At 30.1% G+C, this 121,896-nt stretch overlaps 2 protein-coding genes across 3 annotated transcripts; both read left to right on the top strand.

Moving 5' to 3' along the window:
- Positions 1-6,738: 6,738 nt before the first annotated feature.
- Positions 6,739-89,611, top strand: CHRNA2_6 (Neuronal acetylcholine receptor subunit alpha-2; the record flags this gene model as incomplete). Of its 2 annotated transcripts, XM_012942153.2 has the most annotated exons (9): positions 6,739-7,696; positions 31,730-31,974; positions 35,521-35,630; positions 58,080-58,253; positions 61,406-61,680; positions 70,347-70,433; positions 76,425-76,543; positions 87,326-87,551; positions 88,479-89,611. In XM_012942153.2, the coding sequence occupies exons 1-9, from the start codon at positions 7,654-7,656 to the stop codon at positions 89,609-89,611; spliced, it is 2,412 nt and encodes an 803-aa protein (XP_012797607.2). In that variant the 5' UTR covers positions 6,739-7,653. The 2 variants fall into 2 exon arrangements, with proteins under 2 accessions (XP_012797607.2, XP_051067714.1); XM_051214525.1 differs by lacking the exons at positions 6,739-7,696; positions 61,406-61,680; positions 70,347-70,433; ... (1 more) ...; positions 87,326-87,551; positions 88,479-89,611 and adding an exon at positions 24,505-24,751 and having other exon boundaries at positions 58,080-58,418.
- An 18,633-nt stretch (positions 89,612-108,244) lies between these two features.
- TRIM45_2 (Tripartite motif-containing protein 45) lies at positions 108,245-110,491 on the top strand (the record flags this gene model as incomplete). Its single annotated transcript, XM_012942154.2, has 1 exon — positions 108,245-110,491. Exon 1 carries the CDS (start codon positions 108,473-108,475, stop codon positions 110,489-110,491), a length of 2,019 nt encoding a protein of 672 aa, XP_012797608.1. The 5' UTR covers positions 108,245-108,472.
- Between the last annotated feature and the right edge of the window lie 11,405 nt (positions 110,492-121,896).

Here is a 121,896-nt window from a genome sequence, read left to right as displayed (position 1 = left end):
TCATTTGCAAAATGTCAATCAATCGTCTTAAACTTCATTATTCTTTCGTTTCTACACGAATCATTTTCCGACCGTGTTCTTTTCTCTTTAATCTTCTTAACCTTCTGCTTCCAGGTATTTCACTGTCGACTGATGATACATACTCTTTGTATCTGTCGACAACAATGCCATATCCGCAATATATTTAGGTACTATGCAATCAAAAGTTATATCAAACTTCGAACTTAATAAACAGTATAATTTCTTGCATTGTATGTTCATCCAAATTACTGAACATGATGTTGTAAACTAGTTTCAATAACTTAAAAACCAAAGACTTGTGTTACATATGGTAATACAAATAGGTTATTAACAATTACTAATGATTAGTTTATTGAGTTAAGATTAAAGGATATTATCGTGAATATTATTAAATGTATATATTTGCATTTATCATGCAATCCATAATCTTTATTTATCTGAATGCAATGGGAAAACAATTGATGAAGAGTTATTTCGTGACAACCCATAAACTGTCTATTGTAGTATGTCAATTTTAATGTGCCAGTCACATGTATGTTTGATATTTCTTTTATTGAAAATTAAGTTCTCTTACAATCTAAACCTTTTCATTATTTGACTTCCTTTCTTATTTATGTGCTGTTTATATTATAATTAACTATCAAATGAATTTGCTATGATTAATTCTTCTCTGAATTTTGTTATCTTGTTATTTCACTTTGTTGCTATGGCAGTATGAGGCTTGAAGTTTATATAAATGGATGGTTATGCTCTATGTTCGAAGAAGTATTTGGTTCATTAGTTAAGTAGTTTGGAAGGCTACAACATCTGCTCAAATGAACACATCAATCTATATATTTATATATATATGACCATTCGAGAGAGAAAAATGATAGACAAAATGTCAAGACGGGAAATATTTTATTTCCAAAACTTTGTCTCGTTTAGAATAAACAATGTGTACAAGTTGACAAAATTTAAACTTACCAGAAAAGATTATGACAGAAAATGTCAAACTGTAAACTGATTTCGGTTCTAATTTCAAAACATATATTTAAAAATGAAATCATTGTGTTTTCTATAAATTTAACCTTTAAGTTCAATATTTTTTTACTCATGATCTTAACCATTGAAATTACTATAATATCCACAAAATCCATCTGATAGTAATCAACATATGCTCACTAGTGACTGACTTCAAGAGATATATCCTGGAGTTCTGGTGAGAAGTAGTGACCAATGGAATTCAACCAGGTCTGTTGTGAGATATTAACTCACTGAAGACATTTGGGAGATGTGTCGCTCAACTTCATGGATTAGTTGAAGTTAGACATTAACACCGATGAATGCCGGCTCAGTGGTCTAGTGGTTAAGTGCTCACGCGCGAAACCAGTAGGTCCTGGGTTCGAATCTCACAGGAGGAGAGGTCGTTGATGGGCACTGCTGAGGAGTTCCATGGTGGGACGAAACGACCGTCCAGTGCTTCCAGGTTTTCCATAGTGGTCTAGCTTCAACTGACTCATGATCCACAAAACCCATCTGATATTCTTTTTATTGTATATTTACCTAAATATAATAAATAACACAATTTAATCTGTAAATGTTCATTTAAGAAAATAAAATTATGGTTGTCAACTTGGATTTAAATATCATAATTACAATTGTAACGATCAACAACAATCAAACTATTCTTTTTAATTAACTAAGAAAAATTAAACTATTCATTAGGTAAAAACTAATTTCATAAACCAACATAATAAACAATTACTTCTAACATACTTCAAAACTAAATGAACCATATTATATATATATATATATATATAATTGTTTGGTAATATTTTTCTTCATCAATATATTCATTTTGACAACCTTCATTAATAATATTCCGATAATAATAATAACGATAATAATAATAGTAGTAGTAATACTAATATTATTAATAATAATAATGGTAATCATAATAATAGTTTTAATGTTATAGGGAAAAGGAAAACAGACCAGGAAGTTGTTTTTTGTCAGAAAAAAATAATCATAATGACGCATATAATAGACAATATAAAAAAAACTATATGAGAATGAAAAGTAGCTGTATACTTTTAGTTTAATTTTCTTTTCTTTTTCTTTTGGTAACTATTAAAAGTAATTCATGAAGTATATTGAATTACTTTAGAGTTCTTAACGTAAACTATCGAGGGATTAGATCACAACGTTTATTCATAACCCTGTGTAAGTTCATGTTGACAAATGTTTCTCATAGTATTGCGAAAAATATTATTTTTATATTCTTTTATTAGAACGATATTTTGTTTTTCAAAGTTGATTATAAATTGGTGCATCTCTGTTCAATAGGTAAAGACTAATCTGTTTAAATTAAGTAACATGTCAAGTTTTCGAAGTTTTTTTTTCATGTTCTAACGCAAACTATGACAAAGCCAAGTAGTGAAGTTCGGTCAATACAGATTATAGGAAGAATCATTTAAAGGTCAACAAGTATTTCATTATGTTTGTTGCCTGATGGTACAATCTAGAAAATCTTTGGTTATTAAGTATATAAATAATTTGACGAACCAATGATGTTACCATCATGAAATTTTAGACTTATGAAACTAATTCTTGTTTCATAGGATAATCGTACGAGCATAACATGATTGATATTTAGCAAGCCGTTTGTTCTTAAATCTAGCTTTGTTTAAAAGTTACTAAGGCTATCTTTTGTTCCAGAAACGGTTTTGCTCTTATTTTAAAATAGATTTTGTGAAATAATTCATTGAAATTTAAAATATTGTGATAGCTGCAACTTATGAAGTGCATGTCAGATGATTACGTATGTCGGAGTCATTTCCTGAAACGTTATTTTATTAGAAAATCCATAAAGACGACTGGATAAAATTTGAAATGGGATAATTCTAGTTGATGCCTTAGAAAAGATGAAATTATCATTTACTCTTTATACGTAACTATTTTCATTCATAGAAATCAGTTAGTTACTGTTCAGATCTCAATTAACAAACCATAGTCTGGATTCATTATTGCCCCATATGATAACAGAAAAATGACTATAGATTGTACAAATACTTAAACGGCTCACGTAAGTATCCCTACCAAAAAGATTTGGTAGTCCGTATATACAGCACATTTTATGTACTGTCTTTTTTTGTAAGACCCTTAGATAAAAAGAAATACATACATCTGCTAAAAACTTAAAGCGAAAAAACTGGGTAATATTTGTAAGCACAATTACTTCTTGAAAGTACACATCTTGTTTGTATATTTTCAACGTTTTACTCAAAGTTTTAGTATTACTTCTTAGCTATTTATTCATTGTCGAATTATTCACGAATTTTGCTAGATGTTCTTAAAATTAATGTATTTACTATCCCTAATATATTTTATTACATCATCATTACATCACTCACTCAACCAGAACTACAGTTAAAAGGATTACTTTTTTGACTGATTACACAAAGACCTATATTAAGTACTTAAAGCGTCAAGTGGATCATTATCGATACCTGTCTTCATTGTTTATTTAAAGTTAAAATCTAAATTCGTTGGATTCGAATTTAACAATCTCATATAATTATAAGAATTTTTTCATTGTATTTTGTATTGTGGTGCGTGCTACTTATATTGATATAAGTAGTATATGACGCGAGTAAGGAATGTAATGTCTGGCAGCAGAAGATGGGGAAGATCAAGAAACGGAGAGCGGGAATAGAAAGCGATTAGAATGGAAATGCAAGAACAACGAAGTTCGAGACAATTATTAAACATTTTGCAAATTGAGTATTATAGTATGGTTTTTCTATTTTATCAAGTAACTCTGTAAAGGACCCAAACAATACTCAGTACTGTCTTATCAAATGTATATTTAAATTGTCAGATGTAACGTAGGTTATCGTCATGATAAATGTTATTTTACGTTAACGATTGTGATGAAATATGACTAGAGTGTACTTTAATTATATAAAAATGCCACGTGGTCTAGTGTGAATGTACAAAAGTTCATTTTCATACGCTATTGAGCCATGGAACATAATTATTGAAGCGTTAGCTAAAAACTTTTGATCCTTATTATTAAACTTTATTTACAACCATAGTAATAATTCATTCGTGAATTATTCTGTAACCATTTAACCAGTCAGATTTCTTGATGCTTGAGAGTTTGAGTTTGTTGCAGCAAATTTTCTTTTGTGGAATACTATTCAAATCATCTAACTAATAGTGAGATCCAAGTTATTGATAATGCTGAAATCTCTTTCTGATGAATTCATAGATTTAATATAAATTGTACGAAGGCATCATACAAACATATACAGTGGTGAGTTTATGTTTACAAACTTTCTGTTATATATTCTACAAAATATGGTTGACGTAATAGAACAGTCGTCTTTTTAAGTACACCTAACACATAATACCACTGACGTCAAATGATGTTTTCTAAAGCAAGCGTACTTATTGCCTGTCAGATACGAAAATTAAAATCTAGATCTAATCTCTCCTTCAATCTTTCATTTGATTCGTTGCACATCCAGTAGAGATATACAGTGAAAGGGAGGCACTCTTAACCTGGAATGTTTAAACAAACTAGTTAAACACAGGTTGTCACATTTCATATCACTAAAGCCGAAGACTAAACAAAAATAATCTCAGGGGTATGTAGAAGAAATCAAGTTAAGAGAGTAAAAACAAAGTGAAGTTATAAGATTAAAATATAAGGATAAAAAGAAGTAAAACTCACGATAAGGAGAAAAAAGCTTAGCTCTCTTGAAAGTCATTTTGTTTCATATCGTTTAAGATCTCTGTGATTATGAATACGACTTCAACCAGGAAATGCGTGCTGTATGCAATTGATCATATTTTTAGTAAAGTATTTTACGAACTAATGCTTGATTAAGTATTTTGTTAGTTCATGACTTTATTCCAACCTACTACTGTGTCATTCATACTACTAAATGTATGCAGGTAGTAACTTAGCATTCACAACATAACTCTAAAATTTCATCTCATGAATAATTGGTTGACGTTTACTTTGATAGGCTAATACCTACATTCTTATGCTTCCAATTTTCGAAGGCCACATTTCACACCTGTTAACTAATTTAGTGTTAAATGACATCATGTACTTTCACCGTTTGATGAGGAGATGGATATCATGGATGAACCGTACTTTGAATAAATAGATAAAATTCAAGTTGTCATTTGAGAGACTTCGTTAGATGTCAGTCCATAAGGTTTTTAAGGGATGAGAAGTGATTATCCTTTCTTTAGCTTTAGGATTTAGTACTAGAGAATTGAAAAAAATATCATATCTGTCAAGTGGACAATTACCTCTTATAATTTTCACCCGTAAATTATTTTCATCCTTCTATTCTTCTCTAACCTCGTGATTATTACGTGACTTCATTTCATATTTGGAGTCTTTAAGCATTTATGATTCAGTTTCTTCTATCTTTCTATAGATACATCTTAACCATGAAACTATAAATACGAACGTATAGCTTAAGTAAATGATTACATTGAAAGGTAAATTTTCTTCGCTAAATTCTCTTTATGACATAATGGGTTGTTTTACTAATCCGATGGATAGGTTAAATACAGACATTATCATAATGGTGTACAGTAATGTAAAAATACAAAATCCTTTGATTAAACATTTAAAATAGGCTAATCAAAATGAGAAACTAAGAATAGAATATTTTGTGAGTGAACCTAGATACGTTATTCTTCACAACATGCATTGTAATTTTTGGAATAGCTGACTAGATTACATGAAACAAAGCACTATGTAAAATAATGTTTGGATAGTATCTTACAAATAAGCCCATCAGTTCGTAGCCTAATAATCCGAAACAAATGATTATCCTTCATAATCACCCTTTACATATTGAAACTGAAATTTTTAAACGTTTTGATCAATCAGTAATCGTCGATCAGAATTATACTTTTCACGATGATGATTTATTAAATGCAATTGTTGGTTTATATTTGTTCATATCAATCATTTATACTTCACTTAATGTACGAACTGATGTTTTATGATTGAGATCAATAATCGATCAATATTGGACCAATACTAAAATCCTGGAAGCACTATATGGCCATTTCACTCTTGTATAGGACTTCTCATCAATATACATCCACGACCTGTATGAAGGATCTGAACCCAGGACGTTTGACCTCGTGCGCTGATGAATTACAAAGAGAATGCTACTTAAATTGATCACGACTCAGTAAACTTTTTAAAGTTTATTTATCTAGACTATCACTTTTGAACCACAACCTATATTTAAGTTACAAAGCACAAAATAAGATTGCCAATTAAGCAGTATAAAAATTAATTTGTCCTTTCGATGAGATATAGTTAAGTCATATATTCAGGTTACTGAATTCCATAGTAAATTAATAATCTGTTAAAAGAAAAAAGCTATAAACTTTTGTTTTATTTTAATTCATAAATTTACAGATTTGGTGAAATTTATCGTTGAGTTGACTTAATTTATTTTGATTTAGCTTTTATTGATGATTGTCTCTTCACCATGTCCTTATTAGTCAGTTGGTAAACTACAAATATATATATATATATATATATATATATATATATATATATATATACAAACGTTATTATGTAGAAACCAATGAAGCTTATGGAAATTTATTCTGTTCACTTGATTGGATAACAATTTAGGATAGTTGATATTTATATGATTTCCTATAAAAATGTAAATATTTGTATCTATGTAGTTATGTATGTATGTGGGTATGATGAGGATACCGTATATACACATCTAGAAATTTCTGAATAAATAAAGTTATTCTATTCATTTATCCATATTATACTTGTAATCAGTATTTAACTTATTACTAATACCATTCATATAAGTAATATTCTCATATTATCATGATTAATGGGTGTGGTCAAATTCAATTTTTCATATCCATAATATCAGACGTGTGTTGAAGGTATTTTCTACCACAAATTTAAAAAAAAAATAATAACACCATAGTTTAATAAAGAGTGACAAATTTTTTTAAGAGAAAACAAAACGAAGAAAAACAAAACCCAGTAACAATTGATTATTATTGTTATTATATTCACAAGTACAGTTACTATGAATAAAATTTAAAAAAAATTGGAATTATTTAGTTTTGTGCTAAATTATCACTAATTTAAATTCACAATTTTGTTTTTTTTAATATTGATTTCTTTGAAGAAAAAAAAAAGAGAAGGAAAAAATAATAATAAACAACTGGGAACTGTTGAAGAGAATAAAAAAAACCGCTTCAAGATTGTTCCATTCATAATGAGAACCATTTATACAATTAGAATGTAATATGTAAAAAAAAAGAAAAGAAACAAAAATCAATAAAAAAATTATTGTTAATTTAAACAATTTTAATTGTTTTATTTATTTAGTTTCTAGTACAGAAACAGATTAAATTCATGTTGAATATATACAGATACATTTATATAAATATTATCAAGAAGATAACCTGATATACTGAATTTATTACAATTATATCATTTGTGTTTAAAATATACCCTGAATTCATATTTTAATCAATATACTTTAATATATATATCTTGTCTTTCAATGGTAAATCTTGTTATATTTATTATTCACAATCAATGATTTTGTTGGTTCAAAGAGAATGGATCTAATATATTTAGTATGTCAATTTATAATGTTTTCTGGTAAGTTACACATATCATTTAATTTTTATAAAGGTAACTAAAGAAGTTGAATAAATTTTATGTTTATCTCAATCAGTCAGTTAACTGCAACGTAGGACCAGGCACATATGTGCATCGTTTCAAGTTGCCATACTTCATTAGCACAACAACATGAATACTGGATTCATAGAAGTGGTTAGTTCAGTAGTGGTAATATATAAAAGAAAGATTGCATATAAGAACATAGTACAGGAAGTAGGAATTAATTCGTATGGAGAAACTTATGAAGCGATTTTAATTTCCTAGTTTAAGAGAAGACAGGTAGTGTATACACCTACGCCACTGTGATTAATTTTGAGACATTCCACTCAGTCTCTAACTATTGGTTACGATAGTCACGCGGATCCCAACCGAGTAGTCTACATCTACTAACATGGCTCAGATTAGAAGTTAGTGACTTCCAGCACTGATTCCAGGTTTTGGTTTGGCCGCCACTAACTTTCTTCCAACCATCCCCTACACTAGTCAGTATTTCGCGTCGTGGTAATCGGTGTTCAGGTATATGCAACACGTGGCCTAACCATCTCAGTCGATGAAGATCCACAACCTCATCAACTGTTCACCATCATACCCTAATATATATATATATATATTATTGAATAAATTCGTATAGAAAAAAATTACCATAGTAGGAATAGAACATAAGTAGATGTTTTTAAATACCTCTGTTTTGATTGTCAATAATCATAGGTGCCTTTGCAAATCACTATACAATGTCATTGTACATGACATTGTTACATCCATTTCGATGATAATTTTCATAAATTAATATATTAGATTAGTTATTTTATGTAATGTCGTATTCTAGAAGCGTTTCTGTTGTTTTTGTTGTAAATGATAAGAACGTTGACCAAAAGTTTGTATTGATCTAATCAATCCATATAACTTTATGAAAATAATCGACTTTGCAGGCAAAACCATTTTTCTCTTCGTGATTGTAGCTATGAAGGATAATAATAATTTTCGATAACATTAAGTTATAAAATGGTTGAATTGTAATCTTGGACTGAATTTAATGATTTTAGGTCACCTTGATATATTTTTAATGACTTTACGCCTAAACAATGTTACGCTTTGTAGAACATTGGGTCCACACTAATAGCCGAAGAGAATGTCAACCTATTTAACGTAATTAAGTAAGGTATTAACAATGATTGTGTTACAAAACTGTAGTGAACTACTAGACTTAAGAAATGAAGTTTGAGGTGAAAAAAAAACATGAAATGTCAGTATCAAATATGTCAACGTCATGATTTATAAAAAAGAAAACATTCATGAATCTCTAATTTAACCTAGTGTTGTAGTGAACGGAACACCAGTGGGGACAATCGTATGTAAATAACACAAAATTACAGGACTAGTTAATAAAATCTAACAATCATAAAGTAAATGCTTAATTTGCAAAATGTCCATCAATTGTCTCAAAATCACTCAGACTTCATTGTTCTTGCATTTCCATACAAATTGCATTCTGTTTCGATTCTTTACTGTTCGATCCTCTTGCTTCTTTGCTGCCAGACCTTCTGTTTACGACTAATATCACATACTGGTTAGCGTTTTTTGAATAATTTCTTCTGGTTAGCGTTTTTTTTAGCGAGTTAGTTTTCTACGGGATGGGGACGCTAACCCCATGCCCAACCCTCCTCCTTTATCCGGGCTTGGGACCGGCAGTAGCCCCCGGAGGGACTCCAGGCGGAGTTAATATCATATACTACTTATGTCAATATAAGTAACACACACCACAGTGTCACCTGATGTTTTTACTTACTGAGGATCAATTTGAGTTCCAAAACATTTAGTTCATACTTGAATAATAAATCAAACCCATTGTGTCATCCATATTATAAAAGATTACTCAGCAATGAATATTTTTTTTAATGATGTTATTCAATCAATTCACATAGTCATATATTCAGTAATTTGAAAAATATATTAGTCTGTAGAAGAACAGAAATAGATTATACGGTAAACTGTTCAGAATTTCAAGAAGGTTGCTTAATGATTAGACGAAAAAAAATACAGTGAGACAAAAGTAAATTAAGGATCAGCAGTGTTAACAGATATTTATTTGCATGACATATATGAAAACGTAACGAAAAATGTCAAAGTAATATTAATAAATGAATGATTATTGCGGATAACGGACGAGGTTATTCATAACTAATTTCAAATTAAAAGGAAGATTAAGTGAGATATTGAGACCAGAAAGAAAAATGATAGATTCCAACTGCTACCAATACACAAAGAGTTCATGATTAAGCTGTGAGAATTTAAAAGGAAACGCCTCTGATATATTTGAGAGCTAATTTTGTTAAAGTAATATGATTAGAGTTGATAAGACGCTTCTATAATGATGTGTTGATGATTTATATTCTTTTAATATACACGATAGGTAATTTTCTGTGATGTGTTTAGAAAGCAATAACTTTGTTCAATCAATAAAACTTGACGTATAATAGCAAATAAATCAATAAATGAACATCAGAATAGCCCAGAATAAAACTTTATCTCTAACATATACAAAATGTCATCTATGATATAGTTAAAAACTTTACGTTAACTCAAACACAGATACAATATTCTACCATAGTTTAATTTAATAAAAATAAATTGGAGTGTATTTTATTTATTGATTGATAAGGTTAACTTCCAATACCTTCCTATTCTACCTACATTGGTCTATAAGGAAAATCCACATAGAATATTCCAGAATTCTGTAATCACTTATTTTTCATATGTATTTATCGATTAAAGCAAAATAATAGCACTCGTTATTATAATAACAAGTTCATTCTTTCACTATACTAAAGAGATGACTTATCAATAAATATGTATGTATTCAATATCTTATACTGAGGTCACGTTCTTATTACAAGTAAATAAAGAAATAAATAATTATTTGAACAAATGAAAACAATAAATAAATCCAGACAATTTTCCTGATAATATTAAATTATGGTAACATTAACAAAATATATTTTTTTCCACGAAATATAGTCAATAAGGAATTAACAAATTCTTATTTTGTTGATCCTCTTCCTTCTTTATTTCGATTCTACAACTGTTTAAACTTCATGAGCAATGATGGATAGTGACTAGCAATGAAATCCAGGATATACTTTTCGTCCTAATTTAGGACTCGTCAACTAGATGTACCTACATCTGTGACTTGAACCCATTATCGTTCGCATCAAACGCCATCGCATTATCCACTTAGGTGCTGAGTCCTGATGGCAACTTTCTTGTGGATTAGGATGAAGTTTAGATTCATTCTATATTGTTTGCTTGAATCTTCCGATTGATGTTTAAGACTGCCATTGATCAACCTTAAACATCATTGGGAAGATTCAAACAAACAATACAAGGTGGTTAAAAGTCATTTACATCGTAAAATCTAACTTCACTTATGTAGAACAATTTGAGATCAGTTAGTGGTTGTGAAATGTCAGTCAATTTAATAAATAATCATGTCTCTCTGATCATGGTTATTAGGATAACATCTACACACAAGTAATACCACCATTAGGTTCTCATTAGGACAAATATATAATTCATTCGCAACACAAGTATATATATATATATATATATATATATATATATATATATATATAATGAATTTCGACATTCATTATATAATTAAGCACATACTTGGGTTTGTTATTTGATTATAGTTAAGCAATGAGAATTATTATCATTATTATTACTTTGTGTAAAGTTTCAGATTTTTTTTTCATCATTCGTCTACAAATCATGAATGAAACTTGTTAGTAATAGTCGAAGATAGACGAAATCTTAATCAATATTGTTTCCAACTTCATTTCAAAGGAAAATCGTTACTGAAAGAGGTATTCTATAGTCATTTTTTAAAGTTAGTTTACTAAATAGAGCAAAGGTAAATTTATAATTTGTTAAGGAACACGATCAAGTATACATTATGATGAGATAATTGTTTCTAATAAAGTTGAATAAAGATAAATGAACAATTGATTAGTTAGTGATGATTTACAATAATAAACATATCGATATATTGACAAACGAATAGTGTGATTATATCCATGAAGAGTAAACAAATTATTAATTAAAACAATGTTTTACCGATTTCTTCTTTAGTAGCTGTAAACATAATATTCTTTTTATATACATTTACAATTATGTTTACTTTTTGGACTGGTCTTAATGTAATACTTGAGTACACAGAAACAATTTCAGTCAGTTCTCCAGCTCACTAATCAATAATTAAATGATAATTTATTCAAATATTATAATTATTTTAACAGTGTTTATTTATCGAAATAATAAATTAGCATAAATCTAATGTATTAAATAATATAATTATAATAATTCCAATAGTTGAGATCATGAGTAGTCAATTGGAGCAAGATCATCATGGAAAACCTGGAAGCACTGGACAGCCGTTGCGTCCTATTGTGGGACTCCTCTGCGGGATTCGAACCCAGAGCCTGTCAGTCTCGCAAACGATCGCTTAATTATTAGACCACTGAGCGGGCATCCAGCGGTGTTAATATCTAACTTCAACTAGTCCACAAAATTCAGCGACACATCCACCATTGTCATCAGCGAGTTACCATCTCACAATTGACCCTGTTAAATTTCAATGGTCACTGCTTATCACTAGAACTCCAGGATATACCTCTTGAAGTCAGTCACTAGTGAGCATAGGTTGATTAGTATCAGAAGGGGTTTTGTGGAGATTGTAGTAATTTCAACAGTTGAGATCATGAGTCAGTTGAAGCTAGACCACCATTGAAAGCCTGGAAGCACTGGACAGCCGTTTCGTCCCACCATGGGACTCCTCAGCAGTGCGCATACACGACCCGCCTCGCGTGATTCGAACCGAGGACCTATCAGTTTCGCGCCAGGCGCTTAACCAACTAGACCACTGAGCCGGCATCCAACGGTGTTAATGTCTAACATAAACTAATCCATGAAGTTGAGCGACACATTCACCAATGTCTTCAGTGAGTTAATATCTCACAACAGACCTGGATGAACTCCACTGGTCACTACTTCTCACTAAAACTCCAGGATATCAGAAGGGGTTTTGTGGAGATTGTAGTAATTTCAATGGTTGAGGTTCAATTAGTTTAAGTTAGACATTAACACCGTTGAATGCCGGCTCAGTGTTCTAGTGGTTAAGCGCTCGCGCACGGAACTGATAGGTCCTCGGTTCGAATCCTGCGAGCGGGATCGTGGATGCGCACTACTGAGGAGTCCCGTAATGGGACGAAACAGCTGTCCAGTGCTTCCAGGTTTTCCATGATGGTTTAGGTTCAATTGACTCATGATCTCAACTATTGAATTTACTTCAATTTCCACAAAATCCCTTCAGGATTATAATACTTTCATTAAATATTAAACAATTTGTTTTGGCTAATTAAATCTATACAGAAATATGTTATATTGAACTAAATACGAAATATCACATAACTTGTAATTTTCATAATAACCTATTTTTTAGAATAGAAATATTATGACTAATATTGTAATCCAGGACAAGCTTTTCGTTCTATTCAGGATGTGTCAACTGAATATATCAGTCTGATTATTTGATTTTCACATAGAGACATCCTAGATTTCACTACGAGCTGTAATTCATCTATCTTTTTTTCTAATGACATATGTCATAATAGTTATGAAGCTACAATCATCTAGATCATCAAAATCAAGTTATTTTATAAAACGTTTATTCATAGTTTCAATATGATACTATCTGTAACTCTAAAAGATAGTGTACTGCAGATTTTGTTTTCATTAATTATAATTTACTTGTAACAATAGGTCAATTTTTTTATGTAAAATGCTAGATTATAATTTTGTATTTTAAAGTTTGTAATCATCTAATGTTTAGTCAGTTTACTTACATTATGAAGTAAATATTCCAGTGAATAAATTGAAACTAATTAAGTAGTATTTTCTACAAATGGAAAACTAATATTCACATATTTAATAAAAACTATAAAGAAATTGCTTTTAAAAAATTACCTCTCTTGAAGGCATTTAACAAAATCGTCTTTAAGAAGTTGTAAATACACATCAGTCAATGGTAACTTATTGATATTTGTTCATTGTGAAAACTTTGAAGCTTTTGAAAAATCTCAAAATGTAAGATTGATATCTGTTATAACTAGTCAGATGAATGCTACTTGTTATATCTGGTCATCGCTGATTGTTATGTCAGAAACGCTTATCACGTATACTGGATACGAGGGATCTCTGCAATCTCCATGACGCGAAAGTAAGAACACAAAAACTGGTATAAGTGAGGATTTATTAACCCCAAAACACGACGACAACGACCCTAGTAGATAATACACTAATTTATATATTGATCGTACACCAATTTTGGTTAATATTTAGGATGAAATCACATATATAACAAATCACATACTGAGCATAGTTCATGTCAATTGAATATAAGAATATCGTATATTATACAGAAGAAAATATCATCCTGGGAAAACAAATCAAATACTACACTGAATGATCCACACGTTGAATCAAAGCGGAAGTAATGTTGAGTAAGAATCATAATGAGTAAATCAATGGAATTTTGACTTCTTTCCATCATATCAATGTCATACAGCATTGATTGGTTATAATAGTTCAATAGTTTACCAGTGAGATCAAGTTAACCCTTTTTGGCACAGTATCAGATTATCATATTTTATTATTCATTATTAAGAAATCACTGTTATTATCGTACCCTTTTATTATATTCACTACTAAGTTTTACATTTTACGTATAACTGATTAAATTTGTTAAAGGTTATTGATAGAATCAATCGAATTATTAATAATATTCACTTGTATTGATTGACACATATAGCTTAGTTCATTCATGTTACCGTGAAATAAAGAGCAAACAATTAACAATTGTTCTTTAATTATATAGTAAAAGCACATTGTTAGTTGAAAATGATCACTGAAAATAATAACACTGTCAATTTAGGTCAAACAAGCTACATTCCTTTTTTCATGTATCTACCTACCTTTAGCATTTACATAACTACATCATGTAATTTACATAGGTACATCTTAATTTGACACGTAATTTGTATTAAAAACGACAAACAAACATATTTTGTTAATCATTTTATGATTTTGGTCAAACACCGTCATCGATTTATACTTATAAACATATCAAATATAAAATGAATAGTGATTTGAAAAATACATGTAAACCATTTCTAAACATTGGGCAAATGAAAAAGAAGAACAAATAGACAGAATACTGTTACAAAAAGAAAAAAGCAGAAACTTTCCAGCATGACAGTTTATAAATCAATAAATTATTATTGTTACCATCATAATTATTCTGTAATTAATGTCAATATATTATGTTTTTTTTACGGTGTCCTTTTCAGCTCAGTTACTTTTCCTATTATTATTTAAAATGAGAAATAGAAAAGTTAGACATTTTGTCTGATAAATATAATATTGATATAATATGTACATACTTTAGATATGTATTAGTGAATAGAAAATTAGTGTATAGACTTTTCTCTGAATTCTCATAGGCTCTTAATGAAGTTGTGACTTTGAGTTCAATGTACTAACTAATAGGTATTACAATATATGATTAATAGTAAATTTTTTTTATATTTTCATAGGGTTTGCCGACTAATAAGGTACAATAAGATCACTATGCATTTGAATATCACATATATGTAAAGAACGTAGAAATTGATCGTTTATAATTCTGCAAATAAACTTCTAGACTAATGTGTTGTGAAAACAAGCAGTTGGTAATGATAACTATACTATTTATGAGATCTTAATGAGTAGAAAATTGTATTTCTGACGTTTTGTGACTTGATGTAGGCCACTTCTTCAGAGTACTCAATTAATTTGAAACTGTTAAGTCCAAACTTGGCATTGATATCTTTCTACAAGAAGTTGGTGCAAGTGAATTCATATTTCTCAAACGTTTTGCATTTTTTCATTTATACGCTATTCAAATCAAGACTCGCAATTTTAGACTTAATTATATGGAATAACATGTTAAGTAATCATTTTACTCAATCTTTTTTAAAATATATATTATTGAATTCAACAGAGAGTTTTAGAAAAACACACTATAGGCATAAGGTCTAAAAGTTGTAGACTAAATTAGTTTTCAAGTAAATATGGACCTAGGAAACACTGATTTATACTTCCCTTTTTTCATACATGTTGACCTTAATAATTAAACTCCAGAAATTTAATGATTAGGTATTTTAGGATAAGATGGTTGGAGGTAGTCAACAGGAAACTCTGGAGCTAGGTATCTTGTCAGCACTTGTCAGCAAGGTGAACCTGTAATCTTGTGGGAACTGATGCTTCCTGAATAATTCGATCCCGTGTCACCAAGCTTCACAATCAGAGAGGTTAACACTGGGCTATCTCAACATAGCGCCCGCAATGTCGAGTCACCTAGATTGGTGGCCACATTGCAACATGATCGATAGCATTCGATCTGCACTAAGAAGGACCTGACAAACATGATATTGATCACCAATCAGTGATCAATCAATTTTGATTAACTATTTTTTGGAGTTTTGTTTGACAAATAGTGAAAATATGGGAGATGAACTTTTATCAGAAGAGGTTTTGTGGAGATTGTAGTAATTTCAATAGTTGAGATCATGAGTCAATTGAAGCTAGGCCACCATGGAAAACCTGTAAGCACTGGACGACCGTTTCGTCCTATTGTGGGTCTTCTCAGTTGTGCGCATCCACGATCCTGCCTCGTGAAATTCGAACCGAGGACCTATCGGTCCCACGCTGGAGCGCTAAACCACTAAACCTTTGTTTATGTATAGTGGTATTGTGTTGTTAATGATTCCAATCTTTTTCGTTGCTATATTGACAATATATGACTGATTAGCATGATTGGTCATTTATTCACAAAATAAATAAGTTTTATTTATTCTGATAGTTCTGAAATTGAGGCCAATAGTTTTTAAATAAAGTCAAGAAATCATTACCCTAAAATTCATACGGTAAACCATTTAAGAATATCGTTTGATTCAAACATGAATTTCAACACTGAATTAAGTGAACTGTGGGCAATTAAATAAAATTTGAATACTTGTATGAAACAGAACATCCAGGACGTAATGCAAGAATTTTAATTCTGGAAGTAATTATCATAATTTCCGAAAATTGTAATTTATTAGCGGACATTATCAAATTAGAGGATTGTTAATACAGAGTTAACGAATGACTCATTGATTTCCAGTGTTAAACGTTCACATTGGCGCTTTTCAAAACTATTATTCAAATAATCTTTCATTGTGTTAAGTTGAGTTAAGCTGCTATTGAACTGTGTCGAGTTTACAAGATGAATTGGTAGTGTTATTGAACATTTCCCATTGTTATCTGCATGGTTCTTTTTACTTGATTTATTTGTAGTTATCTTGATATTTTTTAATCAGTGCAATTTTATTAATTAACGATGTTCAAGTTTGGCAGGGAGTTCTAAGAAAAGACAGAAAATCGTTTGTTACGGTTATAATTAGGTGTGATAAGTATACTACACCGTGGTGCAAGTAGGTTGGAAGGGAGCTAGAAATAGACGTAACGAAACATGGCTTAAGCTCGTGAGGTCATGAAATCTTGATCTCGGTCTTGCTAGTAAATGAAGAATACCTGGTTCCGCACAAAAACCTCGTTTAGTGGTTGGAAACTTTAAATGATATAGCTCCAGATTTTTCACAATAACATTGCATTTTTTTGTTGGCAACTTGAGCTAACATACCTTTATCTCATATTCTACACTAATGATACATACACATACATCATAATTTTTTATCCGATGCCAGGAAAGTCACCTATTTGTTTATCTCTCTCATTTTCTGTTCACTAATTAGGCAAACAACTATCTCATATACTTATAATGCCATATTAATAATAGTTCACTTCTGGAACAATGAACTTTCCCTGACTTCAACATTCAATATAACGACTATGTTACCCCATATTTATTCTTAAAAATATCGAAAACCATGAATTTATGATTTTTCATTTTAGTACTTAAAAATAGTTTTCGAAATATATTTGTAGTGCATCTGAGAAATTATGATACTCATTAAAATAGCCTTTATGAAGTGAATTTGATTTTTTTCCATGGTGGAATAACGTTTCTCTCACTGTTATAGAGACGGATATGAGTTTAGTGGTAATGATGTAACTCAGTAAGTCACTCGATTCATTTAAAACTTTCTAAAGTTACAACTTTGACCACTACTTCGAAACGAACGGCCAGAGAAATGTGGTTACGTGAAATCGAGTTTGAAAAGTTCATCACCACAAAAGATTCATCAAAAGCGTCATGCTTTGAAAAATATTTTATCGAAATGTGTCAAATAAAACTGGACACACTGATTTATCTACAGCAAAGACTCTGTTTAGAATTATTTTATAGCGTGTTTGTTAAATGTTAAATTTGCTTAGAATTACAAAATGACTCTATGCAGTAACAGACTTGTCACTTATGTGATTTAAGAATCTTAACGAATAAATAAATAAACTCAAGAGCTACAATGTATGACTGACTTAAGGCTATTTCTATTTAAATGATAATCATATTTAGAAGAGTAATGAAAGCATTAAAACTAAATGACATCTCAGAAAAAATTAACACCTTAAAACTACATCAACCCTTGTTACTATTCTACAGAAATCATTTGTATTATTCTATGAATTAAACAGTATGAAATACATTACAACAGCAAATGGGATACTATTTATAATGCCTGTCTTCGTTGTTTTCTTTAAATATCGATTATTTGAATATGATATAAATAGTTTCATCGCATTAGGAGAAAAAAGTATTGGCTTTTTTCTTTTCATTTCAGTCCAAGGTAAATGTGATGCTTTTCTATAAAGTTTTCATTAAAATATCACGAAATGATAAAAAAAAACGAAAATTCAGAATTATCTCACTGACATAATATGTTCATTGATATGAATCAAATAACATAAAAAGAGCTATAAAGGGAAAGAAGTGAGAAAAAAAAGTTCCTTTTTTAATCCATCTATTACATTTCTTAATGTACTTTGTACACAGTATGCTAAGAAACATCAGCTGAGCTAATAATTAATAATAACGCTGAATATTCTTTTTGAAGTAAACTGTCTGTTCAGTTGGGTTGTGTTTTTTTTCGAAATAACTATGTGTACACAGTAGGCGGCTATTCTTTTTTTGCTAACAATTAATTATTGGTTAGGTCTAGGTTGAATTTATCATCCAAGCTACAAATAATAAACTGAATAAGTTAATTTATGCAAAAGAATACGTCAGTAAACATTCATTTATATTCATTTCATTATAATAAAAATTAGTACCAAATATGTACGTTGATCTTCATATAGTGATGTTCTTTGCATTGAAAATCTATTTAACGAGGAAAGAAATTGTTTCTTTAAATGCCTAAAGTTCATGCGTATGGATATTTGTGTTTAACATTTGATAGATACAATCTTATAGTGATCTTAATAATTGTCAATAAAGAATACTTAATCATATAATAATCAATAAATATTTGTTATTTTATAATTTACATAGATATTTTTATCGAAGAACAAATTACAAATAAAGGATAGGTAATCTGTGACAAATAAATGAATTCCGATTGAAACTTGTATTTCTATGAAATCCAAATTTATTTACTAAACTATACAAAAACATAATGCAAGGTTTTACGATGTATGTAAAACGGTTTCTGATTTTATTCTCAAACCAGTTTTCCAGAATGATGCAGCTGGTATTGTTTGCTTTTATCTTCCCATTGTTGTCTAGGACTGCGATTGATCAGTCTATTGTTGTCAATACGTGCATACTGTGCGGATTACCTCGATATTGCCTTAAGTCACAAGTTTTATAAGCAAAGATAGATAGTGCCTAGTAGTGGAATTCAGGACGCTCGTTTCGTCCTATTTGGGACTCGTCAGCTGGATGTTACCGACTGTATTATATTCATAGGTTTTCTCAACTAGTTATTGACACCTGAAAACACCACTCTAGTATTAGAAACACTGAACCTGTTACTTTTATGAAGCATGATTCAATGTTTAGAATTATAATAAGTCTTAACGGAATCACCATTCGCAATACTACTTTTGATAAAAAATCCCAGCTGACCCTTTTGTGATGAATAATATTAATAAATAATCTAAATTAAGTAGGAATCTTGCTTCTATGAAACAAATAAAATTTGCTCCCATGTAATAGTGCAATACATTTAGTACCAATTCATATCCATAAATTAAATACTTCCAAATGTTACGTCCAAGAAACAAAATCAGCTTTTACGCTTTTCAATTTTCTGTTTACGTTTTGTATTTTTAAATAATTTGGTTACTGTTTTCAAATACAAAACAGATATATAGACTAAGATTGAATAAAGGGCTTACAATTGGCATTCATACCCTTTTTCTAATGAATATTAATTAAGCAAAGATGGACTGATCAATTGCAGTCCTAAACATCAATGAGTAGATTCAAATAAACAATATCAAGTGAAAATTGACTAATTTTGCGAACTTAATTCTGTAGTTAAAACGTATCGTTTGTAATTATCTAAAATTAACTGATAATGCAAATAAACCGTGTTATTGAACTTTAGTATTTATCATTACTATCTCCATTATTCCTCGTTGTATAGAGAGTAAAAACGGTCCATACTTTAAAACACTAATATATTCAAGAAATGAAATACTTCGTCATAATAAACTATTAATAATTTTTATGATCGTGAAAAAGGTTTACATATTCAAAATTATTGTAATATTGTATAATTTGACTGGTGAACTACTTCTTATAACACAGGATGTACTATTGAATACAGTCATTATTATTAACATTTGAAGAATAATGTAAAATAACACCATATATTGTTTTCGTCTTGAATGATATAATAAACATAGTCTACTTAGAATATGTTAGAATTAAAATAAACAGACTATTTATATTTATTCGTCATACCATAATGATTACATTGACAGGTCTAATCCGATTTTCATAACAATATAAAATAAGTAATTATATTGTTATCATGAGTGAATAACTGATAGCCAAGAATTTCCATAAGTAAATAATAGTCATTGTGTATTTTATCTTTCATGAATGACTCGATATTTTTATATTTATACATATGTTCACAATTTTTTTTGAAGATTTGAATACGTAAGAGTATTAAGATAATGTTTTCTTTATCTTCTATGAAGTGTTTTGTTTATATCTCTCATTACTATGTGACATACATTCAGTAAATCAGAATAACTTCAATCTTTGTATTTCTCTAGATAATACTATGTTATCATTTTATTGTCATTACGGTGACATCAACTGAACATTAAATGATAGATTCATTTAGCCGATTAACGACACATAGATATTATGCAATATTATTCAATCATAGAAACAAATAAACAAGTCTTCATTGATTAAAATTAATATCTTTTAGAACGTTATCGACAGTAGAAAATCATCAAGTGTATAGTATTTATCAGTATTAATATATTCATGAGTAAAAGGATTTTTGACTACTTCCAGTAACCCGACTTAGAAAAGTAATCATAAACGTTATAAGATCGAAATGTTGTTGACTATAAAATTACTGACCATTAGATTTCTTTTGACTAATTCACAAGTAAAATCTATATCTGAAATGATCATTCTTTTTCTGTGGATATTAATACATATCATATTGCTGCACAATAGTGTGATATATTGGATCTTTCCAGTAGTCCCAGGATTTCATTCGGTGTAAAACTTAGTAAATGACAAAGAATATTTGAGCTAATTTCATCAAAATAAATCTTGGTATCCGTGACCGTTATTTCAATAAAAGCAACTGAAGATAGAATAATATATATAAGGTATGATTTATGTAAATGGTATCGACTGTCTCAGTTCTTTTCAATTCACATCATTCATATACCAATAACTCATATATCATGATTACGAAAATCTTCAGCTGAATTTGTTAAAACAGTTTAAGTTCAATTCACAGCCACCTTTTAATGAACTTCAAAGTTTCCTCTTATAGTGAGACAACTGAGATTTTGTTTTGAGAATGTATCAGAATGTTAAAGAGAATTATTATTTGAAATAATAATAGTGAACATCTATTGATATATGTCTGAAAGTTATTCCATTGATTAATTTCAACAGCATTTTTTCTACTGATCACATTGAATAAACAGGATTTACACGTTGAAGAATATGAGAATAATAATTTTAGTAAAAATAGGTCTACTTGTAAATAAATGAAACTGCTACCACTCAAACATTCCGTTTGTGCCTTATAGTTAAATTTGTAAATAGACGAATAAAGTCGAAATGTATTTTCCTCATAAACCACTACTACGTGAAATCATTTTGATCAATTCTAAAAATTACCCATCACACAACAGATTTATTAAACGTGGATACTATTACCAGTACGTAGATTACACGCTTGTTGTGTACGAGAATAGTATAAATAAACGAGAGCTGTTGAAAACTTCCAATAATTTTCATTCTTTTGCTAAAATCATCTGTGAAGGGGATCACGAAAGCAGCACAACTTTCTTGGAATTTCATCCATTTGAAAGTATGGACTGGTTCATAAGAAAAGTCCTTCTATAGAGATCATTCAGATTAGTCAAAATGTAAATTTTCATGTCATTCTGCTTAGATGCTTGAGCCATAGAATCAAACAACTGCGTTCTCAGAATTATGCAGAATAAGAAACAGATAATCTAAAAGGTACGCTACTGAAAATTAGATATCCTATCGACTTCACCAAAAAGTATATCTTCTAACCAAAAAAGACAAGGAAGGAAAACCTTATATCGTTCCCTTAAAGTAGACATAGTATTCAACATCTGTACACAAAAACGCGGATGATCTCTTTAAAGTTAGTTTAACGCTGCTAAATTGTATGTTGCCTTCTCAACCGAACCAGTACCTACACAACCACCTAAGGACAGATATTGATGATAAGTTATTCCATGTGAGTACAACAGTTTAACTGATCTTATTGAGCAATTTATGTAGAATGTATTAGGAAGGACATTTTCATGCATACTTGTGAACAAGTTTTGACAGTAAGTTTATCGTATGTCTACAGAAGACATAACATACACTCAAGCAATGAAAAGATCCAATAATTATCGATAATAATTAAAATAAGGACAAATAAATTTATTACAACAATACTCTTTATAGGTTATTCATCTGCAAAATAGAAACAAACACGTAAATAATTATTGCTTAACATGAAATTTCAAAAAAATATCATCAAAATTCATCAGGTCAATTCCATATCGACCAAATTTCATGAATGATTTATATATATTCACAGATTGTTATCACTTAGAAATGCATTTCAGACTATAACTTGGTAGAACTGACCAGTGAATATAAAGCATCCTTATTTATTCTCTCCGTTACTTTGTTATTTTAACAAAAGTTTACTTATATCTAGATTTCAATACCTCGATAACAACTAGGTAACTAATCACCATTTAACAAACTGTGAAAAGTTAACAGAGAACAAGACAGAAACAAACTAACAAAAACTTATTTTTTTTATATTTGCTACAAGAAAAGAACTTTAAATGTGTTTGATAAAATATATTCTACTCTTCAATAACCAGTGGGATTATGATGGATTTCCTCTCTTACAATTCACATAGTGAAATGGTTGAATCAACGTATTATTATTGTTTCCAGTAAACTCATTTATTTATTTTTTTTTCTTCTTTTCTGTTTTGTCTGTTTTAGATTCTATTTTTCTTTCTTTCTCTCTCTTTCTTTACTAAAATACAATCGTAGACAATAGAAACGGTTAGCTTTTCTTTAAAACGATATGAATAGTTTAAAATTGGAATTTATCAAGAACAACAAAACAGAACAAAAAGAAAAGAATTATTCTAATTACTCCTAGATGTTTATTCGGAGAGGACATTTTCCAATCAGCATTTTGTTGATAAGATGTTGCTTAAAAATTTATGCATCTAATTATCCATTTATATATATATATATATATCACATATATGATGAGAGCGTGAATAAAATGAAAATGGTAGCACAAGTCAATCGCTTATAAAATCGACAAAAATAAACCATTAATTTGCGTGTTTATTTGTTTATTTAAAGTATAAAAAAAGAAAAGGAAAGGAAAACAAAGTAGAGAGATTATATGAGATTAAATCAGTGAACAAAACAAGCTAATATAACAAGATATAAGTAAGAACACAATATGATTATATTTGATGTTTTCCTAGAAATATATTTATCTACTAAAAGCTAAATTCACATATATATTCACTTATGTAAGTCTATGTATCTGTATATAAAGATCTCTTTCCCACATTGAATCATGTATATATATATATATATATATATATATATATATATATACATAAATGTATCGGATTTCATTGGGATTTATTTTTGTAGGCTATATGATTTGATGGATATGATAATTGAAATCCAGGGTTACATTACATCATACATTAAAAAGAAAAAAGAAATTACTTTTTCATTCAATCACTGGTTCCGGTTTGATAAGATTTGCATAGTTCGAAAATTAGCGTTTCTCATATATCAGTGTAAGTTAAAATATCAGGACATATTTTATATTTCAGTGGTATATAAACACAATCAAGCACACACGATATTTCCATAAATGAATACACTTAGCACAATGAAATTTCATTTAGTTAAATATTATTAAATTAAACCGTCATTATTGTCTAACTAAATATTTACAACCAATATTAATAATATCACTGAAAAACTATTTGATTAACTGTAACCAGTTGAATTCGATCAAATTCAGAGTGTTGAATAATAATGAATTCAATATCTTATCGAACAAAAAAAACAGAATTCTTTTTGTGAAATGAGTTGAAGGTTCTTTTATTATGAGAACTAATGAGACACTTGAGTATAAGATAAATAAAACGCATGTCAATCTTTTTGAATTTCATCACATCAACATTGTGTTAATTGATAAAGAAGTAAGTAAAACTTCGATTATTTGTACGGTCTTTATGATTGCAGTTTGCTAGTTTGATTGAGAAATTCATTTTTAACATAAATGAACACCATGAAGGTAATGTATTACAATGATTATTGAGACTAAATGCTATTAACACATTAACAAACGTAAAGTGAGTAAACCAGTGACTTAAAATCACAAGGTACTGCAGTGAACGAGAACACCAGTGTGGACAATCAAATGTATTTTAATAGAACCTTACAAAATATCTTGGTAAAATCTGATAACCATACAGTAAATACTTCCTTACGAAATATCCATCAACTGTTTCAAAATTTGTTGTTTCTTCGTTCGCATACCAAACACTCTGTTTTCGTTCTCTTTTATTTTCTCAGCCTCCTACCTCCAGGCATTCCACTTTCCAATAGTAACACATACCGCTTATAACTGCCGACATCAGTAGCACGCATCACAATACTAGATAACTGTATTTCCCCATTTCGGTTTTCTTAAGAGAGTTCACTAACACAAACATGACACAGTTATGCAAGAGTCATCGAATATGAAGTGCAATTCATAAAATATTTAGATCTTAATGTATTTGAATTATGTCTATAAGAAAAACAAAACACTTATTAACCAAGTAGATAGTATTATAAGATTATGACAATTTTGTATGAAGGTCAATAAAATCTTCAGAAGTTCGTAACACTAGAAGTACATAATATGTTTCTATTCTTTTACCATAGAAAACAATTAACTCTTCATACAGTTAATAAACAAAATCAGCAAGCATACATGTAGTTTCTATTCTTCACATTATCTTTCTAATTCTATAAAATCACTCAACTATCCATACTTTCATACCTCATCAGGATACATATATAGATTTGAACAAGAACTCTTACCAAAATTTACTTCATGTTATATCGTCTACACATCAATATCATTTGTATTCTATCAAATTTACCATTGGGACTAAATTAAAACTTTTTTATATTGAGGGCGCAAATATTATGCAATCAATAAATTCGACGGAACTAACAAAAAAATTTAATAATTACAATTTTGTTGTTGATTTATAATTACATCGATGGACCTCCATTCTTTTTCTTCAGCATATGTACCACGTGGTAACTGATTATTTCTTGTTAAACTTACCAAAGCGAAAAAAATGAATGTTTGTTTTAACATTCTATATTATTAATTATTTACTATTGATTACTTCTAGGTGAAACAAAATAAATAATTGATGAGTTCGTTTGTCTGGACATTCGTCGTTTTTGTATACAAACTAATCATTATAAAATAAATTTGATCTTTTGTGAATTCCATTCTCTTACTTTAGGAGATTAATGATTATGCATGTTGTTCAAAGTAGTCTAAGATTTCGATCTGTTTATCTTTTATAAAAATAATCACGTCATGTTTCGGTAGTTTTCTTACCTCTAGTTCAATACTAATTACTTGAAATAAGTATCGTCCTAACAAGATAATTCATCACGATCGTCCATCAAAAGCTATTTTAGCACATACATCTATATTCTTTCTTTTTCAGTAACAAATCACCTAACAAATCAATCGTAATATTAAGTAAAGTATCCAACCCAAGTGATAAAACAAATCAGTTTTATTATATCATTTGTTCATTTGCTTAGTTTGATCTCTGATAATTTGAAATATCAAAGCCTAAATACCATCTTCATTTAGTCAAGATAATTATAATTCAGAAGGGGTTTTGTGGAGATTGTAGTAATTTCAATAGTTGAAATCATTAGTCAATTGAAGCTAGACCACCATGGAAAACCCGAAAGAACTGGACGAACGTCTCGTTCCATTGTGGGACGCCTCAGCAGCGAGCATCCACCACCCTGCCCCTCGCGAGATTCAAACCCAGGACCTATCAGTTTCGGGCCAGGCGCCTAACCAATAAAACCACTAAGCCGGCCGAGGAGTCCCATACTAGGACGAAACGGCCGTCCAGTGCTTCCAGGTTTTCCATGGTGGTCTAGCTTCAATTGACTCATGATCTCAACTGTTGATATAATTATAATTATTTTGGAAAAGCTAGATTAATGACATATGAATAGTGACTATCATTATACATTTTGTAGGACATTAAGAAAAAAATCTTTTAACTAATTTCTTTTATGTAAACATTTCCACTTATTTATAAATGTATATTTATATCTTATGACGTAATTAGATAAACAATTATTATACATAAACAAATAAATCATCATTAATAACAAGTTAAATATTGAATGATTAACTTCTTTTATTCCATTTGAATGGATAGTAAATGAAAATAAAACTAAATATTGAGAACTAATTTTTGCAGATATTCAGTTTATAATTGAAAAAAGGTAAGACTCTAATTTATGGACGAGCCAATCAGAAGCGTTTTAGAGATTTCAAGGGTACGGCGCCAACTTCAGTGCTTAATGCTAACGTACGATCGCTTCACAGGTAATTTTGTACAAAACGTTTTATAACAAATAAAACGGCGAGACGAGCCAATCCGGTATAAGATAATAGATCTCGGATTTTAACGCGAAAGCCCTTCATTCATTAGGCTAAATAAATTTCTGACATTACAGCTGATGTCAGTTCATGATGAAAACCCCATATATAATTCCTAAAGCAAATTACAACTACTATTGCGAACTGGATAATAAAAGCACCCGTAACACTGGCTGCAGCCAGGTACTACAATATATACGGGTGTTTGGAGAGCGTACAGACTCCTACATAGGCTTGGTTATGTGCATCGTGCTGTTATCCACAAGTAGCACGGTGTGCACTCAACAACAGTAGTGCACATAAAAAATATTGAAGCTATGTGGTCGGGGCTGAAAGAGTATTTAAGACTTCATCATGACTCCAGAGGCCGACTATTCTGTAGCCGTCTGGATGATTTCCTCTACTTCATGCAGTACGATTTTAGAACCTCTGAACCTCTTTCTAACCTTGATAAGTTTTTGAACCACATATAAGAAGTGTATCCACTTTATTTCCTTGGTTTTGTATAACGTATTTCTACTCTGTACTGACTTTGCTGATTGACTAATATTTCTCAGGGTCATTTGAGATTCGTTCATAGGTCGTCCATAAATTAGAGTCTCTCCGAAAAAATCTAAACAGTGTGTATTTTATAATTTAAATCAGGTTCACTATAAGACTTTTATGAATCATAGAACTAACAGTTTAGTCTTTTTAAGCAAAAATGAATAGTGGCTAGCTGTGGAATACAGGATGCGCGTTTTGTCCCAAGTTGGGACTCGTCAGCTGGATGTACCTGCATCTCAGAGTTGATGTTTACTACGGGACTCGAACCCAGTACCATTCGTTTCAAACGCCATCGCGTTATCTACTTAGCTACTGAGTCCTGATAGCCACCTGCTTGTGCAATGGGGTGAAGTATAAATTTACTTGTTGTTGTTTTACTTGCACTTCCCATTTTTATTTAGGACTGCAATTGATCGGCGCTAGCCACTATCCATCTTTGCCTAATAAAAACTTGTGGCTTAGGGCTATATCGATGCATCTACACAGGATGCACAAATGCCAACAAGAGACTGATCAATTGCAGTCCCAAATAGCAATGGGAAGATACAGGTAATGCAACATCAAGTGAATTTAAAAGTTTAGTCATTCAAGATCATATAGGCAAAATTTTCAAAGTTCATAAATTTATGTTGTAGTGTGCCGAATAGCATGATAGCTTGTGATGTAGTTGTTTTTTCTGCAATTCCGCTACTCATTTGATGTTATACACAAAATATTGAAATTGGTTTCTAGCAATATACAGCACCAATTAGTTTATGACCATAAGCCATTTTTTACGTTTTAATTCAAATAACGGAGATTTAGTGTTAAAATGACTGACATTCAGTGGTCATTAGGTAATCATTCATAAACAAGTGACGGTTTTGTAAAACGTTACAAAGTATATGAAGATTATTCCTGTCCAATACCGACATACGTCGCAAGCGGTTGATTGAAATCCAGTCTTTGAATGCGAAAACAGGATACATAATAATCTAAAAAACTTGGAGACGTAACTAAATAACAGATATTTTGAAGTTCATAAAAATAAATCATACAAAGATTAGACCTATGCGTTTTGAATAGTCTATCAGTCTTTCAATAATGCTTTCTGCCGGATTACAACTGAATAGGAATTAAACAGCCTGAATAATTAATCAAAAGAACTTGCAGAGGTTTCTTTCAAGCAGAAAGATCTTTAACGTTAAAGTAACGGCATTTTTATGCAATAATTCTTCGAATATCAGTTGGCTGCCCGTAAAGGTAGAGGAACCTAAGAGAAACAAATAGTTACTCGTTTGCACATGAATCTTTAAAAAATTCAGAAATTTTAATGTGTCCTACTAATTTATTGGCTACCTGTTAAAATACCAGTTTAAAATAATGACGACCTTTTTAAACGTATGTTGAAAAGATGTGAAAGAGATTCAAGGCCAACTGAATCAAGTTTTATATTATTTGTTTGGGGGAATTCGAGAATATACACTCCTTGAAAAAGTTCAAAACCATTTTACACATGATGTCATGTAAAGTCCTATAGATGAATTATTTGTCTAACATGTGAATTGTGAATATAATTCAGAATTGAGTTGATTATGGGATCTAGTTTGATAGTTCTCAATCCCATTCCAAGGGACAGATTAAGCCCGACAAATGCATCTATAAATTTTGCAGAATTATTTTCCATTGATTTAGGAATTTCAAAACAATTTGTCATTCATACACCAATACTTTAATATGAAAGGATTTGTAGATACTGCGAAATTTCCACAACTTTGTATCATTAACTGATCATCATCAGACCATCACTGAAAAAATGGTAGCACTAGACTTACATTACTTCCTAATACAGGACTCGTTTGCAGTGCACGACCACATTTCTGAACCCAAGAATCAAACCCATAACGTTCAATGTTACATGTAAAAGCATATAAAACCATTCAGCTAGCACAAATCGGTATACATATCTAACTTTAATCAACATTAAAACAATATTCCAATAACTAAAATCAATACAATAAGTATGGTTCATAGTCTATAACTTCAACACATATCATAACTTTTATCTGTTAATCCGAGGATTCATTACTACAAGTAAAAACTAATTTTGCATCAGAAGGAGTTATGTGAAGATTGTAGTGATTTCAATAGTTGAGATCATGAGTCGATTGAAGCTAGACCACCATGGAAAACGCAGAAACACTGGGTGGCCATTTCCTTCTATTGTAGGACTCCTCAGCAGTGACCCTGCCTCTCAATATTCGAGTCTTGGGTTCCGAATTTGTAAAGAATATTTTCTTGGAATCAAATTATTACTTGCCAGCTCAACAATAACTTTTTTTGTAATGAAAATATGCTTCTTCTTTTCCTACAGAATGTTAAATGAATCATTAATTTGCCATAAAGTAATTCTGATTATTAGTTTGATTAAAGTTCCTTTTTTAAGTTATTTAACTTTGATTATTATATTAATTAGTGTTGCTTCAAATCAACTTTTATTTGTTAAAATTAAAAAAAGAGGTTCATTCTTCTCATTTAAGTTCTTTAAGGATTTAACTATATTTTCTATGTTGTTTCGTAGTTCTATTCAAAATGACCTAGTTTTATTTTAAAATTGAGCGCTTGTTTTGCTTACAATATTCCTCTTCACTATATATATATATATATATATAGTTGGCTTTCAAAGTATAAACATTACAGATTAATCAGAATGACAGCTGTATATGTTTACATTTCTTGAATAGGAATAAGTTAATTTGTTTGTTGTTTATTTATTCAAATAAGTCATAAGTAATTTGTTAGAATCCTAACATATATGTTACAATGATACTTACTTTTTATACCACAATTTGTTGTATGTTACGCAAACTTTGTTTTAATATCAGGTCAGTTGATCCAGTCATAAAGCGTAATAATTGAGTCCTATTTAGGAAGGACGAAAGAATAAATAACGCTAACTGTCACCATGTTTATCTTTAAGTGTCCTAAAAATATTTAAAAAATTAAATGGAAACTGTATAGGTATATAAATATAGTTGGTAGATTAGCTTTAGTCTGAAGGAATAAGTATTTTTCCATCGGTTCATTAATGTCATACAGAAGCTATATATATAATTAGTTCTTTATCGTATAGCTTAAATTGGTCAATAGAACTCAATTATTACCTTCCAACCGCTAAATTACGTCGAAGTCGGGAACCTAAACTATTAGTCGAATTCAAACCTGATCATTGGTTTTCTGTCAGCACTAAGAAGTAGATGGGTATTACACTTGCCTGCTCCTCAGTGACTAATCAAAATAAAGCTATACAAGGTCTTTCAATAATGGTATAATCTAGTAATAAGATTTCTGTCAAAATACATAGTGACACAGGAACTTATCAAATAGTGCTCATTATTTTATTCTTAAATGCAGTTATTTTTGTTGACAAGTATCAGAAAGCTCGAAAGATCCAAGCTTGGAACATTTTTACCGATCGCATTAAAGTATTTACCTTATAATAGACTGTTTGTGTTTAGCAAATGCCAATATCAGTCTATTGCAGTTTTCTATACACATTTCATGATTTGAACAGTCTACTTACCTTAAAATTGTATAAATACGTACTCTTCATTTTAAAATACTCGGATACAAAAGTATTTTCATGTTTGTTGAAGAAGAAACAAGTATTTACTTGAATTTAGTTAGAATAATGACACCTTTATGTTATCTCATCAATTTTTCATTTAAATTACTTAGTTACATCTGGATTCTAGTAACTAGTATTTAATTATCTAAACATCTGAAAGGATGCCACGTATTTGTTCAATCTATTATGATTGATCACGTATATTATTAAAAATAACTTTGCCTTTCTCGTTGTGAGTGCATATATTACAGAAAATAATCTTTTTCTTTAAACAAATTTTAAGTCTTTTAATCATACTCTACTTTGTTACTTTCATTTTAGCAAATTTTTTACACCCTTTGGAATCTCAATACACAGATAAATGGACTGAAAAAAGTCTTATTAAAGATTTATTAAGAGATTATGAAAAACGTGCAAGACCTGTAGTCGATGGAATGTCACCTGAAATAACTGTTGGCAATACTACAGTACAACAAATCACTGTAGCATTTGGTCTGGGTTTGATTCAAATTCTTCAACTTAATGAAAATGAACAGATTCTCACTGTCAGTGTCAGATCTCTTTATGTAAGTTATTTCGAAGTATTTTTTTCTTCTTCATATTGTATGAAAAAAGAAAAGAAACTATCTGTAAGGTTAAGATACTTAGATTAGTTACATTTAAACAAATAATAATATTTGTAAATCCTCTTTATTGGAAGATTTACTGAATCATTATGACTAATATATTGCACATTTTCAAGTCAATAGTATATTAAATATGTTACATCAAAGACAGGTTATGTCTTCAATAAAGATACTATTGATAAATAATACAAGATACAATAAGTATAACATTATGTGTAATAGCGAGTTACTAAGACGAAATGCTTGTTTAGCATTTATCTCATAGATATATTTTTATTGTATATTGATCTGACCATTAAACTATATAGAAATGTGAAATATATGCAATAGCATTGATTATAGATGATTAGAAACACATTCGTGCTTCGTCTTGATGATAAGAATACATGGGTAATTCTACAGACAGATCTTTTATGAAAGTATAGACAATGATGGATGTGTCGCTCAATTTCGTGGATTAGTTGAAGTTAGACTTTAACACCGTTGGATGCCGGCTCAGTGGTCTAGTGGTCAAGTGCTCGCGCGCGAAACCAGTAGGTCCTGGGTTCGAATCTCGCGGGGGCGAGGTCGTTGATGCGCACTGCTGAGGAGTCCCATAATAGGACCAAACGGCCGTCCAGTGCTTCCAGGATTTCTGGCTTCAACTGACTCATGATCTTAACCATTGAAATATAAATATGTTAAAACATTTCTTTCAATAAATGTAAAGCGTTGGAATTTTGCTATTATCCGTGTAAATACTATAAAATATATAGAATTCACCTCTGATATAAAATAGATTATTGTTTAAAATCAGATTTCAAATGTTTTCAAATTTAAATTGAAAGGCTTTATTGTTGTTACTAATCAGTGCGATTCATTTAAAACAGAAATTATATAAAGATTTCAGAATATAATGTAAAATATTACCGCAAGACGTAGTCGACTTATATATATATATATATATATATATATATATATATATGGATTATCATCAACCAACTATTGAAGATTACATAAACTTTCATATTCTATTTAAAACTACAGTCACTTACGAGCGAAACATTTTACTAAGACATTCATTTTTATCACGAAATGATTTACTCAGTGTTTTGTATAATAATGATCATAAGATTAACGAGTAGATGTTCTTTGCAATATAACGTAACATGAAATTGAGATGGTGGAGAAGATTTGTAGCTCAGGTGAATGATTTTGGTGGAGTTTTGTTCTAAACTCGAAGACCTACGTTGACAATTACACTACAATTACTTATACGTGATGCACAGTTTATGTATGTCCTTGAAAATACAGAAAAACTGAATGTTGGTCGTGATTCATCCAGTTGCTTAGAGATAAGTACAACCATTAGTAAATAAAATAATTTAACTGAATGTTACTTTAGCTAGAACAGAGAAACTCACTGAAATGATTTACCTTCATAAATGTTTCGAATGAGCCTTTTTTTGCTAGTATAATTAAATATAGTTTGCAAAATCACTGAAGTGATAAGTTTCACCCTTCGTTAATAACCAATACATACTTAATTCTTCAACTGTCATGAAGAACTATTCTATCCATTTTTGTTTACCGAAGTTGATTTATTAGTGAACAGGAAACGCATGGCATCAATAATAAACTAGTATGTTTTTTCAAATTAACTCATTCATGTCAACCAGAAACAATAATATAATAACAGTACTTTAGGTATGCTATACACAAATATGATTTTTTAACACCTCCATAAAAATAACAAAATAATCATGGGTTAATAACAGGATATCGGAAAAATTTATAATTCATAATTTAGTTTTTCTATCTCTCAAAATCAAATATTAATCCGCTCTCATTTCCTTATCATCATAAACGAATGTCCATGCACAAGTGTGTACTTTTTCCACATTTCAATGGATGTTCACAGAATATTCAATGAACAGACATCTTGACCGAAAATTCGTGGTCTCTACTCCTGAAAAATAAAAGCATATATATTGCAAGTAAATACCAGAAGTGTTATGACATACAAAAGTTAGACGAAATTTAGTCAGCCTTATAGATTTGTGGTTAAGTTCGGGATTCTCAATTCAAGCCTTTAACTACTTCTATTATAAATTTAATTCTCCTGATATTCTCATTATTGCAATACAGTATGTATGGATTAATAACTATAGAGTTCGAAAAATATGTCATTAAAAAAATTATCCCCCACGATTTTTTTCATTGAAAATACCTCAGTATAACCAACATAATACCAGTGAACACTACATCATTTTTAACTATACAGTTTGTTACGGAAGCATATGTGTTCCTTGTATGATATTAATTAATAGTTGATCCATAAGTCTCTTAAACTTTAGAAATGAATAGGAGGCTTGTTTTTGTTGTTGACGTTACTGAATAATGGTACATTTTTTTCTTAGACTTGGATCACTTTATCACAATTTAGAATTCGAATATTCAATACAATTTTGGTCATAATGAATGAGTACAGAATAAATATTCGTTAACTTTATATACCATCAACAAATAGGTTACCCACGATATAGTTCCATCTCATTTAACCTTTAAATAATAGTTTAAGTCAAATAAGCAAATAAGAAAGTTCATGAAGCAAGAGAATTACAGAAATTACACTGCTATACAACAAATTGTAACTCACAGTTAATAATCAAAGCATGTTTTCAAGTTAACCAATTACAACTTATTCATTCAGTATAAAAATCTAGATAAAATAAAAACAAACAAAAACTATATCACTCTTTGATCTAATAAGCACAATTCAAATGGTGTTTATTGTCATAACCTTCCAGATAAATAGGGCACGTAATTTTCTGTATTCGAATTGAACCTAACTTTAGTATGGTGTAGAAAGAAAATTAGGTATTTTTGATAGGATAGTCTAACCAATAATTATTACTATGAAATATGCATTTGTATCTATCGTAATCGATTTTAAAATATCGTTTGCTATATCAAAGAATCTTTGTACGGATAACTAGTTCTTTGAGGTATTTTAGGGAGAAATTAACCACCTTAAGTCAATAAAAGTTCAATAAATCTACTTTTAAGTCATTTCACCAATAACTAACTTTAGCTATTTAAAATTCATTTATATATTCTGTCATCCATTCCTACATTTTTATTAAATTTCTACCGGCTTTTAAGTTACTATTGACTTTGAATAAGACAACAAAGATTATCATAGAAGATTCTATCAAACGTAATATATGTTTTATCACAGGAAATGCAACCTTATGTATACAGGGAGAGAGAGTGTGTGATAAAGAGAGAGAGAGAGAAAGATAATTGAAAACGTTCATAAATTTCATTTTCATTTAAATCTATTTGATCTCATTTAGTAAAATATTGAATAAATGAGGTCAACTAATTCAAACTAGGATAATTCACTTTTTTATACAAACATTATTTTAGATGAATTTACCTAGTGATTACAATTTCATTGACTATTTTATTTCTACAATTTTTTTTTCTCCGTTTCGTTGTTAGCGATGGACTGATTATCATTTAGTATGGAATCCAGAAGAATACGAGAATATTACTCATATTAACATTCCAACTGATAAAATATGGCTTCCAGATATCGCATTATATAATTAGTAAGCATGTTTTATAACAATAGTCACTGAATTTTTTAAAAATATTCTTTGTAATGTTATAGAATAAATATATACAATGCTTATGTTAAGTTAATTTCTGTAGGATAGTAACTGAAAGACTCACAGTTAGATACGATAGGAACTGTCAAATATTTTAAAGTATATTGGTGATCTTAACAATTGATTGTCTGGTTTGTTTTTTAAAAAGATTAATTTTTTTACCATAAGTCTTCTTTGTTTAGTAAGCTGTAAAGTTTCTAAGCCAATGTTTTAATATTCTTTATATCAGGTTAGATTTATTTATAATAATACCGTTTTGAAAAGAATTACTGTTGACTTATAATGCAAATAAAGTGCACAAGAATTCAAGTGAAAGGGAATATGATGAGTAGTATAACCATATTTTTATGATTACCAGTATGTTATAGGTTAGTCTCATTTAATACCTGTTTATAATAATATATTATACATGTAGTCATCCATCATATCAATATTATTATTTGTTTATTAAGAGGTGGTAATCATAAATTATAATAAACAATATAACTATTGATATAAAATATTTGAAGATGTGTTTCTCTTACACAGATTTAACAGATGAAAATTATTAAATTCTAGTCATGTGCTCATCAATACTAGCATCAATGTCCATTTTTATGAACTCAACCAACCAACTAGTGGACTCTAAGTCATTGGTCTAGAGGTATGGTACAGTTAACAAACCAAACATTTTGATTTTCTGGATTCATTTCCACGTAGAATCTTAAAAATCACAAAGTACAGTAAAACAACTATCAGGGTCTTACTTATTTTCACCTGTTTATCATAAAGCTAATAAAACCTGGTTAACGAGTATGAAACGAGTTTAAGAAAGTTATATTCAGAAGCTAAAAGAGGTGACTAATGAGTTACCTAATAAATTCTTTTTGTTTAGTTGATTTAAAATTATGTCACTACAAAAGACAGTGTTCTACATAAATCAGTTCTTTAAATCAATTATAAAGTAGAATAAACAATAGTATATCCACTTAAAATCTTAGCCAGTTGAATTTAATCTCATGAAAGATCATATCTGTTTATAACTAAAGACTTTAGCATGACATTAAACAATCAATTTTAATGTCTTAGAGAAGTATGTATTTTGCAAGCCATCACCAGTGTGAAATCCACTTATTATATATACAAGATCTTATGCTGACAACTTATTCAATATTATCTCACAAAATCAGCGAACTGATGATTAATGAGTAGAGTGCGTTTGTACAATAAACGGAATTAGAAAAAAAAAACAGAATACAACATAAATAACAAAGTTAAAAGCAAAAATAAGTAGTGACTTATTTCTTACTTGTGTTGAGAAAAAATACAAAAAATGACTATATTAAGAAAATACCCTGAGGATATTGAATTCCTTTGAGTAATTCCATATCATCTTTCCGATTCTTCTATCTTATTTCATTTTAATATGACCTAATGGTAATGAGAACTTTATGTAATATCTTTCTCTGTCTCTCTCTCTGTCTTTAGCCAAATGGCTTACTTACTAATCACCTACCATTCCTACACTCTATCTTTACATTATCCTAATTTATCTAAATTTGTCTATTTTTACGCATCTAATATTATGCATACGAACCAGTAAGTAAATAAGGAAGCATAAATAAGTCAGTGAACTAATAAGCAAGTGAAAGAGGGAACAAACAGTTTTAAAAAGTATAATAATAATATATAGATTGATAATCATAAGGATAATGCTATTAGTGAAAAACTAGTAATGTGTTGTAGAAAAAAGAAAAAGAGAAAAGTAGAATGAACGAGTAAAGGTCTTGAAATGAAGTGACTTCTTAAGTTTAAAATTTTACCCTTTATATGCATATATACATATATATATTTGTGGTGGGATAAATGCTTTTATTAAATGTTTAGTAAAGTTACTACAAAACACGTTAAATAAAAAAAGACTCATCAAGAAATGAGCATACTTTGTAATAGGTAGGAACAAATGTACTTTGAAGTGTTTTAATCGCGTGTTCACTTTGTAAAGGGACTAACAAAAAACTTTTCTTCTATAGAAGTGTATCTTTATTTTTAAAAATGAAGAATAGTTTTCTTTTTCTTACTGGTTTATTTAAAGAAACAAAACTGTTGATGATAGTCATTATCAAATTAAACTAGATTATTTAATGGGTATTTAATATTGAAAACATTCGTGATGTATGAAACTTCACTATGTATTTTATACTAAATAAAATATTTTCATTGGTGATTATATTGTCTAAGTTGAATATTTTCTAACAAGAACATGGGTTAGAGTGAATAATCTCAAACTCTCTGAGTAGTAAATAAGAACTTTCGTCTAAATTTGAACGAATAGTTTCACAATATTTGGGTTCCGAGATAATGTGAGATATTAAAGAGGAAGAATGTATTTGAAAATCTCAGCGAAAGAATTTGAAGTAAATCCGACATCTCGCCTGACAATCTGCTCCAAGCTTTTTCAAGGAAAATATAACATTTTTAACGTTGATTGGATGACTTATTCAGTATACAGTAAACCAGAGAACCATGTACCTATTTATATTCGATAATTTTGTTCTTTGATTATATTTTCCTTGAAAAAGCTTGAAGCAGATTGCCAGGCAAAACGTTGGATTTACTACAAATTCTTTCGCTGAAATTTTACAAATACATTCTTTCTCTGAATGGTAGTTACATTAGATGTTCTAGTTATCAAGTGACAATATTCAAAATCTAACTGTTTAGATATGTTTGAGATAATTTTTACTTTCCTAATTCACCTAACGGTCTGTATCATTCTTTAAGCAATATTCAATATTAACTCTCTTATCATGCTTGAACATTCTAGTGCTGCTACAATCTTCTATGATTCATGAACTTCAGGAAAAGTATATCACCTTTGAATTTTTCATGAAACTATTTATGTATTAAACGAGTATAGAAGTATATTTTAATACAAAATATATTTGATAGTAATATGCATTGGATGGCTATGATTTCACAGAAACTGTAATAAAGTTTAATTGTATATTATCTTTCAATGATAAAAAAAGTATCTACTACTTATTATGAATAAAATCACAAAAGTTAAACCTCTGCAATGACAAACTGAGCTAAAAGATCATTATAAAGTGGCTACCTTATGGCTAGTAACGAAAGCATCTGATGAAGGATAAGTTTACTTTTCAAGGTTTAAAAGTGCCTAATGTTTATTTAACTAGTTAAATTAACCAAACAGTATCAAAACATTAGACCAAGACGCGATAATAAAAGATACCATTCGTTATAGCTAAACATAGCATTTTAGAATTCTCATTACTAGTTTTTAAAGATCCCGTCATATTGTCTTTATAGTACAACTTCAGGCAAATATGGTGAAAAACGTTACTTCTTACATTACTAAGCTCAAGTTTTATAACCTTCATCACTTTCTACATGAATAGCAAAGTGCATGGTAGTATAGCTTGATGGAATATTTTGTCACTTTCAGCTTCAGGTAGAATCCTTCAAGTGCTTACATCATCCTAGTTAGATTGAGTTTCAAAATTGGAAATCTTAGATTTTTCTGCAATTCATACAAGACATTATGTTATTTTGGTTTTTTTGATTTCTAAAACAATCCTTCATTGTTACGCTATGTAGCATAGCAAAAACTCACGTGACAACTACAAGAAAATATATAACATTTGTCGCAGTTCGTGTATTATTCAACTGGATAGCTACACAACCCTAAGTAAATAAGCAAACTTTTTTTTACTTTCATGAAGTATTAATTAATCATTTTAAAAAAAGGTATCATAGAGGTGAATCGTACGGCGATGCCTCATTGAAACGGAAACATTGATTTTATATCATGTGATTTGGGTCCTTTAATCAATAGTCAAGTCAACATCTCAACAGTTGCTATTGTACATCATTTCAAATTTAAACAACAGGATATCTAAAGAGGATTAAATGATCTAATTTAAACACGATACATATATATTAACAATATGTCTAAGTGTAAGTTGATTATGGTGTCCACAAATTAATTTGTTTTAGACACAGAATCGAATTAAGGAAATATGAGCTCCATACATGGTAGCTCTAAATGATTAGATCTTATTTGTATTTCAATGATATAGTATCGTCATTGAAATTAAAGCCCCTTTAATCATAAAAACTATTATCCATAAATCTCTATTCTTCAACGTTTTTATAAATGCTTACAATTCTTAATTAATATTACATTTGAACATATTCTTGGTGTACATTATACACAATACTAAAATCATTAAACACACTTGGATTTTATTGATTATTATTTGTGCACATTACCATTTTCATTTTCTACATATTAAAAAACGTGAGGAAATTTTCATTTTTGACATTTTATCATGTTCACAATCAGTATCTATGAAAAGCTTTTTTTAGTTTTCTATTCACTTTCTACTGGTTAAACAAGAAATATAGACCCAATACATATTTATACAAAATCTATAACTATATGCACCTATATGTATATATGTAGTTAGTTGAATTTCAGCAGTTATGGACACGCAACACACTTTCCTATAATTGTGCAAAAAGGATTTCATTCGAAATATTTGTTAGGAAATGACAATTTTGGATCAATAAATAGATGAATTTCGTTAAAAATAAATCAATGACTGCCAAATAGGAATAAGTTTCTTACACAAATTACAAAAAAGAAAAACACAACAAGAACAACAACCACAGTTTTAGATAAAAGAACAAAACATAATTGTATGTGCGTAAAAGCACTTACTTGAATAATATTGTTATGTTTCTTATTAAAATATATAATTATTGTGTGTTAACAATAGAGTTGCTGATTCGCATTAGAATTGTGATCGAGATCTTACTTATTATAAGTTATTTACAAGTTTCTTCTCTGTGAATATTTTTAAAGATCCTTGTATCATATAAATTTCTAATGATACACTATTATTATTACTGGCTTTATTCAATATTATCTTTTGGGTGTAATATAGAATTCTCAGCTCAGTACATCAAGAAAGACTATATCACAAGGATAATATCGAGGCCTCAAACTAGTTATAAATAGCTAGTAATAAAGCGCTACTAATACATTCAACAGATATAAAGATTTGTTCTACCACCGAAGAACCGGTTATCTTCATTGAAGTTTTAGGCATGAAGATGTATAGCAGAAAACATGTAAATAGCATTTTCCATAGTTGCGTGTGGTTACGATATATGGATCATGGAATAATAACATTAGTCAAGTTAGTCCATGAGATGCTTTTATGTTAGTCACAAATTCCACTGTTTAAGTGTTACACTACTTTCATGAAGTTAGTTGATTCATTCAGTGACATATTCTATTTGGGAGAAAACTAGTTCAAATTTAGACTTCATGGTGTCTGTCTTGTGAGTTCATTATGTTAATACACGTCTTACTCGAGAAAGTAAAATAAGTAGAAATGAGGCACTTTTAATAAATTTACATACAATGATAAATCTGACATTCAACCACTATAAATAATCTACCTAAACTCACAAACATTCATAGAATTAGTATCAGAAGGGTTTTGGGGATATTATAGTAATTTTTTAATGGTTGAGATCATGAATCGTGGATGTGTATACACTCTATGTCTTCCCTTAAACTAAGAGATTAAAATCGCTTCATATCTTTCTTTCAACCAACTAATTCTTTCTTCCTGTACTATATCCTTATATGCAATGTTCATTTTATATATTACCACCATGGAATTAACTACTTTTATGAATCCAGTGTTTATCTTGCTGTGCTAATGCGGTATGGCAACTTGAACTGATGCATATATGTGCCTTGTCCTACGTTGTAACTGACCAATTGACTGAGTCGTGGATGCGCACTGCTAAGGAGTTCCACAATAAAACGAAATGGCTATCCAGTGCTTTCAGTTTTTTCATGATGTTCTATTTTCAATTGATTACTAAAATTGTCAAAGTTTTCGCAATATGATAAAATTTGAATAAAGAATTTTAAATATTTGACTACTTAATTTCAAAATAGTAAGACATTTCAACAGAATCATTGGTCAACTGGTTCCGATTTATATGTGCAATCCTTTGAAACTTCTTTATACAACTTCAAAATTTCTTTTTCTTTTTCCTGTTTCTAATAATTTTTATACTACTGATAATGTCTATGATAAAAGTAGTATGCAAAAATTGTCTAATTATTATTATTAGTATAAGTAAAATTTAAGAAAAGAATAGTATTTTTGTTAAAAAAAAACCTCAATAGCAGAATAACTTTTAATAAATCAAATTATACTTACTGAAGTTTTCGACAATTGGAAAATGTTTTTTTCTCTTCAATATGCATCGTTCTATCTACTTTCTTTTTTCTTTCTTCTCTGTAAACGATGAATAATGACCAAATCTGTCAATAAGTTAACTCAGTAACGATGCTTTAAATAGTTTCATATTATTAGACCATATGAATAAACTGGTTAGTTTGGATAATAATCACTCAGAATCATACTGTAACTATAGTTCATAATAGAAATATTTGAACTATTGTTGTTTAAAGTTTTCATCAAAATTGATGCTATGGTTTGAAGGTGAAAATGATTGATTATAGAAATGTATTAAAATATCTTCAATAAAAAAATAAATTATCAGTATAGGGTTATGGAGATTATTAAGGTTTTGATTAAGATCATGAAACGATTGATGTTAGATTACCATTGAAAACCTGGAAGCACTAGACGGCCGTTTCGTCCTATTATGAGACAACTCATCAGTTTGCATCCATGATCCCGCTCCAGGGTTGCAATGATGGTCCAACCTCAATTGGTTCATGATCTCAATTAAAAATAAATTTATAGTTTGACTGGGAGAATTTAGTTAACACTTGTCATCAACGCTAGTGACTACGTTGAAGCTTTTTAATAAAATTTGGTCAGCACAAAGAAACTAGACAAACAGGATACTGGTCATCATTTTATGATCAATTAGCCAAAATCTGAATAAGAAGTGAGATTTTTAAAGTTTTAAGTGAAAGATTAACACTTTTTATGCAGTTTTCTTGAATTTTGTATGTAATAATTCTTATAGTATGGTAGTATCACATATTACATAACCTTCAAACCTATCTATAGTAATTCAGAAAACAAAGCGTTGACAAACAGACCAAAGAACAAAACGCAGAAAAATGCAACATCCAATAGATTTGAAATATTTACTATCAAATTTCTCCAAGGGATATCGTTTATAAAATTCATTTAAACATTCCAATATGTCGAAGTCTGAAGCTAAGTGCATTGGAAAATCTTAAGCCATTTACAGTGAAAAATTACGGCTACCTATGCCATACCCCTAAACCGAATATATATTTTGAAGTGTTTTCTTTCATTGGTCAATATAAACAAGAGGACTACTTAAATTCAAAGAAAATAGAGTAGTTGTTTCCCTCTAATAGGAGACTCGTCAGTCAGTTAACAGTTATGTTCACATAATTAGCTGGCTTCGAGATGGTGACCCAAAATTTAAATGATTAGTTTTGATTAATAGAGCTATTATATGTTGCCATTGAAACAGTTTTTCAAAAAAATTACAATTATCCCACAATATCATTATCTAACTGATGTTGAAAATGTTAACTATTAATTTTATTTTAATATTGTAAGAGTTATTCACGTACAGTTTGATCTGAGGTCTCTAGTTGTAGATGAACACTGATGAGAAGCTATATATAATATAAATATGTTGGTTCTATGACTGTTGTACATGCGTGTCAAAACTCACTTGTAACCTAACCTCTCAATTAGACCATTTATCATATTTTTCTCTTATTTAATTTTAACACAAATATTTCAATCACTTTCTAATACTACTTCAATATTATTGAGATTTATGAATATGGTTGTCTAACAATCATTAGTATTTTAATTTATTTACTAAATGAATTTATAAATATTCTGTTTACCCTAATCAATACATTTTTCTTACTTTTCTTATATCACTTTTCAGAATATTTCACTAATAAGTATTTATCTAATAGTTGAGATCATGAGTCAATTAAAGCTAGACAATCATGAAAAACCTGAAAGCACTGTGCGGCCATTATGTCCTCTTGTGGGACTCCTCAGCAGTGCACATGCACGATCCCACCTCGCGAGATTCGAAGTAGTTATTCAATTTTACCACCATAGTTTGTAATATGGTTATTAAAAATAACAGGAAAGAAATCACTAACTTCACGATTTTTATAAACGAGATGAATACCTCATTGAACATATGGTCGTATATCTTAAGTTTAATTCTGATTTATTTAAATACTAATATTTCACTTCATTAAATACTGTTTTCTATACCATGGTTTTGTTAACTAACGATTTATAGTATAGTGTGTATTCTATAATTGTCTCAATCAATCACAAAAAGTGGACTAGCAATTTCTATTGGTTTTTTTAAATTATGATTCAAATATTTGGTATTACGGCTTAAAAGTGAAAAATAATTATTTAGCCCACTTCTCCATTAGACAGCATATCGTCTGATTTTCAAAAAATTTGGAAATAGTTGCGAATTTAGCGACAACTTGATTAAATAGTCTATGAAATTCGCCCAAAAAGTAAACAGATAAAATTTATATTAATTATTTATGCCATTAGTGTTTTCGTAGGAAATCTAAATACGTCAGAATAAAACGGGAATTTTGACTGTCAACAACATCTATAGTTTATGAAAACGTATTAGTTTTCTTTAGTGAATTTACATAATTGTTTACTATCAATCATTTATATGTCAGGTAGAATAAATTGAAGTCTGATTAATGTTGTCATTGAGCTTTAATATACAACAGTTTCATTTATTCGCATGTATATATATATATATATATATATATATGGCCTTTTAAGTGCTTGTACATTGACATGGTCAACTATAAAGTGGTTCCAACCTTAATCGGTTTATTTGTTCCTATATAAGATAATTTATTTCACAAGTAAAATATTTCCTGTTCAACTACTATGTTTATTTGTCAGGTAACATTCAGCACAAATAAGAAACAGTAGGAATAATTTAAGAGTTTTAATAATCCACAATAGTGTAATTACAATATTGTGCAATTTTCCTTGAAATATAATCAACCAGTTTATACTCAATTTCCACTCTTTTGAATTACTCTTGATGAAGATTACTTCTTAATTCATGATTTACATTACTCTTTACTAATAGAAACAAAATTGAGGATATTCTTGATTATTAAAGTAAATCTTCATAACTTTATTTTATTCATCTATATAGATAACAATGTCAGTCATGTATATTTTTCTTCTTTAGTTGTAGTTATTTAAAGTCAAATCATATTTCTTTAAAATAAAAACTGTTATGTAGTAGTATGAAATATTCAATATACTGAATAGTTCAACTATTACTCTGATATCCTGTTGCTTTATTGTATTCAACAACAACAATGTTCTATTACAAAATGCCTAAATGTCAAACTGTCATTCTTTAATAATTAAATTAATAAGAATCTTTTTGAGTTATCGACATATTTACCATTATACTTATTTGATGACTTATATTCTGTATGAAATCAATGAATTAATTAAATATATCGTTTAACTGGATAATATATACTATAATGTATCAACTGTGATGCTTCAAAATAATTGTAATAAATCAATATAGGGATATGAACAAACAATAAATTCTGACCAGGTTCTATATTAACGATTACAAGATAATAATTCATGAGGTTGACTATGTTTTTTAGGCAAATACATCGTTTAAGATTACATCAGCATGAAATCAGTATTATTATTAATCAATTGTAAGCTATATGAATCTCAGTAGATTTATACATTATTTGAAATTAATTACAGTTCAAAATACTTAGTTATTAGTGTTGAAGCAAAATAACTTCACTAAAGTCATTATCATTAATTTTCAGCTTGTTAAACAGAATGTGATTAATTCTGATTCTTAGTAATTTGTATTAATACAGTGATGATAAGCAAAGAACAAGAACTAGTCAGCAAATAGATTCTATCGTATGATTTTAATCGAAGAATGTAAAAAGTAAGGTAGCCGGAAATCATTTGTTTAGATTTAAATATGGTTTGGACGGTGTTACCTAATTTTATTATCAATAAAGTTGTGTATACTAACCTGACAGTGAAAAGGATAATGATTTAATATATTAATAACTGTAATGCTGTTTTCAATACTACAATAAATGTGTAATTAAGGTGGTATAACATATTTATTTCAGATTTATTGACATGCCAAAAGTAAATATCAGTAAAATTGCTATTCCCTTAAATTCATAAATAGATGGAAAGTTCATGGTACATCACCTTACCATTTAGAGATGATTCAAATAACTTTTTATTGAAACAAAGTCTTAAATCAGTCATTAACAAGACATATTACACAGCAAAGATCATTATCAAAGTAAGAACAAGGTTCATAGTTCATAGAAAACCTAAAAGACATGAAAAAGATTGCGTCACATCCCATTGTGTCTAGCAATTTAAATGTGTGTGGTCATGCATACACTGAGAGGAGTAATCGCGATTTCAAAATTAAGGTATGTGAACATGTACCTAAATGGTTGCAGGAACAAATAAAATCAAATGATCCAATAGGAGTATAGGTTAAATATCCACCATTCTCTAAAGCGGCGAACACCTGACTGAAACAGGTCATAAGATTGTCCTCAACTCGGCTTTTGTGGTGTCGTACAAAATTGTCAAATGGCGTAGACTGGGGTTTATTAAAGTCTTAGTCATATGAAAATTCAAACCACTTCGTGCATTCAAAAAGTCTGTTCTCACCCTATACGTTACGTATTAACTCCTCATGGAAGAACATGAGCTCCCAACCAGCACTCGTCATCCAAACCTGTGCTGGGCAAACATTCGCCGTTCTTTCCTGTTGCTATTCATTCTTTTCGTATCTGCTTTCATTTCCAGACGTAGTGTATTCTTCGGCCTTCCTCTTTTGTGTTTCCCTTTAAGATTCCAAGTTGGGGCTTGCTTCGTGATGCCTGTACCTCTTCTTGAGTTACTGCCGGCCCCAAGCACAGGTGAAAGAGAAGGGTTGGGCATGGGGTCGTTAACTCCATCCCGTAGAAAAACATCTTGAGGTTTCAATTTGTTTTCACATTATTTTCTTTATTATCGTTTTCTCCTATTACCCTCTATTTCTAGTCTACTTAACCTTTTACTTTTAATATATAAATGTTCTTAACAAGTATATGTGTGATCAGATTGTTCGAAATTTTATTGCGCTAATATATATTAATCGTTCTGATAATCTTCATCTTATTACACTAAATGATTAATTACTTTAAATTAACGTAATACTAGGAATCTTTATTTCAAGCTATAACACATGTACACTTACGTTCAATTTAATAACACTATAAAAATTTATGATTAGTATATGATCAATTTGGTGAATACAGTGAATGAAATATCTTGAATAAACTTCATGTTACTCTTCAGAGTTTCCTATCACTCAGCTAAATATTCTGTCAGATTTATTTAAAATCGATTGAATTCAATTTGATATTTCTTTTCTTTCAAAATATCATATTCACTTCAACAAGAGAATATTCTTCTTTATTATTTACTTCTCTTATTTACATATTGAAATATATATATATGAAATGTCAAGCTTTCAACTATACAAACAACTATATTAAGAATAATGCAGTAAAACAAAATGAACTCGATAGTTTCCTATACATCATTAAATTGATGCTGTTTGTTTTGTTTTTGTTTTGTTTTTTTGTTGTTTTTTGGTGTAAAATATAAAATGAAAACTGAGCAAATTATGTTGAATGGGTTAAATACTTTTTTTTCGGGGGGGGGTTCTCGAATATTATTATAGAATTTCATGACAAATGCCAATAAATAATTTTATTCTCGGTTTATTGACTGAAAAAAAAATGATAAAACTGTTTCATTCATTTTTATTTTTTTTATTTTTTATTTATTTATTTAGAAAAATGTCAACAATAAGTTATTTTCTTAAATAGGAAATTAATATGTGGAATGGTTTAAATATAGAATGGAATTTATGAACATTATCTATGGATCTATGGAATAACAAATGATTGATATAAGTTTAGGTAGAGTAAAAGTATACAAAATTATATAAAAAAGAATTTCAATTATCAATATATGGTGAGACGATAATTTATAGACGAATCAGTCAGAAACGTTTCAGAGATCTTAAGAGCACAGAGTAAATTTCAGCACCTGATGTTCGTGTACGAATGGTTCATAGTGGATTTTAGAATTAAAAAAACGTGATAATAGAGCGACTACATTGAATGGGACTGCTAAAAAGTTCCTTTATTTGTGATTGTGCTAATCAAATAACTTGTGGACCATGTGCAGACTATCATGATGATGTTGTCTTTCAAATGTAATATGTGTTGGAGGAAGAAGTCTGCTAGAATAGGATTTTTTTCGCTAGATCCAGATGGAAGGCGTACAGATGGATACATTGACTTGCTTATTTGCATCGTGTCGTTATCCACACGTGGTATTTTGTGGACCTAACAATCGGAGTGAACACAAACAATACTGAAGCTATGTGGTCGAGGGTCAAACAGTTTTTATGTATTTACCATGGCTCCAGAGGCCGACTAATATAGAGCCTTATGGATGATTTCCTCTACTGTATTCATCAGGATATTAGAACCTCTGAACTTCTTTCTAACCTAGACAAGTTCTTAAACTATGTAAAAGGAGTGTATCCGCTTTAATTTTTTGGTTTTGTGAAATATATTTTTACTCTATACTAACCGTTTTCTGATTGGCTGATATTTCTCACACATGATTCGTTCAAAGGTCGTCCATAAAATATAGTCTCGCCCAATGTATCCGTAAGTCGTTGCCTTACTGAAACATTTACAGTATATACTGTATTTGAAAACTAAAAGCAGAAGAAACCTTCTTTCTTATAGTTTTTTTAAATGAACAGGACATTATTGAGAATTTAGCTTAACTTCTTCAAGATCAATTTAGTCTACGAAATCAAAGCCGATATCAATTGTTACTAGCAATAATTACTAAGACAGTCTTTGTTTAAGATATCAGACATGAAAAACATAAGAACGAGTCGATTATTGAAGTTTAGAAGTAAAGCTTCCTGGCTGAATTTATTTTAATATGAGATTTTCAGGAATATATATTACGATAACTGAGTGAACAGATATCAAATCTTTCCGTTTCCAACTCTAATTGTTTTGTCTAAATTTCAGTTTTTTTCCTGATTTTGAGTGATATACATTTAGACCCAATCCGTTAATATAATTTTTTTAAAATGACTTTGAATATGGACATTTGCTGTATGAACAGTAAAGGAGGGGAATCTTATCCGATTGAACAATAACAATATAACTATCTGTTAAGTAGTTTACTTTATATTATTTCTTTAAGATGATAACAACTTAATTATTTATTCATTTCATTCTATCCAGCTTTGTTGTAATTCATAAAATTCCAACACAGTAACATATGAAATGTATATTTGTATTAATATAATTATTAATTTAAAGGTTGAATTCATGAGTCAATTGAAGCTAGACCACTATGGAAAGCCTGGAAGCACTGAACTGTCATTGCGTCCTGTTATGGGACTATCGATAAATACTTGATTCAATTCTCGTGAGGCGGGATCGTGAATGCGCACTGCTGAGGAGTCTCATACTAGGGCGAAATAGCTGTTCAGTGCTTCCAGGTTTTTCATGGTGGTCTATCTTCAAATGACTCATGAATTCAACCTTTAAATTACTAAAATATTGACAAATCCTCTCTCAAATTATAATCATTAATGTTTGGTTTGCTTATGATTCAGTATTTTAGTTGTCATTTGAAATATCAAATTTTAGATTCATAATAATTCATATAACATTTTTGAACGTTTTGTGTTCTTCATTTAATATGCGCATGATTGATTATAAAAGTATGTGTAAACTTTTCATTTAATAACCGAACAAACTAGATTTTTATTATGATTACCATTATGGTAGTTACATATTACAAGTTTATTGATCGATTACATGACCCTAATGATTATACAACATTATAGAGTTCACATTAGAAACAATTTTGTTTTCATTCATATTTCATCTTATCAGATACATCCTGCAGAGTCGTTAGAATTGCATATTTGTTTAAAAGAAACAGATATCTCTATCGTTTTTTATTCTAAAATTTCACTTGTTTTCGTCAAGAATTTACGTTTTACTAAAGTTTTGAGATTACAGATTTTATAGAAATCAATTCAAAAGATTATTTTAACACCCTACATATGAACGTCTTTCTTCATATCAGTCGTATTTAACCGTTTTCATTTCTTTGTAACAGATTATTGAACATATACAAGTATAAACAAATAATCAATGTGATTTTTAATTATGCTTTTATTTCCAACTAATTACCTCCTTGATTAGAAGTAATTTGATTAATTGTTGACAAACGGGAATATACAATTATTAACTCGAAAATCCATCATATGTGTATGTATAGTGAAGCCATAACGCTTCTCCATTTCATTATTTTATGATAATTAAATATCTTTTGCCTTTTACAGTAATTATATGCCTCATTAAATCCAATCACTGGTCAATAAATAGTAGCTAATTACTCAACTCTAAGGAATATTTTCTGCAAGTTAAGTTTCTGTGAAGATATTGTGTCAGAAATATAATGAACCTAGTGAATACAAATTAAATCATTAATTCACATGTTCTTAAGCATATTTACTTATGCGAGATTGTTTGTTTTACATTGCCTAATTTATTTACTTTATTGAATACTTACCTTATCAAAAAACATTCTACTGCTTAAACATACTCAATATTGCTATTCCTTTTTATCTCGATTTACATTTGAATATGGACTAGACACTACAGTAATACAACAGAGTAATTAATGACAACATTTCTTACTGTGACAACATGTTTGAATCACTCAATAAGTACCGATTATATCAACGATCTATGTGTACCTTTCTGATGTATGCCACCTAGAACGGTACTGTAGTTCAGAGCTTCTTATCAATTGCTTCTGATCACCAACATGTATTGAAACATGATGCACAGAATGTGAGCCACGTACACCGGTAAAAACATTGTTCATCAATTGATAGGATTTTTGATTACAGCAAATGATTGAACAAATATATTGGTCATTACTTCATGATCAAACATGAACATCTGGATTCATTATGGCTTAGAAAAGTAGTAGACACATTTAGATGAACACTAAAAATATTAAATTTTCAAACTGCTTTATGTATAAATTCACTTGGCATTGTATGGCTTGTATCTTCCCATTGAGGTTCAAGACTGCAATTGATCAGTCTGTTACTGGCATATGTGCATACTGTGAGTATACTTCGATATTGCCTTAATTCACAAGCTTTTTGTAAGCAATGATGGATAATGGCTAGCAGTGGAATCCAGGACGTGAGCTTCGTCCTATTGGGGACTCGTCAGCTGGACGTACCTGCATCTCAGAGTTGATGTTCACTCTGGGACTCGAAACCCAGTACCATTCGCTTGAAGCGCTATCGCGTTATCCACTCAGCTAGTGAGTCCTTTATGTATAATATATTTAATTTATAGACAGAATCAAAATCAAGTGACAAGCTACATCTTGAAATCACTCTTTGTATCCGAATGAATCGCATAAATATAACACTTATTGTATATTTATTGTAATGTCACACTGATATTTTATATTTAATCAATTGTTTGGTGAATTATTTATGGAAAGGGAACATTTTATTAAGTGATAAACTTTTAAATTTAACGCACAACATTGAATTGTGTGTTATAGTATAAGAGTAAAGTTCCATTTTTCTGAAATCGTTTTGAAAGTTTTTTTATTGCTTATCTTTATATTACAGATAGTTATCTATGGTAGTTTTAATTTAAGGGGACAAAAAAGTTACATTAGTAGGTAATCACATGTTACCATGAAAAATTATGTATCTGTATATATTGTACTGAAACTTTGTTTTAATTAAATCTAAAAAAAGAAAAAAAGAACTAATGTTAGGTAGCCAAAAGATACCAATAGATATCAATTATTAGATGATATTTCTATTAAGTGAATTGACATTATTTTACATATTTTCAATTTCTGAATAAATAGAGTTAGTCCAGTTTTTGGTAATCATATTTACCTTTTACCATTTAAAATCATTGAATAAAATACATCTTCAAACTTAAAACATGACAAACACTTCCTAAATTATACTGAGGTAGATACCTGTCTCTAATCGACACGGATTAGCTCCACTGGTCACAGCTTCTCACTAGAACTCCAAGAATTGAAGGTGTACGAAAGAAATTGATGTTTCAATAAATGAATTATAGGGATATAAGTAGAGTATATAATAAACCATATTCATGAAAAAATCATTAATCTTTTGTACTGAAAATGAATTTTAATAATGGGAAGTTATGAACAAGTGAGAAGTACTTTTGATATTGTGTGATATCAAGCAGTTCATTGTGTTTCAAGTTGTCTATGAAGGTTATGCTAACTCTTACTGGAAAAACTATTTGAATAAAAAAAATACAACTCATCAATAAAGTTGAACTATAAATAGTTACATATGAATTCAGTATTGTGGAATAATATCTGAAAATTGTCAGTTTTTCGATACTAAATGCCTTATGATTAGGTCACTAAATTAGAATTCATATTCATAATTACTATTAGAAATTACTATCCAATTAATAATGATGAAATGGTCTTTATATTTTTTATTGGAATGTAACTTAGTTTCTGAGTGACATATCTTAACAAAATAATTCAGAAACTTTAATAACAAAACCAACAATCATTCATAATAACAATTAGAATTCGAAAGTATTCGTTTATTTCAAGACTTTTATAATAGTCACGATAGCATATACACTACACTATTAATAAATTACATGGTCTTTTAAGTTGTAAAGATTTTTACTGTCCTCTTGATGATATACGGGAAAGGAATTTATCGATCTCGGATGGAATACGTGCCTGCTGATTGGATTAGTTCGTAGCACCATTTAATCGAAGGTTTTGGCTACATTTGGATAGATGCTAATATCTACCAAGTAAATGTCAGTATAGGGGATCTAATAATTATGATTATTATGTGGTTATTACAAAAAATGGCATCCAAATAGTATATTGACAGTTGAAATATAATTTTATTGAAGAAAACCTATTTGGTTTTTTTCATCTATTCATATAATGCATACATAATATGCACATCAGACTTCAATCGATACTAAGCCTAGCTGGGAGAATTCGAATTAACACAAAACAGATAATCAGTGTAACTTGCTTTTGGACATTTTTCCAGTTGATTCTAGTCCATTGTAAAAGTGTTTCCTCAATAAAACACTACGTAGTTAATCATAGTAAGCACTATTTGATTTACTCTATTTAATACTTCTAGATAAGAAGAAACAGTGTGTGTATTATAAGATGGTTTATATGCAAGCAATGAAATTCATGGCTTTCATTTAATCTTATTTATGACTCCTCAGCTGCGCGTACCTGAATCTAACTGCCTTTTTGACTTTTTTTTCAAATTCCAACGGGTTATCCACTAAATAATTAAGTGCAGATGACCATTGGTTCGTGTATGTTCTAGTTAATGACAATAGGTTCAAATATTAATATAAACATCAACGATGAGATCTAGGTTAATCGAGCTAAGAAGTCTCGAATAGAACAAAACATGTCATAAATTCCATGATCAGCCACTAATCAACTTTATTCCATACAATGTTTCTTGTCTAAAAGATCAATAAATGCTTATGCACGCATTATGTGAATGGATAAAAAAGCATGAAAAATTAGTACTGAATAAGTATTTTGTTTTAAATAAAATTGTTTCACCTAGCAATATACAATTTGAATTGCATGTTTTTATAATAACCACATAATAATCATAATTGTCAGATCCCAAAAACTGACATTTACTTGGCATATGTCAATGCAAAATGTGATTTACTTCAGGCTTCATAATAGTGAATAATGAAAAATATGTTTATATCTAAAAGAAAAAAAAGATAAAATGACGTGAAATTATAGAAAGAATTTCAGGTTTAAATAGACGTTATAACGACTTTTGTCTATTTTAAACATACATTTTTGAACGAAAATCGAACTAAACCAGAAAACTGACTAAACTTGAAAGTGTGCACATTGAGTCCGGTTACTTTAATACAAAAACATCGTGCTAGTTACAAACAGTAAGAATTAACAGTTTAAGGGTTGTGAAGATTGGTAAACTTTTGATTGAGATCATGTACCAATTGATGTTAGACCATCACTGAAAACATGGAAGCACCGGACGACTGTTTCGTCCTATTGCGGGACTCCTCAGCAGCGCGCATCCACGATCCTGCTGGCGGGATTCCAACCCAGGGAACGCGCGCGAACACTTTTTTTATTATGTTCTGATATGCTGTGGTCATTTGTTCATTACAAGTCAATGTAAAACTGACTTTAGTAACCAATAAATTGATAGACAAACTATTCTATAGTTTGTTAGCGATTTGGTAATAACAGACATCACACTATGAGATGACATTGTAAATTAGTTCTTTATCATGAATTTGTGTACAGTTCTGATAAAAAAACTCAAAGGTTGATATAAGCACATGTGAGTAGACGTTCGAAACGAGACAAAATCTATTATGAAAAAAGCATCTCATGAATCTTTGTATCCAGGCCAAATAAACAGTACTACTAATAATAGTTCATCGAAATCTCAACAACAAAACATCCAAACATATGTTATTTAACTGGAAGAAAATGTAAACAAAATAACTCAAAAGACTGAGAGAAATAGATGTATGACAAAAAATATTCTTCTATAACCGATAACTTGGCAACAGTATCATGAGCTTTAAATGTAAGACAAAATATACTATAATTTCGACCATTGATTCAAACACACTTTTCTAATGATTACAATTAGTATATCAAATTGTAAATGATAATTAGTTATTACAAATTGCTATCTCATGGACTTCCTAAATGTTTAAGCCTTGAATTCACTATGAGTTAAAACAGAAACTAGTCATCTTGGTAATGAAGATGAATCTATTTGTTTAACCTGTTTGAAGCAGTTTACACTTTAAGTTTTACATTTACGTTGATTACTTATGCATAAAATAAACTTGCTTTAATGTTACATAAGTTTATTTCTAATCATTTTTCTCTTATGTACAATCAGTAATTTATTAATTATATAATAAGTTCTATATGAATAAACATTCATCTGACAAGAAATACTAAATTTATCTGCAATACTTCTGCAAACCTGTAGAGATTTTAGCGTTTACACTTTTTCGCAATTCAAATATCCCAGTTATTAGCCTGATTAATTAGCAAGTAGTTAAAATACTTTATAAAAAATATTTTACTAATGAAATACAAGTTAGATTTGTTATTGCTTAGAATTGCTATCCAATAGTTCAAGATATAAATATTAGAGTTTAAGGATATATAAAGATATTTTAATGTAGTTTGTGTTACGGCATCCTTGATGACCATTCCATGTTTCTATATCATATGAAAAGATCCAGTTCTTGAATTTTATCAAGTATAATACAAGGCTAATAAATTTCCAAGTAAAGGTACTTTAAGAAAAGAATAAAGATGAGTAAATTATAATCCATATTTCGTACTAATTTTTAATATGATTGGTTATACCTACGATTATCTGCAAGTATCACTATTCTTTTGATAGTTTCAAAATATCTGAAAACGATGTGGAGGACATGAAAGTAGTTGTGACGTTGCCGTTGAGTTACTTACGTATATAGTTAAGCTAGTTTCTCCGCGTGAAGAAAGATAGGATCATCACCACCATTCACTATCCAGCTCGTGTCCCGAGCAATCCTTTCCAGCTCTCTCCAGTTTCTAATCATTCTCTACCATGTATGCTTCCGATTTTCCACATTGTGTGTTCTTGGGTCTTCCACGTTTCCGTTAAACCTTCAGGAATCCCAGTTAGCACTTTCCTCGTGATGCAGTTTGACGATTGCCATAATGAATGTCCTACACACCTCCAACGTATTTTACCTATTTTCTTTTCAAATGGAAGTTGGTTTGTTATCTTCTACAGTAGGCTGTTGCTGATAGCATTTAGCCAACGGAAATTGCGTATCTTGAGTAGACAATTGTTTATAAATACTTTTGCTCTCTTGATGATGGTTGTGGTAGTTTCTTAAAATTCAGGTCCGTATGGTAGAAACTTTCATATTGAAGACTGTGACTTTGATATTTGTTGAAAGTTGTTTTAAGTTTCATATCTTCTTCGATTGTGTTCTTCGATCCTGTTCAGCAACACTGTTGAAACCTTTCCGTAATGCCGATAGTAGTGTAATTCCTCTTTAGACTCCACATTTGCTCAGATCTTCATACTTTGTTATCTTGATGAATATCCTTCTTCCCAGTTCATTGGCAGCACTTGTTCTTCCTCACATCTTCCTTAGTAGAACATAGAGCATCTTTGCAGTAGTTTCTATGTATGACTTCAGTGCTTCAGCTGGTATATTTTCCGATTCTGTTGCTTTCCTACTCTTCATTTGTCTGATGGCCATGATGATTTGTTCCGTTTTGATGGAGTTTTGTTCTCTGGTCTGGATGGTTTGTTCATGGAGCTTTCATCGTTATTCTTAGTGACATTATCGGCACAAACTTTAGGTAGAAATTCGAACATTTCACTTCTACCTGAAGTTTATGCTGATGATGTTACTTAGAATAACAATGAAAGCTCCACGAACAAAACATTCAATTCAGAGAACAAAACTCCATCAACTCCATTGTGATCTCTATTTCTTCCGTCGATAGTAGAGTGACGTCCCAAGACCGGATAGACTAGCTAGTGGTGGAGTCTTTTCTGTCTAGTAGTACAGTGACACAAGAATATTTTTTACAATATTATAATGATTTTTCAGCTCCGAATTAACGACATATTGCAATACATTCTTTTTTTTCAACATTTTAAGTAAGCTATATTTACGAATGTCATGTATAGCTTTCTCAATTACAAGGATTCTATGCCATTTCTCACTTTGCAGATCCCATCAAACATGATGTTTTACAAGAGACTTTGACTCTACTCTACATTAATCGCTATTCACCTAATCCCTCGTTCTGATAGATGAATGATAGTCTCTACAGTTCAGTCGTTGTTTATCTTGCAGATGATATTAGTATTACACAAAGAATTAAGAGTGTATAAAGTAGTTAATAGACATTATTATTAGATAGAAAATAACAAAAAATGAAAATCTTTAGTAAAGTTGAACAATTTAAAAACAGGTACACAAAAAAATTAGCCTGATCGTAACACATATCATTGTATATAAATATTTCCAACGATCAGCGGCTAGTTGAGAGAGCTGAAATTTCTAAGTTTGGTCCATGGTGGACAGAACTATTGAAGAGATCAAAGAAATGATAAATCCGTTATTCATTATTCCTTGATTTTCAACAAAACTTCAAATGATATTAATTTGTGAATAATTCAAGGGAAAAAATATTTCAACATTTTTCTTTGAACACCCACAAAATCTGAATTAGTTTGATAATATTTCAAATTAAACAAATTTACCAATGTTTTTTTTCCTTTTATTTCCAACCATTTTTTTCTTATCACTTCTTTAATTATTTGTATTTTATGTATTTTTTTCACATAATAAATCAATTATCTATCGATATCTGCACAGACACTCAACTCTACATCAGAAAACTTAAATCTAGCTTATCGGAAATGTAATTATCTAGCGTAACCCTTACTGACAAATTTATATTTCTCCAGTATTCACATTGTTTTTTTTATAGAATTTCAATTTATAATCAGAAGGAGTTTTGTGGAGATTGTAGTAACTTCAATAGTTGAGATCATGAGTCAGTTGAAACTAGGCCACCAAGAAAAACCTGGAAGCACTGGACGACCGTTTCGTTCTATTATGGGACCTATTGGTCTCACGAGCTAGCGTTTAACCACTAGACCACTCAGCCGGCATCCAACGGTGTTAATGTTTAACTTCAACTAATGTACGAAATCGAGCGACACATCTACCATTGTCATCAGTCAGTTACTGTCTCACAACATACGAGATTGAACTGACTGATAGGTCCTGGGTTCGAATCCCGCGAGGCGGGGTCGTGGATACGCACACCTGAGAAGTCCCACAATAGAATGAAACGGCCGTCTGCTTCCACGTTTTCCAAGGTGGTCTAGCTTCAATTGGCTCATGATCTCAACTATTCAACTTATAAGTTGCATTTAATGAATGTGAATTGAAACGTTTTAATTGTATCTAATAATGTACAGTTAAATTGATAAAATTCGATGTTAAATGTTAAATGAAATATTATTTTAAGCCCAATGATTATTTTTCTTTCAACTCAGCGCCGATGAACGCTTAGAAGAACGACGAGAATGTGCTGTAAGAGTTGATCACAATGGTGTAGTAGAGTGGCATCCAATGGCAATTTATAAAAGCACATGTCCTGTGAAGATTAAATATTTTCCATATGATAAACAAGTCTGTTATCTTCGCTTTGGACCATGGACTTTTGACAGGTAAGAAATGAATTATGTGTATAAATTCTTGAAACGAATAAATACTGTTAGTAATATGGGACTTTGTGAGACTGTTTGGCAGTTTTTCAACCTGTTGGTTAAACTTTATTTCGAGTCAGGAATAGATATGCATCATCCTAAGTTACAAAATTGAAGCTATACGTTGAAATAAAATTAACAGGAGAAAAAACAAAAAGTTGAAATAATAGTAGTCTCAATCATTATAAGAGAAATAAAACATTATAGAACACTGTTCATGAGAGGAATGAACTCGAGAGATAAATAATATCGAAAATGACGACTCGGAGGAAGATAAGGATTTGATGCATCGGGGCTACCTACCTCACACAGGTTCTCCAGGGATTAATCACGGTTATCACTCGGAAACTGACAGTGTGGCCTGTAGCAACCGGCATTGCTCAGTTCAGCAGTCAGTGACTCTACAGACTGACTCCATGATTTGTTTTGCCCAACGATCAGCCTTTTCCTAGTAGATTCTTATTCTAGACAAAACTGAGCATCGATATATGTGATAGGAGCACGTGTTGTTTTATCACTGTTATAGTTGGTTAAGCACAACTTCAGACCCAGGTCTTCTCAATTACGGATACAAATCACTTCTTATACTAATCATGTATCATCACCTAAACACTACACATCATAAATTATTCACAATTAAACTGTCGCATCTTTAAAAAAATAATTTTTTTGGAAGCATTCGTGATCAGGTCACTAATTAGAGAAGCATTTGTTTACACAGTTTATTTCTGACTCATTTCGCCTTATGCCTGTAGAACTAGTGACCTTTTGGCCTTATAGTGACATAATGATTTTCACCTAAACAATAACTCAATGACCATGGATAATGACAGAGAATTTTTTATGCTCATCAGTTCAGCATGCTTCTCTAATCCGATAAGCAGTCAAAAACAAACACAGAAAGCGGTTTATTTTCCTATTCTTCTCTATTCAATTTAATCCATAAAACGTATGACATTATTCCATAAAAACCCAACCACACACCAATACATAAGTATAATAACGTGTACATGACTAAACCAGAAGTCTACTTATGAAGAATTTAAAATCGAAATTTGTGCACATAATCACTAACTGTAAGGTATCTTTTGAGTACTTCCATTCAATCAAGTAAGGTATCAAATTTATATCTCATCAATAATATTAGGTAACCTAATTCATCGTAATGAAATATTTTTCTAGTAAAATATATTTTGTGATTCAACTAACTATATGATTGAATAATAATACATTCAAAATGATGGTGTTCATCAAAATTAGCATCTGATGCTGTGCATTAGATATCAATATTAACCAGTTTGATTTGCCAAAAAATTAATTACTGAATGTTGTCATTTTCTGCCTGTAGAAACAATACATTTCTCAGGCAATAATTTGTCCCCCCCCCTAAAAAAACTTTTTAATAGTCTGATTATGATAAATAAAGATCTGTATGCATAGACATAGAAGTCAGATAGATTACTAAGATGCAACTGATAACCCTAATACAAGCTGTAGAATAGAGAGTTATTTCTAGTTAAAAAACAAAATAGTAATAGTCTATCAACTAACCTTTTAATAATTATAGCATTTTCTATAATTGAAGAGAAAAAAACAGACCTTATTGCGTGTTATAGTTTATTTATAGTTTGCATCCGAGACAAATAATTAGTCTTTTTATTTCCTTTTAAATAACGCAAATAAACAAATCTAATCCACTAAAAGTCTAAGGTTTGATCAGCAAAATAAATCAACTTCAAAAATTATAAATAAAATATGAAAGATGAATAAGCATTATTATTCGTGAATAAATTCAATAAGCAACTGAACAATATAAATTAACTTAACCCATGAATAAATCATTTCGAAGATTAGTATCCGACTCAGTGTAGATCTTGCTGACTTATAATATCTTTAAATTTATAGTAAATTCATTTATTAAACTAAAAATAAAAAAAATCTTATAAAGTAATTAAGATTTATGAAATGATTCGAACTATCAAACTGATAACTATTCAGTAAAAGTGCCATACGACGGACTACAGTACAAGGTCGTGCATGGAGGACAGCTGACAGACGCATTCCAAGTAAGGACCGGGGTCAGACAAGGCTGCCTACTCTCTCCCTTCCTCTTTCTTCTGGTGGTCGACTGGATTATGAAGACCTCGACATCTGAGGGAAAACACGGAATACAATGGACAGCTCAGAATCAATCAGACGACTTGGACTTCACAGATGACCTAGCACTCCTATCCTATACACACGAACAAATGTAGATAAAGACAACCAGTTTAGCAGCAGTCTCTGTATCAGTAGGCCTCAGCATACACAAGGAGAAAACCAACGTTCTCAAATACAACACGGAGAACAGCAATCCAATCACTCTTGATGGCGAAACTCTGGGAGATTTAGAATACTTCACATACCTGGAAAGCATGATCGATGAACAAGGAGGATCAGATGCAGACGTGAAGGCAAGGATTGGCAAAGCAAGGACCGCATTCCTACTATTGAAGAACATATGGAACTCAAAAGAACTTTAAACCAATATCAAAGTGTGAATCTTCAATACCAACGTCAAGGCAGTCCTACTGTACGGAGATGAAACTTGGAGAACTACAACAACCACCATCAAAAAGGTACAAGTATTTATAAATAGCTGTCTACGCAAGATACTCAACATCCATTGTACGGATACCATCAGCAACAACCTTCTGTGGGAGAGAACAAACCAGCTTCCAGCTGAAGATGAAATTATGAAAAGACGATGGAAATGGATAAGACATACGTTACTCAAACCGTCAAACTGCATCACGAGGCAAGCCCTGACTTGGGATCCTGAGGGGAAGCGTAAAAAATGAAGGCCAAAGAACACATTACGTCGGGAAATAGAAGCAGATATAAAAAGGATTAGTTGGAACTGGAAGGAGCTGGAAAAGATTGCTCAGGACAGGGTTGGATGGAGCGGCCTATGCTCCTTCACGAGGAGTATCAGGCGTAAGTAAGTAAGTAAGTAATCATATGAATATTGAAAAAATGAGTATGAAACAGTTTAGTTGATCATTTGCATTTAATTAACTATATGGTAAAATTATAAATGAATTATTTACTTGTTTGTAAATCTTTTATTTTAGCGCTCGAGTTAATATAACATTTTATGATGAAGGTTTCAGTATGAAAGATTATGTTGAAAGTCCTGAATGGTCAGTTTTAAATTATTGGCAAAAACATAGAACACACGCTTATCCATGCTGTCCAGAACAATATTCTGATACATTATTTTTCATCAAAATTGAACGACAAGCAGCTTATTACAACTATATATTGATTTTACCTTGTTTCTTACTGTCTTCATTAACCCTAGTTTTATTTTGGCTTCCACCTGAGACACCGGCAAAAATGGTTCTTGGTAAGTTAACTGATTATTGGGTAAATATATCTATTCAGATGATGCTTGAAACTGTGTATGAATAAGCATAGAAGATTTCTTCAAGTTAAATCTATGAACCACAGATACGTTTGTATAAAACTTCAAGGAAACATTCTCAGGAAACAATGTTTTCATGTATACAGAATTCCAGTATACCCTAAATTAACTGAAAACTTGACCACTTGCTGTAACGTTTCATCATTGCTTTAATAATTCAAGAATCAGCTCATAAGTCTTTACAAGTCAATCTTATTTACAGAAAAACTTGTACTTTTAAAAATTTCCCTCAGGTTTTCATGAGTTAGATTTTTTCTAATTTAGAATAACCGATTTATGGATGAATGAGAAACGTTGCACAGTCGTAAATATAAAACGCTTTTTATTAGCTTTACAAAAAGAGATAAATAGTAGATAGCAGTAGAACCTAGGATACGCATTTCGTCCTATTTTAGTGCTCATCTATTGGATATACATGCACTTCAGTATTAATGTTCACATTAGAACACTAATCTACTACATTCCGATTCAAACACCAGAAGAATTTAAATAGACACTTTCTAGTACAATCGGGTGGAGGAGTTGAATTCAATTGTGAAGGTTCTTTGAAGATTCTCATTGTTAACGTGTTCTTCATTTGAAGCGAAGAATATAGGATTCGAGTGCTTGTGTTAGCATCACCAGTGGTGTACAGGTTCATCCAGCTGTGGAGTCCAAAGTAGAACGAAACGCACGTCATAAATCTCACTTTTAAGCACTATTCGACTATGCTTGGAATTTTTGCGTTTTAATGGTAATATCAAGGTAATCTGCACAAGATACAAACATACCGAAATAAGATTGATCAGTTGCATTCTACATCAATAGAAAGATTAAAATAACGAGTACAAATGATTCGCTATTAGTTGTTTGAACATCTATGTAAATAATCCAAATGGTTTCACAAAGAATCACCTTTATATATACAGCATAAATCACTGATGAATTTCATTATTTTTTAAATAACTGAATCATAACGGAAAAACAATCACGCATGATAATTATGTATTTAATTTCACCTGTTACCACTCATGGTGGAGCATAGGTCGCCCACCAGCATTCTCTAACCAACTCTGTCCTGAGCTCTTCTTTCATATTGTTTTCAGTTTCTAGTCATTCTTTTCATGTCTGCTTCCGATTCTCCACATTGTGTGTTCTTGGGTCTTCCACGTTTCTGTTAAACTTTCAGGAATCCCAGTTAGCATTTTCCTCGTGATGCAGTTTGATGATTTCCATATTGTATGTCCTACCCACATCCAACGTCTTTTACCTATTTTCTTTTCAAATGGAAGTTGGTTTGTTCTCTTCTACAGTAAGATGTTGTTGATAGCATCTAGCCAACGGTAATTGATGATAATTGTAATAGTTCTCGAAGTTTCAGGTTCGTATATTAGGTCTGTCTTGATGTTCGCATTGGAAATTATGACTTTGATATTGGTTGATAATTGTTTTGAGTTCTATGTGTTCTTCAACTGTACGAATGCTGCCGTCACTTTGCCAATCCTTACCTTCACACCTGCATCAGATCCTGGCTGTTCACCGATGATCCTTACCAGGTATGTAAAACTTTCCACCTCTTACAAAGATCCTCCATCAAGTATGATTGCGTTAGTGTTCTTCATGTTTTATTTGAGGATCTTCTTCCGTTCTTCATGTGTGTTGAGGCCTACTGGTGCAGAGTCTGTTGTTACACTAGTTTACTTCATCTTCATTTGTACGTGTGTATGGGATAGATGGGTTAAGTAATCTTTGAAGTACAAATCTTCTAGTTGCATCAAAGATGTTCATTGTATTCCGTGTTCCCTCTCAGATATCGAGATGTTCATAATCCAGTCAACCACAGGAGTGACACATATAGCAAGGTCTGTATGTGCTGCTTCGATGTTTGGTGGTGTCACTGAAGCTGGTCTATCTAAAAGTCCTTCAAACTGTTCTACTCATCTGCTCCTCTGTTCTTGAATCTCAGTGATTGTCTTACAAAAAATGATAGTACATCTTAGTATCAACCCATAGATTCGCTTTTACTCTATCTTTGAAAAATTCAATGACATTTACCACTTACTTAAAATCTGCTGTGATAGTGCTGAATCAAGTTTCGATTACAGTTAATGTGACAACTTGTTGTTCTTTGTATTCTTTTAGCAACATCTGTTTTTTGTATGATTAATTGTTACTTTTATTCTATTCGATCTACTACTCGATTGAGCTTTCTTAGTTTCTGTGAATCATCTGATTCAAGATTGAGATATTCATGTTTATTGATCTCTAGGTAGTAATTATCATCACGTTTTTCAAGTCTGCAATACTGATTTAACTTCATAATGAACTTTTCCTTACAACTGTAGATACGAAAGCTAGGTTTAAAATTTCTTCCCACTACTTCTATGGACGTGAAATCTATACAAAATCAGGTTTAACTAGTAATTACACTGTAATAGACCAGAAGAGTTCAGTCCGTAATAGTAATTAGATAAGGATCGCTTGATGTCTAATGATCAGTCAGTGTAAATTTACCAAAAGGTTTATGTAAGTTATCAGTATTGAACCATTTATCTAGTATATACGATATTGCGATCTTATTTCAATCTCAATAGTAGTTGTGTTTAGTTACTTCGTAAATTTTAAAAGTCTTATTATTCATAAACATTAATTTGCAACCGACTGTTAGTCAAATATCACATGGAATGTATCAAGATACTGACGAATAACTTCATTCTTGTCCAACAGTAGTTAATTTCATAGGTTCGTTGGTAACCTTTTACTTCCTTAACGATGGATATGTATGCATGTTCATAAACTTAACTTGGAGAATGCAACTGAAATAAGATATCACTGATGTAAATGGTTTTGGCATATGATGAAGAACTATTTTGAGATAATTGTAGGAAATAAGGTCGAAGATGACTGATCGATTTTGTATACTTCATTATGGTAGGTTATTTTCGATTAGAAATCTTTCAACTATATCTTACTTCTACCATCTATTCACATAATTCTTTTGTATTCAACGAAAAAATTTGATAAATGAGAGATATTTTCCATTTTTGTTGTCTCTATTTTCCATTTTTGTCCGCAACTGACTTTTTTGTTTCACTTTTGAAGATAAACACCTTTTACGTCTCTTTCTCTCTCTCTTGTTTACAAGCACACACACGTACAAACAATAAAACATAAATATAGCTACATAGAGTGAATAATAATGAAGGTAAAATTATTATATTTATTATTATCATTACTGCGGTTGCTGGTATGTTTCACAGGCTTATTGAAATACGAATCAGAGGTAGACTTTCGTCAAGTTTCTATTATTTTACTCTTCCCACTTCTTTTCCGGTTTCCTATATTTTATCATTAGGACAAAAAAATTGAATTCATTTTAACAATGATTGTAATAATGACTTTGCAAATACTTATCGATCAAATGATTGAGAGAAAAACAAAGTTATTATAGAACATTGTAAATTATTTGTTAAGAGAATGATTATAATATATGGCTGTGTTATGTAAACAAGAATCCTTTACTTTGCATCTAAGTGAATTTATGTGTAAACAAATAATAGTAATTGCCTTTTTGTCAAGTTTTAGCAATTCAAATCATATTATTTGTTATTGAATGTATGTCATGAAATACCGTTTGATTATGTGAATTATTCGGGACCGATGATTCTTTATAATCACGAAAATGTTATTTTGCATATCAATTGCTACGTATTTTTTTGCAAAGTGATTAACAGAATTAATCACGATCCATATTAGTCACTGGCAATGCCACTTGTTGTCACGATGGTTGATGCTTCTGTTGAATTGTAGATACACTTAGCTAAAAAAAAGTACAAACTAGAATAAACAGTGGATCGAGTGGTTTACACTGGTCAAATTCACTCAACTAACAACAAAATTTCTTTGGTTTGATGACTGATTTACATGTTCTGATAACCTATTTGACAACATGATGTCAGCGTCAAATACTTTTTTGATCTATGATTTTAAAATGAGGATCCAATAAGACTTAAATGTACTTAAACTTTCATGATTGTTTGGATTCCTGGTAGTCATTATTATGAGCACTAATTTTTGGATGTTATTAGGTCAGAGTTGTTGAATTCCTTCTTTTAAACACAACTACTTGCTTTTGTGAACCATTCACCCTTATGTGATGCAAACACCTTTACGCATAAAATTCTTAAAAGTAAATATTTTTTTAAATCCTCATGTATGTTATGTCACTTATGTTTTATATACTGATGAGGATTTTAATTCAGGACTCACCTTTCGCTTCATTTTGTGTTATTAGCTTAGGGTACCGGCGTTTGTGTAAACATTGAAACCGAAACTGAAATCCTTTGATTATCATTTCAAATGCTTCAAAATAATAGTTGTCAATATTTTTGAAGAGTATGATACTTTTATCAATTCAAGTGGCTTGTATTATACAGATGTCATTGCTCTCCACGATCTTAAATCCAGTTAGCTTCTACGCAAACCATCATTACAACAAGCCAATCCGACAGCAACGAGACTCGAATCCTCTAAACCCATAAATACAATGAATTAACCGCAATCAGATAATAATGTAATAATAAATAAGAAGGGAATGCTCATTGTATACAAATAGTGAAGTTAAAATTCAAGGTTAGCGTTGTCATATCCGAAGAAAACCTCAACAATAAAATTGTAAGTCGGACGACACTGTAAATTTCATAGGGACGATAGACGAGGATTCATCTAACACAAAAAATCAGTCAAAAAATACCCAAATTAACTTATTATTCACACTAATTCACTGTCAAATTAATATAAATTAAATTGAGTAGTATTTGACTTCAATTAACCAACGACTTATTGTATGAACACATATTTACAATATCATGAGATTAATCATCTGTAACCAGCAGTTATATGCAATTAACCAGCACAGAACTAATTCACTCCTCCTTAAAATGTGATAATTTCCTATGGATGATTGGAAAATATTGATTTTAATTTTTTCCTCTCACTCCAATAAATTACGTCCTTGTTCACAATATCAAGCATTCCACACTGTAACATGTAAAACTATTTCATATTAAAAACGATTATTATCGACTAAAATAACCTGGTGATTTGTATGTTCATTATTAATTAATCAGTACAGAGAGCTAGCAAAAGTGATGAGATTATGGTATACATGATGTTTATAAGAAAATAATTAGTTTTTTTAGGGTTTACAGTGGATTTTTCGCCTCCTTAAAGTAGATCATGTCTTCTACAAAAGCTCATTCAGTCGAGAATTTATTAGTGTCTGCTTTGGTCACTTAAGGATTCAAATATATTTTTATAAATAGGTTTTATAGCATTCCAACAAATATATGTGCATCATTCTTCAAAGTTCTACGGCTTTATGTATTGAAACAATTTGTTCACAACCAGTCAAATAATAGGTCTAGCATGTCATGCCATTCGATGAACAAAATATCTTCACTATTCAATATTTTTCCAATGATATGACTTGATTCAAGAGTTTACTCCGGAAAAGAAGGACGGTGCGAATTTTTATTAATTTATGTATCAGATAGAATTTATACTAGAAATTTTGTTTCATGCACTTTTATTGCCTATTATCTCATTTATATTATGTGATGGAATCATAAGACATTTCAGCACATAACAAATTTACTCTCTATAAATACTACCGTAACTTAAGTCTCCGATGAAAATATTTTATTCATTTTACACAAAAAGATTAGAATTTACATTTTTAATTCTAACTTGTTCGGTACTAAATATGGTTTTACCATGTAACGTATAATTGTTGGAATATACACTTACGATTCATCAGTTTTTCCACTTAACATGAATAGAAAATACAATCAACCAGTTTAAAATTTATTGAAAAAAAAAAGAGAAAAGCAGAATTCATTTTATCTTACCGGATATATAATGATTAGTTGGTGACAATAGTTTTCCGAAAACACCTAGTAATTATAATCGATTTGACTGTTACTGTTGGTATATTATTTCATGTAGTTTTCTGAACAAATAGTTACATTAGAAATAATAATTTAAAAGATAAAAAATTGATCTACTTATCATTACTATTAATCGATCAATTTCATAACAAAATGAAAGTCACTCATAGTATTTAGTAGTGTGCTATAGTTTAATATTTTAAATAAAAAAATAGATTTGAATCCATTATAATGATTATTTAACTGGATAGTTATATCTACTCGATATTGTATATGGGGAAAATTATTATTCAAAAGTAAAATATCTCAATACACACGAGGGAAGTTGTGATTTCAGGTTAACTATACAAAATCTTATATTTCAAAGACAAAATGATACAGACAGGCGCCAATAATTGGGAAATCTATATCTTATGTATATATGTATATATAATGATTAATATATTTCCTGTCATAAAATATTTATTTCCTCTCCGAAAATAAAGGAGAAAACAAAGATTTTCCATAAATTTCACTCTTGAAATCTAAAACAAACAATAACAATAATAATAACAAAAAAATACACCAAACTAGTAGATAGAACTCTAATGAATGTAAACATTCAGCAATAATCGATTCATTTCAAATGAAAGGAACCAACAACAACAACGGAAAAAAACAATCCACCATACTGAAACTTAGATTATGATTCAAAATCGATTATTAAATAGTTTTGTTGTGAAGATCAACTGAGTTGTTTTGTTTTCATCTATTGAATTCTGTTTATTAAATTGTTTTTTTTTGCTTTAAGCAACAACGAAAACGAAAAGAAAAGAAAGAGAAATACATAATGTTTATCAGGATATATAGTGATTTGGATGTCATCTTTCCTTTTTATTTGAATAAAAGGGAAATACAATGATCACGTTTTGTACCCTTTTCAATAATAATTTCAATAATAATCATGACACACAATAAGATTTAAAGATGATGATGACGATGAGAAGATTAAAATATAAGTAAACACAGTTAAATGTGATATTGTTGTCCAAAATATTGATCAAGTTATATAACATTGATTGGTTGATTGTTATTTATTATATGCAACTATGTACATTTTGTAAATCTATTAGAAACCGTTAAAGTTAGTTGTTGAATTATGATAAAATATGATGTTGACTTTTGTAAAAGGAATGTTGTTAATTTTAATGATTAGAATTTACATGTGCTTTAACGTATGTTTTCGGTTAACTTCATTCTTAGCTTTACAGAGTATTACAGTAGCCAGTTTAATGCATAGAAACACATTTAAATTGATATAATTCAATATTTTACACTATATTGTAAAGATTTTATCAATTTCAGCTTAAAAGGGTTGGTTAATATAATCAACAAAAAAAATAGAGAAAGGGTATGAAAAGATCATTTACATTGATAATTTATAGTCACTAGTCTAAAATTGTATCATTCTAATAAAATGTTACCAAATATAACAATTACATAATGATAAACAAAAATTGACTGAGCAATGTATTTTGTATTTTCTCTTTCCATCAATAACTTTCAGCAAATTATGTATGACATGTCATAGTTTAACTCTCAATCTGCTTGTTTTATATACATCTGAAGAAAGGTCCGTTGAATATCATTTTCATATTTTGAAATTATTTATTCATTATTTAAAGTTATCGTTTGAATTTTATAATTATTTACTGTTTGTTGTTTTTGCATTCTCCATAACAACAAGAAGATAATTCATTAAGAAAGCCTATAGTCAGACGGTGTTTTATTATTAAATTAATATAAATCACTGTTTCTTTTAAAATTAGATGAATGTAATACTATCATTAATGTTTATTGCATTTACAGTCCGATGATTCACAAAATCATTTATCGAATCAAGAATTTTGAAGTAATCCAGACTGATGAGGTTTCAACTTGTTTTCATATTATTTTCTTTATTATCTTTATTAACAGATTGTTCGAAATGTATTGTGCTATTATATATCACATAGTTCTGTTAATCTTGATCTTCTTATTACACTATCGAAACCATGAATTCCTGGGTTGTGTTTGTTCTAATGAATGCTATCAGAGCTAAATAATTATTACAATTGTTAAAGTAAATAACTGTTCTGTATAATGAATCGAATATGAGAGTGTTAGTGAAAATGATAATTATTTGTACTTATCAAAATATTAATGGCTATTATGATTTATATTCTTCGATATATACATTATCTTTTATTCTCTATGAGATACAAACTACATAATCACATAATTATAAAGTCTTAAGTGTCAGAAAGAAGTGTTTAACATGTCCCGGGCATAGTTTTTTGAAATACAGAGATAAAAAGTATTTTTTAATATTCTGTTTCGTTAAGCATTCACAGTGATCTCAAAATACTAACCACTGTATTCCATTGCAGTGATATGACTGTAAAAAGGTTGCCTTTTGATATAAGTAAGTTTGAAGTTTATTTCTAATCATTATGTATGCTGCTTAGTTTAATTTAGCCTTTCAATTATATTTTAGCCAATATTTCTTAGGCATATAAACAAACTTCCATTTGTGATATTTATTTTATGTAATGATAAACTGATATAAAAAAAATTGTTTAACCTATATCATCATTAAGCTGTTTAACTAATAATTTTAAAATCAACATTTTTTTATTGAAGGTATGAACATTTTTCTTGCATTCTTCCTTCTATTGCTCCTGTTGGAGAATTCCATTCCATCGGCTTCAAGTTCATTTCCATTAATAGGTAAGTATACTGTTTGATAATATATTGCAACACTTGAAACAATAAATAATCAATTCAAGCATTCAAACATCTTAAGGCTTAATATTATGTCATAATTCATTTCCATACGTTATTGATTGTTTAATGAATTTATTTTTATGTTTGTTTTATGTGGGAAATTTGAGTTGTGTCTTATATAACTCAAGTGATTGTTTTAGGTTTAACCCACTGTCCATCTACATCTTTCAAAATTTGTTTATGAAAACGGTAACTGTTTGATAGTTCCAGCAGAAACCACAGGCATACTTGTCATTTAATTTAACCTCAAAAGTAAGTAATGACAATTTTAAATACCTCAGATTGAGTTAAGTATTGTAAATTCATACGGCTTACAGGCGTTTCTTTAAATTTCTTTCAATCAATGAAACCCGTATTTGATCACAAGCAATAACACAGTTAATATGTTTTTTTTTCTATCAACCATTTGACTCAAGAGTTACTTTTTTAATACCTAAATAAATTCTATTTATGAATAAAACACCATCGTTAAGTATAGACCAATAAAAATAAAGCCAAAATCGATTAAAAATAGATCTGATTGGATTAAGTGCATTCAAAAAATCTTTAAGAACAACTTACTTTACTGTCAATTATATAATAATGCATTAACCTTACCTACTTACTTACTTACGCCTGTTACCCCTCATGTCGGACGTAAGTAAGTAAGTAATGTAAATGTATTATTATATAATTGACAGTAACGTAAGTTGTTTCTAAAGTCCTATACATTTACCACTATAATATATTTCAATATTTTGTCTTACATATTCTGTTTTATTAGGAACAATTCTTATAAATAAAACAACTTGCTAGAAATAACCTGATTATCAATATACACCAAAGAATAATTTAGATTTGAATTACCACTTAGATAGAATATATCCCATTCCTTCTTGTCCAATGATTAGTAACATTTCAAAATACATTCATCATAATCAACACAGGTTACAGTTTTTGGTTTTTGTATTAGTAACCAATTTTGTTGTTGGGTAAAATAAACCTTTCATTTATTCTACTTTGTACTAATACCTTATATTGATCACATATTACCTGTCACTATTCAAGTGTATAGAACATAATGTTGTTGTACGTCAACTTTGACAGTTTACAACTTTTACAACTAATAACAAAACAATTTACGCTTATTAATCAATTGGCCTGAAGCATTACAATCTAATTTGATCAGAATTTATTTATTAATCCTAGTTTTATTTTTTTTCCAGGCTTTCTAAATGATAAAAAATGTAGCTATTCTTAATATTATTTCCAAAATAAATAAATATATGCAAATATGAATAATCTTGAAACAAAATCACCACTTATAGAAGTTTATTCCTCATTATAAACTTGACAATATGACCATATATATATATATATATATATGTGTATACAAACAGACATACAAGTAGCTATCTCATTCTTCTTTGATATATACATTCTTATTAAGGTTAACATACAAAATCTTCACTTTTCAAGCATTATTGATGAAGTTGTATGTTCTGAAAGGAAAGAAAATTTAATAATAATAATAATAATAATAAACTTATTTACTTCAAATTACTGAAATGAATTGAATCAATGAACTGATAGTAAAAGGCTCAGAGGTTTATAGTAACCAGAATATATATGTATATATAACCACAAGAGAATCAAATTATATTGAATAGTGAACTAATAAATGTTCTCTTTATATTCTATAGTAATTTATTTCGTTTCGGATTGAAATGAGGTCATAGTTATTTTAAGAAAATGTGTAAATATGATTTATTAGCATAATATAGATCATCCCTCTGTAGATTTTGATTAAATAACTTTTATTTTGATAAAGTTAAGCTGATTAAAATAAGGGGATGTACATTGTTTATCACATAATCTTTCAATAGAATGAAAGAATAAATGATAAAAGGGGGGAGGGAAAATAGGAGAACATTCATTAAATAATCATCTTTTTCACTCATACTTCATTTAAACTTGTTCATTAAAGATAAATAATTACGGGAGAACATTTTGTTTCTTTCTTTAAAATAATACTGATTTCAGAAAAAAAGGTTTCTTATCCCAATGTTATGCATAAGTAACATAGTTAAACACAATGTTTAAAGTCATTTTATATAAAAAATATTTAGAAATTTTCATTCTTACGTTTTAGTATATTTAACATACAGTGTATATTTTATAGTTTAATTCATGAGCTAGACAACCATGAAAAAGTGCGCACTTCTGAGGAGTCCCATACTAGAACGAAACAACCATCCAGTGCTTCCAGGTTTTTCATGGTTGTCTAGCTCATGAATTAAACTCATGAATTCAACTTTAAAATTACTAAAATCCCCACAAAACGCCCTTCTGATAATATAATGTATATATAAATAATTATGCAAACTAATAACTTTTTGCTTAATTTCTATTAATAGTTGTAAAACTGTTATGACGGGATGAAAGGTCAAAATTTGATTGATGTATTCATTATGATTTTTACTCAACATTAATTCCATTTTAATTCAATTTGATGATCACCCAGTATTGTATTTGTTTCGTCTTCCCCTATGACATTTTATTCTGTATAACATTTGATATTCTTGTATGAAATATTATTCATATATGTTATTTGTTTTGATTATTAATGAAAAATGGGTGTACAAACCAATATATAAATGTGCGTATTTCCGACTAGACGGGTGGGGATCGCTTGTACTTCTTAATACTCGCGGAACAGACTTCCCCGTTCCAAACTTCGACTTTTCTCTCTAGTACGCATCAGAATATCTAACTTATTGGTCTTTGATCACAGAGTCTTAGTTCCGTTTGCAGACTAGGTGAACTCGTAATCGCTTCAACCATAGGAAAAACGAAAATAATTTGTAGTGAATTTTCAAAAAAATTCATATTTTATGTATGACAAAAAAGTAATGGTGATACTTCAGTGTTAACAAAAACATTACATCAATCTTTTAACAACAGTCCATATGTTAACAGTTGACAAATCAAACAGAACAATAAACAGTTTTTGGCGCTTCATATCAATAATGATATTAGCAATTTATGTCAGAGTAAACTGAGAAATTTACAGCTCAAAATAAAGGTCACTTTAACCGTTATTTTAGCCTAATTGTAAATATCACAAAACAGTAATTAACTGTCATTTATTTTAATGCACTTCATTCTATCGACTACTTTTACTCTTATGGTATATCATTTGGTCGCATCATATATATGATCTTTCAATTCCATTGGAATAGCTTCTCGCTTCCTCAAAAAAATTAGAGAAACGATGTAAAAATGATGGGATCATTCCGTTCTACTTTTACAGTAATTAATTTTGCCATGGGTTATAAGCATTTTATAAATGGGTGTAATTATATGCAGTTAGTATACAAAATAAGCTAGTTGAAATTTATCTAAGACAGACTTTATTATAACACTGAAACAGTTGCAAAATAAGTTGTTCAGAAGTTCGAACTGATCAACAATTTATATATTCCGTGTTGTTAATACATACTAACGAGGAGTCCCATACTAGAAAGAAACAGCCGTCCAGGGCTTCCAGGTTTTCAATGGTTGTCTAACATTGACTCATTCACGACATCAGTCCAAACTCATTAATCTCCATAACCCTAGACTGCGAACAATTTAGGCTCCAATTGTTTGTTAATAAAGCTACAAACTTTGGTTATTCTTTAATGCTATCGATACTGTTATCATTGGCTTTGATGAAACTTCAAGCTATCACTAAGGATTATCGTGCTTGAAGCCACAAAATGAGGTCCTTTCATACTTCATACTGTTTTCATGTCAAATAGTGATATACAAAGTGACTGTAATCTTATTTTTAATATTAGCATTCAAACGTTCCATAGACTATACCAGTATACGCTAAAAATTATTTACTAAATAAATGAATAAAATCACACATTTATCTGTTTTAGCATCGACCTCATTAAAATTAGTCCACCATGAATTCCTTAAGGATTAAAAATACTTATTTGTATCTAAGATCAATAGGACTTTGATACTCAAACAAATTATTGAGAGAACTGCTTGTAAAACACTACATTTTTAATGAGATGCACTGTAACACAACTGAATTATCAAATAAAATCCGATCCTCGAGCTCTTTCTGAATGCCAAATCATTTACATAACCGTAGAATATTGTACAGTGAATGAAAAGAAATAAAAAATTATCTGGTAATAATCTAGTGAAGATCTAAGTGTAGATTGGGTAATTGTTGATAAACTAATAAGGTGTATATGAGACATTGAAAATATTTCCTGTTGATGATTACCAGCTAATATGGAGCCAACGTTCATAAATTCCACATCAAATATACTTAAATAATTAAGAAATCAATCAAGCAGTATTAATGATAATGAATGCTTGATTCAGTACTAAATACTTAATGTGGTATGAAAAACTCAGCATAAAATATATAAACAACTTTTTTTCTATTTTTAATTTATATCTCAGATTATAGTTACTCATATACATAAGATAAACTAGTGCACAAGATAAAGTATATTTAAAACAATAAATTATATGTACGCATGCTAAGGAGTAAGGGTTAATTGATTAGCTCAGTCCATACAAATTGTCTTTATATGTTTACTGTGTCAGATACAGTTTTGAAATGCTCGCGTATTTTTTTTTCCGTGTATAGTCTGTAATGTAATTTGGTCACGTTTACCAAAATATATAGAAATATATGAGTAAACTGGGTAGTTTGTAATTGGAAGAATATCACTTGCCAGTTGTTTGGAAGATTTCTAGTGTTTGTTGATAACTATAATAATAAGTTCGTAAAATATTTCAACGCTTAATCTACTCATAATCCTTAATATTCCATGTAACATAACTCATTATTTAAGCAAAATCAACAGTAATCTAATAGGAACCAGTATTGGATAGTAAGTAATATGCAATAACTTAATACCACGAAAGTAATTGTTGGATAATGTCAAAAACATTTCACTTAATTGTGTTATACATTAATCAAAAGATTTTCTTCACAAGACCTAAAGAGATCAAAAGACAATTTGCCCCAAGATAAATAGCACTTAAAATAATTTTCAATATAGCATCTTCAATAATTGAAAGCCATTTAACATGAACTTGGTGTCAAGGTCATTTCCATGTTTTGAGATAACTTTTACAAATCCATATTAAGAGAGACTGAGAATGAAGTTCTGCGATGTGTACTACGAACTCAGTAAAGTATTGAAATATAAGCCAATGAGTTTTGTAAATTACAACAGTCAAGTTATGTGATATTTAACCAGTAAATCTAAACTTGACGAATACAATCTATTATTGGATTTCTTCTATAGAATAACAAACTATGATTATTTGGCGACAAAAAAAGCAGTAATATCTCTAACTGTATATAATCATGTAACGAAGGTATGAATACGTAATCAAACATTAAACACCTAAGGGTATAATTATAGTTAAAAACATAAGAAAAAGAATTCATACACAATTTCAACAATTTTTCTGTTTTCTCCATTTAATGATTGTTTGATAATATAAGTTTGTTTGAGTCGATTGAAAATAAAGATTGAAAACAATCAAGGGTAACATTTTTGAAGCTATATGAATTATGGATAGCGATGAAAATGCAATATTCACTCTACATATTGAATATTCTAATTAAAAAATCAGTTATATCAATCTATTATGTCTGACAAATAAAAGAGTTGCACTTATTCACATGATATAAATTACATTTTGTCTGCATGTTAAGCAGGAAACAATAAATTATGACAAAATATGAGTTTGATATACATAGAAGAACTGCTTTGAGAATAACTAAATAATGAAATATGTATGCTATTCAATAACTCGTGTTTCTGGTCATCGAACATTACATCAGGCATTTGCTTATTTCTATTAATAGTCATAACAATGTTTCATTTTATCATTCTTCTTAAAATAACTTTTAACTATTTTATTCAGGGAATTATTATTGTATCAACATGACATTGGTTACATTATCCACATTTTTGTGCCTTATTGTGGTCAATCTACATTTTCGTGGTGATCGACGAACTGAAGTTCCATTTTGGTTAAGAAAGGTAAGTTCTTACCTATTGATAGTTTTTTTTCATAATTGTCAAAATTATCAAATAGAGATTTATGATTATTTAACAATATTCGGAAAATTGTAAATAATTGACGAATTCTGAAACGATGAGCTTCAGATCAACCATTCTTGATCAGCTAGACGTTTCATGGTTATCTAAACATTATTTGATGGGAATAATACCAATTCCTAAATAAAATTATTATATTAACAAAATATTCTTCTTCTAGAATTAGAATTCATCCATAAGCCGAAAATAATTAAGAAAAAAATTCTCTGCCAACTGTTAGTTAGTCAGCCTGTGAAAATGAATAATTTATGAAAAAGAAAGCGATAATATTACAAAGATAGAACATGATATACAAATCTAAAGTTTCTCTGCCTATAAATCAAACATTTAATGAAATTAATTCGTCCTTATGAAAATTAATTATCAGTCCTTTCAAACCATCATTAAAACACAAACAGATATTTGAGAGTCTTTAAGTTGTTCTTTCTTATTGTTAGATATTCATTTTTTTTCTAAAGAAGAAGATCATGCTAAATCACTAAACGTCAGAGATTTAATTTTTCCACCAATTGGGATATCATGAACATTTTATTTTATGATATCCTGTAACTGATTTTGTTTACTGAAATAGTTGTTAGCAGTAAATCTGGATACCTTTAAAATTGAGAAAATATGCTTCAAACATTATAGCTTTCACTTGTTGATAATTGTTTTTTTCAATTTCGTTTAGATTTTTATGTTAATAAAAGATAATCTCTGATTAGTTGTCAATCCCTGATGTGATAAACCTTTATATTTTCTTACTAAATACCAGTTAAATCGTCATTTGTTGTCTTCATAGTTGTTGTAGATACAATGCACACACACACAGAAGCACACAAAATTTCCAACCCATTCAGATTATTATCAGAAGGTGTTTGTGCAGATGTTAGAAATTTCACAGATTGAAATCATGAGTTAATTGAAGCCAGACCACCATGGAAAACCTGGAAGCACTGGACGGCCGTTCCGTCCTGGTATGGGACTCCTCAGCAGTGCGCATCCACGATCCCGCACCCCACGAGATTCGAACCCAGGACCTATCAGTCTCGGGCCAGGCGCTTAACCAACTAGACCACTGAGCCGGCATCCAATGGTATTAATGTCTAACTTCAACCACTCCACGAAGTTGCGCCATAGTACGCCATTGAGGAGTCCTATACTAGGACGAAACGACCGTCCAGTACTTCCAGGTTTTCCATGGTGGTCTAGCTTCAACTGACTCATGATTTCAATCTGTGAAATTCCATTCAGATTAGTTTAACGGTGTGTTATATTTAAAAAAACAAACTCATTTCAACATTCATTAAAATGATTCTAGTTTAGAATTAACCACGTTTATATATGTGTTAAGTCATTTAATTTAAACATTTTTTTTCCTTCTTATTCTGCTCAATTTGATTTGATTTTCGTAATTATTTTAAAGAAACAATTTAATGAAATTCAATTTTTCTCAATGAAACTATATTAATGATTTCTATAATAGTAATAATAATTATGTTGGGGAATTGAACTCCATGTATGTGCTCATAAATAAACAAACATCCATACAGAATACACATAGATACACTTACTCAATTACGTAGTTATACACCTATACAGATATAAATAGGAAATTAAAGATAAATATTTAAATTATGATAAATGTATACACTTTCAAAGGATATAAAATAAATATACATAATAAGAATAATATAAATTGGGCAAAGGAATAGAAGGAATTATAAAGGGAGTAATGCACTGGTTTTCTACCACAAATTAAATCACAATTTGAAAAATAAAAAAATAATAAAAATTTTTAAAAAAACATAAAAATTATTAAAAGAATTAATTTGGCTTTTGTAATTCAAACAAACAAACAAACAACAATATTATTAAGTAGTAAATAATATTTTTTGTTAAAAAAGAAAATGGAAATGAACCAAGGAATTGAAAGAAGAAGAGGAAAAGAAACATTTTGAGCAAAATATTATGCGTATTTAATAATTTAAACAAAAATATGATTGTCTTGCATTCAATGTTATGTTAGATGACTTTTTAGATAATATTCAACAAATTGTATCCAGATGATAATGGTCTATATAATAATTGAGGCTAAAAAAATTGTTTTAATAGGATGATATTTAGTTTTTTTTTCTTGACCATTTCAAATGAAAAGTAGTGTGTTTTAACAATGAGACTATTGATATTTGGAACTTAGAAAAAAACGCCATGATTCATAGGACACAAATATGAAGAAAGAAACATATGTGTATTATGAATTAACTCACTATCTAAAACACATCGATCACTTTGTCATAAACACTTACATATTTCAATGGGTAAAATCATGAATCATTTAAAACTAGCCCACCATGGAAAACCTGGAAGCACTGGACGGCCGTTTCGTCATATTTTGGGGCTCCTCAGCAGTGCGCATCCACGACTTATACATTTATTTTATTAACATTTAGTGATTAGCTAATAAAAATAATAGTTAAGTGAAATACACAGAATTACCACTACAACCAATGATGAGTGTTGTGCAACGTTAAGTTCTCACTAAATTTATTCAAACAATATTATCCTGAATAAACGCTACATTGAAGTAACACTAATGTTATATTACCTGAAATATTCTGTAGTGACTTAACCGATCACCGTCGTAACCGTTATTATATAAACCTCGATGGTGTTTGAAATCAGAAAGTAATAAGATACGGCAACTACAGTTTATTAACGGATTGCGCAGATCACAAAGCTATAGGCGCATCAGGTGGATTTGAAGCAGAAAGGCGAGCAATTACACAGGTGAATTTATAGTCAAATTGCATATTGGCGTAATAAGGTAAAGTAAAGACCAATAATAGGATTTGAGTACGTATATACATGGGGGGAGGATAAATCATCATGTGATATTCAAGCAATCACCATTTTAGCTAGAGCGTGTCATGTACTCCAGTGATCATAATGATACAAAGAAATATGCAAGTCGTTACTGCTCTAATAACATTGTCTGTTACGTAAGTTAATAAAAGGGCTTAACCAAAACTAACCATAATCGAAATTGGCTGTAGGATAGTTGCTATAATACTACTGAAAATAAAGTGAACATTATACTGAGTATTTATCAATCTGAATTTTAAAAATGTGTAATTCTGTACACAAATCACACTGAATTCAAACATTATCTCATGTTTCTATCACACACAACCAATGAAAACTTGTAGAACTGACTATGTTCTGTTAAGTAGATGTAATCGTTTCCTTGTCTAATTACTTGAATACGTTTTACTAACTTACTTGCTTACGCCTGTTTCCCCCATTGGAGCATAGGCCGCCGACCAGCATTCTCCAACCCACTCTGTCCTCTGCCTGGAGCCCCTCCGGGGGCTACTGCCGGTCCCGAGCCAGGACAAAAAAGGAGGTTTGGGCATGAGGTTAGCGACCCCATCCCGTAGAAAACTAACTCGCTGAAAAACGCTAACCAGAAACAATTATTCAAACCATTTAAATACATTTTAGGTCTTAAAAATAAAGTTTTATAGTATTTATAAACTCTTAAGGTCAGTAAGTTAAATGTGGCCTTAAAAAGTTGCATCATTTTGTATTAATTTATCATCACGGGATTTCGGAAGTAATCTTTTTTTCATTCGCGATAACAAGACCTGCAATTGATCTGTCTTTATTGGTATATTTGCATCGTAATCTGAATAACTTACTATTACACTAAGGGCTAAACACAACCATTGTAGATAAGTGTTATGAATGTATTTAAAAATCACCTTATGAATGATTATTTAACGCAAACTCATAGTATATGCTTACTATGATATTTCTTCCAAGAATGAATTCATAGCTTTAGAAGAACAAAAAACAAAATCAAATAAATAATTGGACATGAATAAATTTACTCTGGTAATACTAAATTTAGCCAGTAAGTCAATCAGCCATTAAAAACTGGCCAAATCAGTTTATCTCATTTTAATCTCTTATATTATCACTGTTATTCTCATTACAATCACATGTTTCCATATATGTATATATGTATGTATGTTTGTACACAAACAATAATTCATCCGCGTTCATTTATTGACATAAAATCATCTAATTATTTAGATTATCTTTTGTTGTTACATTTCGTACATCTAAAAACAGGAGATTAATTACATATTTTGCGGATTAACCATATATATATATATATATATATATATATATATATCCATTTATATCCATTTCCTATCATAATAAAGTCAATGGAAATACAGAAAAATAATGAACCTACTAATTAGCACAGTAAATAACAGCCTACTTTTTGCTTGAAGTGGTTTTGTACGAATAGTGAATCACAGAAAATGCATTATATTACATAGTAAAAACCTGTTTTATGTTTAATTAAAGAAGAAAATATCTCGGTGAATGATAATAATAATTCATATGAAAACTAACAATCGCAGTGAATACTTTTTGTCCTTAGATTTTATGATGAAAAAGAACTTTTATTATTGTTCTTGACAATATTCTCATCGCTTACTTCATGTAAAAATGAGTTTACTAAACGTTCCACGAACCTTAAATCAATGGTTGTGTAGCCTCTGTATGTGAATGATTGTTCTATTAAGTTTTACTATTTTTATTTGTATTTCTATTTCTCTTAACTATCTTCCATTGACGTCTGATCAGATTGTTGATTGGCCTTTTAGGTCGGGTTTGATTGCTGACTCTCTGTGACTCGAACCGGAATTATATAAAAATGTCATCAATGGTCAAGCAATAAAGTATCGTGTCAATTCACTAGCATGTATGTGAAGTGTATCCAATGTGATCAGCGTAGTTTATAACGCAACTGCTACAAATTATTTTATAAACAGTATTGCGTTTGCCTTTATTTGCTATTGTGATTTTGGGTCTGCATAAAATAAAGTGAAGTGACTGTGTTGGATTATGGATGACAATAATCCCAAAGTTTTGAAAAGAAAAAGAACGAAGATTCATGCTACTGCTAATCGTATTTATAAATTTACGTGTACCTGTCAAAGCAGCTACATTGGCCGAACAGAAAGGAGGGAATATCTTAGATTTTTTGAGCATGTTCCAAAACACCTCAGAACAAGAGAAAGAACGACTCTAAACAGTGCAATCACCGAAACTCTCTTGGATACAGGACATTAGGTCGATACATTGCAATCTTTTAGGGTGATTAGTAAGCAGCCAAACTCCAGTCTTTTGAAGTTTGCTGAAACCGTTGCTATCAGGCGTCGAAAACCTGACTTACGTGTTCAAAAGTAGATAACTATTAATCTTTCTTTGCCTTGGTGACAAATATTCCTGTGCTGCATCTTAAACAATTTTTAACCCTTCCTTGCATTTATTACATTATTGGGTTTTTATTTCAAATATCTTCCAAATTAGTAGTTTTATTTTATAAACTGAGCTTTACTCATTTTATTCCTATCACCGCTTACTCATTATGTAATCACTTGTTACTGGCCGTTTGATCTGTTTTCACAGTCAATGTTGTAGAATTTTCTTTTACATAAGGAATATATTCACAGTATTCAGTCTACTAAATTTATTTACACCCTTGCTATACTAATATGTCTACAACATAACTTCTGACTAAACACTTTCCTTTAAGTAACTTTAACCTATTTTGTAATTATGATTTTTAAATATTACAGTTTGTAAGCAGCTGAGGAGACCAAACGAAATAAAATGGATTCATGATATTGTGCTAGAATCTGTATTCTTGCTCAATTCAAAATTATAAAGCGAACTATGTGTATGAAAAATCACTAAGTTCTTAAATCCTCAAAACGATTTTTGAAATGTTTTTTACAGGGCAGAACAATCCGTTTCCTAGTTCCTGAAGTTGACTCTGAGGTTGTGGGTTGGTTCTTCATACACTTTTGGACAAAAATTCTAGGGGTAGCTGGTTTTACAAAAAACATATTTGTTCATTTAATTTTTTACAGTATGAGTCCTTTAGTGTGTTCTAACTCTTGTAAATGGTATCTTTTTAAAGTTACTTTTGTGTTCTATCGGGTTGTTCCACTTCTTATTCAGAGATTGATCAGTATGACATAGCTTTCTGTAAACTTGTGTTTTCCGCGTTTCTGTGTTTAGAACTTATATTAACCGTAATTCGTCATCAACATTCAGAAACAGACTATCTATAGCTGTATGAATGTATTTCTCATCCAATCATCTAGTTCCATTCTTGATTATTCATTGTTTAAATGTGACAATCTACTCAGTCGACAATCGCTATAAGCTGAGATGTTTGTAGCGGTTAAACAAAGCAATGTTTCAATAATACAATAGATCACTTGTATTTTGCTTCTTTGGTCTTAACTATATTGAACCTAATGAGCATAAATATTTTGAAAATTTAATATTCTTGATAACTAAAAGATGAGATATCTATTATAGAGTAGTTGTTTGTCTGAAATTAAAAAATCATAACTAAATTTATATTTGCACATATTCATGAGTAGTGCCCCAGAGTACTAGAAACACATAATCTCATTACATAGTATGACAACGATTTGGATATGATAAACAAAAATATTCCAAGTTAAGCTTTTTGAGATGCATGGTTAACTAAAAAGAATGAATAATAAGGCTTTCTTTTTGTACATTTTGGTTACTAAATGCAGTTGAATGCTTCATAAAGTGAAGTTTCAAACTTATAATTTCCGTGACCTCTATGAATAACATTTTGGTAGATTGATTTAAATGCACCGTCAGTATTCACCTCTTACTGTGTGTGGAGAAGCGTCTGGGCAGTCCGATAAAAAATGCTTTCTCAATGTTTCACAACTCTATGTTCAATGTGTAGCAGAACAGGAATTTTCTGCCTAAAACGTACAATACAGGTCTGTCTTCAGTATTTTGTGAATCTCCTTTCCCTATATTATCAACTTAGCTGAGTAAAAATATGTTTATTTCTAACTTGGCTTGTTGAATTGCAGCCTACTTATAGCGAGAAAGTCAGCAAAATACAATTCGTCAGTCACTCCAATTATCAATGGATAGCAATAACTTTTCACTTTAATTTCGAATATGTTTTGTTCTGTTTTGTTCTCAAAATGTTTGTCGGTAATGGAAATCTCAACGGAACTTCATACTTGATGTAAGGAAATACATATTTTCTTGACTACTTTTTGAAAGTCTGACCGCGTATTACACGTGAAAATCTTAATGTGCGACAATTACAGCTCATGTAGTGCTGAAGCATTTCTGAGGTAGTCAACTAACATGCAATATGTGTTGTATGTTTTCATATCCTTGATTAATAGAATAATCGACCAAATTACGGCATATACATCCTTCCAACTTGTAATTCTATTCAATTTAAGTTCGTACATCTTTAACAGATGTCGAAAGTAATATTTAACCGTGAATAATGAACACGTTTACGATCTTTTATACACGGTACACTTGTCAATGTAAGCAAACAATTGTGAATCTCGAAAGTATAATAAGACAAAGAATTTGATCTGAAAAATATAGTGTATTTAGACATGTATGTGCATACAACCATATACAAGTAGATTAAATGTATTTATGCAGTCAAAAGTGATGGCAGGCAGACCAAAACGTTAACATAGTCAATCAATATCAGAAAATAAAACTGGTATTATTCTTCACTATATCAATGGACACATTTGGAAACCGTTCATAAGATTTAAATCAAAACCCTTACCAAACCAGCAATCGAAATTTTTATCATACCATTCTCAGACTTTTGGATAACCAGCAGAAAAGCCAAGCCTACTTAAATAATCTATTTATAGTAACCTTTTCTTATACTTTTAATCCTCACTTCGTAATGTCCAATCCATTTTTAATTCCAGTGATAGTTTTAAAAAATTACATTTTCTCAATATGGTGATAACGATTGTTATATTTTGTATTTTCAAATCACACAAGCTTTAGTAGTATGATCCTGATAGGTAAATGTATGGTTAAGGTGTTTGAAATGTGTTTCTCAAATAGGATCAGATACGTATCCGCTAATTTGTAGAGCATCCGTTTTCTAATGATCAATATATGTGCAGTATCACGCATTTTCAAACATTTTTTCATTCATTTATTGAGTGAATCCTTCATAGAAATTATATTTTTCACGGGGAATTTCAATTCAATATTTAACTATCACATAAGTTATGATGAGTTACAGTGATATGTTCAAACAAAAATACATTGATATAAAATAGATGAAATGCGGCTAGCTGTGCAATCCAAGACTCGTGTCTCGTCCTACTTAATACTCGTCAGATAGAAGTATTTGAAACCATAAGATTCAAACTAAAAGTATATGGCTGTCCGACATCAGTGGCTAAGTGGATAAAATAATGGATTTCTTGAGGTGAACGGTACAACTTTCGAGTCCTGGAGAGAAAATTATCTCTGGGATGCTGGTACATTCAGCTGACAACTTCCAAACAGGATGAAACGCGTTACTTGAATCCCACTACTAGATATATTCTATCTATTTTACATCAATTTGTGTCATAATTGCTAAATTAAGGCAACGCACTCAGGATGCAGATATTCCAACCAAAAGTGGATCGTTGTTGTTTATTGAAGTTAAACCTCCAGTGCGTCACTGACCAACTAAGTGAAAGGAAAATTGCTTGAAAATGCTGGACATCACACATTTATTGAACACGGAAAAAAGATGGTCATCCTCACACTTCATAAGCACATTACCATTTTCACATCAACTCTATTTTTTAACTTTCAAAATTAATACAAGGGTTTAGGTATCTTAAATCTATAAACGAAAAGATGTTCAGAATAGGCTTATGACTTTAATGTTATACACATTAGGTACATTTTCTTAACATATTTATGAATAGTTCTTCACTTCATCTTCCTCCTTTAAATTGGTTACATGTAAGTTTTAACTCATTTCAATGGTATAAACATTTAACTATGAACAATTATACCCTAGTTTATGCTTTCACACATTTTCTTTGATATTTAAATAGATGTTTTCTATGTAATATCATTGTGCAGTTCAAAAGTTATTCCAACCTTAGATAGCCTTTAAATATACATGTATATTTAACAAATTACTAATAATTCTAATGTGTTCATATCATTAACACCTACCAAAAACGTCTCCATTCATAAGATTTCAACTTTCTTACACTACAATTGAATAATTCATATATATCGAACAAATAATGTACTGATTACTTCTAATTTTTTATTTATTTATTAACTAGGCTGTATCTAACATTTATCATAAGGATTAGTAGTATATATATTCTTGCTTAAAATAGTTATGCATGAAATGTAAATTCTTTCCTTTTTGTACTAATTATCTTCCTATATATAAATAAACTTCCTGTTTTATTCATTTTTGTATAATTCACTGATTTATGTATACGGTATTGAAAGGAAAACAAAACGTAGGAAAAACTGAAAGGAAATATACACTCATTTTATAAGTATTCTGTTGCCAGGATATAATTTCAATTCCCTTTAAGTTGTTTGAAATAATAACTGGCTACATAATAAATAAAACAGTGTAATGTTATTTTCTTGTGAAAGAAAAATAACATATGAATAAGTTGAGTTTCAATCGTGTTAGTCACCCATAACCCATTTCCCTTTTTTTATCAAGAGAAGTAAATTGTTTAGTGAAGATTGTTATAACTTGTGACTTGTGTGCCATGTTAATGATAACGTAACGATACCGCCAACTAGAGAGCAGGGAATTATCGATCGGACCAATGACGCTTAAAACCAGTACGAGCAGTCTAGAGTCCTGACTGGTACTGCGTTCCGCCTAGCCCAGAACACAAATCTTAGCCTCTGCGATATGAATCAATTAATTCAAGCATACTGGGTTTATATACCAACCAGACATGGTTTAAGATGTGATTTTTGAAATAATTGAAGTATACTACTATGAATGGCCGTAAGTGCATTGCCATTTTTCTTCAACTGTGTAAATAAATGTCAGGTCATCACAAGATTCATAAGACGGCAAATTCATATTTAGCATTAGTCATCTAAACCATTTTTTTATTTCCAATATATATATATATATATATATATATATATATATATATGACTGAGGAATGATTGGTTATTTGTATATCATTCCGAACTGTTTTTTCTCATGAACTTTATGGAAGTGAAATTTATATTAGAGTGAAAATTTTAAGAAGCAGTAATTATTTTACTTTATAACAGAAAAGTTATTCTAATCCGAATGTTACCTTCTACCCACTTTAAGTAACAAAAAGATAATAGTTATTGCGCTTTTAATTCAAATATTTAAGACTGAGAAAGGCATTGTAAGATGGCTGTACAATATTATGAATTGACTGAAGTTAAAAATGTAGACCGTCTAACGTCAACCTAGTTGTGTGAAGGTTAATACTTCTCAACAGAACTAGAGATTTCGAGTTCTCTCCCCAGTCAACTCTCTGATATACACTTACTTACTTACGCCGCCGACCAGCATTTTTCAATTCACTGCTTAGAACAAACGACTTTCCAATACTTCCAGGTTCTCGATGCTTGTTTAGTGACTGTTGTGATGTAAACTATAAAATTGTTACATAAACACTTCATTTTTCGCATACTGTGTACTAAATTATAAAGCATCGAATAAATCCATAAACATAGATAAAACTTAACGAAATGCAAAGTCAGACGAATTCTCACCAATATACGTTGGAATAATATTTTACTTTCCTTCTTTATCGAATTTTTTTTCAGTTGGCATTACATCATGGGTCCAGAATTCTATTGGTAAATGTTGGTCCACCTGGTGGTCCACCACCTCCGACCTCAACTTCTTCCAATAAACCAACAGAAAAACCTATAACAAATATGAATTCTGTTCATAATTTCATGACATCACCAGATAATTTTTTGCGTGGTAATTTATTTGATCCTAAAATGTTTTCAGCAACAAGAAGTGATTTTAATGAAAAATTCAGTGGTAAGATTTCAATTATTTGGTGAATTTTATATGTTTGTTTATCACGATAAATCACTGTTCACTCTCTATAGGATTCACAATATATAGGATTGTGACTGAAATTATAAACTGAATTAAACCCACTAATTAGTATTTTAACCATTTAAAAAATCTGTTGTCAGAGACATTATGGTGTGGACAAAGGAAACAACAATGTGTTATCATGGTAATAATAAAATCGGTTATATGTAGAAAATGTCATTTTTAAAAAAAACTTGTTTTTTGTGTTCAAAAGTTGGTTTCAATCAACAATTACATTAACCCATCTTGCCTAGTTCATCAGTTAAGCATTTCCGTTTGAGCTTTAATTAATTCATCTCAACCGATTCAATAACTGAGAGTGATGTAGTCGGTCATTGATGATAGTGGTTATGCAAGCACCATACTTAAACGAAACTGAATTTGAAATTATAAATAGATAAATTTTGTCAGATTTGTGTAAACATTTTGATGATTACTGATAGATCTGAAGCTAATTATTTGGAAATCCGGTGCACTTCTCTATTCATGCTGATCCTCGAAAATAAACAAATCAACTATTCGGTGCTTAATGCTTTTGGTGATTTTTTGTTTAATATCAACTTGTGATGAAAATTATCTTGTAAATTAGAAAAACACTGACAACTAAAAACTTAAAACTGATGAAGAATAAGAGTGAACAAGTTTATTTGTTCACGACAATAACAGATGTGTACAAGGTCGTTTTGGATATCCATGCACGTTTAACGAAGGTATTCACAGTATTTTAGCCAATGTTTATGATCAGAATGCACATAAATGGTAACTACTATAATGTTTTAACTTCAGAACAGTTTTTCTTATTATATAGGATTTTATTATTTCGTATTAACTTTGATAGCACTTTTGTGTTCTTATCAAACTATTCAGATAATGCAAAAGTAAATCGTTTCGGAAAACCACATGGAAATAAATTCTATTCAACAGAATTTTGTTATACTAATTCTCGTCAGGCGCATATGAGGTCACGATTTCCAACGGGATCACCAAATCATAAATTTCCTGGTTGCTACTACCCAGATAACGAGGCTGAAATGAAACACTTTCCTCAATTTAGTAGGAGGCAAACACAAGAAACTGAACAGACCACACCTTGTTCATTTTGTCCAGCTTGTGCTGGACTTGCGGCAGCTGCTGCAGCATCTGGTCGTGGATCAAACGATATTGACCCAGGTTATCATGCTGAACAACAGTATTCATTACAAACAACACCTAAAAATCATTTCACTCAAGATCCAACTGATGAATTAGCAGCTGTATGGACAACTGCTATTAATGACTCCAATATTTTTAACAAACGTTTATCATCTCGTGGTTTAATCGAAAATAATAAACAAAGTGAAGATGAGGAAGAGACGACAGACGATGAAGACGATGAACCACACTCGACGCGTAACAAAAGCATAGGGCCTGATCTAGAACATTTTCTTTTACAATGTATTAAACCTGGCGCATCTAAAAAAGCTATATCAGCTGCTAATGCTAAATGGAACAGTTCATTACAGAATGCTCAACTAACATCTCCACTATATCCATTCACTTCACCTATATGTCAAGATGATTCTGAGGATGATGAACGTAACAAAATGAATTTACCAAGGTGGAGTTCAGCTGGACATAGTATCGGTAGCCGTAGTCACCGTGGTATAAACCATAATTCTGACAAGGAAATTAATCATGACCCAGATAATAATAATTTATGGCGTGCTAATTCAAGTAGCTTTATTGGTCATAAATTTAAAAAATCAACCAATAACTCTGATCAACGTCTTTTAAAACGTGTGCACATGGTTACTCGTGATGTTTCTGAAATAGTCAAAGGTATACGCTTTATGCAAAAACAAAATGAGAAAAAGGAAAAAAATAATAAAATAATTTCTGAATGGAGAGCAGTCGGTATGGTTTTAGACCGTCTATTCTTTATTATCTACCTCTGTGCTTTAGGAATTTCTATATTACTTTATTTTCCAAGATCTGGAGAAGATTCAGAGGAAACTACGTAAAACGGTTAAGGGATAAGAGAGAAAGCATTTGTTGAAAAGTCTTATCGTTTTCACGAACAGTTCATTTCATTGTTTCCGTTATTATTTTATTTAGTACGGATATGAATTTTTTTCACCACAAAGGAGTTTGAGTACGAAATTTGTATATATGTTTGTTCTGCTGTTTAGTAATGTTTATATTTACTTTCCGTCCACAACTTTAGTTACTCTTATGATTAGTAGTAGTAAAACTAATTATACATAAAACGTTTTTTCTAATTTATTACAAGAAAGAATATTATTTATAAACTAGTAATGCATGTTAAATCGATATCTAATCAGTACAAAACCAGATAGATGATGACCAAGTATTTCAAATTTGTGGATACATTCAGCTGTACAAATGTTTCGTGATTTTTCTGTCAACAGTGATCTACAAAAGCTGCCCTCTAACACTCAAATTAAACGTACATCCAGATAGCCTGAAAGTGAATCGTCTTGAAAAACCATATGGTAAAGAAAATCCTATCCATCAGATCATTGTTCCAATTACTCTTGTCAGGCAAATATCAGATGATAACTTTCAATAAAATCATAAACTACTTGATTTGCATTATCCGGATGATAAACTGTCAAATATTTCATACATTTAAATAGGTAAAATAATAGTAGTTATACATTTTGTTAATTTGGCTATTACGATTACCGATCTATTGTTTATTTGTAACTCATATCGAACTTAAAATAGGCCAATTTGGAGCGATCTGTTAAGAGTAAATTGCAGTGTTTATTCTTATTACATCACAACGAGAACGTTTACGAAAAGAATACTTCCAAAAACGTTTTTATCCCGATTCCGATCTTCCTTTCTGTAACTTCGTTTACGTTTCTTAGATTATACCTTGTTGTATTATAATTCTTTTAATGCTTAGAACGATTTTTCTTATTTTGTTTGTCAGTGTGGAAAGAGATTGAGGAAGGAAAACCATAAAAGACAAATGTATTTAGATTGAACTCATCTGATATATATATACAAATATCCACTTGTATTGTATTCATAGTTATATTTCCATATATTAATTTATGTTTGCACTTATTGAAAAAGTCTTTCTTCATATGAGTACTCAAAAAGTAAGGTTTAATTAGAAGTTTCTTTAGAGTACTGTAACTTATTAATATTATATCGGTATGATTCCGTAATTCTCCATGAATAAATTTACGAGTTTTCAAAAGAATTTTCAAAGGTAATTTGCCCACATAACGTGCTGGATAGAAGATGGTTCATCATGTTAGACGGACAATCGAATTAGCATGAAAACCTTACTGCTTTTCATTGAACTTACTGCTTACTACTATATTTCAGAAATCAGTAGCATAAATATCTTACCAGAAACTTTGTCATAAATAAAATTTACCCCTAATTCTATCTTGTATTTCTCATTAAGTAACTAATAAGTTCACAGTTTATTGTATGTTAAATATGTGAATTTTATATCAAAACCAAATGCAAAGGTGCATTTTTTTTATAACTGTGTATTCTTTAGTAATTCAAAAGCCTTGTATTTAAAATAAACCGCAATACGTAACTGTAAATAATAAATATCTTGTTGATCTTATGAATTATAAACATTAATTTGGTTCATTTCAATTGAGTCTTAAAATAATTTTAAAAAATAACCGATTACTATTGGTAATCACCATAGCAAGCACTTCTTAGAATTTATAGAATTCAATGTTATAAATTGTGTGATCCAAGTATAATTGTGATCAGAATTCTCAGAGTATGCAATTGTATTTTATTACAAGTATCTAGCAAAATCGGACTAGACATTGATTTAATAGTAAAGTTGCCATAAAATGATTAGAAAGTTCTCTATCCTTTTTTTCTTTGAGGACTAATTGAACAACATTAGGGGATAGTGAATTGTACAAAGTGCTCTAAATCATAAACGTATCACAAAATAGCGTTCAAAAATAATTTAACAGAGAAAGCATAAAGAGCAATATGCAGATTTCCTATGGATGCCTAACTCTTTATACATTTTTGTGTCTACGAATAAGTATGTCAAGTTTCATTAAATAATTATCAATTCTAGGAACAATAGGAACAATAACGGAGCGGATTTGAATGTACATAGCATATAATTCTCTTTGAACCTAGCACACAACAATACCGTCATGCATTGTCCCATCACCTTTGGCATATCAGGCAACCCAAAAGTCACGAGAACACCATTAGAGCATACGACAGGCTAGGTACTCCAACTATCAATCATGCATATATTCTCTAGAAAGAGAATGATAAAGCTATTTACTGCATGTCTAAAATATGCACTTTACAATTTTTACATGAAATAATGGGAATTTCAGCTTTAGTTGAAAGAAAACTGATGTTATTTATTTCAGTACATTGTTGATTGAAGTTTTAACCTCCTAATATATATAGACCACATAAAATCAATGGATTTCATTGGAACGTTTAAAATAGTTCAACTTTAATGACTTATTTTTTAACACATGCTTAAGTTTCATTAAAACAGGCTAACAGTGAAATGTAAGTTATAGAAATTATCAGCTTAGGGGTTGTGAAGATTGTTAACTTTTTGATTGAGATCATGAACCGATCGATGTTAGACCACCATTGAAAACCTGGAAGCACTGAATGGCCGTTTCGTCCTATTGTGAGACTCCTCAGCAGCCCACAACCCTTCAACTGATAATTACTACGTGCACATTAGTGACTAGCTTCGTGAGAAACTTCTCGGAGTTCTAGTGAGAATTCGGGACCAGGTATCTACTTCAGTACAATGGAAGATGGTCGCACAATTTCGTGGATTGGTTGGGGTTGGACATTAACACCATGGATGCCTGCTCAGTGGTCCAGTAGGTTAAGCATTCGTGCGTGAGACTGAAGGCCCTGGGTTGGAACCCCGCGAGCAGGATCGTGGATGCGCACTACTGAGGAGTCCCACAATAGGACGAAACGGCCGTTCAGTGCTTCCAGGTTTTCAATGGTGGTCTGCTATAGAAACCAGTTTTAATTCGTGTCATTAATACTATTTGACACATTAACGAGTTTCATAGACATAGAACTTAATAATAAAAAATGTTAGCGTAATAATCATACTGAAAAGCATTATTCACCTTGATATTATCATCTATTTATGTTATACAACGGTATGCAATATTATTATACACCTATGATATATCAATTATAACTTATTATGTTGTTATATCATTAATAGTGTGAGAAAACATCAAGTATCAGAGAAACGTGTTTTGTTTAATAATCTAAATGGTAATGAACTGAATTAATACGGTAAGATTGCTTGAATGTGAAAATGCTTCACTGATTAATTGTCCAAATATTGGACAAAAATAATATCCAAATGAAAACTAAACAAGTAGTGATAACATCCATTTCCTAATAGATTGTTGTATGTTCAATAATAAAGAGAAATTTCGATTCTTGGTATATTTCATTACTAAAAGTTCTTTAAATTTCTTCTCTCTCATTGAAATGATTTCCCTAGTTCATTCCAATTTATTGTTTTAACTTTATAATCTACTACCCAGTCCTACGAACTTACAAGATATTGCCATACTATGTGTTAAGTTACTATAAACACAATTATGTAAAAGGATAAAATGTATAAAACCAAAAAAATGTAAAACACAATCATTCGACATCCCATAGAATTAGTTACCTTTATAAATTTAAATAAAGCCAGAATAAACATTGATACAGATTAATAAGGATTCATTATATTTCATGGTTTCTCGTCCGCTGCTTACAACTAAATATGTATTAGAATTTTACACTAAGGTAAGAAATAGTGTGGAACAATTGATATAAGTGAATGTAAAGAATTAAGATGACAAAAGTTGTCAATAATAAATATATATATATATATATATGCCAGAACAGGTCAAAGGTTATTTAGTGTTAGAACCAAGGAAACATCAAAAATGGCTGATGTAATAGTTGAGTGGAGTTCAGAAATTGAGCAGTATAACGATACTTTAAAAAGTAGACATCATTGTAAAAGTATATACTTGAGAATATTTATGATATTTTACCATGAAGTAAACTGTTCTAATCACAAAATCATCCAAATAGACTTCTGTACAGAATTAATAGTTTGAGATCATTTTCAAATGATATTGCTTTATATATTTAGGAGAAAAACCATGATAACAAATACCTATGGAACAACATAAACATAAATGTGATTTCCACATTAAGAATCATTCTTCTTGGCATGACCTTAATTATACCATCAAGAAGCCATGTGTAATCAATAAACTTAATTTGTTCAACCAGTTTATTTGAATTCTTGGAGTGATCAGTGACAATTATGGAAGGATTTTATATTATTCTAACTGATAATAAATAAACCTATAAAATGATCATCGACGGATTCAGATTATGTTATTCAAAAGATATAATGATTATTTTAGTGTGTAGGATTTGGCAGGTTTCAGTTCAAAACGATAGTGTGGCTAATCGCCAAACTATGAATAATATCGTATTCTTCTCTTTACAACTTGTTCTAAATCGTAGCATTCACTTCACTTTAATTACTCAGTTAAGGTATTTTAGAATAACATGTTTAGAAGTCACAGCCACTGTACTTTTAATAATGTTGATAAAATAAAATAATTAATAAGCAAAAATGAGTATTGGCTAGCAGTAGAATCCAGGACGCGCGTTTCAACCTATTTAGGACTCGGCAGCTTGGTTTGCCAGCATCCCAGAGTTGATGTTCACCCAAAGACTCGAATCAACTGAACAAAATCTCTTAGATATCTGGCTAATTAATTTCAGAGCAACCTCTAGTAATGTTGGGTGAAGTAAAAAGTTATAGCCCACTATAATCCATTGCATTCACTACGTAGTTGAGTTGATGGGATAGAACAACTATAGATCGAAATTTTGCAGTGTTAATTAGAAACCTCTTCTTGTATGAGAAATATTCATAAAGAAGTATAAATATCATGACTATTGAAGACGAGAAAATGCCCGATAGGAACTGCATTTGGGAGCGTACGGAATTTTGATAACTTACTACTTCCATTCACATTCAGTGTTTTACATCACACTACTTAATGGTACTAAGTAGTAAAGATTTTACATAATTTCTAGTGGGAAAAAAACGAATTATGCATAATTATGACAGTTAATGATAACAAATATAAAAATGAATGTTGTTGGTCGATACACAACACAAAACAATCAGGAACAAGCACACAATTTGTTACCTACAACTATTGAATGTTTGGGTATTATAATGGACAGGAAAATTAACCCGTAAATTTATACACGAGAAAAATAATTTCCTATTCATTTGATGTGTACTGACCCTGAAGTGCAGACGCAGACTAGATAAGCATTATGAGCAGCAACAATAATATAGATTAATATGTTTCTTAAGGACATCGCAGGTTAACGATAAATAATAGAAAACAATGTGGTGATTATCCCATGTATTATTGAATGATTATCAATAACATCTTTATATATATGCGAGGAATTTGATATGTTAATTTAAAATACATTTAACAGTCAATACTAGAAAATATACACGATGAATGACATTGCGAAAGACATGGATAATAAAAAGAACTATGCATGAATCACGTTTACACTAACCATATTTACAAAATTCCTTATTTTTAATTCTACATGATGATTTAGCGGTAACTCATCTAATTGCAAAATCTATGTTTTCTCTATCTATCATACAATGCGATTCACGTGTAAGACAGAAGTATCTGGGTTTAAGTTTCGCGTTCAGGATCATGGATGAACACTGTTGAGGAGTCCCATACTAGGACAAAACGTCCGTCTAGTGAAACCAGGTTATCAATAATGGTCTAGCTTAGATCGACTCATGAATTTAACTATTAAAATAATAATTCACTTTATTTTACCCCACTCATGTACACTAATCACTTCAAGTGTTTAATAGAGATTCTTACATTTTTTATAAACTATAAAACAATTTAACCAGTCCATGTATTTTACTAAGTTTTAATTACTGATTTGAAAAGTATGATATAAATCTATTGTTCATGTGATCACATTTCATAACAACTAGCTTTTCTTAAATTGTGGTAAACTAGTTTCGATAGTAAATACCCTAGATACATTCTGTTGTTCACCAATTAAAAGAATGATTGTTTTTGTGAATATTCAGTTGAATAGAATTCATTTGCAAAACGTGAAATGATCCATTACCTAGTAGATAAAAGTACATAATTTGACCAAACAATTTTATTTATTTATTTTAATCATAACAATCAACTTCATGATTGGCATGAAAAAAATATGTGTATATAAAATGATTGGTATTTTTCTTGAATTGAAAATGAATTGCACTAAGGGGTACACAATTTCAACAACATTTCATTGCATTCAATCTTCCACTTATTATTCTTTAGTCAAATAACAGTAAGTTAATAACATAGACAAACAATGAACATACAAATACATACACAGACATATTTTATAGAATGTAACATTGATTAATGCATAGGATTTGTGGCTAATTTTCATTTTAATTAAAGTATGATGATTATAGTCTTGCTGTTACCTTAATGTATTTGAATTCGGTTTAGCATTTCAGAAATACTGATCATTTTGTTTCCAATTAATTACAAAAGATAATTACTGTTAAAATTGTTCATATAACGAAGTATAGTTAGTGTAATAAACTTTCTAAAAATGTAGTTTTACCACAATAAGTATTGTACTGAAGATAATAAACTTTTCTAAAATCAGAAATTCAAGCACGCTACAATTTGAGTTTGTATACTTTACTATGCGTGATCTTCATGACTTTTCAATAGTGTGTTATGATTTTTAAAATGACTATTTAGCTTAAAAATACCATGAGACTATTATTCAGCACACAGTAAATACGTTTTTGGCAATTTTCCCGCTTTTTTGAAGGCAGTTCTAACAGAAAAGTCGATTAAGCACAAATAAGTTGAAGAATTTCATCTAACTATTATATTAATGCTGACAGTTTAATAGTTACGAAGCCGTACACATGTAGAATATTATTTCAGTGTAGTGACATCGTTCTTATGTAATATTTTATAAGGTGGCTAGGTTATCCCATTTTTAAGCTTTCTTCCATTTGAATTCATACTATTTTGAACATTAAAATCTTTCGATACCATGAACAATGGGTTAAAATGAATAACTTTAATTTAACTCGATTTGTCACTAAGCTTTTTAGCTGCTTTTACAAATAGATATACAAATCCTATCAGGATATCAGATATGAATTCATACATGTAACTGATAATCTCTGCTATGAATATTCAATTACATATATATATATATATATATATATATATATATATATATATATATATATATATATATACAGAAGAGACCACTCAGGATATGGATATTTTTAAAAAGAATTAGTGTCGGAATTAACAAAATCTATGATATTGGTTCACATATCTTATTAAAATAAATCATTCTTGATTTAAGCATTTGATCTTCAAGTGTTTGGCATTGTACAGAAGGATGCTTATTAGATGATAAAAAAGAAAACAATTAAATATTCTTAACGGATCATTTAATGACAACTCATGAAGACAAATACCAGAATAATAAGAGTGAATAATTATTGAAGTACTTCTGTTAGTTCTTTGTTTAGTGCATCAAACCTAATGAATTATGAGATTGCTGTGGATCCATCTCAACAGTATTCCTACAAAATATCCGTGTTTTACCCTCTGGTATTAACAGTTATTCAAATGAAATGAATACTGATGTATATAGAACTGAACGGACCATTGAGTGCTCAGTACTTTCAAGAGTTTCAATTTGAATTAGGTATTTTTGTGATCATTTGATAACCCAACACAATTTATTATTACAGAAAACTTCGAACCATCTAACTAAGACAATTACAAGATAATCGAATAATTAAGAGTTGTTATTTGTTCATAGAAATACTGCAAATGTTTCTGTTTAAGTGGAACTACAGTTAAACTTAATTGTCAGTAGATATTCTACTATAATGATGGTGCTAAAATCATAAATCTAAGCTTTTCTCTTACGAAAAAGTAACATGTAAGATAAATTCCTTTCGTCAAGTATTCATGCAGAGTAAATTTTAATAGCCATTAACATAGCCTCATTATGACATTAAAAAATACAGTATTAATTTTCGTAGTTGACAACTACTTAATTAATATCCAAATAATATGCATTAATCCATCTCCTATTTGTGCAATGTTATTTCAATGTTTGATAAAAAAATGAAGATCAACCGAACTAGTAACTTTCCCAAGCAATTAATTTCAATCTAAATAGTGAATAAGCGGCTAAACTATAAACCAATATATAAAAACTGCTCATTCTATCGATATTGATATGGCGTTCCATAATTGTTGAATAAGCATTTAGTATCTAAACCAAACATAGACTTGCATAGTATGTAGTAGAATAAACTCGAGTTATTTCATATACATCGTGTATCAATCGCTCTGATAACCATTATTATAATAATTCTCAACGGTGTATAACTTTCAGAAAGCAGTACAAAGTGATGACTACAATTTATTTCAGCACAACACGGCATAGTCAAACGATTAGCAAATATACGATACGACAGTTGAGTTCACAAATTAATTAATTAGCGAGAGAATGAGAATTTAACACACATCTATATAATACGAGCATGCAATTAGGCAGCTAACATTTAAGCGAGTGAGAAGAGAATGTGAGTGGGTCGTAACATATAATCAGTCATACATGTTCATACAAGCATGAGAATGATACGTGTTAAGATATGGACAAATCATTACTGACAAGAATGATACTGTTAGTCTGTTAAACAAATTCTCAAATGACCTAATAATCTTGAAAACATATAAACTCAAGCAGAGATGATGGCCCCATAATAGCCTTACCCTGTGAACAAAGATACGAAGTAGAGTGCTTTTGTTCTCAAAACAAATTTTTTCAGCCAAGCAGAATGTATGCGATATGTAGAAAGTAGTGAATTAGAAATTATCGGATATCATGATGCGTAACATTGTCGCAATCTCGATATACATCACATACCGTAAAATAAACGTTAAAATATGAGGCATTTAAATAAAAAAATTTATCATGTTAATATCAATCGTTTACAAGTGTCTAAGTCTCCTTAAAATAATGAATTAAAATTAATTTTGACATGTTTGAGTTTGAAACGTGTAAACAATTAATACACACATGAAAATTGTATAAAAAAATAAAATGCAGGATAAAACTTTCTTTCTCAGTGGTCTAATAGTTAAGCGCTCACGTGCGAGACTGATGGGTTCTGGGTTCGAATCTCACGAGGTGGGCTCGTAGATGCGCATTACTGAGGAGCCCCACAATGGGACGAAACAGCTGTTCTGTGCTTCCAGGTTTTCCAAGGTTGTCTACTTTTAATTGATTCATGATTTCAACTATTAAACTTACTATGATATCCACAAAACCCCTTTTGATATTAAGTCAACATATGTTCGTATAAGACCGGATATGTGCACGGCCGTGAGGCCGAATACGACAATAATAACAGATAGAAAATCTTTGGTAGTGTTGTTTTTTAAAAATGTTCGTATATTTATAGAAAATATATAGAATATGTGTAAAATTTAATAATAGACATTATGATTCCTGATTAACGATGGGCATATACAAAAACAAAAAGTGAAATAATGCATATCGTTAACGTTATTTTTGAGTTTGAAATGAAGTGTGGCTTTGAGTTGTTCTAATGGATCTTCTACCAAACCGTTGGACATAGATTGCTACGATAATTTGTGAATGAGTTTAATCCCAAGAACTTCTAAGACCTATCAGAAGACGTAACTTTTAATTTTTGCTACCCTATCAGTGTCCTTCAGCGACAATGCTGCAGGCCATCATACAAATCTGTCAATCCAAGTAAAATTATAGGGGAAGCTATTCAAGAAGTGTATATAGTTCAGAAACGTCGATATTTTATTTACTCGAGTCTAACTTCGAGGTAACAAAAGGAACCTAATGCAGAAATGATGAGACGATGAACTTCAATTTCTTGACATTTTATACATTCCTATAACTATTTACGAAAACCTCAGTTCCAGTTCAGTCGCGCGAAACACTCACTGATTAGTGTAGATGTATTCCTGAAATAGTTGTTCTTCCTGGATGCTACATATTATGTATAGTTTCAAAAACATTACGTTCTAATGGTGTCGGAACAAACGAAAATTGTCAGCTTATTGAAACACCACATGTTACTTTTACATTGCTAATCGAATTTCTTTAAGTACCAAAGGAGTTGTGTTGGAGAATCTTAGCCTGGCTAGCCCAAAGTCTGCTGTGAGGAAAATGCTCTTTTCAACAAGCGTTAGATCAGGTCATTAGAAAAACTGGTTAATTCTGTGAAATTTTATTCAGTTTCCAGCTTGAACTCTCTAATTTATCATATTTAAGATATATGAAGCTTGCCTTTTCATCTCAGTACATAATAAATGCAACAAATAGTATGATCTGTGTGCCTATTATATTGTAAATTTTTCTAACGTCAAACTAAAGCCAAGTTATGTTTAAAGTGTAGGCAAATTGTCAACGATCCCTGTTTTACTATCTTATGATGACTTTGAAACATTAAGCTAACCAAGTAATTGACATTTTCTCCAAAGATGTCGATAATTTGCACAACTTTCACAATCCAAATATCGGTATCGATTCAAAACCCATTGTGTAAATATTTCGGTTCACTTTAAAAATTCCCGCAAACTTTAATTTGATAGACACAACTTATTATACAAAATGTTTATGCCTATAAAATTATCCTCTTAAAAAAACACACTAGCAGACTAAACATTTGTCCGAAGAACCGATTGGTGGACAAATATTGATTGAATCATTTTTTGTGTGAAAATGATAACTGGTCGAAAGAAATTCCTAACATTTTTTCAAAACCAACACTTAATATTATTGATTTTCTGTTACAGCACAAATTCATACCTAAATCAATCGAAATGTCATTTTTATAATCTTCTAGAAAATTGTCTACAATTAAGTTTCGCCGATTCGCTTATGTGATTGATATAACAAGAAGGTTTGTTACTGTTTGACAAATGTAACAAGTTATATCTAGTAAAATTCAGTTAATCGTACAATTTGATATTAAGCAAAGTTGAATAAAAATGCTTAGAGCACTAGTCCCGCTTGATAGTAATTATTTAATAATAAATCAGATATGGTCTTCTGATTATGCTGGGGATCAGTAAGACATAAATTATATGAGGAGGTATTATTTGTATTTGTTATCGATTCATGTGTTTTAAATGTTAGTCCATTCTAATTTTCGTATAAATCCATACAAGGACATAAGCTGACAGTATAAAATGACTGAAAATCCATAAATGTGATCCACTACTCAGTGACTAGTTAGTATCGTTCTCTCTGAGGAGCCCAATGCTTTGAGTTCGAACCCAATTATAGTAACTGGTACAACGTATTTATGAATCCCTTAGTAGCAACTTGACGAACAGTCTTAGAAGCGAACAAAAGTGTATCGATGTTTTCTTTCATCTGGCATGAAAGTTTGAGCAGAATTATCATTAGTCTAATGGAGCTGATTTTAAATAAACAGAATTTCTAAAGTAAGCACAACTATGAAATGGCACGCAGACAATGAATACACAACGATTTATTTTCATAAATTTGATGAATTCATTTGTTTGTTTGCAATTTTTGCTATACAAATAATACCAATGATAATTTATTCACTTCTTTTAATCGCATGGTATTGACAACATTTTAATTAAATGAAGAAATCAACATACATTTATTGTAATCATGAAATGGTATAAGTTAGACCACCATTGAAAGCCTGGCAGCATTGGACGGCCATTTTTTCCTAATATGAGACTCCCTAGTAGTGAGCATCTACAATTGTGAACGTGAGAATTGAAACCACGACCTTTGGTCTCGAATGAGAACTCTTAACTTCTAGACTACTTAACCAGCATCTAACTCTGTTGATGTCGAACTTCAATCAATTCATGACATTCAGCCATCGTCTTCCATTGTCTTCGGTGGGTAATTCACATGATACAATGATATCAAGTGTATGTAAGCAAAACCTCTCAACTCATCATTAGCATGGTGAATAAATATATCCGTTACATATAACTAAAGCCTTTGGTATCCTTCTTAACACTATTGAACTCCGTTAGTTACCAGCATTGACCTACCAACATTTTTTTTACATAAAATAGTACAATTATCTGAAGAACTACCAAATATCAAAGAAGGTTGTTCTTGATATACCGCGTCTAACGCGAACACTAGAACACCAGAACCCTTCCGCGTCACAATGAGAAGACAGAAGACTAATGAAAAAAATATTATTCCCAAACAGTGTCAATTATAGTACAAAATTGTCAGGTATTTATAGTTTTTAGTAAGAACGAAATCATTATTACAGTCCATCAATCCGCACACAGGAGGTTATTCGGATTGCCTAATTGGGAAGCTACACATAGGAATTCTAGAATATTCTTCCAAAAGGTGACTGGATGGAATATCTTCGGCTCCTTCTGAGCCTCCTACAACTTCCTCGAGTTCACCCGTTGTCCGTCGTCACAGAACATAACGATAAAGCAACTATCTATTGCTCCTAGATTTTCAACTAGATGTATAGTGAAAAATTAATCTCCCAACTCGACACTATATCACTATTATTATTAATAATAATAGAAAACATTAAAAAATCAATGAGGATACACGTGAATTCTATTTATTTCATTCAATCTCATTACCTTTTTTATATAATTATTGAAAGGGTTAAAATAATCATTCAATATCCATATAGTTAATGTATGATCACATGAAATTTAACTTGAAAGTTTTGATTTAGATATTCATGAATCAAATTGTTTATTCATAATTGTATTTTAGAATCAGATGTTTATACTATTGTGTTTATTATTATGAAAGTACCGTTATTATTGTTGTTCTTTTTTCTTTTTTTCTAGAAAGTTTTCTTTTTTTTTATAATTCAACGTTATAATTTATTTTTGTGGAAAAATTGTTGATAACGATGAAGTTATAAACAAAGTGAATAGAAGGAGTTGATTGATTAATTATAGTTATATATTGTTATGGATAAGATTTGTATATAAATCTTTTGATTGTGTAATTATACTACTGAAAAGTGCATGAATCAATTTTATATATTTTAATGGACTTGCATAGACAAAAAAGAGATAAGAGTGATAATTTCCATTTGATAACACTTTTTTATCTTAATTCAAGAAACAAAGAATTTGTAAACTATTCATCTATTAACTAGTTTTGTTTCTTCATCAATACTAAATCATACTTGAGGAAAATGTTGAAATTTCAAGATAATGTCATGTTAGTAGTTTTACATTTATAGTTATTATTATCTATCAGTTTGTAATTATTTTAATAATGAGTCCTGTAGAACTGTTATGTGATATTTTATATTTTAACTTATATTGAATCATTTTAGATTTCGGGACTAATAAAGTTCAACCTTTAGTTGAATGTAAGGCAACTTTTTGTCAACAGCACCGAAAAATATATTGTAAAATACTAGGAACAAATCGACCATTGGATACCGAATCAGTGATTGACACGAGACACCAATATTTTGGGTTCGACTCCCGGTGGAGTAGTGGTTATGCATTGATGAGAAGTTTGATTCTGAGAAATAATGTGGTGTGTGCTACTTATATTGACATAAGTAGTATATGATGTTAGTCGTGAACAGAAGGTCTGGCAGCAGAGAAACAAGAGGATCGAACAGTAAAGAATCGAAACAGAATGCAATTTGTATGAAACTTCAAGAATAAAGAAGTCTGAGTCATTTTGAGACAATTGGTGGACATTTTGTAAATTAAGCATTTACTTTATGACTGTTGAATTTTATTAACAAGTCCTGTAATTTTGCGTTCAGTACATTCGATTGTCCCCACTGGTGTTCTTGTTCACTACAATACAACAGTCCAACGCTTTCTATCCCTCAGTATTCGTCTATGTACGATCATTCCACGACGTAAACTATTATCTAAGCCTGTTAGACAGTATCATTTAAATATGGTATCTATGGTACCTACAATATTTATTCTAAAAGCGAAATATATTAAATTAATTATTGGATTTCAAAGCAGTTTTATAGGAAATCGTATCTCACCGATAAAAATGTTTAAAAATCTATATCGCAAGAAGTGGATCTATAAACTTTAATATAAAGCTCAATGAAAACCACAATTAATAAATACAAATGAATAAACATGTGTATGATATATTAGAAACGCAAAAAGAAAATATATTACATAAAGCTCTATAAATAACTACTCATCGTTAAACGGATTGAAAATTAAAATTCAAAGGCTTTATTGGTGTTGAATCGCAAGGTAACAAAGAAAACACATAGATGGAGAATATTGGCAGTAAAATAACATTAAAAATTCTTGCTTTTAGTAAACGTTTTGTCCCCAGTAATACTATATAAAATATATTGAAGTATATAGTTTTGTTATTCAGCTTGTTGACCAACATTACCGGATCGTTCATCAGAATCTGATGACCTAGGAATTCAATGTTCAAAGTTTCTATGACTATGAGATTTTCAAGTGTTTTACCATATGAAACTAATGGTGTTTGTTATGTTACATTAATATATATATGGAGACAACTATTTGTTTCTAAATTCACTGAAATCTATCTCCTAATATTTCAAGAAAGTTACTTGTGAACTGCCTTGTTTCCATTACCTAGATTTAAAAAAAAATGAAAATAGACTCGTATAAATGACAGGATTCCCACGCATATATAGTGAATCCTTAAATATGTGAAAAGTTATTTGATCGATAACATTGCCATAATTGTTTCCTTTTCAAAAAGAATTGTTTCGAAAATTTAAAATATGGGAAAATAATTTCATTCCACATAGTCGTTCTTTCTCATCAACAAATAGTAAGTACTTTAAATAACGTAAAATAGGTATACCTTTTAATGAATTACAAAATATGTTTCATTGGAATTTAGTGATAAATCATGAGATTAAGGTATAGTGTAAAAATTTCGTTAATTTACCTAGTGAAAAAGAAAAACAAAGTAAAAAATCAGCGGCTTTTTTAATCAAAAAAGGCCAATTAAATTGATCAGTCAACATGTACTTTTTTCCACAAAAATAATCTTGTTAAAAAAACATTAATAGGAAACATTGTCCCTCTATTACATATTATCAAAGTTGTAAGCAGAATTCAAAATTTGCATTTTATTCAATTTGAAACTTGACAGCTGAATGTACCTCAATCTTAGTGCTAATTTTCAAGTACCGTTCAGTTCAAACGTCATTGTGTTATTCACTTAGATAATAAGTCCAGATAGTTACTGCCTTGTCTAATGGAGTGAAGTTTAATTCATTTCTATTGGTTGTTTGAATCTTCCCATTGATGTTTTAGACTGAAATCGATCAGCCTTTTTTGGAATATGTGCATCGTGTGCAGACTGCTATTAAATCACATGTATTATAAATTGATATTACTGATCACTTGCAGTACTCAACATCAATGGGAAGATTCAAATAACCAGTAAAAAAAGCTAGATAGTTATGGTATTTCAGTCTACTATCAGCAAATTTAACCAACCACTGTAAAATTGTTATTCCTGTTTATATTAATCACTAAAATCATTAATATTACCACCTTTTAATGATTGTCTCATTATTGAACAACCTTTCATCTGGTAACCTTTTCTCTAAACACGTTTCTTCCATTTCTTCTGATCAATTGACTTAGAATAGTTAGTCTTGTTACTGAATTTATGGATACATAATTAATTATCACTGTTTAAACTACAGAACATTCACTTTCTGAATGATTGGCGACAAATATAGATTTTGTTAATGAATTAACCAAATTTGTTCAAGTTTTATTTGTTTCGACCTAATTTTACAATCATTTTACGTTGGCTGGAGACTCTAGGAAGTAAATCATTGAGTTTTCGCATAGACAAAGCAACTACGAAAAGCAATAAAAGTGATGTTTTTGGGGATGTTTGTTAGATCATTGATAAACAATCATGAAGTGAGGAACAGCGATAGCTAACAAGCCATTGAGAATCACGAAATACTGAAAAAGTTATTTCATCTTAAACTACGACTACTCATCAATGTATATCAGCTACACTCTGAGTAGTGTCAAGCAAAGGACTACTCAGTCACAAGGTGCACGTAAAACGATTCAACTTATGACTGAAAAAGGCTCACTATAATATTGAATAAATAAGAATTTAATCAAAATAAGAAATATATAGGTTCCACTAAGTGACTATTACTTTTCATTTATTCAGCATATAATAAACTGAAATTACTACTACTTGTTACCTAGTTAATTATGTCAATACAAAAAGAGAATATTTTCCAAATAGTTTAGCCCTTACTAAATTTGTTATGATTTTTATGAAAAAAGTCAATAATTCACAATTTCGACTCAGTAAATTAATGTCGATGGGTCAATAGCAAAATATGCTATGATAAAATTATATCACGCTTATCAAACCGATCAGCGATTTTTTAGTCTTCTTCAATAATATTATGGTCAGGTCAAAAGATTTTGATAGTTGTGATATTTACAAGATGAAATTAATTAGATGTTCAGTGTACGAGAACTATTTTAGAAATGAGTGACCTCATTTTTAAGTAATCATTTTTACAATACGTGCTTTTGATATGAACTTTCTAATATTTTAATGCTTTTAAGGTTATTCGGTTTTAGGCAAATACCTAACAAATATATTTGACGGTTTTGTCATTCTATATACTATCTACAGAATGATAAGTAAGAAGACGTAGGAGTAGCTCCTTAAAATATTCTATCCATAGCTTACATCATTCAATCTTTAGAAACTTTATCCATTCTGGCTCGGTCAAATTTCGTCCATACATGTAATTTCATCTTATTCAACACCTGCAGGCCTTTCAGGATTACAGTATTTACAAATTTCTTTAACTAAAGCTTAAGTAGTAATGGACTGAAGTGAAATAATCAAGTCGAAATGCAACCGATCCAACTTCTGTAGTTATAATACAAACAATGCAAAGTAATTAATAAAATAATTAAAAATTTAGTAATAAACCATCAATATTATCTCCAGACGTAGATATAACATAAAGTGTAGAAGTGTGTCTTTTTGTAAATCCATCTTGGCTTCTATCCAAAGGAACGTTATTTTGGATGTTACAAGAGAAAACCTATATATATATATATATATATATATATATATAAGCAGAAATCCGGGCAATTATTCACTACGTATTCTGCGTAGTCACATATTTTTAAATGTATTAATTTTATATTATTATTCCTCAAATCCCATAGTTAAAATCGAATTATTTGCGCCTGATGTAATATACTGGTCATTTTTAACTATATTGGAAACCAAATAATGAATTCATTTATGTATCTTCTAAATAAACAGAAAAAATGGTTGGTTACAAAAAATGACTATTTGCAAGTCTTGTATCGTAAATAAATGTAAACATTTTCATAATTGTTAGTTCAACTTGTAATCCGTGTAATATTTTTACAGGTACACTTGTAAAGACTAACAAAATGTGAATATTTTAAAAATTAATCGTAGGTACCCATTAATCTGAGTAAAGTAGGAAATGAATTAAAGTTAGTTTAATAATCAGTAAGTGCTAATATTAAAGTTGAACTATGATTTATTGTGACATTTGGAAATCAAAATGTAATTGTTTTAAACAATTTAATAAACGTAGACATTTGTAAGCGAACATTAATGAGCAGATTTTTGCCGCAGTTTACTAATAACTATATTTACAGATTACATTTAAAGTCTAAAATCTAAATAATCAATTTGTTTATCAGGATTTATTTGAAAAATCAATAGACTGAACATTTTTAGTGTCTAATACACGTGGAATGTGAATGTGTTTATCAGAGAGAAACGTTGAAGATCTGTAGTTCAGGTCGATACTTAGAGTTATCTGATCTTTAGATAGAGAAACCTTTATGGTAAGGTTTCTTAATTACTATTAACGTTACAAATAGTGTTAAGCATAGTTTAAATCTAACTCAATGAATAAAATATCAGATACTGTCACCAAATTATGGGTTCACAATTTCTTGTCATTTTGGAAAAATCGATAATATATCTAAACATTAGACAATAAGTGTAAATAACAGTCTACAAAATAAATATTGAAATTGTTACTCTTCTCTATTTTTAATCACTAGGATCAAGTTTTAATTAGTTTCCATGTTGTTATTTAAATGTTTCATCAGTTTTTTTCTCGAAAATGACAGTTCTCTTCTCTTTCATTTACATGTTTCATATCTTATTGCTTGTTCTACATATTCATCGTGTTTAAAGAGATATAATGTATAATGTATAATAATAATAAATTAGATATACACAAAAATTCACAATCCTACTTCAGGTGTTATTTCAATATGATTGGATAAAAAAATAAAATAGGATTAAACTACAATTTATTATTTGATCCATGTATATATAGGATAGAAAAATCTAGTTGTGGGCGTTATGTGTATAGCACAAATGAAACAGGTTTTACAGAATTATGTTGATCACATTAGAAAGTAATAAGTAACACTGTTAATATGTGACAAAGTGGGGACAATAATTTGTTTCGTTTGTTTTTTTTTAATACGTTGGAAAACTTTTAAAACTTGATATACAATAATAATTTGAATTTGAACAGTTCTTCATACATCTTGTATATTCCTTCAATATATGTTCATTTATCAATAATATTAATCAAATATAATAGTAAATTTACCATTAATCTGAATAAAAATACAATGGAAATTCGTAAAAGTATTGAAGCAAATTTTCTTACATGTAAACATTGTCATTTACCATATAAACAACCTAAAGCTTTAGGATGTCTTCATTCATTTTGTCAATCATGTTTAGAAGATATTATTTCAAAACGTAAAGCAAATGAAGAAGCTAAAGAAATTGAAACATTAAAACTTTTATATAAATCATCAAATTCAAATGAATATTCATCGGGTTATCGACGTAAATGGTCATCACGTTTTCGTTATGGTGATTATTCAAATTCATTATATGGTTCTTCACGTTATAATCATATAGTTACAACAAAAGATGATGTAATTACTTGTCCAATATGTCAAAAAGATACAATTGTGCCAACTGGTGGAGTGACAAGTTTACCAGCTGATCAATTAGCTGATAAACTTGCATCTATGGTTGATCGCATGCCTAATTTTCCTGTTTGTGATGTTTGTACTAAAGAACCTTTGTTAACAGACAACCATTTAAATGGGATTAAATCACCACAATCTAGCTTATCAGCACAATTTAAAAGAACTCAATATAAAAGTTTTAACAGATATGTTAGTAATGATGATACATTAAGTGATGATAGTGATGCTGATGAGGGAGTATCACTCGACAAATTAAGCATGCAAGATAGCATGGATAATTCAGAAGCATTGAGCCCACAAACCGCACGTTCATCTACTCACCTTTATAAAGATAAAAATGAGAAGCATTTACGTAAATCACTTACTTCAACTCGTAGACGTGATGATTCATCTGGTCCAAGACCTGCTACTTCAGCATGTTTAGAATGTGGTAAACGATTATGTACTTACTGTCAAGAAGCTCATTCTAGAATGCCAGTTACAACTAATCATGTACTAATACAAGTAGACCAAATGGAACAACTTCGTTGTAATCGACATCCTCGTGAGTTAAGACGATTTTTTTGTTTAACTTGTCGTGCATATATATGTATAATATGTGCCTTTGAAACAGTTACTGATAGTACACCATTATCTAAAGACACTTCAAATTATACTGGTCATGCTGATCATGACATACTATCTATGCGACAGGCTGTTGCGGCTTATCAAGATCAATTAAATCTTAAAAGTTCTGAAACACAATCACAAATGAATCAGATTGAAGTATTTTTAAACGGCCTACAAATCTGTGAAAATGAAATGCGTCAACTACGTACAATGGTTGAAGATACTGCGATGGCATTTATTGATCGTATTCACATACAAAGAGCAAAACTATGCGAACAAGTTGATAAAATGTTTGGTGTTGAACTAGATCAAATAACAACGGAATGCAATAGATTAACAAGTGCTACAACAGCATGGTATAATTTTATCAACGACGACCGTGTAACCAGTAGACTAGATCTTATGGATCCGATTGAAGCATTGACTGAGGCAGGACCAATGTTAGATCGACTAAATCGTTGTTTACAACTAGCATCAAGTTCAATATTCACCTGTCCTAATTGGCAGTTATTTTTATCACAACTAGCTATAGCAGAGAATTCGGTTCAAAATACTAATAGTAATTTATTACAGTTAGAAGAAAAGAATTGTGAGAATGCAGACGATAAGATAAACACCAATAATGATGATGAAAATACTATCAATGGACAAATAATAGAAGATCCACGTATTACATTTTGGCGTGCAAGAATAGGTCATTTTCAATCAGGTGAAGTGAATTTAGGTAGAATAGTTACACCAAATCAATTAATTGCAGAATCAAAAGCAAAAGCTGCACAATTTGTTAATACACATGTACAAACTGGTCCAGAATTAATTAAAACATTACCACCACCAAAAGGTGCATTACTTCATCGTGCTATTCAAGTTGACTTTTTAAATGCTAATTTAGATGATCGAGGCACACAAACAGAATCACCAACTATAACAAATTTATTTAATTTTAAAATTGATGCTGGTACACAATATGTAAGTTCAGATGTAAATCCACCAGTTAGTATTTATCGCTCAATTAAACAAATTTTAGTTCAAAAATGATATTCAATTACTTTTATTTTATTTTTCTTCTTCTTTTGTTCTATTCAATGAGTTCAATGAATAATGGTGATTTCTCTAATATTCATACAATCTAATGTTTGTTTGTTTGTTTGTTTCACAAACAATATAATGCTTCATTTTTCTCTTCTTTAAATTCTTCCCTAGTACAATCTTTCAACGCATATTGCTCATAGTTTAACTTCATATAAAGTTATTTATCGTTTGACAACCAAACAAAAAAATGGTACACAAATTATTCTCATAAATATCAAGTGAAATTACATTTAACCAACCAATTACGTAATATGCAAAGTTTACAGTAAACAAAAGGAATACGTTTTTTTAATTTTTCTTCCAGAATAAGTATTATTTATGCTGTAATAAGTTATACTGTTATGATTACCCTTGAGTAAAAACTATGGATTTTGATTTCATATTTCTGATTGTTATTTGTGCCTTTCATTACATTTTTTATATTATTATTATTATAGAATATATATATATAAGTGAAATAAAGATTTGAAATCTACTTAACATTTTTATGTAAAATTGACATCACTGAGATAGAAACTAAAGATTTTACACATATAAATAATAGCAAAATATGATCATTGGATTAAAGGGGTTGTATTCATATTAGAGAAATAAAATGTTTTTTAAATAAATCACAAATGCTTCATTGTAATTTAATAATTAAAACTCTTCAAAGTTATGAAGACTTAAAGTAGAGTGAAGCAAATTCCCATTTGTTGTTTAGGACTGCAATTGATTAGTCTCGTGTTGGCATATATACATTCTCTGCGGAATGTCTCAATATTGCTTTAAGTCACAAGCATTATAAGTTAAGATGATTGGTGGCTAGCAATAAACGGGTGTTTCATCCTATTTTGGACTCGTCAGCTATGCGTAACCGCATCCCAGAGTTGATGTTAACTCCAAGACTTGAACTCATTGCACAAGCAGACGGCTATCACGACTCAGTAGCTGGGTAGATAATACGATGACGGTTGAAGTGAATGGTACTGGAGTTCGAGTCTTGCAGTGAACATCAACTCTCATATGCAAGTACATTCAGATGACGAGTCCAAAATAAGATGAAACGCGCATCTCGGATTCCACTGCTAGTCACTATTCATCTTTACTTAGAATGAAGCAAAGTTACGGGTTTATTAAATCTATCATGAAAATTTAATCATTAACTGTTAATTGTTTTTAAAAGCATTGAAACCATTTTAAATGTTCGAATGATACATATATAACCTTAAAATTATTAAATAATTTAAGTAGAGAAAATTAACATTGATAAATTAAGCCAAAAATATCACAGAACTAAAATGATTTAAATAATACAAGAAACTACCAAAGTTCACAAATAAAGTTTGAATTGTAATTTACTGCGAATCATTGATTATTATGCTTTAATTTACGTTGCTATAGTGATTGTCCTTCTTTTTTTAAATAATCTGTATAGTGGTAAAAGAAATAGATAAATAAAATAAATACAAAGTTTAGTGAATAATAATTAAGTGTAACTTCATTTTTCTTTTTTCTTTATTTGTATATATGAAACTGAATAACATAAACTTTTCTTTCGGAAATTATAACCTAACGAATAATAGAAAAATAAATATTTACCGGTAAAATTCTTTTGTTTGATTGTTTGTTTGGTTATTTTCACCGCCTGTATATGGTATGTATTCAAATGCAATTTTTTAAAAGATTTTTAGTTGATTAATGAACTGATAAAGCAGAAGGTTTACATAACATCACAACACACATGTACATTTTAATTTGTGAATGGAAATTTTATTTAAATATGGTTATAAATTGTTGTGTTTTTTTTGAAGAAATTAGCAGCTTAAAGATACTTTTGTTTTGATCAATATTTGTTATTATATGAGCTTCCATGACAAATATCTTGTATATTACATTGGATCTAACTTGAAAATAACATGTAGATTTTAGTAAATAAATCCATAAACCTTTTTGATTGAGATCATGAACCGAATAATGTTAGACCATCGTTGGAATCAATCAAAAACTTAATAATCTCCACAACCCCTATACTGATAATTAACATGTGCTCACTAGTAATTAGCTTCGTGAGGGAATTCTCGGAGTTCTAGCGAGAAGCCGTGACCAATGGAGCTAATCCGTGTTGGGTAGAGACAGGTATCTACCTCAGTACAATGGGACATGGTCGCGCAATCTCGTGGATTGGTTGCTGTTAGACATTAAGACTATTGGATCCCTGCTCAGTGGTCCAGTAGGTTAAGCATTCGCGCGCGAGATTGGAGGCCTTGGGTTTGAATCCTGCGAGTGGGATCGTGGATGAGCACTGATGAGGAGTCTCACAATAGGAAGAAACGGCCGTCCAGTGCTTCCAAGTTTACAACAGTGGTCTATCATCAATCGGTTCATGATCTCAATCAAAAATTTAGTAATCTTCACAACCACTATTCTAACAAATCCATAAATCATCTTTAACTTTATTGTAATCCTGTTACATATATCCATATAGTATTCAGAAAATTAGTGTTGACATTGAAAGTCAGTAAACTGGTAGTCACACGGGTGTTTTAATATTACGATCAGATATTTATTTTTCAAACAATTTTAATTTAATATGCTACCATGATTTTCTAATCAGAAAATCTACTTACAGGTTTATTTCAATCATCAAAACATTCGATAAGTACATTTCTCCTTAACACAGCTGAGAAAATAGAATACTGATTGTGGTCTACTTTTTGTTACATGAGATGGGTGGTTGTAAAGAAAATGTAAGTCAATATATAAGACCCAAGTTCTGTTTATTTCATTTGTCCTAATCACAGACAATTTCTTTGATGCTAAAAATGTAATATAGCTCTTTGACTGACAGATTACAGACTTTACTTGTTTTCATTGAATTTATAAAGTCATTACTGTTGGTATTTTTTGGTGAAAAAATTCACCATTTAACTGTTTTCTCTACACGATATACTGTATGTGCATTGATCACCACAGTCTATAGATTATATGCTCATTACAGTTTTGATGAACTATAGATTACAAAAGTTTTTTTATTATCGAAATAAAACAAGCCTTATGTAGTTCATTTTAATGATGACTTCATTCATTAGGTGTATGTTATAAAATATTTGTATTACTGAAAAGTTGATTGAAATCAAATGGATTTTTGGAAGAAAGGTCAACAATGTTGATCATCCATAACATTTATATCACCGTCAGGAAGAAATGTTAATGATGTCGGTCAATCCATCTAATAATATTCCATTTACAAATTATTGGTTACCGCCATAATAACAGATACATAATTATCAGGAGTTTTTTGGAGATTTTAGTAATTTCAATAAATGAAATCATGAGTAAATTGAAGCTAGACCATCATGGAGAACCTGGTAGCACTGGACGGCCGTTTCGTCTTAGTATGGGACTCCTCAGCAGTGCTCATCCACGATCCTACCCCCTGCGATATTCGAACCCAGGACCTATTAGTCTCGCGCGCAAGCCGTTACCAGTGAAGTTAAATCAGGTCTGTTGTGAGATATAAGCTCACTGAAGACAATGGTGTACGGTGGCACAATTTCGTGGATTGGTTGTAGTTAGACATTAATACCGTTGGATGTTGGCCAGCTCAGTGGTCTAATGGTTAAGTGCTCGCGCGCGAGACTGATAGGTTCTCGATTCAAATCTCGCGAAGTGTGATCGTGGATGCGCACCGTTGAGGAGTCTCATACTAGAACGAAACGGCTGTCTAGTGCTTCCAGGTTTTTCATGATGGTCTAGCTTCAATTGACTTATGATTTCAACTAGTGAAGGATAAATAATTATTAAATTTCGAGTCATATCTTATAATACGCATTATTAGTTACAGTTTTTCAAGAAAAAGCTTGTATTTTATGGTTTATTGTTGATATTAGCTTCGAATATATTTGTACATTTTAAACACTGTGAAAGAGTTGCTTACACAGAAAAAGTTCAAAAGGCATAATATCACGTTAATTCTTATTTAACATTACCAAAAATAATTCATTATGATAAAGTTAAAGATTTACATTTCATAAGACGAAATGAAAAGATCTTATGGTATATTTCGACATTTTATCTCAGTTTTATTTAATAACTGATCAACAATAATTCTCATTTATTTATAAGGAATTCATAGACAAACAAAATTATCGAGAAGTCATGAATCAAAGTAATTTATATTATAAATCACTAGTAGATTATAACTGTATGTTATGTAATATATGAAGACTGTATTAATACAATACAATGAGGAAATATTGCAAAAGTTGGTAGAACATAATAACTTTGAAATGATTGTATGATTAGTAAATGTATGTTATACTTATAAAAACATCTAAAGAGATAGTGCTTAACAGTATGCAATTTTAACAAGACATCTAAGCAAATTCATGCTAAGTTTCTTATGACAAATTTATAATATAACTTCAATCAAATGATGGAAGGTATTTAGTTTTTCTTATAAATGGTAGTTAATGATTTTACACTGACTAAAAATATACCCGAACGGATAGGACATATTTATATATATTTACAACGACAAATTAACATTATTAAAATAAGCATTACATTAACTATGGTTTAAACCAGTTAAAAAAACGTAAAAGAATAAGATAGTTTGTATCTTCATTGTGAAATCTCTGTTAATACGAAATATTTGATGACTTTTGTAAAATATGTAACAGTGCTGGAATAACCGAACTCACAATTATCTATTAAAACCTACTATTGTCTGTCACTGAAGTGAAACACATATGAGCACTTAATCTTCATTCATTAGATTCGGTATTATAATACATGACTCATAAATTTCTTTTTTATAACAGGTAAATAATAATTGGTGATGAACAAACAAAAAATCCCAACTTTCCAGATGTTTCGTAAGCGTATTCAAACAGTGATGTAAGCGATCTTCGAGCGAGATCCATAAAAGTCACTTTGGTGATCAACTAAAATCATTTATTAACTGAATGAAGAGTACTCCTTTTTTTGTTTCTATACAATTTATTTCTTTCCGTATATCTAAAATCATATTCGGACGTAGTGTAAACCTCTTACAAACAAGTGTGAAGTGTATCAGCTGCACACAAATACCTTACCGTATAGTTTTGTTTAGTAGTTGATATACGTTGAAAATGCTGTTCTGTTATTTCAAATGTTCTTAAAGTTCTAATATGACCATGAATTTCATAAATTCTATACAGTAGAAACTGATTATTTGAGTTGAAATAAATCTGAGGATTTCCAACCAGTACACTTCAGTCTCTTACTTCAGAACTGTGAGGAGATAACTAAATTACAAATACAACATCAACAATAAAACATTTCACTTTATCGATATTTATTTATATTTCTCCATTTTACCGTTAAATATTAGTTACATTTATTGCTTAGTTCTAGTTACTTGACAATCCAAACCATACCGTGTTTAATCAGTTAAATATTGAATTATCCTTGAAATTTCATGTAACCTTAAACGACATTTTTTAAATACCACTTTGCCCTTACATAAGGTTACTTTTGTAATTCTGAAAGTCTGTAAAGTCGTTACATACACTGAATGTAATATAGCCCAACTGTTATGGATATAACCTGTACCAAATTGCTAATTTCTACTCTCCAATAAACTAATATGGTTCCAGTTCCCTGTAAAGTTTCCCATTAATGGTGAACATAAAGCACTTTCAACAATGTTGAATAGAATATAAAACCAACTTTTGAAATTTATTTTGACTTCATACAAAATTGATCAACTATGGTACTTATAGATACATAGTTTCTAGTGTTAAGAGTTGTAAATCCAGAAGTATACAATTTCTCTTGAAACATTCCATATATAAAGATATAGAATCATTATTTCTTATTAATGTAAAAATTGTACATTCCAACTTTTTATCTAACAATTTTAAGAGATTCACAATACAAAACATTTCGATATGTCACTTATTTAGTTCGTTAACCATTTCGGAAACTTTATAATTTATAATCAAAATGCTGTTTGTTTGTTTGTTTGTTTGTTTTCATCTTATTCCACATAATTCCCTAATTTTCTGCAAAAGAATATATCGATTTCCACTAAACTATGTTTGATATAACCTTGAACTAGGTTTATTAATTATAACAAAAATTTACTTTTAAACTAGGTTTACCGATATTTCTCTTTGTTAAGTGTTCAATCAATCTTCTGTTTAGTAGCATTAAAATTCCTTAAAATTCAGGAGAAAAAGAATAAAACCTAAAAGAAGATGAAAAGAATACGAAGTAAACGTTTTCATTTAAACGTTGAATATGAAATAGATTCTAAACTGAAATATAAATCTTATGTTATGATAGTTAATCATAATAAAATATGGAATGAAAGTGTTTTTTGTTGAATCTCTACTATGATCTAGAAAACTTTCTGATCGTTTTCCAATTAAGTCACTCCAATCATTGTCACTGTACATAAATTAAAGAATTATCCAATAGCCAATGGTCAACTTTTATTGACTATAGTAATTTGTTACAATATTTTTTGTGAATCGTTCGAATTGTCGAAGATTTACAGCATGTTGTCTTGGATTGAATGTGACTGACAAGAAACTAGTGGAATAAAACAAATGTAAAGTTTAAAACTAACAAACATGAGACAACATTCCTCATTACCAAGTACATTTTACTGTTTTATATTGGTAAATAAGGCTCTCTATCAAGTTATCATCATCATAATTGTTTGTCTAAGATGAGAACTAAGTTTAGGAATACAAAGATATTTTCTGCAGGATTTTTATATCTATAAAATTTTATCTTTCTAATTGAAATGATTTATTTTAGAAATAATAAGTTTTAGTGGCCCGGGATCTGAAACCAATTTGATCGGACAAATGATTGTTATTGAAATACACATGTCGTCAACTCTCGTATGTAATTATCGACCTAAATCACGTTAATGAATAACGGAATTAGAATAAGTAAAATACGAGAACCGATCTTGAATACGGATATTTTGTACAATCATTGATCCAGGCAGATGACCAAAGAAATGAAGCGAGACAAAATGATGAGCGGTGGAGAAGGCATGTGAACCAACTCATTTTAACCAAACGTTATTTGATATTTATAGTCAAACAAAACAAGTTACAAACATGTGATGAATAGGAAAAGAAGTGCACACATACGCTCGTACAAAAGTGAAGGTTGATAAGCGGATAATCGACAAGGTCAAAATGTGACTCAAGAAGAATGAATGAAGTGATCTGTTCAGAAGCTTGAATAAGCTGTGTGGGCTTAACACAGCAACAGACACTACAAGTTTCTAGATGTCAGAAACCAAAGTACATTGAAAATTATGGATAAAATGTTTTCAGTTGTCCCATGTTGAATAAAAATAAATGAAACTCAGTGGAAAAATAAACTGTTTACTAATCTCTCAAACCAAACGTTACTACAATAAAAATTTAACGAATTTTTAGTATGGGGAAGATGAGTATAGAACAATGGCTCGAAAGCACTATATCGTTACGATGAATGAATTTCTTAGGTTATCCTATCTAATAGGCAATCTGAACAAAACTGATGGTTTAAAAATTTGGAAATATTTCATAGGCTTGCTAAAATTTCTTAATCGCAGTAGCATTAAAATCTTTTTATGAACAACGAGCATTTACAGTTGTTTTCACTGCGTTATTGAGAGAAGTGATCAACAGCATTGATTTAAAACAATATGTCCTCTCTTGTTAGAGAGTCATACTTTTGACTTATAGATTTTTGTGCATAGAATTCCAACTACAAAACAAAAACTAGATGTATTCGAACATACATTGTTGCTCCTTAGGTTCTGCAGTCAATTCAATTATTAATTTTCGTCCTAATGTATTCTCTTTGAGAAGTACTATTCAGTGATGTATAAACAGGGAATTACCAGCTTCCAATACCCCCAGTAGCGTTTACTGATTCCTCATGCATAAAACCCCTTCTACTGTATATTTTTTCAAATTTCTTCATGTTTTTCTCTTTCAAATAATCGTCAACTTTCCCTAATATGTAATAGTTCTGTACTATTACTAAAAACTATATTTTTAGGTGAATTTAGTACATTTTTAAGATACTATCACTATCCTAATTTTAAGCTTAATAGCATAAACCGATAAATGTTTATTTACATTTTTCATTTTGTTCAGAACTTGACAATTAATTTACACAAATACAAACTACTAGTAAAAACCTAGGAACACTATTAAACTTCATTTATTAGAAAAATCTGAATCATTTGCATTACAACATGAATCAATAAACCTCAAAAGCAAATCACCATATCATATACACATGCATGACTTCTTTAAAATGTCTAATAACAACAGAAATAATAACAAATAATCAAAGGTTACATGGAGATAAAATGTTAACAGTTGTTAATGTCATTAATGTGACAATTTTCTTTCAGTTAATTCTCCTCAGTGACTCAGCTAATTTTTTTTTAAAAATCACTTACAACTACTAAATCCTGTATGTAATTTTTAAATTGTACATTATTCTGCATTTGATTGTAACAAACATTTACATTTTAACTAAAGATCATATTTTATATACCAACACAAGACATTAAACTGCATAGTTAAGATCCATAAAAAGGTTTTGAAATGAAAATGGATTGCCATATTTAACTTTTTTTATTTATTACGGTCATCTGAGAAAAGAACTCTTCATATTTACTATTTAAGCGAAGTTATTATTCGAACATGAATCAATAACGATCTTAATAATAAGTATATTATAAGTGGTACCAATTTGACATTTGAACTATATTCTTAAAGAACTCGATACTCTTTTAGTTTAAATTGATACTTTGATTATTGATCATTACCAATTATGTAATTATGATTTTAAATACCACAGGTTGTAAGCAGCTGACGAGAACCCATGAAACGAAATGAATTCTTGCTATTCTGCTAGAATCTTTGTTCTTACTTTTTCAATATCAGAATAGTTAATTTAACTTATCAGTGTCTTTTTTAGAAATGTTAACTTTGATAAACCAGAAGAAGGACACAAATAATTCTGTACTGACTTAAATATCTAACAATATGTTTGTTAATAATGTTTAATTTACGAGTAAATTTGATGCGAATGTACTACTTTTATTAACATTTAAATTTGAATAATTCATCATTAGAACATTAGTTATTCATATCTAAACAATCTTATAGGTTATGAGAAGGAGTTTTGTGGGGATTTTAGTAGTTTCAATAGTTGAAATCATAAGTCAATTGAAGCTAGACCATCATGGAAAACCTGGAAGCACTGGAAGGCCGTACAGCTCTAGTATGGGACTCCTCAACGGTGCGCATCCACGGTCCCACTTCGCGAGATTTGAATCGAGAACCTATCAGTCTCGCGCGCGAGCACTTAACCATTAGACCACTGAGCTGGCCAACATCCAACGGTATTAATGTCTAACTACAACCAATCCACGAAATTGTGCCACCGTACACCATTGTCTTCAGTGAGCTTATATCTCACAACAGACCTGGTTGAACTACACTGGTCACGGCTTCTCAACAGAACTCCAAGAGTGTTTCTTGAAGTCAGTCACTAGTGAGCAGATGATTATTATCAAAAGGGGTTTTCTGGAGATTTATTGATTTTAATAATTAAAATCATGAGTCAATTGAAGCTAGACCACCATGGAAAACCTGGAAGCACTGGACGGCCGTTTCATCCTGGTATGGGACTCCTCAGCAGTGCGCATTCACGATCTCGCCCTCGTGAGATTCGAACTAAAATAGTAATATTCATTAGTGTTATCTATATGAAACAAAAATCATCTATGTGTTTAGTTTCTGAGATTAATAGTGCCGTTTCACAGTTTGGGATATGAATATTGATAACTTTGCTAAAAATCCATCCGAAAAGGAAACAAGAACAGATAATTCTATTAAAATGATAAAACAAATTATTTATAAATACATGAAGATCGGGTTTATTCAAATGAAGTATAATGTTTTACTTATGAAACAGATTTGTTGGCTATACAATGAGACGAATTAACTGTTATTCGCTCACAAGCACATTGTTAAAGAAGATTCAGTTGGATTTCTTTTTAAGGAGCATATCTATACAAAGAGCGAATAATAAAAATTTAGAAAACACGTTTTCTCACAGAAAAGGCTCTTCAGACGGTGGTTTATATACCTTTTAGTATTAATATACACAAACTAGTATTCAGCTATTGAAATTTTGGAAATTATGACCATATTTAATTATTCACCGAGTATTAGGAAAATTCTTTACTATCCCTCGATTCTTGTTGGTACGAAAGTTTATATGCCTGATAATAATTGAGAGATCGAAACTTTAATGTACATTCAATCACATCAGACAAGATGACAAATTAATGAACGGTTATTTAACTCATGTAAATAAACCGTACATAAAACGTAATTAAGATAGACTGGTTAAATTATCTTCACAGTTGAAATCACTAGTCGATCTAAGCTAGACCACCAATAAAAACCTGGAAGCACTGGACGACCGTCTCGTTTTAGTACTAGACTCTACAACAGTGCGCATCCGCAATCCCGAATACGGGACCCAAACATAGAACCTTCGGTCTCACGCACAAACGCCTAACCTCCAGGCCATTGAGCCTACAGCCTACGTTGTTAATGTCTAGCTTCAATCGATCCATGATCTCGCATAATCTTTCACCCATTACCTGAGGTGGATAACTGTCTCACACCTGACATGAATCGAAATTCACTGTCCAGTGCTTTCAGGTTTTCAATGGTGATTGAGCTTATACCTATTTGTGATTTCAACCGTGAAAATACGACAATCTCCACAAATCTCCATGCTGATAAAAAATTCCATATTCATCAATTATTCCCAACGTAAATGATAATAAAACAAGATCTGGGATTTCATGTTTAAAATTCGGAGTCCGACTGACTTATAGTAAAAAAATGATGTTTCGAAAACGAACTGTCCTTCATCGTAATCAAATATAGCTGGTGACTATCGGTGGAACCCATGATAGGGGTTTTTTCTATTTGGGACTCGTCAACTGGATGTAGTTAATTTATATTACTGAAAGAATTTTGACAACCAGATATCACTAAACAGCTTTTACGTTCTGGTTTATTATTTATTAGCTGTGCACTACTGCGATTGTATATGTCACGGAATTCGGAATCTTAACGTCACAATGCTAATGAGCCACTCAATCCAAATAGAGCGGCTGTCATTTCTGTCTCCTGTCAATTCGTAATATGGCTCGATTCTAATTAGATATTAATAAAGAATATTAGTCTTACTGAAAATTTATCTAATTCCATAGATAACAGCCTCTCATTATAACTCCCAGAGGTTTAGAATATATAGATACAAGACAGGAA

This window comes from Schistosoma haematobium, chromosome 2 (genome assembly GCF_000699445.3).
Source record: "Schistosoma haematobium chromosome 2, whole genome shotgun sequence".
NCBI lineage: Eukaryota > Metazoa > Platyhelminthes > Trematoda > Strigeidida > Schistosomatidae > Schistosoma > Schistosoma haematobium.
This window is presented reverse-complemented; position numbering and strand designations above follow the sequence as displayed.